General features: G+C 45.6%; 1 protein-coding gene and 1 pseudogene across 2 annotated transcripts; one reads left to right on the forward strand and one right to left on the reverse strand.

Moving 5' to 3' along the window:
* Nucleotides 1-14,190: 14,190 nt before the first annotated feature.
* On the reverse strand, nucleotides 14,191-19,550 carry LOC146773001 (homeobox protein Hox-B5a pseudogene; annotated as a pseudogene).
* Nucleotides 19,551-26,312: 6,762 nt separating this feature from the next.
* LOC146773002 (nuclear receptor subfamily 2 group F member 5-like) lies at nucleotides 26,313-107,956 on the forward strand. 2 transcript variants are annotated; one of them, XM_085637412.1, is made up of 4 exons: nucleotides 26,313-26,594; nucleotides 29,526-30,651; nucleotides 83,004-83,528; nucleotides 106,768-107,956. In XM_085637412.1, exons 2-4 carry the CDS (start codon nucleotides 30,288-30,290, stop codon nucleotides 107,040-107,042), a joined length of 1,164 nt encoding a protein of 387 aa, XP_085493538.1. In that variant the 5' UTR covers nucleotides 26,313-26,594; nucleotides 29,526-30,287; the 3' UTR covers nucleotides 107,043-107,956. The 2 variants fall into 2 exon arrangements, with proteins under 2 accessions (XP_085493538.1, XP_085493537.1); XM_085637411.1 differs by having other exon boundaries at nucleotides 26,319-26,594; nucleotides 83,001-83,528.
* The last annotated feature ends 36,223 nt before the right edge of the window (nucleotides 107,957-144,179 follow it).

Here is a 144,179-nt window from a genome sequence, read left to right on the forward strand (position 1 = left end):
TTTATTTGAAAAACATATCTCTGTGGCTCATTCATTATATTATTCTAAGAAAATGTGGCACTGACCTTTACAATATGTGTAAATCACATTTGAAATTGATTCAGCGCAGATGATCACCTCACTTATACCATTGGTTTATCAATCAATAATACTTTATTCGGTTAAAAATATATAACCATAAAAGCACATAAGAAAAAACTTGTTAAAATATATAAAAACAAATATTTGTATATACATTAATGGACATGGCAGCACGTACATAGACATAATTTCATTTAACTTATTATCACATCATGATCATTTTCCCAGTATTTAAAAAACTATTTTTAAAACGCAGTAACAGAGGCTACGACAAATTCTGTTTCTAATTGTAGAGAGCCACAAGTGCTGGGAGACAGGACCTCCTACCCAATGTTTTTAAAACAGGAATAATCCATAATTTCCTCTGTACAGAATAAAATTTGCAGAAAAATATCACGTGTATAGTAGACTGGTCAGAGATGTCATCACACGGACATTTGCATAAATGTTTTGACCAATCATTTACAGCTGGAAAACTTAATGATCTATACAAAGTACCATTGGTTTAAATATTGTCGTACCTAGATTTCACCTGTCAATTCGACTCCGCGTTGTCATGGCTGCTGTAAGCATGTCACGACCACCTGTATTTCTCTCTCTCTGAAAACAATGATCCCGTATTGCCTTGTGGCCAATAGAAAAAAATATTTGACTTATTTCTCATTGTTTTAGGAGTTGAAAGGTTTTCTCTATTTTGGAAAGAAACTGTACTTCGCCACAATTTAGGGGTGGAAGGAAGAAACATTTACGATAGTCTTGACGAGTTTTCCCTGGGGAATTCTGAAGAAGAACCAAGTGATGTCTTTTTAATGACAGTTATAATTATAGAAAAACGTTTTGGGCATGTATGAATGTAGTGCTTGAACAACACAAAAACTTTGCAAGGGTTCAAGGAAGAAGAGGAAGGTGGGAACCTGTGAGGCATCTCTTTAGACACAAGTTTGCACAAGTGAGTTTCATACTGTGGATGATTCCCTTATAAGACACCTATCAAAGAGGTGTATCAGTAGACAGAAAAAAAAAAAAAAACAGGTACATGTTACAAATCCAGACTTAAAAAACGCAATCATGATCATGGCGGAAATGGAAAAGGCTTGTTTCCTTAATCCAGTGCTAAGAGCATTCTGTACAGCCCTTGTTTTACAATCTTGTTTCAAATTTCCACAGTCCGGTCCTGATCTCCAGGATTTATCTGCTTCCCAAACTAGGAAAATAGGGATGTTGGTGGTAGATGAGTTTGTGGAGATTATTAGGTGATATTGCAATTCATCTAGCTGCGTTTGAGATCCCGCCATGCTTCTGGTTTCATGGGATTCTGGTTTTGAATCTCTGGTTCATCTTGCAAAGTGATCCCATGTGGAAATGCTTTCTTGTCCCATCCTGCTTTGTACTCATACGGTGGTGGGCCCATTTATAGTGTCCATTTTACGGCTTGTTAACTCTTCATTTGCTGTAGCACAATCAAAGAAGAGGTTCCAATTTTAACGTCCTCCCCAGTCGAATGATCTATTATAACGGGAGACATCCTTTACTAGGCAACCTTTACAACGCAATACTTGTACATAGCGGTTTTCACAACGCATGTAACGACTTGTGCTGGATGGCGCTGTACGCTAAGGAATAGTATGATATACTATTCCAACACCTTCCCTACTGTCTGCACAGACTGGAGTTGGAATAGTAAATCATACTATTCCAAAGTCCAGCGCCCCCAGCGCAAGTCGTTGTAGCGACTTGCGAAGTACAAACCACGATGTAATATACAGCATTGTAATGGAATGCATTGTATTGTCATATATTCATTATAACATGTGGTGGACTGCCTTCCTCCGTCTGTATATTATCACAAGACTCTATCAATTGACCGATTGTCTGCTCTACATCCCCTTCAAACTGGGTCTCGGTTAGGTAAATTCAATCCCATCTATTAAAATGTCCCTCTTGAGTTTTTTCCACCGTAACATCATAGTTTGTCCCCTTCTTTATCAGTAGTGGTTTAAGCTTCAGGTGTGCTGTTGTGAGTTCCCCCCACACGGTCAGCGGACCCCAATGCCCACTCTTCAGCAGGCCTCACATGTGGTGAAGCATTGCAGTGTTGACTCTTGACCTGATTCCATCTCTCCATCTCTCCCCCTTGTGCCCTCTGTCCCTGGGGAGAATGGGTGCCTTCAGACTCTGGTTTTCTATCTCCACAACCCTGTGAGAAATGTGAATAATGCTTGATGTGTCTCTTTGGAGCCCACATTTCTTTTCTATTCCACAAGTAATACCTGCATTGCTCTTGATCTTTACGATAGTATTGAGATTTATTTACATGGATACCCCTCAGGACTGCTGTGTTTCTTGCTTCTTTTTCTTTATGACTCATTTCATTCGCATTCTTTGCTTTGCTTAATGTTTTTTGCGGTTTTATACCCAGGGTGTATCTTCAAAAGGAATCATAACATTGTTTATAAGATGTTTTATGACTCACAGTTTGTGACTCACAAAGTGGAATATACAACAGTATCTCAGACACTGTTTGTGAATTCTAATTGGGTTGCTAAAGATATACCTCATTAATATTAATGAGGTAGGTCGCAATTTGCGGCCCTTATGAATCTCACATATCACAGGGATAGTGACCTGCTGGGGACAGCCAACCTCCATGTCTGTGTTTGCTTTTTAAATAAAGCACATTTGTTTTTATTCAAATGCAGCCCGTTTTCCTTAAAGGAAAACGGGATGCTTTTAAAAAAAAAAAATCAAGCGTTTTCTTTTTATTTTTTTAAGAGCAGGCAGTGGTCGCATACATTTACAAAGGGCAAGGAGTCCCCTGGGGACCCCTTCCAGTTTGCGACAGGCTTAACACCTACTTGAAGTAGGTGGTAACTGTGATTATTTTGCAACCACATTTGCCGTTGCAAAACAATTGTACATACCAGTGTGACTTGCTATTAGGAAGAGACGGACTTGGCACACCCCTTCCTAATAGCGGCTCGTAAACCCTATTTTACGAGTCGGCAATAGGTTACCAACTCGCAAAATGGGGTTTGTACCTACCAAAAACCTTTTTAGTGATCACAAGTGGGACGATTTCCCATTTGTGACTGCTAAAAAGGGTCGTACATCTGGCCCACAGTCTGCTCCAACTACTAATGTGAATTCTCCCTCGCTAATGGGAAGTCTCTTTGCAAAGAAGAGCATTCTGTGCCCAATCTCACCAGATAAGGAGGATGGAAGGGGCTATGGATAAGAGCCTGCTGCTGTTGCAGTCAAAGCCTAAAGCAATTTCACTGGCCATTTTTTCCAGCCTGTAAAAATAGGTCTGGTGCGAAAACACCAGTACATTTCTGATGGATGTAGCAGATATGCAAACAGGAACTCTACGCTCACAGCTCAGCAGTATTTCTGGAAGTTTGGGCAATGGTCAAATCTGACCCAAACATATGTCACCTCACATTCGTGTCCTACTGCCTTTGTCCATTTTGGTTGTAACCTAGTCATCTAACTGCATGTTTGGGTACGTCTTAGTAATGCATGTTTATGCTATGTCACATATTGCCTTCCTGCTTAGCTTGTGGTACCTTCAGGTTCGAAATTGGTACTCCAAACATAGTTCAGCACTTTTTCTCGAGCAACCTGTCTTCTAAGGCCACCCAGTATAGTGGCACTTGTCATTGGCATGTGTCTCAGTGGAGAGAGGAGGGGTCCGCTCATGCTTCACTCCTGTATCCTTGTACAGGATATGCAAACAACGCGTCTTGTTCGAAAAGTGTACCTGGACACGTACTGCTACTTTCCTTCCTTCTTCCAACTGAACAAAACATAAAAGGTCATAGCAGGTCATCTTAGCTATCTCTCAGCTGCTGGCTATCTAAGCACACATGCAAAACCAAAACGACAAGTTAGCCTGCTTTTTAGGTCTGGCACTTGCCCCATGCTTGCACTGAAAAGAACACATAGGAGCCTCGCCGCACACGTCATCAGACACAGAAGTTTCTTCCCTAGTCAGACTTAGAAGTCTTCAAGGAAAAACTGAACATATTCCCAATGCACAGTTCACTAGGAATAAGTGATGAATTGTGTGGGGCGGAAGCGGTCAAAATGGAAACAAAGCTGTTGAAACTTGCGTGTGAACTTGACCACTCAAATTCCCCATTCCTGAGTACAAACCTCTGAATAGTGGAGTGAGTCCAGTAGAGTGGTGTGGAGTGAGGTGTACCCCTGAGGTTCTGTACCTCACAGTATTGGTAATTCTGGGTGCAGAATTACCCATGATTGTTTACCACGCCAATTATATTCAAGGCCATCGGTCCACATTAAAGGCTTCATTACAATCCTGGTGCGGGCGGAAGCAGTTGTGTTTGCAGGTAAAACTAATTTTGTCAGTCAAATATTCTTTAATAGGTTAATAAAAAACATACAAGATACAAACGTACAATAAAAACATTTCGTGTCACACATTTACATACAATGTAGCAGCCAGAAGTAAACAACCTTAGAGACAGATTTAATCTTGGCATGATAAAAAGAAGAAAATGGTTAAAATTACAGTATTTAAAATAAAACCAATATAATTTGTGAGAAGATAAAGGAGGAAAATACTGGTGACACAAACACCTAAAAAACATCATCAAAATAACCGTACATGTATTCAATATACTCCGAGTGCCAATCACCCCCTTCTTTTTCTGAGCCTTACAGCAGACATAAAAAATCTGGCAACATTAAAACAAGCAAATTCATTCGATAACATTTGTAAAACGATAAAAGCGGGCCTGGCCTGAATGAACTGCTTTCCTTTCAGTAGAGGAAACATACATTTGCACAACAAATATTGCAAAACAAGACAAACCGAAAGGTATTCTAATCAGAGAATTTATCACGGATACATGAGCCTAGATTATCGACTTTATTCCAATAGATAAGGTCCGCTAAGAACCAATGCAATTGGTTCAACCTAAAGCGGGCCAACGTAAAGCAGTGCTGAGGGTTAATGACAGAGGTGAGGTATGGTTCAGCACCCCAAAGGTGGACATTTTAACATGGGTACGAACAGAAGGTTTTGCTAATTTTGTTCACTCCCTAGTAGCCTGAGCTCTGTATCAATTTTTTTTCCACCCACGATAAACCCCTCTACTGATGCCTAGGGCGACCCAACTCCTGGCAAATACAGGTAACATAATTCAGCCGTGGAATGGGTTTGGCCTTATTCAGTAGCATACAATCCCTCAAAATAATCCTGTTAAGCTTCAAATCAGGATTAGACCACATTGAAATCTATTTTAACAGAGGTGTTGCCAGTAATTCCGAGATGTAACCCACTCCTAGTTCTTCATGTATCACAAAAGAAGCTGTGGATTTGGGCACTGCCAGGAGATGTCTCAAGAATTTATTCTCAATGATTTACAGGTCATGGTTTTTTTTATGGCCCCAAATATCGATATCATATGAGGCCAAATCGATGCATTTAGATTAATTTATGAGAGCCTTAATTGATTTTGGCCCTAAACGACTTGCAAAATAAAACGCAGAGGCCACTGACTTGACAAAAACATTTCTTTTTGTTTTTAAAAGTGGTGCCCATGAACCCTTCTCATTTAAAAGAACCCCAAAATAAGGGAAAGCGCTAACTGTGATGATTTTAGCTCCTGTCAGGTTATAAGCTCTCCATCCCCTGGCTCCCCTCCGCACCACCAATATATATGACTTTTTAAAATTAGTACATAAATCAAGCCCATGCATAAAAGTAACAAAGGCATTTAGTATCCTTTGAAGGCTGACCGTGGTCCTAGAAAGTAGGACTGCGTCATCGGTGAACAAAAGAGCCGGAATATTGCAAACAACTGCACAAGGGATATCTGAGCTGGCTGTGCGAAGAGTTACCCCAGCTGGCGGGACACATTGCTTTTCCAAAAAGTCAACAAAAAACAAATTAAGTGCCCTCAAAATGTTTATTTGGGGAATTATAAAAGTTTATAACTAGGAACTTTAAGGTAGGTGTAAAACTGTAGGTGACTGCGAGGAGAACCGAGATCCAGTGGATACCTGGGCCATATTGCATGGGATGTCCAAGAAGATCTGTGTAATAAGACCACCCCTGGCTCTACCTTTGGAGAAGGGTATAGCCAGTAAAAACAAAGCAGCAATACCCGTCTAAGTTAAAGGTCTTGTTAATGTCCCAAGTCTCTTGCAGCCCTAGGATATGAAAATCCTTCTCAAAACTCAACCGTTTTGCATCAAATTGCTTGTTAGCTAGACATGCCACATTCCAACGGACAATGTTAAAATGAGATCCCTTAAAGGGGATGCCGATGGAGAGTAACCCAGATGCAACACTCTCACCTAGATCCTGCAAAGGGGCAACAAAAGCAGAAGTTCGTACTTTCAACGGTACTTACTGTGCTAAGTCTGTTCAGCAGCAGAACAGGTTCACCCCCCACTTTACCGGCCTCTTGGCGGATCAAGGGTTTCCCAGAGGCCCTCTCTAATGTCCCACGAAGATAGAAAAAGCCCAGTGGAACACCTCGGATGCCAGACATTGTATACCTGTACTGAACAGTTAAATTGAGGAACTGCTTAGCCCAACAGGGTTGGTCAAAGTTGATAATAGCACAGTCACCCTGCCAGATAGTTTTCCTTGGGTCCACCTAGTCACATCTTCTAACCATGATAATGTGCCTAGCAAAGTGTTGTCCGAGTCTTCATTGAGCATTACACCAATGGATGACTTTGTTATACAAATCCGGCACAGATTCCCTTGTGTCCTCTTTTAAAGGAGGCACCCTAGTCATGATTGCAACTAGCAGAGTTGATTCCGATGTCAGATGTGGCCTAGAGCTATGGATCGATGACCTATCAGGGAGCTCTTGGAACTTGACGTCTCGGAGAGAGTGACACTGCCATTAGCACTGTTATTACTAATTCTGGAGCTAGCTAGGGATGAAAATCCTTGAGTAGTGTGGTTGGGCTGCCATAATGGCATGATTGAACTCTCCATGCAAGGAAACGTGGGCGCTATGACATCAAGAGGGGATGGGTGTGGCTGACTACCTGCCTCTCTGACCCCCCTGGGGCCTGCATTATGGCAGGGGCTGATATGACTCTCAGAAGAAATCTTTCCTAGTTTCGACACAGAGATATTTTATTGGATCAAGAGATTACAGTATCTTTCATAAGGTAGTCTACTTTTGGACAACAAAAACTCCATATTAGATGATATTCCCATTAACGGGTTAAAAAAATGTTCCATACTGGTCTGAGACCAACTATCTATATACAGCGTAGCTTTGACCATCAAATTCCTCTTTACCCCGCCACGGTCTTTGTTCGATCCCATGTCCCTTTTTTAGGTCTCGTGTGCGTTGCAGCGCAAAGCACTGCTCCGCCTCCGCGAGAGATTTTGTAAGAGAGGACTTTGAGAAGATGGCTTTAAGCCCCGCCCCTCATTTCCATTGGCCGGTGTCACCGTTTATGCTAAACAGTGGCCTGCCATTGGAAATGAGGGTTTTCTGTTCACACCCTTTGTCTCCGAGCCGGACTGGCTCGCCTGCTTATGCTGTCGCAAAGCAGTTTCTTATCTTTATGGGGCCAAACACATGGCCCCATAAGATAAGACATCCCCATGTTCCGGCTACAGCGCGGTCCTCTTTCACTTTTGGGACTGCGCTTGTTATTCCTCTTCCCTCAAATCCAAGACTGTAAAATATCGGCCTCTCTGTGTAGGTTTACTCGGTGTTAATAGATAGGCGGCTTCTGGTGTGTTCAAGGTTTGAATGGGTCACTGCTGCCTAATCTGTGCAGATGTAGACGGGTGCAAAGACCGACAGCTAGAATGCCTATTTCTCCTTAGAAATGAAAACGCTTGTCAGAGAAAGTGCGAGTCTATTTCTTACGCTGAAGGCACAGGGTAGATGATTAAATGAATAGCTGGGTGTTTACTTCAACCAATGCGTTGGTACAAAAAGGCCGCACTGCGATGCATGAGATGAAAGGGAGTTCGGTCCAGAAATGATGGTCGACTACCCGTGAAGATGGAATTGTGGCAGGACAGGACGGTGCACTGGAGCAGTTTCACGTGTATTAATATTTTATGTAGCACTAACATGCCGTCTTTCAGGCGCTTCCTGCGATATACAGACAAAAAAGGACAAGTTTGTGGATTATATTTGCTTGATGAATTGACCTTACTATAATGTGAATGAGCTGGATAGTTTGCGACCACTGGTGGCTTGCGGTTCAGTGAAGAGTGAGCACGGGTGTTTGTGGGGGTGGAGGGGGCGGCGGTATGGGTTCCCTACTAAAGGGCACGCAGGAGTGGAGCAGAGGAGGGCCAGAGGGGGACTAAAGAAATAGCGTGTTTTCAGCAAACATGAACGAGGCCGCCCTCAGAGCAGCTCTCCTCACAGCCTCTGCCTTGCCACGTTTGAATGCGGCCGTAGAATCCTCGTAACTGAGGCGCTTTGGATAAGACAAAGGTCACTTCCACATCACCTTTGTTGACTAGACTTGTCTATCCTGATATCAACTGGTCGCTTTGCCTGTTTTCTTCCTTCCTTATTGGGTGCTGGGCGATGATTGTTACTCACGGTTTACTTCTTGCTCACTTCTGAAATACTCTAATGCCATTGGGCCAAGTGCCTGCTATGTAAAACTGCATACAAACAAGTAGATAAACCAACCAACCTGCAGACACGAAGGAATAAAAAACACAAGGGTAGCAACACAGCTCCTTTTTGTGTGCCTGCATAGAGCGTTTTCCCGCTGTCAGAACCAGGGAGTGTTGTGTTGTAGTGTTCAAATATTGTGCCACACATACACCTTGTGGGGCGCTGAGCCGCTGATGGCTACATAATACCACGGGGGAATGAATGCCACACACACCTATTGGCAGGACAAACCGGGAATACCCCCAGTTTGAGGCAATAACGTTTTGCACAAATGCAGTGCCGACATTGCATGTCCCACTTCACGTCCATCTCGTGAGCGATGTCATTTCCGATTGTGATCAGGGTGGGGCAAGGTCATAGCTTCCATCAGGACCGACTGGGAACCCAATGCAGCCCTTGCAATGTTACCTGACCAGCCCCTGGGAAAGCACCGCCTGGTCCTGGAGGATGGAAACGCCTGCTTGCTGCTTTTGTTACTAGGGGTAATATTGCAGCACCGCTGCTAAACCGGCCCCACCCCTCCAGCCTCTCGGGAAATGCCTGATGCCCGCTACAGCCAGTCCGCCCTGGTTTTCATCGGTGCAGCAGGTACAGGGCCCCAGGGCCCAGGGGCCTTAAGGCCACACTGATTACTGTATTTTACAGTTCATACAACGGCCGGGTGGGCCATTTCCTTCCTTGCACTAGGGCCTAAGGCGTCACTGGTCCCGGGCACGCCCCCTGCTGGAGGTGGAATGTAGAAGTGAATGTACAGCACTAAAGGCGCTGCACTGTCATGTGATGGTGAGCTGTGGGCGCTAGTGGGTGCGCGTCTTTACTCTTTATTTGAGCAGCGACGAATTCAGACAAACGCCTCTTAAGAGAGATGCTCTGTGAGAGCCACTAAATGCTGTGCTTGAGGCGTAGTCAGGGGCGAGGGTTTGTGGACCAGATTTTGACAAAGATAGAACGGAGGCAATAGGAAAGAAACTTAGCACCAGGGCAAAAATAAAGCAAACAACATTGCACTATTTAGCGCCTTAAATTTGCTCTGCTCCCTACTGCAAAAAGCGTTTGCGCCACGGTAAAAATGAGAACATGGATTATGGAAGCTTTTCTTAACATATAAAATGCACTTTTTTATGTAAGTCGTCTTTAGCAAAGTAAGCTTACGAAAAAACACAGCGCCCACTAGTAATGCGCGTTTTTGTTTTACCTCTAAGATAATAAAGCCTTTCACATTTGAAAAGCCTGAAACACCTGATTTTCTATACATCATCATTTGGAAACACAACATATGTGACTATCGTTTGTGACACACTCCAATATGTGCAAATATCGTTCCCTTTACCCCATTGCCCAGGTGTCACATAAACTGTGCACTGGCGTTGCACTTAAAGATACCTCAAAGATAATAAAGGCTTTCACGTTTGAAAAGTCTGAAACACCTGATTTTCTATACATCGTCATTTGGAAACAAACACAACATATGTGATTATTGGGAGAGGTGTGGATGTGGGACCTGTAATTTTCCTATGCCCTCAACGATTTTGTGATTCGAGTCGGGTTGTTTATGTATTTTCTGCTCGTGGAATAACATCGGTATTGTCACAAAGCATGTATTGAATAGCAGTTTCTTTGTCAATTTGTTTGGCGATTTTGGATATTGTCGGATACTATGTCATGTTTGAGGCTCCCTGTTTTCCGTTTTTACTGATGTTTACAGATAAATACAGATGGAAAACCATTTATTTTCTTGTCTGTATTTATTTTTAAATGTGGATAAAAACGGATATTGGCTGCTTTTTGAGCTATTCTAAAAACACTTTGCCATGACTGCCAGGCCAATAGCTGTGTGGATTGATAAGTAAGGGGATTTAAAAAAAAAGAGATTTTAGTAAAGGGCCTTGAACAGCAGTAGATATGCACAAGGCTGATACTGAAATATGCATATTTCCAAATAAGTGCATTGATTTATCTTCTGTGTGTGTTCATATCACTGAAACCTGCCGGGCATTCAAGCGTGACTGCATATTAATTGGTTAAAGAAGTGTGGAAATATACCAGTTTCAGCTTTATTTTTTTCACAAAACCCATAATAAATATGAACAAATACAGATAAAGTTGACAAAAAATAAATATGGATAAATACAGACAGAAATGTAAAAAAATAAATACCATAAAACCGGGAGCCCTAGTCATGTTCCATATTGGGAGCTGATCTTGAGTAAACTTGGCCAATATTTTGTGTGTTTGAACAAACGGATTTCAAGTGTGAGGTTTACATTACTCGCTTGGTATATGGCTCTCTTTTTTTGCCAGCTGGTCTCAGAATGTTGCTGCTTTAAATCAGCAGTCAGGCCGCCCAAGGATTCGAGCACCACTGTGATATGGTCTAACTTTTAAGTGATAGTGATTGAATTAGTGCTTAATTTAGCACATCTTTCAGTGCATGTGAGCTGGCGTTTAAAAGGCACATGGTCGAGGCTTTTCTCCAACCGATTCTTGATATAATCAGCAATTGTATTAATGTAAACAAATTTTGCTCTGCTAACAGTCATTTGATGTTTTGAATTGTATTTATTTTCCTTGGTGTGTTGCAACAAGCTAGTTTAAAAAAAAAAATCTTGAGTGGTTTTGCTGCCAACTCCTTTCTTGTTCCTTGATTGTCTGTTTTTTAGGTCTTGTCTGAGACAGTCCATTATATTTATGATGTCTATTTTGTAAGTCTTGTCTGAGACAGCGCATGAGCTGTCAGTTGTAAGATCATTTGTTACATTACAAAAAAACAAGAAAGGTATTAGAGCCTGACCATTACTTACAATTGGTTGGCTTCATCGTCACTCACATGCCTTTGCTTCTAATTGGTCAGCACATGCTGCTCTCACCTTTTTCTCTTTGTCTATTCGATGGAGTGTGGATCGAGTACTGATTAATGTCTTAGAGTCCTTCCACTGCTTGTGCCCCGCTTCAGGTCAATTTTATTTGTTGTTGCTTCTTCTATCATTGCCTGTCTTATTCATTCATTTCTTAAGGTTTTCAAAAATTTTAGTGGGGAAGAATCAGAACCCTTTGGACATGCAAGTCATCTATTTTGGGGAGGGGGTAAATTTGTTATTTTAGGTATGTCCGATGTGTTGATCTAGATCAGTGATACTCAACGTGTGGCCTGGGGGCCGCATGCAGCCCTCCTGACCTTTACATGCAGCCCCCCTGAGCAGCAGCAGCACCAGACTGCTGTTTACTCGACTCAGCACTAAAATGGAAAAACAAGCATTTGCAATGCAATAGGTCTCACATTTACGCGAGTTTGAGCTATTGACATTGCAAATAGCAATGCCTTTTATTTTTGTTTTCGTTTTTAAAACATAAATAAAAGGCATTGTCATTTACAATGCCAATAGCTTAAACTCACGAAAATGCGAGACCTATTGCATTGCAAATGCTTGTTTCTTTTTCTTTGCTAGCTAAATGTAGTCGGATGGAGAGATTTTGTTTTTCCCATGGCTTATTAAGCAAACCCAGGGGCATACGGACACTGCCCCTATGACAACCCCCCACAACAGATTGAGATACAGTACATAAGATCTCCAATCAAAAGGGTAAACAATGTTACCTCAAACAACAGAAACAGCTCCGTGCAAGTCACTTGAAGTTGTGGGCACTCACCAGAAAAACCAAGGGAGGTGGCCCTGCCCTGGCTCTAACGGGCTTGGGATGGGCCAGCCCTTGGCCTGGGCTTTAGCCGGGCACAACCCGCGCACAACTCGCACTGCAGTAGACCAAGAGGCGCTTTATAGCGCATTAACGGGTGTGCGGCAGCTGAGTCCTGGCCCCTTCTTGCTGGACCAGTGGGAAATTGATGTTGAAGTCCCAGATGCAAAACAGAAAGCCCTCAGTAACACATCTTGGTGGGGGATTATGGCGTCCCCTTGAACAGGGAAGCAGGAAGGGCTTTTCAGCATGTAGCTGGCCCCGCCCCCTTTGTGCAGGACTCTGCAGGCTTGCCTTAGGACACTGTGGTGGGGGAGCATGGCGACCCCTTGAACAGGTGAGGGCTCTGGAGCACTAATCACCCCTCAGGACTGCTTGGAAGGGAAAAAATTGTCAAATGCTATAACTGTTGTGATGTATAGCATGGCTTATGTATGCATTTTTAGTGGTACATACAATACGAGCCTTGTAGTGTGTAACATAATCAGGGCCTGGGTCGGACCGGTCAATTGGGCAATCAGCAGTGCTCGATGCGCTGGTCTGATAGGTCAGTGTGTGGGCCAGTTTTTTTATAGTTGGTGAGCCAATTTTATAGTATTGTGGCGATTTTAATGTACCCTTCCCTGATATCGAAACAAACATTGCCTGCGTGCAAGCTCAAATCAATGCAGTCTTCCATACCTTGCAAAACACTAATACAGTGTGTCTTTACAGGTTTTAACTGCCCAAATTTGCGAGCACTTTTTAGGTCTCGCCTAGCGATGCAGCGCATGCGCTGCACGCCTTGGCGAGATCTATTGTCGTCGGTTTCTGTTCGGAAGGGAGACAGGAGATGTGCACATGCCTGGAGGACAGGCGATGTGAATGCCAACGGCTCGCTTCGTTAGCACAACTTCTGCTCGCTCGCTCCCTCCCTCCCTGTCTCTATGAGGCCCCTTCTGCTTTTATTACACGCCGCTTTTCGTCATGGCACTTAGGCAGAGCTCTGGGCAGGGGCAGAAAGTGTGCAGACGAAGCCTCTGGACAGGGCAGAAAGCGTGCAGCACCTGCAGGGCACTCGGCAGGGCTCTGGGCAGAGATCTCGCTGCACCTCTGGGCACTTAGACAGGGTTCTGTGAGACGGGCAGAGGGGTGCAGCACCTGGGGGCACTTAGGCAGAGCTCTAGGCATGGGCAGAGAGCTCGCTGCACCTCTGGGCAATAAGACAGGGCTCTGGGAGAGGGGCAGAAAGGGTGCAGCACCTGCAGGGCACCCAGACAGGGCTCTGGGTAGATGCAGAGAGCTCGCTGCACCTCGGGGCACTTCGATAGGGCTCTGGAAGAGGGACAGACAGCGTGCAGCACCTGCGGGGCACCCAGACAGGGTTCTGGGCAGGGGCAGAGAGCTCACAGCGCCTTCAGGGAACTCAAACGGGGCTCACAGCATGTGCGGGGCACTCATCGCTGCCTTCACAGTTTAAATGATTTCCAGAGCAGCAGATTTAATTCTTACACCTAGCAAGAAATGACAAACCACCCCTTACAATGGATTTTGTTTAGCTGGCCCATTTATATTGCGCATATCAGTGTCCCCTACTTTAAATAAAGATTTATGCGCAATAAAGAAAGTGTAACGCTGCACCTTTACTGTAGTTAGACTGCATAAAAATAAAAATATGAACAAACACTGTCGTGAAAAATAATACATTCCAGCATCCTTTGAATTAGCCATGGCTGGCCGTCGTTTCAACATAGCAACTACAAACATTTATAGCATCTTCCAGTGCTCACCCGGGGGATACATGCAGGGTTGGTCCACAACTGGGCGTATTCAGCGGGGCGCAGGGAGGAAAACAGGACATTTTCTTCACAGTTACAAGAAATGAAAGAGCAGTACTGTGGCTGATGTGAAGTTTCCGCATCCAGGGGAAGATCTGCGGTGCTTGTCCGTCCCAGGAGGCGGCCGAGGGGTTGCTAGGGGGCTCTAACAGTGCCCTGCTGCTCCGGGGGGTGCCCTCCTTCGCCTCCAAGGAGGCGCTCGTCTCCTCGAGTTCCATGAAGTGGCTGGAGCCGCCGGGGGTCGCCTGCTCGGACGGGGGGGACGCAGAGGAGGAGGGCGGCTGCTTGATGTTGGAGCAGGGCAAGGGCTCTGGTGAGGACAGGGAGCAGCTGGGCGCCTGCCTGAACCTACCCTCCTGGGCGGCCGGGGGGTTGAGGAGAAGCCACAGGAGTTGTCTCCCACCGCCCCGAAGTGGCCAGAAGAGGCTTTTGGGTTGACTGTGAGGTCCATGCCATTGTAGTTATAGTCATACAAGCTGGAGTGCATGCTGCCAGAGTCCCTGCAAGAGCCATTCATGGCGCTGCCAGTCCCATAATTTATCAACTGATGGTCGGGCCATTCGCATATCGCCCCGAGGGCGAGTTCACAAAATAAGATCTCGTTTGGGTTATTTTGGAGGCCTTGATTTGTGGATCGTGGTCATTATTACCTTTCTGCTTCGGGATTTATGACGAATTCATGAATTATAGCCCAAGCACTGTACTTCGTTTTGCTATGTATGCGGCCAGATATGGGGGGGTGGGGGTGTGCGCCGCAGAGTCACGTGCCTTTGTTGACCAGTCGTAAATTCTCACTGATCACACTTCAAATATGATTGCCTAATATTGCCTATTGACCTCAAACACTTCATTTGCATGTGTGACTGGCCGCCTTGTCGCCACCAGAGCCAAACAAGCATTTGCAATGCAATAGGTCTCGCATTTATGCGAGTTAGAGCTATTGCCTTTGCAAATAAAAATGCCTTTTATTTCTGTTTTCGTTTTAAAAACATAAATAAAAGGCATTGTCATTTACAATGCCATTAGCTTAAACTCAGGTAACTGCGAGACCTATTGCATTGCAAATGCTTGTTTAGCTTCTAATTGATTTATATAAGGTTCACAATTTTTTGGTGCCAGGTCCAGTTTTCTGTCCAAGTCTGATCCTGCCAATGTGTGTTTTAAAATGCTGGCGTGTGAGCTGCAAGAACAGGGCATAGCAAACAGGATACTACCATGCAGCCAAATAACGTGTTCTTTATTGCAAAGTTTTTTTCCTAAACTCATGCTAGCAAAGGAGAGATGGAAAATATCCATCCTCTGATGTGTGGACTGTTCAAGAATGCATCAACTGTAATACAGTCACTAGGAGAGATGACGTTGTGCGCTTTGTCTTACAGGAAGAAAGAAGAAAGGTAACATTCAACTTCTGCGTAGGACTATATCTTGACCAAGAAGTGTAGTTCAATATCCTTTGCAGTGATACAGAAGTCGAGCATGAGCTAACCCCTCACATTCCATGGAACAGCATGCCTGAGATACCAGCGTGTAGGCGGGGTTAGACACATGGACTGGTTGCTGGTGGGGATGCTGAAATATGAAGTTCAGCTGAGAGCACCATAATGTATGCGGGGAGGCTTTACAGGACTTGGTATATCATGGAAAATTAATACAACCATGCTGATAGAAAGTTGGTTGTAATTTAGATGGTGGGAACGGGCGATTACATGTAGTATGTGTGGTGTCATGTGTTTCAAAAGCAAAACCGGGAGAGAAAGTTACAAAATAAATGTTGTTTATTCCTATAAATGAGTCACTAGATCTTCTCCAGCTATTCAGAAGCTTGCTCCTGATATCATTGTTAAGCCTGGGCAAAGCACTACGCAACGCTCACGTAGTTTGCGAAGTTTGTGCTACTTCGCACTACGCGAATTGCACGTAGCACAGTGGAAACACGCGTAGCGTTGCGTAGTGCAGCGGTCATTTTTTGCTTGCTCGCGGTCCTCAACGTCAAGTTGGCGACCGCGAGCAAGCAAAATGACATCCCGGCGAGACTTTTTCCTCGTTCGCGATCAGCAACATCAAGTTGCCGATCACGAGCGTGGAAAATACACCTCCCGGCGAGATTCTCAATGCGGGGAGGTCAGGTTTCTCATTGCGAGTGGTCGCGTATGCTCGCGACCGCTTGCGATGAGAAACTACCAGTCCGCGTTGAGAAAGCTGTCGCTCGAGTAAAAATCTACTTGAGCGGCAGAAAACTACAGCTCGCACTGTGCAAGATGCTGTTTTCAATGATTGCACAGTACCGGATGCTTGTCCGCACTGTGCAATCATTGAAAACGGCATCTTGCACAGTGCGAACAGGGTACTACGCAGTTCGCGAAGTGCTACGCGTTGCTTGCGTAGTGCACTTTACGTAGCTGGGCGTAGCGCTATTTCGCAAACTACGCCCAGGGCAAATCATTGTGTTTACTTGAAACTCTTCCTACAATTTTATATTTATAGTGGCTTATTCACCAGACATGTGTCCCTACCTGTGGCTTGTCTATGCACATTGTTCAGGAAACATTATTTATAATGTAAGATATTTCCTCTATCCTCTGATTCTTCTGCAGCAGTAGGAAGCCACCACGACCAGCAAGCCTGCCTATCTGGCTGACAAGGTCACCACATCCGAAGGCTCTCTGCATGCCCTGAGACAGGATACCATCAAATTTGAGTTGAAGAAGTGCGAAAAAGAAAAAAAACAAAGCAATAGTCTTTCTACATGTATGTATCCAACCCCTACAATGACATGAATCACGACTACTCCAGCCCTGCTCCAATTTAACGAAGGGCTGAAGACCCCCCTCTTTAAAAGCTATGACATTATATTGAATTAATACTCGACTTCCACTCAGAGAACCCAGCTTCCTCTCCAATCATTCATTGACTGCATCTTTGCCTTGGACCCTGTAGAGCTCTTTGGTGTCATTCGGCTACCATTCCGTAGGCACCCATACATGGATTAAAGCCAGAACACTGTAACCGCAACTTCTCTCTCTATAAAAACAATTATAATTGTTCTTTCTTAAATATATAACGTTGCTGCTTTGTAAATGCCCATCTGAGGCATGAGCACCTTAAAACATATTTGAAATGGAATCCTGCACCATCTCCCATTTTGTCATTGTGACCAGCATCACTGTACCCATCCTTCTACCCTTAGCTGACCACAGTGCTAAGTCTACCATTTTTAGTGAGTATACTTCTCGCCACTGTCATACAGCCCTTCCCTTCCACTGATCGCTTCCTAGAAATTCAATCACTCTCTCCTCCTACACACCCAGTCACACCCTCTACTCTCTGCCTTCCCTTTTGAATCCCAACACACCCTCTCCCAGCTCCTCATGCCTATTCCCTTTGTCCCTTACATCCACAGTTCTAGTTCTGATCCCAGACATACTTCCCCCAGTCAACCTCCCTTACGCGTCCACCTGCTCTCCCCTACATTCCAACAGTGCTTCCAAGAAATCTTCTGCCTCCTTCCGGCATGTGAAATGGTTGACCTGGCCACTGCCACTCGCAGATCGAAGACCTGAGTAGGAAGGCTGAATAATTATTTTAGGTCCACCCAGGAGATGGGTGGAATCGTCAAGAGGTCATGGCAACTCTACATCGCAAGGGAAGCGATCAATGATCTATTCGGATTCCCAAGGAACAGGTGCTAACAACAACTATAATGGGGCCATCAGAGCACTGAACGTGCATTTTGGCCCCTACTTAAATAAGGACTTTAAACGTATCAAACTCAGGCAGGCCGACAGCAGGAGGGGGAATCAATCGACACCTTCTATGCAATCTTACATGACCTAGCGAGCTTGTGCACCTACAATGACCAGGCAAAAGAGGTCCAAGCTCAAATCATGCAATGCTGAGAGTCAGTGGTGTTGAGTGGTCTAAACCTGCACCAGCCTTGCTTCAGATTAGAGGACTTCCTGATCCTAGCAGGCTCGCACAACCTATGGGTGTCCCTTGGCGCAGAAACGGAGAGACACTGATGAAACCATTGGCCACACTCCAACCGAGTCAGTCGACACCCTGTGTAGCTGACTCGCACCGAAGCAGCCAAACGCAATGCCAGCACCCGGTGTAGGCATTATGACATGGAAGTACACCCACCAGAGAAGTGCCCCACACAATGAAAGAGCTGCTCCAGTTGCGGGAAGAGGAATCACTTTGCCTGGGTTTCCTGCAATAGATACAGTGGGCTAACAGTGATTGAGGGAACCCCAACCTCAACAGCAATCCGCAAGCTTACACACAAAGGCAAAGACATAGACAGCTCATGGAGTTGCGCCGCATGGACACATAATGACCTGGAGGGTGAGGCCTCCAACAAAGAGCACATATTACTCAAATCCTATATCACCCTGGTGAATGGTAGGCGGCCTCTGTCAGTGTGTGCAGTGGAGGTAACAGGTACGACTGTCAGAGCGCAGCTTGAAATAGGGGCCTCAGTAAACGTCTAAAGCATGAAGCAGTGCAACTGCCTGAAGCCTGAAGGCTCAACTAGTACTATCCCCAACCAAAATGGTAACCACTCACACTGGCAAGGGATACTGATGTAATGGTGCAGCAAATTCCATGTCACCAAGGAGGAGGTGGAGACATTGCTAGGATGTCAAACGACCCAGGATCTCGAGCTAGTCTTCTTTTCATAGACAACCCATGCCCTGCAAGTGGATCGCATCCTTGAACACTTCCTCAGTTGTTTCATGGGCTGGAATGCCAGAAAGAAGCCCTCAACAAGCTGCACATGGACAGATCCGTCAAAGCAATGGCACTCCGGCACAGAAGGACACCTTTCCATATCCGCTTGCTGGTGGAGAAAGATCTCAAAAAACTTGAATGCCTCGATGTCATGAAAAAGGTGTCCAGCCCGACAGTGTGGGTCTCCTCAATTGTCATTCTGAGAAACCAAAACAGCCAGAGGCGTGTTAGATTTGAAATGTTATTTCCGTAATGCGCAGAGTCGAAATGCTCCCCTTCCCATGCTCAAACCCTATCCTGTGTTAAGTTGGCATTCATGGCACCATCTTTATTGACGCCATCTTGTTCTGTAACTAAGATCGAGCTTCTGTCTCATAATGCTCACCTCAGCAGAAAGGCTGTCCCTGCGCCTCCAGCTTGTACTTCCCAAGGTTGAAGCTTTGCTGCACTAACGAATGTATCATCTATTGTTGCATACCTTTGCTGTTAGATAAGACTCGTTCCCACATCTTAGAATGGTAGACACCGGCTGAATGGCCTTGGGATTGAGATAGCATGTATTCAGCCCTTCTGCCATGGCCTGAGCTGGAAAATTCCAGTTTGGGCAGAACTTTGGCGGTGTTAGAAATGTATATTTTGTGTTACCATGTAGACGGGGTCGGTCCCTATGCAGTTATCCTATGCGTCTGGTCATACCGGACTCCCCTGAAGCACACTTCTAATAAATCTGTTTGGTTTGTGTTCTCTACTGTCTTCTCAACTCTTCATTTATTGGAAAGGCAGAGAGGTGGTTGCGAGTGACCCGGGTGACCCTAATCGGGTCACTTCCTTCAGGCGATCAGATTATGCATTGCCATCCCCCTATGAAACTATGTCATGAAGAGGAAAAGGCATATCACCCCCAACATGGATGACATAATTGGGGATCTTATTGATGCCCATTGGTTCTTTAAGTTGGACCTCAATGATAGTTACCACCAGCTGCTACTAGATCCAGAGAGCCACTACATTATGACCGTTTTGACACACCTAGGGTTACAGCGATATAAATGGTTAAACTTAAGGATCGTTTCAGCAGCCAAAGTCTTTCAAAATTCCATCCAAGAGACCTTTTCTGGTCTGCAAGGCGTAATGAATATGAGTGATGACATCCTCATGTACTAGCCACTCCCTAGGAGTACCACCATCATGTGTGGATCACCTTGCAGTGTCTTAGTGACCACGGCCTCACCCTGCACATCAAACAAGCATTGGCATAGCCAATAGGTCTCGCCTTTGGGACCTTATAAGATAAATTAAAGGCATTGTTATTTAAATAAATAAAATGAATAAACCTCGATTATCTATTAATCTGAAAAAATGCCCTGCATACTAAGCTGTATTACTTTGCAGTGTGGTAAAAAAAAACGCACAACATGATGTTAAATATTTGTTTTCAAGAATGCATGTGCGGGTGTCCAACCTCAAACTTCTCAGCATCCTCCTGATGCAACAACTTAAGGACCAAAGTATTTTTCAACAAGATTCATGGTCGTATTTGCACCACCATATTAAAAGCGAAACTTCGAGTTCCAGAACGCTACCCGCTGTAGGGCAGAAAGTGTAACACGTGGCCTATGGGCACTTAGTAGTTGTGATTTGCAAAGTTAAAACTCTGCATAGAGCTGCCAGTCCATTAGTGCCGCTCATGGGCGAATGGTGGCAAAATGCTACTTAACAAATTCTTCTTCTGCCACTAAAAACAATTTAAAACAATGTTGGTTGGTTTACCCCTGAGTTCTCTCACCGCACCATATGTAAGTAGCATTATAGTGCAAGAAATATCTTTGGAAATAGTCGCTCCCTTTAGTCTAAGCATTAAAAAAAGCACTTGACATTTTCTCTATTCTTCGGACTTCTGAGGTGCGATCAGTAAATATTGGCACCCACGGAACAACATGTTACTAATATTATGAATACTGCAAAAGGATGAGCGATAATAGTAAGCACAGCTAATCTAAGATGCCGACTTGTGTGCTATTGTAGTTTTAGTCATAACTATGGATTAAACAAGCATCGCAACAATTTTAGGCTGTTCCTTTTCTCTCTTCGTGTTAACTGTAGTTTCGTTTACAAGAGGAGGCGACATCCCAGATGCCAGATGGTGCGAAGTTAGAAAAACAAACAGGAAGTGGGATAAGGGAGGGGGTAGGGCACGTCGCGCGCACTAAGGGGAGAGAGGCATGCAGGCTGGCAAATGGTGTGCACTTTCGCGGCCGCTTTGATGTTGTCAGTGGCCGTGCGGCTCACTGAGAACATCAAAGCGGCCATGAAAGTGATCACGCAGGCTGAAAAACGGTGCGTGCGCCCGGCGCACATGCACTGTAGCTGGAGGCCTGAAAAGCCACTAGTTTGCACTTCCAAATCCCGCTTACTAAAACTCTCGCCAGAGCAGCGCTAAAGCGCTGGCTCAGGCGAGACCTAAAAATGACTGTTCTTTGAGTTACAGATTACATTTTTGGGCTATGTCTTTACAAAGATGGGCTGATGGTTGACCCAAGGAAGTCAGATGCCATCCAGCAGGCCCCTGCTCCTCGCAATGTGATGGAAGTACACAGTTTGTTAGGTAAGGCACATAATGTGGACATTTCTTACTTAATCATGCAAAGCCTTCAAACCCTCTCTGAGCCTTTACAAAAAAGCCATCAAAGTGGGTCTGGGGACCCATGTAAAGATGCTGCATTCGAGCGCATCAAACAGGCCCTGCTGATTAATACCAAGATGGCCTACTTTGACCCTGAGAAGTCAACAAAGTTGATTGTTGATGCAAAGCATGTTGGCCTCGAACCTGGGCTGACTCAGGAAAGAGAGCCAGGGTCATGGCCCCTGCAATTTTGCAAGCAGAGACAGAGATTCATTATGCTCAAAGTGAAAGCCACACCCTGGTCATAAAGGGGGGGTTTAAATATCTTCTGTGGCACAGAGTTCAATGTGATCACAGATCACAAACCGTTAGTCACTCTATTTGGTGGTACTACACCACACCCACTCCCTTGCATTGAAAGGTGGGTGCGTACTTACAGCAGTGCTGGTTCACCGATGCCTATCGCCCTAGGGCGTAAAATCCAGCCAATTTTCTATCACAACACCATACTGGCTTGGGTTTGGGTCAGTCTACAACGGATCTGGAAATGAAGGACCATGCACGGTTAGTGAGCCTGAATGCATGTCTAAAAGCACTGACCTTGAAAGAGATTAGTCAAGCCATGCCGGACACAAATGGTCTAGAAAAAACTATCCCCACCTTCCAGGGAGGGAGGTGGAAAACATTTCTATGTGATGCCAACCAGTGGGTCCCTGCAGACAAAGAACGATTGTTCTAGCTGTGGAGGTTAAGGAATGATTTGAACATGACTCGGGACGGGTTACTACTGCGTGGACCACCGCATTGTTGTTCCGGTGACTTTATGCCGCAGGGTAGTTGACTTAGCTCATAAAGGACATCAAGGGGCTGCAAAACCTAATGTGCACCTGCGAAAAAAAGTGAGGTTCCCGGGACTTGATGTTGTCATTTATGACCTGCACAAAACACTGCATGCCATGTCAACTGACTAGCAGAGCTGGTGTACCTGCTCCGGTAGCAAAGGAAAGTGCTGCGAAAGACCTTGGACCAAAGTTAGCCTAGACTTTGGCAGCTTCCCGGATGGGCATTTAACCATGGCACTGGTCAATAGGTACTCTAAATACCTAGAACTGGAGCTGACAGAATCGACCTCGTTTTGCAGGGTTGGCCCACTCCTGGAGAACGTTTTAGTGATGTTCGGTCTCTTAGAGGAGATGCGCCCTGAAAGTGGGCCACCCTTCCATGGAACTGAGTTCAGGGAGTACCTTGAGCACCTGGGAAACCATCACCGGAAGATCACACCGCAATGGCCACAAGGTTACAAGGATGTTGAACGCTTTATGTGCACCCTAAATAACGCTATGCGCCTTGCCATTGAAAAATGTTCAAACCCAGAAGTAAGCCTACACCTGTTCCAGCAAGCTTATGGGGGCACCACTGCACTACACAGTGTTCACCTGGTGCTTTGATGCTGAGGGGGCCTGGTTAAGACAGAAACCCCACAACCCTGGTGTGGCAGGTGCCGGTTCTTGACCCCGACAACACCAAAGGGAGGCAAAGGAGGACCAATGGCAAAAGTGAGCCGTCACTAGCGGGCCAAAATTCCTGATCTAATGCCTGGAGACCTGGTTTTAATTCATAGCAAACACAAGGAGATGATGGACGGGGCACTGAAACTTTTCAGACACTCACCCTAGTCACATATCTGGGTTGAATCCATCATCGTTCTTTAGCTCACTTCGCCACCACAGTTCAGACCCAGCTATATGCAAATCAGTCTTGACCCTGTGCCTCATGGGAACAGTCCAGCCCGAACTGACAAGCCAGGTCTTCACTGAACCAGAAACAAGCATCTTGAGACCGGTTTTGGGGTAACACCCCTCATCAGCCAGGCTAGCTTGAATCCAGTGGCAAAGTGAGCAAGGGGCCCATGTCTGGGTCTAAACTGGGGTGACATGGTGAGCAAAAGAACGATGGATTTAACCCAGATCTCTTGACTGGGGATGAATGTATGATTAATTCAGCATTCCGTCCATCATTTGTTTGCGTAGCACTGTGTTTAAATTTGTTCACCTATTGTTATCTATAAAGCGTTCTAATACCCCCAGCAGCTATGCACAAAAGTAAGCTAACAGATAAATGTACCAAACTACATAAAAAATAATGTATATCCTGAGCATATTCCTGCCTGAACCTGCCTGGTTATTTAAGCTGTCAAACTGGAAGTACAAATGTACATAACATTCAAAACACATGTCGGAGGTACATGCGGGTAGACTGTATCCCCCCACTATTTTCATAGGGTATATACGCCGTCCATTAACACATTGGTTCAGCACCCAACATTATATCATTCAAATAGTTTTCTATCAAACAGAGATCAGCAAAAACACTTTGGCAAGTGTGATACAAATTACAAGTTTTCTTTATACAAAACATCAATTGGATATGTTTAGTTTATAATTCTTTATTCTTATATCTTCTTCTTCATAGTAGGTTAAAAACCGTAGCCAACGTGTTTCGTCCTCTCTGACTTCTTCAGGGCTACAACAACATACATACATAATTATTATATTTACAATATTTATAAACCAATAAAACAACCATATAACATGTTCAATTCAGACATCACATGATCCCTATACAACATTTATTACTGTGATTAATAAATCCTCATAGTACCCACATATAAAAAAAGGATAATCAAGAAAATAAAAAAAAGCATCTTTTATTGAACTGGCTGAACTTACTCCACAGTAACATTATAACCAACGTCTTACAAATTCAATGTATTTGTTTCTCCTTTGGTGTCTTGATTTCTTTACCCTCACTTCGCACTTCAACCAATTTATTTTATATGTATAGTTTAATGTTACTAACTTGTGGGGGGATGGAGCTGGATGTACCCAGTGTCATATATGCAAGGCCCTTACCTTTCAATAAGATTTTCTCAATTTGACTACACAATATGTGTGTGGATTCTTCTTTTTATGGTCATATTGTTTTAACCTACAACAATTTTTTTATATATATATAAAAAGAAATGTAAATAATGAAACTGGGAGGGGTTCTAATAAATAAATAAATTACAGTATATCCTTTCTACCTTGAGACCTTCCGAATACATAATTACTCATAGTTCATACCTCTCAGAATCCTTTTTTCATATGTGGGTACTATTAGGATTTATTAATCACAGGAATAAATGTTGTATAGGGATCATGTTATGTCTGACCACATGTTATAAGGTTGTTTTTTGTATTTGTAAATATAATAATTATGTATGTATGTTGTTGTAGCCCTAAAGGAGTCCGAGAGGACGAAACGCGTTGGCTACGGGTTTTAACTGGCTATGAAGAAGATATAAGGATGAAGGATCATAAACCAAATATATCTGATTGGTGTTTTGTATAAAGAAATGTTTTAATTTCTGTCACACTATCCAAAGTGTTTTTTTCTGAATTCTATTTGATAGAAAACTATTTGAATGCTATAATGTTGGGTGTTGAAACAATATGTGTTGTTTGATGGGTCAAGGGTTGTTTAACCTTAGGAAGTTTAGGGCATTTAAACTTCTGGTTCTGTGCACCAAAACTAGTTTTTGATAATCGCCACAGTTGGATAAGTGCGGTCCTTGTTGCCTTAATCCCAGTGGAGTTTAATTTTTTATGTACACCGGCCACCCTCCTAAAAATGTGGGTCCCACTGAAATATGCTGAGCTTGTCCTAGTGTCATTTTCTGACCCTGGGACACGTTCAGCAGAGCCAGCACATTGTCTGCTTTGCATTCCCAGCAACAAGATGCAGGCAGGGAAGACTTTTTTTTTATTGTCACCTCCAGCAAACATAAATGCCAAAGTTAAGGGGCTATCAAGCCTCCTTTTGATCCAATACGATCCTGGTTGGGCGTGGTCTGGAGTCTCACACGTCGATGTAAATGCAACAGAGGGACAACAAAGGCACACAGTTTATCACATCACAGGTACTTAAGAGAGGCAGCTTTTGACTTTGTTCAGTCCCTGTGTATGAGAGATATGCATGCACTGTAAGAATGTCAGATGTGTTGGTCTATCCCAGCATTTACACAAATAATTTAAATCCCACTATTTTGTTAGGATGAGTAGCGCTATAAAAGAAACCAAGTTAGGAAGTATGCAAGTGACATCATGGCACCTAACATCAGAGGGCAGACATCATGTTGCGTGTCATCGCAGTTGGTATTACATGATGTAATTGCACCGGAAGTGACATCACAAGAAGTGACACCAGATACATATGATTCCTATACCTTGTAACCCTCACTGTCTTCTGCAACACTTCCTGTACATTGATTTACACACATGATTTATTGTCAATGTATAATGTGTATGTTATTGAAAGCGGTATGATGTCTGCCCTCTGATGTTAGGTGCCATGATGTCACTTGCATACTTCCTAACTTGGTTAGTCACCCCACTCCTTTTTTCAGGCTTGTGCACTGATAACGTTTTATATTAGTTATTTAACTTGTGATGTTGCTTTAAATTTTCACAGCCTTAGACTGTCCCCGTCGTTCACTGGATCTGACTTCTTTCAGCCTTTTTTCCACATTCGAATGGGCGTCTTTTTCCAATCAAAGACCTTCAGTGAGCGCGAGCAGGACATCCATGCCTCGCTCACAAAGCGAGTTCCAGTCGCTTGCCCCTGCCTGCGCGCTAATGGATTCGCCTGCGCCCCGCCTCCCATTGAAGCAGGCACGCATCGTAGCAGCAGCGGCGGCGTGTCGGAGCACGTGACTCGAGAGAGCTGGGCGTGGCCTCGACCCCACGGGGTGAATCTGACATGCAGGGGGCCAGGCTTGTGCAGCCCAAAGTTTCCTTTTAGGAAATGTTTGCGAACTGTCACAATCCAGGGAAGCTCGCGGGAGGACAGGAGCTGCGCTGCCGGGCTCACTGCAATCCTCGCCCCACTTCCAGAGCCTGGGGGCCTTTATTATCTGCATCGTGATTAGCAGCCCCGGGCAGCGGAACACCGCGAAAGGTACGCGAACCCTATTTATTGCAATTGTATGGTGGGCTTGCCCAGTCTGGACGTGTTTTTTAAAATTATTATTATATGTCAATGCGAGACGGTATCTCGAGTTTCAGCGAGCTCGGTTCTATGAAGAGACTGGGCATTCAGTAACTGAAATATTATGTGAAATGTATTCTGCTTAATAATGCGTCTTTGTGCGCTTCTAACGGAGAGTGGAAGCAAGGGGCTGGACCCTGCCTTTCTGCCTCGCAATTATTTATTATTTATTATTAGTTTATGCGTTTATTTTTATAGCGCGACCTTTACCCGAAGGTGTCAGAGCGCTTACAATAGAACCAGTTACATTACATAGGGACTTCAGAGTACCACTCTTTTGAACTTTTAATGTTGGCATGGGTGGCGTCTACGTTCCTCCTCGAGTGTATGTGGAAATCCCTTTCATACGATCATGGTTTCCAAGTCTTAAAATGTCAGCAGATTACTGCCAATGAGTATCTATCTAGCCCTGGGTTTCAGTGTATGTGTATATATATATATATATATATATATATATATATATATATATATATATATATATATATATATATATATATATATATTTTTTAAATTTATTTCAGAACAAGTCAAACTAATTTTAATTTTGGACGCGGAGGACTGCAAGAGATGTCCCAGCTACTCGTAATTGTTGGCGTTGCTAATATAAATGTTATTAATACCGATGTCTGCCATTGCTTCTAATTATGAGATTAATATTGAGCATAGCTAATATAGGAATAAACCTGTTGATAAATGACCCTTGTATACATAACACACCACAAGTAACTTGGCTCTTGCTGCCTAACAAAGTGCTCCTATTGCACAACACGGCACCACGGATTGTTATTTTCATTCTAATACGCCGTCGAAGCGCTTTGAAGCAGTCTCCGACAACAGCAGCGCTTTGTAAGGCAGACAGAACACAAGAAATACATTAAATTACAAAAGAGAGCAAATTAATTAAGTGGCGCACTTTATTGGCAATGGGCTCTCTTCACACTATCTTTTGGATGAAGGGGGGGGGGGGGGGTTATTGTTGGGACCAAAAGTTGTCCGAGAACTGAATTTTTAAGGAGCTCTTGTTATTTAAGGTCCTTTTACGGTTTTCTTCTGTGCATGTTGCCGAGGACGCCAGGGTTTGGTCACTGTTTCTCAATGTTCTCAAAGTTTTAAAAAATACTTGAATTTAAGCGAGGCAACTGTCTGTCGGGTGTTGTTCATTTTGGGGAGAAAGCACTTCATTTCGGATTTTTCGTGCGATTTGCTAAACCTCATGCTGAGGTAAGTGCTGTGAAGCACCCGTATGAACCGCTATGCAGGGTGATGAACTCGCGGTGTACGGGGAACTCTCTTGAATAATGTGTCACAAGTCTCCAACGAGGTGCAAACGTGTGTCCGCTCACAGCAGTGAGACCAATAACACGATCTCAGCGTGAGATGGGCTGATAGCTGAGCAGTGACACTAGGGACAAGGATATCTGAGGTCGATCTCAGCTTCCCAGCTTTATTCGTGTGTGATCCTCGGTCAGTTACTTTAGATCTAATAATTCTCTACCGCTGGACCCAGGTTAGCAGAATTGTGTACGTCCTCGATAGGTGGAAGACTGGCGTTCAGCTATTTAAAATCCTTGTATTTACATTTATGAACATTGTAAGCAGATTTGCGCCTTTGTAAAACGCTATAGTGTATACCCGGAGAAAAAATCCAAATTGGGAAATTGATTAAGGACCAGTTTTATCGGCTTGGCCATTCCCCCAAAAATAGAAAGTGTTTAGAAATCTGTATTCGAAAGAGAATGATGTCACGCCTGTGCACTAATCCACGGGTGGGAGATTTTATCGAACTGCAGCTTTTTTTTTATTAACCAAGTGGGATTTTACTTTTTACCATGTAGTGGAAGTTTCATTATACTTGTAGCTACCCGGCGAGTGTTCGAAACCTTTACAAAGGGTTTGTTCTTCAGCTGTTCTGCATTTTTATATTTCGCAAAGCTTTGAAAGGATTCGCTAAATCGAATCAACCCAATCTGCTCAGAACTTTAAAAATGCACCAATTTCTTGGAAAATGATGTCGCCAGAACCACTTGCCGGAGTCAGCACAGAGAGCTGTAGTGCTATCTGTCTGTCTGTCTGTCTATCTACGTTTCACACGGCGGCACCTGTGTAGATAATCTTTTAAAATATTGAAAAGTGGTTCCTTAGGAAAGGTTCTCTATCTATCTATCTATCTATCTATCTATCTATCTATCTATCTATCTATCTATCTATCTATCTATCTATCTATCATCCATCATATGTGGCATCTCTGTAGAAATCTGTTAAAATATTGAAAAGTGGTTCCTTGGGAAGGGTCACATTATCTGTCTGTCTGTCTGTCTGTCTCTGTCTGTCTGTCTGTCCATCCATCCAACATGGCATCTCTGTAGAAATCTGTTAAAATATTGAAAAGTGGTTCCTTAGGAAAGGTCATCTATCTATCTATCTATCTATCTATCTATCTATCTATCTATCTATCTATCTATCTATCTATCTATCTATCTATCTATCTATCTACACACAGTGTTGATGAAGCTTTTCAAAGCACCCCAGCACTTAATTTGATAGATACAACTAACTAAATAAACCCCATTATTTTCCAAAATGCAGCGCAGGCTAGAAAGGAAAGTGGGCAGTCATACAGCACTTTCAGAGGGTACAAGACATTGGCTTTTAGTGTCAAATGCCGCGGAAGGTTCGGCCGAGGGCGTGTGGCGCTCGCCGCTGCGTCCCTGGAAGCCCTCCAGCTGGGAGATGCTCAGGGGTGCGCAGGAATTCTCCATGGAGAGGTGGCGCATTGTGGCCGCGCAGCCATTCATGGGAAGATGTTAATTGTCCCCTTTTTCTTGTCTTTCTTTCCCACAGACTCAAAAATACAGTATCCCCCCTCACCCTGTTTCTGGGAAGAGATGGATGGAAGGACGGAAATGAACTCGTATCGTGGATTTGTTAAGGTGTCAGATAACTACAGATAAAAAAAAGAAAAATACTTTACATTTGATTTGGTCATAAAACATTTGAAATCCGGCTTGTTTTTCATCTCTTTCAAGAAAGTCTGTAAAGCGCGCTATTGATGCAGAATGACAAAGGCATCTTGCAGAGGACACACGGAAAGGTATGTACCCATCCAGGAGATGATGTCACTGGTACAGTCTGTGCTCCAAAAGTCACTTCACTGAAATAAGACGTCAGTTGCCCAGATTGTGGAGGTCAGATATCGGACCTGGCTGCATGATCCCTTTGGAAAGACAAACACCTCACACGCAAGAAAACAGTGAGTTTGGGAAGTGCAGATATTGCACACTACAGAACAAAGTCCATCTGTCCACCCCAACATGCAGCTTCTGGACTGATCTTCCCCCATTTATATTGCTCTAGTCTCATCCGTGGCCCCATAACTTGTTCTCAGACAGAGATGGACTATAAAACTGAACACTGTAGCTCCACAAGGCCTTAATAACGAGCCTGATCTCCAGTTTCATCCTCGACGCAGGGACACTTTTACCATTTTGGGGTTTCCCATCTTTCGGATGTTCTGGTAGATTTGGAATTCTGTCACGGCATCTGTCCTTTTTCTGTAGCAGTGGATTGCTTTGGACACGTCTGTAACTTTTTTCCCGTCTTACAATGGCCATGGTGGTGAGCCCCTGGCAGGAGGATCTCGGTCAAGCTGTTGGACCAGTCGCTCTGTGCTCCCAAGATCCTGGCGGGACCCCCCACACCTCCTCAGGGCCTCCAAAAAGCCAGGACCCCGGGGACAAAGGACTTCCCCCCTGCGTGGACTGCATGGTATGCGGGGACAAATCTAGCGGGAAGCATTACGGCCAGTTCACCTGCGAGGGATGCAAGAGCTTCTTCAAGAGGTCGGTGCGACGGAACCTGAGCTACACCTGTCGAGGCAACCGGGACTGCCCCATCGACCAACACCACCGCAACCAGTGCCAGTTCTGCCGGCTCAAGAAGTGCCTGAAGGTGGGCATGAGAAGGGAAGGTGAGTCCGGGGCAGACGGGATGGCGGAGGAGTGGGGCCATGTACATTCCCCTGTTTTCCCACCCTTTTGTGTCTAGCGCACTTTTTTTATAAATTTAGAATTTTATTAGGGAGTTTCAGGTAGGATGTGTACACACAAGGTAAATATGGGATCATTTCAAGAGAATAAAATCATCGTCAAGAAAGAGTGATATGTCGACATATTGGCTTGCGTAAGAAGGAACAAGGGGCCCCATTCTATGGTTCTAAAGATCGGGCAGGTTGGTGGGTGGTACCTGGGAAGGTGGAGGATTAGGGTGGAGGACATTTCACTGGACATCGACCTCAGAAGCCACTGCAGTCCAGAGATAGTTTCCAAAGGGGTTTGATTAGTTTGTGACAATAAAACCTTCGTCTCTCACAAATTGTTAGTAGATTGTAGATCACGCATCTTCAGAGTGGCCTACTCGATCTGGCAACCAAGAAGGTGACGTCTGACGTGGCCGTACGTCTGACTAGAGAACCAGGAAGCCAGGTTCGAATCCCAGCGTTCTCTCAAAACCCTGTGATTCCTGGTAAATTATTTAGTCTTCATGTTCCTAAAAACATTTAAAATATTCTGGTTCTGTTGGAAGGTGCTGTAATGCTATTGTGACGGTTTGTGCTTGTACTTTTACAAAATAAAACTACAGAAACAAAACAACAGTTTGAGTCAGTTCCCTTCGTGCAGTCCAGCTGGTCAAGTGACCACATTCAAGTAGTTTAGTGGTGCCTGCTGCGGGGGGTCAGATGTTGACTCTGGATTGGTGCAAGAAAGCTTTTTATTCCCCTTGTTAAGAGGCACTTTGGGTTTTGAGTGGAGTCTATATTTGGTGAATAACACTGTTTACTGTATTTGATATTGTTGCATGAAGACCATTGCTTGTGTGCGGTGTTCCATGTCCTGCAGTTTCAACACACCCTGTGAGATGCGGCTTCCAGACAGTGTCTTGAGTATTCTTTGGAAATCACTCTATGGAATATAAATATATTATGAGGCTGGTTGGCACCGAGGGCAGCTTCAGGGGTCGCCTTCACCATCACACATAGGATTTTATATTTTCACGTTAAGGCATGGGAACATACCTGTCTCAGCACATGCCCTGATTGCTGAAAATACACAGAAGGCTTCCCCCACTTGGTCTACTCCGCAGGCTTTTAGGATCACACCCCAGGGGCGTCCGGTGCAGTGGCACCGGAGCCCTCCGAAACCAAATTGTGACTGTATCTTACTACCTAAGTGGAACTGCGGGGCCGATTTTCCGTGCGTGCACCAGCGCCTATGGCAACCTTACTACACCACAAACCCTCCCTACCTTTCGCACCTTTTGCCTTCCATTGCCTACCCGGGGTGTCTCAGCCCCTATATTGTACTCATTTTACCCTCCAGTGCATACCTGGGGTGTCTCAGCCCCTACCTTTCACACCTTTTACCTTCCAGTGACTACCCCGGGTGTCACAGCCCCCTACCGTTCACACCTTTTATCTTTCAGTGCCTACACGGGGTGTCTCATCCCTACCTTTCACGCCTTAGCCTCCCACTGCCTACCGGGGGTGTCTTAGCCCCTACCTTTTCCTTACGGGGTCTGCCCGGGGTGTCTCTGTCCTTTCCGTTCACACCTGTGCCTACCCTATGTGTCTCAGCCGCTATCCTTCGCGCCTTTGCCTTCCAGTGCCTACCCGGGCTGTCTCGGTCCCTACTTTTCACGCCTTTACCTTCCAGTGCCTACCCTGTGTGTCTCAGCCGCTATTCTTCACGCCTTTGCCTTCCAGTGCCTACCCGGGCTGTCTCGGTCCCTACTTTTTTGACGCCTTTACCTTCCAGTGCCTACCCGGGCTTTCTCGGTCCGTACTTTTCACGCCTTTACCTTCCAGTGCCTACCAGGGGTGTCTCAGCTTCTGTCAGTCACACCTCTGCCTTCCAGTGCCTACCCGGGCTGTCTCGGTCCCTACTTTTCACGCCTTTACCTTCCAGTGCCTACCCTGTGTGTCTCAGCCGCTATTCTTCACGCCTTTGCCTTCCAGTGCCTACCCGGGCTTTCTCGGTCCGTACTTTTCACGCCTTTACCTTCCAGTGCCTACCAGGGGTGTCTCAGCTTCTGTCAGTCACACCTCTGCCTTCCAGTGCCTACCCGGGCTGTCTCGGTCCCTACTTTTCACGCCTTTACCTTCCAGTGCCTACCCTGTGTGTCTCAGCCGCTATTCTTCACGCCTTTGCCTTCCAGTGCCTACCCGGGCTGTCTCGGTCCCTACTTTTTTGACGCCTTTACCTTCCAGTGCCTACCCGGGCTTTCTCGGTCCGTACTTTTCACGCCTTTACCTTCCAGTGCCTACCAGGGGTGTCTCAGCTTCTGTCAGTCACACCTCTGCCTTCCAGTGCCTACCCGGGCTTTCTCGGACCCTACTTTTCACACCTCTGCCTTCCAGTGCCTTCTCGGTCCCTACTTTTCACGCCTTTACCTTCCAGTGCCTACTCTGCGTGTCTCAGCCCCTATCTTTCACACCTTTGCGTTCCAGTGCCTACCGGGGTGTCTCAGCCCCTATCTTTCACTCCTCTGACCTTGCAGTCCCTACCCCAGGTGTGTCGGCATCTCCCTCTCATCAGGACAGCCGTGATTCCCTACACTGCTGCCTGACTCTGAAGCGCATCTCTCCCGGTTCTTTATCTGTCTAGCCCCTGCCCCCGTTCTCTTTCAGCTCTCCATGCAATGCATGTCCCCCCCCCCCCCCCTCCCCAGCCTCTCCTGTGCAGATCTCCCTCTCTCGGGCCTGTCACCGCGGCGACCAGACATCTTCCTGTCAGCTTCTTGTTTGAGCATCTCCCCCTCTCTCGGCCTCTCATCGCTGCATACACCTCCCTGTGCGCAAACCTGTTCCCTTGCATTTCTCGCCTAACGCGGTCTATCGTCCCCTACTGGACGTCCCCCGCCTCTGCACGTCTTCGCGCTCCCTCGGCCTGACATAGCTCGCAGGCCTCTGACTCGTGAGGCAGACATGCATAGAAGATATCTCGTCTCCGGCCTTTTTCTTTGCACCCGTTATTCCCAGAGCCTGTCAATTCCTTTACATATCTCCTTCCGAAGAAGCCCCTCCCAGACTCTCTCCCACTTCTTTTTTTGCTCCCAGGGCCCCTCTCAGATTCCCTCCCCGTTTGTCTGCTACCAGGGACCATCTCAGTCCCCCTCCCCCCGGTTTGTCTGCTTCCAGAGACCCTGTCGTACCTCACCGAGGCTTGTGTTTTCTCGCACCCTCTTTACTAGTTGGTAAAGCCATCGGACACCTGCATTGATATCTTGATGGCATGCCACAGCCTGTTGTGTAGTGCCTACAACACCCAGGGGCTCGTGCGCTGGGGCAATCTAGGTAATTACATCTGATATCTTGGCGCTACTCAGCGTGGGTCACTCCATCGGCGTGAAAGGCGTGAACCGCCGAGATTGGAATCTGCGCCTTGCCGGGCACACTCCGATCTCTGCCGCGGGGCTCAGCCCACCGAGCTGTCTTAAGCCGCTACTTCTCCGCGCTGCATGTTTTCGGGGGGCGTCTGCACCCCACAGATGAGATCCCTGCCGGTTTCATCCATTCACCATTATTAACACCCCCTTGGCAGTTTACTGTACTGAGGCCCACGCAGGCGCATGCCCAGGTCTCATCGGCTCGAGGGGGGCAAATCCCGCAGTCTGAACGCTCTAATACGGGCCTCCTGCTGCGCGTGTCGGTGTTGCTCTTTCTTTAAGGGACCCCCCCCCCTCTTTTATCATTCGCTTTCCCCTTCTCTCACCTCCTGTTGCTTCATTATCCCTACAGATTGACTTATCACTATATAACAATATTTAGGTACCCCGTGCCCGACATGGCAGGGGCGTCTTCGGCCGTGCCCCCAAAATGTGTTGCATTGTTTTGTTTGCGACTCCCCGGAGCTCTAATCTCGTCTTCCCCATGTAACCAAATTGTGTGACCCTGGACACCTCCGTTTGTTGTCTGTTGCTCGGGACGCTTTCCCTATCAACAATGGAAAGAAAACAAGAAATGGGCTAACCTTCTGCACTGTGTCTATAAACAGGCATTTAACTATTGAGTCATGTATCAGTTCCACGCACAAAATAACAGAGAATCTGCAAAAAGTGTAGCTGAGAATGGATTGTGAAAAGCCATGTCTGATTCAGACACCTGACTCCTGCCGGAGCTCATCCTTTTATCCCCTGACTCCTGCCGGAGCTCATCCTTTCATCCCCTGCCTTCTGCCGTATCTCATCCTTTAACCTCCTGCCTTATTTTTCTGAATCAAACACCCGGATGCACATATACATACCCATTTCGGGTCATAAACTGCCTTGGTTCAACCTGAACTTTCACACGCAGCGGGTCTAAGAGAGAAAACGGAACCCCCGCGGCGTTATCAAAGAAATAGGTACAGTGACATCTACAGAAGTGCGAATATCCTTAAACCCACCTTTCTCCCTTATACGCACGAGCGATGGTAACTAACCCAGTCAGAGTCAAACTCATATTTTTTTGTATAGTGCCCAGTATGATGCAGTTGGTCTATGTAGGCGCTTTTCGCATAAATACCCAAAGCACGAAAGAGACTCTCCCCTTCTCAGAATAACATTAATTCTAACAAACACAAACCGCATCCGAGACGCAGGCTCAAATCCCACAAGAAAGTGCGGGTAATGTTAGCATCTTATCCTGAAACTGATTTGAATAATTATAGAATCGATTTCCCAGGATGTGTAATGCAGCTCCTTAAACTAAATAGAAAGGGTGCTCAATCCATAATTTGCAGTTTGAAATGCAGCATTCACTTCACAGCTGCAGGTGCGCGGGAAAATTAGACGCTTTCGGATGCCCACAGCGAAATAACCGACCCCTTGGTACGTATAAACTTGTATTTCCCAGTTGTGACTTAACATCTTTCGGGCACCGGGCTCCGTTCCGACGTCGTTCATATTTCAAAATCCTGGAAGGAGATGGTGTGCTTTATGCTGAATTAGTCTGTACCGCCCATTGCGGTCTCGTGGCACTGAGCAGATGAGCGCTTTCGGTACGCACATATATATATAGTTTGGGCGCAGTATGGCGGCTGCTCGCTGTAAACGGGCGCGTGTGTGTTAGTGGGATATCCTTGAGGTCACGGCAAGTTGGGGTCCTCAGGTTGGTACAAAGTGACAGAGTTTGGGGCCCAGGCGGGGATGGGAGCGATGCAGTGCTTGGAATGGAAAGTACCTGCTTGTTTCTGAGAAGTGCCGGTACTCTCTAATAAAAGTATAGCATTTCTCTTAAGTGCCGGTACTCTCCCTCTCAAAATAAAAAAGTGCCGGTACTCCGTACCGGACAGTACCGGCCCAAGTAAGGTAAGGAAGATCCCAGCACCTCAAGTGAGAAGTACTCCGTCCCCGCCACTGGTGGCACACCGACTCCCTTTGCTGCGCCCCGCGCCCTTGCCCCGGAAGTAAAAGCCCTCACGGTTCACCATGGTACGTGACCTCCAGCAGTGGGAAAAAGCACATTGGGGCACAGGAGAATCTTACACCGGACTCGTCGGTGGCTTCGAATTTATTTTAACTCGGTCACTGCCCGTTCCGTTTAAAAGAACAAGAGCTGTTTTAAATGTCGCCAGGATCACACTGTTCAGTGAAGTGTGAAGCAGGAACGAGTATGGCTTTTTATTGTATTGCAGTGATGACTGACAAAGCGAGGCCACACCTTCTTCAGGGGTGTGATGCAATAAAATAATACACTCCGCCAACACCAAGTAGTAAAACAGTAGTACATTCTGGTTGGGAGACAGTTTGTCTGAAGCTTCACAGAAGGGCGCGTGTTGGTGCGTCAAGTTGTGAAACGATATTTGCTTAAAAAACAGCGGAAGTGAAATAGTTGAACGTGTATCGGTGTATTGTTTCTTTCAGAGCACACGCGGTTTTGTGTCGTGAACCTGTGCAATGTGCAAATCTTGGACGGGGTTTTGAATGTTGTAATAAGAGGTGCGGCCGCGAACGGTAGAATGCCTTTCTCGATGAGAAATCGAACAGGACGTGTACATTTAACACTACGACCACACTTTAAAACATGACACTTAACAGGCTTATCGTTTGTAACTGCGGTCACTTTCAGAGTGTCATGTTTTTCAACTGATTGCACCTCCCGAGGGATAATGATGAAAGGAGTCACTCTGCATAGGCTGCTGGTTACCCGCAGATCTCTGCTACATGCACTGAGCTCGCTGAGCTACCTTCCAGGACTTGTGAGCTCACCTGTCAGAACCCTGACTATCTCACAGCGATGATGCCATGGGCACTGGTGCGAGCAAGGGAAATGCCCCTTTGACTGCTGTTGGGGCAGTGAAACACAGTATTGTCAGGGTTTAATCGGCCGCTCAGAGCACTGGGCCCCGGTGCAACTGCACCCGCTGCACCTGTTGTAGCTACACCCCATGACCAGCCTAGATTGTGGGCGCAGCCGAGGCATCGGGTTCGCGTGTATGCCTCCGTATTTATTAGGCGCTTTGACTCGGGACTCACGCCATCGCTGCGGGTGTGAGTATATGTCAGATACCTCCTTGACTCGGGACTCACGCCATCACTGCCGGTGTGAGTATATGTCCGATACCTCCTTGACTCGGGACTCACGCCATCACCGCGGGTGTGAGTATATGTCAGATACCTCCTTGACTCGGGGCTCACGCCATCACCGTGCTCCTGGCCTTGGTGAACCAGAGGGCATTTCCGGGGCATTAACCAGCTCTTTACACCTCGGAGCCCTCCGGTGAGAGTCAGCAGCAGGGGCGCCTCGTGCAGGAGGCTTCGCACCGCTTTTAAGGCGGCGTTGATTGGTGTCGGAGGAGAGTGACCCGCACATACAGGTAGAGACAGCCCTTGGTGCATGTGGAACGTATCTCCTCCTTCTCGGTTCCTCCAGCGCCCCGTTTTCTGTCACCTCGCCTCAGACGTCGCCTCCCGTTGCCTACTCTCTCTTGAGCACCCCCTCTTCTGTCGATGGCTCATTCTTATCCGTATGATTCACCTCATCGCGGTCCCACAGTCATCTGGCGAGCCACCCACTCACCGACGCATCCGTCCACCTACCACCCCCTTCCAATCCATGAATCCGCCCGTCCACTCAGTCTCTCCATCCGCCCACTAACACTCCCTCTCTCTCGACTCTCCTGTGCACTCTGTCTCTCGAGCGCTCACTTTCTTTCTCATTGTCTCGCTGAGGCTGGAGCGACTGCCTCTCTCTTGCACAAACGGAGTAAGATTCAGAAACCCCCATTAATACAACATGCAAAACGACTCTGTCCAGTTAGGAGGGTATCTCCGGGCCTCGTTCTCGGGCCTCGTTCTCGGGCCTCTGGCTGCCCGCACTCTCGGCCTAGCCGATCAGGGTAGACAGCCGCTTGCAGGCGGGGAAGCTGCCCCGAAAACAAAAGGCGAGGTGACGGGCCTAAGGCGTGGAAGAAGGGGCCCCGGCAACGGGAGCCGAGGTGACAGCCCTATGCAGGCAGGGTACCCCCCCACCCCCCCTGTTTAGCAGGACAGGCCAGGGCTACATGTAGTGCAGGGGATTCCGCTCACTCCCGTCCCCTGCACCGGCTGCACGCTTGGCACCTGCAGTTTGGGGCGATTAATCCTGTCATAGGTGGGTGGAGGGGAGCGCATCTCTTACCCCTCTCCAGCAGCTACCCCCCTCCAACCCCATGAGAAGGGCCCAGCAGCTACTGCACTTGTTATCTTAATGCCCCGCGACCACTGAGGGGTGGAAATTCGGCAGACCTCTGCGAAGCGTCCCGCACGTGGAGAGCCACTAAAGAGGAAACACCCCTGCACCCCTGGATCACGGGCCAGATGTGAGGGTTTAAGGCAGGGTCCAGCCCAAGCCACGAAGGAAGCTTTCGTTAATCCGCCGTCGCTCAGAGTCCACCCCCGCCCCCAAAGTTGAGACCTTTCACACCCATCCACCATGGGCCTGATGTGCGCAAATGCATGTGTCCCAGCCTGGAACTCGAAGTCCACGCTGTCACTCTCTAAATTATGTTACCTGAAATGTTCACCCCGGGAGGATGAAAGGCTGAGCCCACGAAGGCTGCGGCCATTCGAACTTGTGACCTGCGCGGGCGAGTACTCAGGCCGTGGCACCGCGTGCTCAACCCACTGAGCTCATTCCAACCTCAAGATGACGCAATCCTTTTCACTACCGCTCGAGTTAGGATTTACATTGTATGCGTAGGTTACATGTAATGCCCCTGTCAGCAGTGAAACGCGTGGTCACTACCGCTCGAGCTAGGATATACATTGTATGCGTAAGTTACATGTAATGCCTCTGTCAGCAGTGAAACGCGTGGTCACTACCGCTCGAGCTAGGATATACATTGTATGCGTAAATTACATGTAATAATGCCCCTGTCAGCAGTGAAACGCGTGGTCACTACCGCTCGAGCTAGGATATACATTGTATGCGTAAATTACATGTAATAATGCCCCTGTCAGCAGTGAAACGCGTGGTCACTACCGCTCGAGCTAGGATATACATTGTATGCGTAAGTTACATGTAATGCCCCCGTCAGCAGTGAAACACGTGGTCACTACCGCTGGAGCTAGGATATACATTGTATGCGTAGGTTACATGCAATGATGCCCCTGTCAGCAGTGAAACGCGTGGGCGCGATTTTCGCGCCTCTTTCTGTACGTTACACTTCGGTAAATGGTTATTCGGCTGTTCTTCCGCTTCACACCGACCAGTCCGAAATAATGACATCACACCGACCACCCGCAGGCTGCGCGATGCACGATGTCCCTGAACATCTCTGAGAGATGTCAGTCTTAGGAAAGGCCAGGCAATCATCGGTTTCAGATGGAAATATTACACCGAGCCCACGCGCAGTCCGTGCCGTGCAGCTGGTATTGAGAACTTCTCGATTTAATAAGAAAACACCGTTTACGCTTGCGCGCCTTTTCTGATGTATGGGGCAGAACACATTATTTTACACGCGTCGCGGTGATCGGCGGCATCCCATCGTCTGCACACTTAGCACGGATCCTTTGGAATCGAGAGTTGAATATGTGTGTGTGTCAATTATTTGTCTCCTGAGACCCCACTGAACCCCCACAGTGCGAATGTAAAGTGTCATTAAAGGACCGGTTATTGTGTTTTAGCCCACAATAGATGCCTTTTACCGCCACCTCATTTCGTCCTCATAGGATAGGAGACCTGAGGTGTTGAGAGACTGAAAACTCCATGTTAAAAACATGGACTGAAAACATAGTTTACAAGAACGTGGGCCATGTTTATAGCTGAGCAGAGGAAAGCCATCCGCTAAAAGGGCCGCGTATCCCGTCCAACTTTTCACCAGAGCACTCGTGTCAGTGGGTCCCTAAACACTGCGGATGAGACGTCCCGTCCGCCACTTTATGGCGGATTCTCCGCAGTCCTCACCCTAAATAAGACCAAATCATACACTCCACAGATCTCGGTTTATAGAGTAAGTTTCTGCCCAAATCTCGACACAACCCTACACACGTAATTGGTTCCTAATTACAACCACATTCCAATAAACATGTATTAGGAGCGAGTACATTTGACACTATTAACTGGAGGCCCTATATTTTTTCTTTTTTTTGTGTTGAGGGGCGAGGTGAGGTTGGTAAGTGCGTGTGATACAATTTGTCTGAGACCATCGTTTTCATTTTTTATTTTACAGACCTTATATTTGTGGTCCGGATTCTGTCAGTCCATGTTTGGGGTTTCAGGTGGGTCGGTACTAGGGTTTTTCGTGGGCATTGTTCTAATTGGAAGCGACAGTGCAACTCTGAATCAATTTAGGCCCGAATGTCTGTAAAAAACTTTGTATTTGAGTGTATGTTTAATGCTGTCTATAGAAGCGGCCCCTTTTGCAAAAAGCAGCCACCGCGGGAAAGCGGGATTGTAGTGATGTTCACAGCAGGTTGGGAACAAAACTTCACGTGAACGCAGCAAAGTCGGGTCTGGGTTTGTGTGAACCATGTAAAAAGAACTAGGTGTCCCCCGTCGTAATGGAATATTTTCCAAGTCACATTTGTCCACCAGTGCATGGTGGCAATGTTGAGCCTTTAATAACATAACATAAGGGGCGGCTCGCATAGGACGTGCTGCAGGACGGTGGGGCGGCGGAGGGGCAGCGTGGGAGGTAGTAAACTCGGACATACGACGGAACGGAGGAACGTAATAATTACTTCAGCATAACATAACATAAGATACCATAACATAACATACAACAAACAGCCCACAGGCTCGAATCCATTGGGCCGGCGCTGCCTTTCACCCTGTCGAGGTAGATCAGCTGTGGTGGGTAATACAGTGCCCCTGTTTAAAACATCGAATGTGCAAAAAGTGTAGTAACAAATAATAAATACATGCACAAAATGTTATTGTTTTCGCTTCTTACATGGCATTGTTACTCATTTTATCAACCGACGCAGCCTTTTATCCTCTCGGAAGTGATCAGTTGAGTTTGGTATTACTGTGACTGCTGTTACGGACAGCGAAAAGAGAAAATGTGCTGCTACAATACACCAGACAAAAGCACACAATGATATTGTGTTATCTTTTGACATAGGTGTGGACTTATTTTATGAACCGCTTAGGGCGAAAGGCAAAGTGAACTTTGCTATAGGACCCGGAGCCCCCAGGTTGTTCCCTGCCCCACCCTCCTCAATCCCACAAATACACTAACTCCAGCAGTTTGTAAGATGGGTCCTAATTCAAGGACTTGGGAACAGAAAGGCAGCCTTGCGGCCCACTGGCCATGGCTTGCGATGGTCCCACTCTGACCCAGTGCTGGGGTTTGGTGGTGGAGTGAGCGGGTGTGGTGTAGAGGCTGAGATGCCGATCAGAGCACTGGCTTTATCAAAACCCTGAGAGGATGCTCCCGGCAGACACAAGCCTGACTTATCCAACGCTGCACCCCTTGGACCCCCTTCAGGTGGGCTTTGGGGTGAACAGGTTTGTTTTTACAAATTGTGTTGACCATTCATTTTACACAACAATTGTCACAGTGCATTGACGAAAACCCATAGGTTTTTCAGTCGCTCTCAACGATTTTAATAGTTGTCTGCAGCAGATACCCGTGTCTGTGACCTTCAGATCACAGCCTGTCCCCCTCAGGGCTCCAGCCAGGACCGAGGAGCTCGGCCTAGCCAGTAGTGAGGCCTCCTCGTGCCCTCCATCACAGGAGCAGCTTCCAGCCCCAGCCCATCCACTCTTGAGAGCAGCATCTAACTAACTGACTAACCTGCCCTGTAAGCATCCTCCTGCCCTCGTCTCCGTCCAGCTGTGAGAGCAGCATCCTACCCCCTCGGCCAGGGCGCAAGCTCCTGCCCTCCACCCCACCCAGCCGAGAGCAGCATTCTGCATCTGATCGACCTGCCCTGAAAGCGCCCTCCTGCCCTCCCGTCCGTCCAGGACAGAGGGTAGCTCTTGTTCCCCACTCAGTCTGGCCTTGAGAAAAACCCCAGGCAATACTGCCCTGAAGTCCATGAGAGCTGCCTACCTCCCCAGGCCACCGGTCCTGCAATCAGCATCTTGCTTAACCCATCCAATCCTAAAACCAGCCGCCAGCCTCCATCTACCCAGACTTAAGAGCTGCAGCATCCTTCCACGCAGTCCGCCCCTCCAGCGGCGTAGCCAGCATGTCACGGGCCCTAGTGCTAGATGAGAAATGGGCCCCTCTAGCCGCTGTGAACCATGAAAAAGAGAAACAGTTAGGGCTCAGTGGGCCCTCGTACACTGCACCTGCTGCTCCTGTGAAATCTACGCCCTACGCCCTACACCATGTCCTGACTTGAGCCTTAGCCAAACCAGCTATGAAGGCAGCCTCCTGGTATCCAGCTCTTCCTGCCCTAAGAGCAGCCAGCCTCCTCCTGCCACAGACCCTCTCCCGATCTAAGAGCACCCCGCCCCCCCCCAGTCCAAGAGAAGCCTCATGCCACAGACCCTCTCCCGATCTAAGAGCACCCCCACCTAGGCCCAAGAGAAGCCTCCTGCCACAGACCCTCTCCCGATCTAAGAGCACCCCCCCGGTCCAAGAGAAGCCTCCTGCCACAGACCCTCTCCCGATCTAAGAGCACCCCCACCCAGGCCCAAGAGAAGCCTCCTGCCACAGACCCTCTCCCGATCTAAGAGCACCCCCACCCAGGCCCAAGAGAAGCCTCCTGCCACAGACCCTCTCCTGATCTGAGAGCACCCCCACCCAGGCCAGAGAGAAGCCTCCAGCTCTCCAGGCTGCCGGGGGCTCAAAGGGTGGCCCGCACTGAGATCTATAGAAAAATGGGGGGGCGAACAGGGCTTTGTAAAGGAGGTCCAGCTAAGTGAGCCCTAAAGTATACAACCAAAGAAGTATTGAAGCTGTTCCTTAAGTGAATGAGACGGACCATGTGGTGTGCATAAAGTTCATATAGAAGCCACAAGGTTGGATATGGAAGCCCTCACACAGCCATCGGGATGTCATGCCACACGCACCCATCAGGATGTAATGCCTCATCATCTGGCTGCTCCACGTAGAGTCGGCTGGTGCAATACCCGACGGGCTCCTGATTATGGAGCGCTCTTATGGAGATCTTTTATCCAAACGGCCGTTAGGTGAGGTGGGAGTGAGGGCCTCTACTCTGATGTAGATGAAGGGAAGGTGGTGGGAGATAAAATAGGGAAGGGAGTACTTTCTCAATTAATTTATTATGAAGCCTCCTTACCTAGTTAAAAAATATATATGAGGTAAAGTGTTAGTGCCGTAGATCAATGTGCTAGGTTATAGACACTGCCTCATCTCGGGTCAACATGTTTCTCGCTCTAACTGAGGATTACTCTAGCGATTCGTCAGGACCTAGTATATTCTATCTACATTCAAACTGTATATCCAAATTACAGTAAGCATTCGTTTTGGTAGCTGGTATTTTACCTGCAACTCGGTCTACCCTATCAATTCCATAGGATAGCACACTGCAGTTCCTGGTAGGTTACGCAAGGAGTTCCTTGCGTTAGACATGCCGAGTCCGTGTCTCCGGTCGACCTACCAGGACTGGGAGATCTCCCAGCATCCGCTTATCCGACGGTTTTTACCCTTATGAAATCACACCTCAGAACTTTTTTTCTCCAAGGCAGGCATTCCTTGTTTGCTTTTGTGAGTTCGGAAGAGCACTGTTCAACACCACCTTGCGATCTCCAGTCCTTCCTACAGTGCAAACTGCAAGGACCCCACTTTTCTAAAGAAGCCACCCCTTGCCACGTCTCCTATACATGTCTATATATCTGTATCTATACATCTTTATCTATCTAGCTAATATATATTACCCACTGGTGGTCTCCAGTAGGTAGTTATAGTTAGGACCATGTTTCAACAGGAAAAGCGTTTTTGACTTGCCTATATCTTTGGTGTCGTTTGATGAATCGTCACAAAATTTTGACAAAGAAGTGTGCCGGTGATTCTAGTTTCAATAACAACAATTGACGGACAGAATGTTGAACAATGTCAAACATTCACCCCAGTACAGTGATCTGGGCCAAAATCTATTGTTTTTTTGCTCCTCATGCCATTCCTGTTTGAACCCAACCATATGCAAATCAGTCTTGACCCTGTTCCCCATGGGAACAGTCCAGCCCAAACTGTCAAGCCAGGTCCTCCCTGTACTGGAAACAAGCATCCTGTGACTGGTTTCAGGGTTGCACCCCTCATCAGCCAGGCTAGCATGACTCCAGTGGCATGGAGAGCACAGGGCCCACGTCTGGGCATAGCCATCCCACTCGGGGTAACAAATGCAAAAGGAACAATTGATGGACAGAATGTTGAACAATCCTTCATTTGTTGCTGCATCACTTTTTGCCCTAAGTGGGATGGGTATGACCTGATGTGGGTCCCTTGCACACTGCAATGCACTCACTCACAGACCCAGTCAGACACCTATTCACAGACCCACTCAGAGACTCATGCTCTCACTCACAGACCCACTCAGAGACTCACCCATCCACTCACTCACACACTCATTCACAGACCCATTCAGGCTCATTGCACTCCCAGACCCATTCAGAGACTCAAGCACTCACTTACAGACAGTGGCGGCTCCACTGCCGAGCGGAGTAATGCAAAGAAATAAATAAAACGAATTACATTGCGCGCGCTGCAACGCTAAATGGCGATGCAGCGAGAGCAAGGTAATTCGTTTTATTTATTCATTTCTTTACATTACTCCGTTTGGCCGTGAGCCAGAGTTTACTACCCCACACCGTGCCCCTCCACCGCCCGCAGCACTCCCTCGAGGAGCCGCCGCTGCTTACAGACTGATTCCCACACTTATGGAGACACTTGCAAACCCACTCAAACACTCATGACACCCATTGACAGACCTACTCAGACACTTGCGCACCCACTCAGGCACTCATGCTAATCACAGACCCACTCATTCACTCACACACCTACTCACACACCAAGTAAATCACTTATGCAGCCACTCCCAGACATACACACACCCACTGAAAGACCCACTCAGACACTCTCACACCTACTCACAGACTTACTGAGCCACTCATGCACACACTCACTCACTGTCATAGGTTACTGGTTACAGTTAGGATATCAAATACAAAAAACAAAACCTTAGAAATCCACTTAAAAAAACAGGGGTTACAGTGACGTTACAGTTAGGAAAAAGAATGGAAAAAACATAGAAATTCACTGGAAAAAAACAAAGGTTACGAACGTTCTATTTTTGGCTCAGATTTCACTTGTACAAAACCATTGAAATTCAGCAGTTATAGTTCCCTGAGTTAACTATAACTTATGCCCCTGCAATGCACTGCTTATGACCTCACATATTACGTCACTCATGACATGGTCAGTGACATCACTGATAACATCCAAAATTATTTCACATAGAATCATCTTTCATCAAGTGTTAATACTGCGGTTTATTATATATCATGCTGCACAGCGTGCGTCACTGCAGTTGTAATGGTCTGTGCAATTTGTCGCCTTGAAATAAAGTGACCAGGTGCAAGTCATCTAAAATAGCAGCAATGTTATGGTATGCCTGGATTTCAAAATTGTCCGAAAAAGGTGAATACCTTTCGCTTCTCCTTTTCTCTCCTCTGCTCCTGGAATGCCAGGAAAATCCATTGGTCTGGTCCGAGGCAAGCGGTTCATGCCCCCAAATATATATATTCATATATCAATTCTTCACCGTATATTGCTTGAATCTCTCAAAACAACGGATCCGGACCACGGTATAGTGCAATTATAATCCTTTATTTAGTGCAAGATGGCATAACGCGTTTCAGCTCTCACGGGAGCCTTGATCACATGACAGAGTTCAGCGTTATCACTGGTATATTTAAAGTGGCTAGGGCAAGCGTGACTACATTCACCTGTGCAAATTACGCTATAGACATAGACAAGTTACTACTCAAATTCACTGATACACTGATATCGGCATATGTACAAAAGGGTAAAAAAATGATAAACGCATGGCAGTAACAATTCATAATCATACAATTTCATAAATATAATTTGATCTTGGTTAAAACCATTAGCTTTGCTTTAAATATAATCAAATAGTCTTTATATTCATATTGTACCCCCTGGGGTATGTCTTTTCCTGTCCTTGCGTATATCTGCACACGTGTTCAAAAAAGTGCTATATGTGTTTAAAGTGCTTTGTGCTAAATCACCCAATTCCCTGAGTGGGAATTTAATACATTAGTTGACACTGTTTTTCTTAATTTCATAATTTTATCATTTTACTGCAGGCGAGCAACCATGGCTCTGTTTCTATGTCCATACTGGAGCCCCAGTATGTAACATCGAGGTGTATCAACCCCTATATAGTTGTACTTCTTATTTATATTGAAAGTAATTGAGATGGAAATTGTTCACATTGATTTTTGTAAATTCCTGACACTGATGGTACATTTTTATTCAGCCCGATTACATAGGTCAAACATCTTTATATCGGTAAAAATACCAAATGACCCTTTCAATTGTCTATGTGTATGCGGGTCAATTCACTGTTCTTGCTATCACTATCATATATGTTGGTTAGGTTTAGTGCAATTTATGCAACAGACAAAGTGCATGTGCTACTTTTCTACGTATGTCTCATACGTAGCTTGTGCAAATTGGCATCGATGTTTACCATGTATTATTACTAAAGTCATCTTGACAGTAATCAATGTATATAGATAGAATTATTATCAAATATCATCATGATAATATTATATATATATATATTTCCAAAGATCACAGAAAAGTATTTTATTTGTGCCTACTTTTTGGCTGATTCTGGATATATAGGCCATTATGGATATATATATATATATATATATATATATATATATATACACGCACACATATATATCAATCCCATAGGTTCATAGGGAGGGCGTTTTAAAGGATGGAAGGTCCTTCTCGGGTAAAAAAACCGCAATTTTCAATCCAATCTATCCTTATTTTCTTTCAAGGTAGAGTCAGAAATAACACAGGTGTGCATCAAACAGGTACATATTTCAAAGTGAAGGTGACAACCTTCTGTGGGAGAATTTACCAGGGGGGGAGGGCGGCAGGCCAGAGCGGTTTGTCATGACTTGACAGTTACTGATAACTTTTTAAGAGACACCTGGATTTACCTCTTACCCTGAAATGTGACCCTTGTCCTGTGGCCGGTGCCGGTTTAGTGCTCGGGGCAAAGCTTTGAGTAACCCTGTCATTATAAAGTGCTTTCTGCGACTGTCCCCTGAAGCACACCAATGCGCTTTGCTATCAGCCACTTAAGAGCTCGCAAAAGGATAAATGTTTTTTTTTATCTGGTTTGAGAAGATGAAAGGCGGAGTCACAATTCACAGACTTCGTCAGAGAGGCCCTCGCGAGGCTTTGAAAGCTGACATACCTGCCAAGTGCCAGCCCTCACCACCATGCCTGGATATTAATCCAGCAGTACACTGTTAACTGCGATTTTTGAGAATTTACAGTGTTAAAATAGAAACTACAATCCCCAGAATGCAGAGTGCTGTTGTCTGAAAAGACCAACACTCGGTGAATGTGTTACACGTAGCACTGGACCGAATGTCGGCTGAAAATCATCGAGTGACTTATATTTTCCGCTGAAAACTATTACAAAAGAAAAGCCGTTTCCTTCCAGCCGAAAAACAACCAAATTCATGAAGTGCCCTGAAGTCCCTGATAAGTACTACTTGGAGCTAAACATGAACAGTGATCGCGGGTGTAGTAGCCTAGGAAGGATGCCGTGGGACTTGGTGCAACCTGGGGAATCGGCCCCTTTGACTGCTGTTCGGCTTTTAAAATACAGAGTGGTCAGAATTCAATGGGCTCCATAGGGCTCTGAGCCCGGTGTCGCTGCACCTGCTGCACCTATGTTAGCTTCGTCCCCGTGCAGTTGGCAAATGGTGCCAGGGCGTGATTTGCTCAGAGAATGGAGTATGGCACTTTTTAATCCCACAAATTGTAAACTGATCACTGGCATAGAAAGGGTGCCCTGGTACTTAATGGACGCAAATAGAACCACCCACCCAACACATTTGGTAGAAAAAACAGTATAACTAACATAATTAAGGTGCAGTAGGTCCCTTAGACGCACCGGTCATAGTGCCTCCCCCTGAAATAGATCAGTTTTCACAGTTTGACAAACATAACTCTCAGATATGTATTTTGCTGTGGAGAGGGTGTACAGCAGCTAACACCACCACCGTGACGTCAGAGGCATGCTGGAGGTCAGGGGGCGGCATGCTTCCGGTCCCAAGCACCTGCTTGATAAGCCCGACTCAGCTGTTGGGTTTAAAGGGCCTCAGTGACGCAACCGGACCCTAACTACACTTCATCGAAGCGCCCCAAGAGCTGGCGGGTAAACTGGGGCAGGGGAGACCAGAGGCGGACTGGCTTCAAGAGGACTGTGTAAGTCTCAGGACAGGTCGGTGCCACCGGAAGTCTAGTAGGGCTGGGCTGAGTCCCTCACATACCAGGTAAACAGCTTGTAACAGAGTCACAATTTTGGACATGCCGAGAAAAGAATCAAGTTGACCACCTGAGAAAGAGCCTCTGAAAGAGTAAATTATTTGGCTGGGTTGATTAAATTATGTGGCAAGAAAAGGGGAAGTGGTACAGCATAATGTCACAAACTCTGAGATAGAATTATTTTACGACAATGTCAGGGTACACATTACACCTCGTTAGTGCCAGTTTAATCGCCGAATCCAGAAATTAGCTATGGACAGGCGACGAGTTAACCTTTTCCAAGGGCCTGCCACTGTGCAGCATCACAGGTGACACTGTTAAAGTAACTTTTGATCCAATTCAAACTAAAAACATTTTTTGTTGTTGTGTAAAACTTACCCAACAATTGGTGGATTATGTGAAGATGCTGTAAATCCTTAATTATGTGTAAAATGTGGCAGCTGCAGAACCACTTAATTTCGATGTCCCTGGTTAGACTAACTGCTCCAGACACAGCATCAGCACAAGGACTCTCCTCTAAAGAGTTACCAGAACGTGGAGTTTATTAAATTTGGCAGCAAGTAAGCAAGTACTGTGATATTTGTGAGCAAGTACTCTAAATTCTTTACTCCTACTTCACCCTGATCTTGAATTGACAACCCTCTTGCACACACCCCTGCAAACCAATCCCCATTAAGATGGTCAAATATGAGAAAGATTTTTGGGTGTCAAGGGTCAGAAAGTTTGCCTTCACCCCATCTCCGAAAATAAGTGTTTTGGAGTTTAGGAAGCTCCTGTAAACAAGCCTTTTAAACGAAACCTGATGATCACATTAGAGTGACGAAGAACGCTTCTAGACCCTAACGCCCATGGAGTTAGAACATCTCACGGTCATGGAGTTAGAACATCTCACGGTCATGGAGTTAGAACATCTCACGGTCATGGAGTTAGAACATCTCACGGTTATGGAGTTAGAACATCTCACGGTCATGGAGTTAGAACATCTCGCGGTCATGGAGTTAGAACATCTCGCGGTCATGGAGTTAGAACATCTCACGGTTATGGAGTTAGAACATCTCCCGGTTATGGAGTTAGAACATCTCCCGGTTATGGAGTTAGAACATCTCCCGGTCATGGAGTTAGAACATCTCCCGGTCATGGAGTTAGAACATCTCCCGGTTATGGAGTTAGAACATCTCACGGTTATGGAGTTAGAACATCTCACGGTTATGGAGTTAGAACATCTCACGGTTATGGAGTGAGTACATCTCACGGTTATGGAGTTAGAACATCTCATCTCACGGTTATGGAGTGAGTACAGCTCACGGTTATGGAGTTAGAACATCTCACGGTTATGGAGTTAGAACATCTCACGGTTATGGAGTTAGAACATCTCACGGTTATGGAGCTAGAACATCTCACGGTTATGGAGTTAGAACATCTCACGGTTATGGAGTTAGAACATCTCACGGTCATGGAGTTAGAACATCTCCCGGTCATGGACTTAGAACATCTCCCGGTCATGGACTTAGAACATCTCGCGGTCATGGACTCAGAACATCTCACGGTTATGGACTTAGAACATCTCACGGTTATGGAGTTAGAACATCTCACGGTTATGGAGTTAGAACATCTCACGGTTATGGAGTTAGAACATCTCACGGTTATGGAGTTAGAACATCTCACGGTTATGGAGTTAGAACATCTCACGGTTATGGAGTTAGAACATCTCACGGTTATGGAGTAAGAACATCTCACGGTTATGGAGTTAGAACATCTCACGGTTATGGAGTTAGAACATCCCACGGTTATGGAGTTAGAACATCTCACGGTTATGGAGTTAGAACATCTCACGGTTATGGAGTTAGAACATCTCACGGTTATGGAGTTAGAACATCTCACGGTCATGGAGTTAGAACATCTCACGGTTATGGAGTTAGAACATCTCACGGTTATGGAGTTAGAACATCTCACGGTTATGGAGTGAGTACATCTCACGGTCATGGAGTTAGAACATCTCACGGTTATGGAGTTAGAACATCTCACGGTTATGGAGTTAGAACATCTCACGGTTATGGAGTTAGAACATCTCACGGTTATGGAGTTAGAACATCTCACGGTTATGGAGTTAGAACATCTCACGGTTATGGAGTTAGAACATCTCACGGTCATGGAGTTAGAACATCTCACGGTTATGGAGTTAGAACATCTCACGGTTATGGAGTTAGAACATCTCACGGTTATGGAGTTAGAACATCTCACGGTTATGGAGTTAGAACATCTCACGGTTATGGAGTTAGAACATCTCACGGTTATGGAGTAAGAACATCTCACGGTTATGGAGTTAGAACATCTCACGGTTATGGAGTTAGAACATCCCACGGTTATGGAGTTAGAACATCCCACGGTTATGGAGTTAGAACATCTCACGGTTATGGAGTTAGAACATCTCACGGTCATGGAGTTAGAACATCCCACGGTCATGGAGTTAGAACATCCCACGGTTATGGAGTTAGAACATCTCACGGTTATGGAGTTAGAACATCTCACGGTCATGGAGTTAGAACATCTCACGGTCATGGAGTTAGAACATCTCACGGTTATGGAGTTAGAACATCTCACGGTTATGGAGTTAGAACATCTCACGGTTATGGAGTTAGAACATCTCACGGTTATGGAGTGAGTACATCTCACGGTCATGGAGTGAGTACATCTCACGGTCATGGAGTTAGAACATCTCACGGTTATGGAGTAAGAACATCTCACGGTTATGGAGTTAGAACATCTCACGGTTATGGAGTTAGAACATCTCACGGTCATGGAGTTAGAACATCTCACGGTTATGGAGTTAGAACATCTCACGGTTATGGAGTTAGAACATCTCACGGTTGTGTTTTACTTTGTTCCAGCGCCCTGAAGCTGTAAAGGAAGAGAGTTAGCCATCAGGTCACATAGCCTCACTAATGAAGTAACAATAACAAACCAGAACCAAAGTTAATTCACCACATTTCTTCCTGGCAATAGGGTAATTTGACCAAGAATACGGTGAGAACGTAAGCAGGCCGAACATTTTGGTCCAGGGGTGAGAGGTGGTAAGCTGGCTATGAGCTGCTTGAGACGCGATAGAGCAAGTTATAAAGATCCCGTTGCAGCCAAGAAAAACACCCAAACAGAAGAGGCCAGGCAGACATGCTGTTCTCTTATCCCCAGATTGCCAGGACTCCAACATTGGTGTTCCCATGTTCCTTCAATCCTTGCTAATTCTTATCAGCATCACTTGAGCAAATAAAGCATTTTTAGACTGGAAATAACGAATCTGCAAGAATCGGCGTAATTTCAGTTAGTAAAAATTCTAATGTCCGACTAGTCTGTTTTTTTAGTTTTAATCAGCATTTGACAAACAGCAGCTGAAACGGTTTGGGAACTAGTAGGAAAAATAAGGTGAAATACAAAAAATTTGTCAGTCAAAAATAACATTTATTTAGACCACAGGTCTTTAAACAACATAAAAACATAACAATTTCTATAAATATTCTAAAATCATCACAAATTCATCAACAATTGCCATTGTAATAGGCTGATTTCCATACACTACATTACAGAATTGCTCAATACTCAATATATAGATCGTAGGCACGCCTGTGTATAAACATAGATACTTTAAAAGTATAAAAAAAATCCTATTATAAATTATCTTTCCAAAAATGTATGTCAGATAAAACTATCTAAAACCCACTTCCATCATATCTTTCAACCTTGCGTTTTATTTTCCATAAAAAACCTTTTTACGGCCTTCATAAATCTCCCAATAACTTGCAATTTCAAGGTTTGGCTAAAATTGGAAGGCAACTGCATCTCTGTGCTGCAGGAATCACAAGCCAGGTCATCGTCTACCATAGGTCCATAACAATCCCTGCATATTTATACCAGGCCTGCCCCACTCATCCACCTCCCATGGGCACAAATTCTCAAGTTATGCTGGTGGGCAGTCGAGCCCATGCACATTGACACAACTGGTTCCCGGCAGCATATTTTTCACAGTGCCAAAGCTCCCATGGGCGCATATTGTATGGCTCCTCGTGGTGCGCTCCCAGAAATGTTTAGAGAGCCAGATATAGTGGGGATATCAGCATGTAGCCAGTGGAGTTATATGTTTCTATAGCTGTCGCATTTTCCACATAATTAAGTGCTTACCACTCTTGCCACACAATCCACCATCCACTGTATAATTTGCAGATCTCAACAACAAAAAAGTTGTTTCTAACTCAAACTGATCTAAACTTACTAAAGAAGCCCACACGTAGTGCCGAGCAGTCACATTTGGGAAGGATAACTGGTTATCTCATAGTCTCTGTCTGCTTTCTTCAGCTAATAAACTAGTAATACATTAAAGTTTTTGCTTAAATATAAAAATGATGTGGTAAAATGCAACTGGAGCAAAATAATACAACCGCAGGGTGTGGTGCTGTTATGCAAAAAATTGCCTTTTCTTACTGGATTTAGTCAGACATGCTACATAATTTGGCCTGCCATTGTCGGGGCCGTACTGGCCATAGCGGACATTGGGCGTTTCCCCGGGAGGCTGGAAGGGTGGTGGCCGGTTTTGCAGCCGTGGGGGCCGGTTTTGTTACTGGGGGGGGCTTGTTTTGCATCTGTGCTGCAATATCAGCCAGCAGTAACAAAAGCAGCAGTGCTTCACAGCTGTCCCCCGCACTCCTCCTGGGGGCTGGTCTGACAAAGTTGCCAGGGCTGCTTTGGGCCATTGCCTCATAATTCTAGTAGTCAAGGACGTGTGTGGGTGACCAGAGCCGTGCCCTTGCTTTGGTTATATCTAATTCTGTCCAGAATAAAAAGGTTACATTTAACGTGTACCTGTCTGGATCTTCCTACCCTATGGATAGCCCGACTAGTGCAAAATCCTCCAAAACCGGTGCATTGACCGTATCCTTGGTACAGATTGCACAGTGTCTGGGAACCAGTGACGTAAGTAGGGGGATGCGGTGGGTGCGGCCCACCCCGGGTGTCATCACTGAGGGGGGTGACAAAATGCCAAAAATGTTTTTTAAACACATACTTTTGCCATTTTGTCAAGCCAGGGGTGACAAGAAATTTTCCGCACCGGGTACCACCCGACCTTTCTCCGCCCCTGCTGGGAACCCCACTCTTAACATGTCAATCAGAAATGGCAAGAGTGTGATTCGTGAAAGGAATTAGTTGCAGTACCCTACGTTCAATCAAATCTGCGGTAGGGTAACAGGATACAATTTAAAAAATACCCCCCAGACAAACAAATTGTTTCCTGAATATAGGTTATAATAATATAATTACATTGAAGTTAATAATAGAAATGGTGCACAAAATGGAATGATATTTTTGTGACCAATATTCCAATACAAGATTTTTGTCAATTTTTTTGATTCTCTTGTTCTAACATCCTGCTAGCTCTGATTATTGGTAATTCTCTACAGATCAAAAAGAGGAAATCAATGTATATCTTTATGGATCTCAGTACAGCCTTTGTGGGCAGCCGTGAGTTGTTGTTCATATGCAATAAATGGCCCCATCTAAGGGCTAATTCTGAACGTGCAGCGTGTTTCCTCCCAGCAAAGGAGGCGCATGTGTCAGGGTTTGTGTGCTCTTTTTTTATTTTTTATCTGCATGCTTTCAAGGGCATGAAACAGGAAGGAAGTGGTTAGGACAATACTTCAAAGGGATTATGAAAACATGGGGAAACCATAACCACAAAAGCGATGATGATGTAAATATGTTAAAGTGATATTGAAACCTGTTTTATTCAACTCCATTCAATTTTGACAGCCTGTATTTTTATTAATGGCCGCAGCTTTTAGGGATAGGGTTCTGGATTAAAGCTAGGATAGGGTTAGCGTTGTTTGCAGTGTTATGATTGGGATTGACTTTGATTGATATAAAAGGGACAGTGTAAGCAAATCGATAAGGGTCAGGATTAGCCTTACATTTAGGGTTTGAGCAATCATTTACAGCCAGAGTTTAAAAAAAAAAAAAAAAAAATGAGTTTTATACAGCGCGAACTTGACCCGGTTTCGGGTTCCAGAGCACTTTACATAGCACCAGTTGCATTACACGAGGACACATTCATTTTTGTTAGGCACGGGGAGATTAAGTGATTTGTCCAGAATCACAGGATGTTCAGCGTCATTGCCGAGACTCGAACCCGGTTCCCCAGATTTGAGGTTGACCGCCCTAGCCGTTAGGACAACTCCTCTCCCCAGTCTCTTCTCATTAGAGGGCCACTTGAGGCTGCATTTAGAGGTGGATTTCGGAGCGGGCTAGCGTAAGTGGTGGATTCAGGGTTGTAGTGAATAATATTAAAGGTTGAAGATTGTGTTTTCAGATGGTGCGAGCGGAAGGGATAAGTTAAGAATACAGCTATGGGTAACAAGTCATCTTAGTTGTAGTGTTAAGGTAAAGTCTTCAGCTTAGATGAGGGGGTAAGGCTTTGTTTAAGGTTAGGTTTTAGGATAGGGTACTGTAGGGATTAGAGTATGGGTGGCTAAGGATGTTCTTAATTCTGTTACTTGTTACAATAGGTTGAAGAATTAAGTTGTGTTTGAGTTGTGTTGTTGAGTGAATATGGAGGTTTGGAATATGAACAATATCAGGGTTGGATTAAGATGGTGGTTCAGGGTGAGGATTACTTTAGTCTTAAAATGTATTCTTTTGGGTAGTGAGGGGGTTTGGGGTGTGTTAAGGATTAGGGTTGGGTTAGTGTAAGGGTTTGAGTAAGGATGGGTACTGTTTTTCTTAAATATGATATTGTTAGAAATAGTTTCAAAAGTTAGGGTTAGGGATGCCTTGAGTTATCTTTACTGATGAATATTGAGGTTTGTGATAGGAATAATACTCGGGATAGTTAACACTTTAGTTAAGTGTTAAAATTAATCTTAAATCTAGAGATAGGGTAAGGTTTTAGCATTAGTGTTCTTCTTACATGTGCGTTAGGAGTGTGTTTGGGGTTAGGGTTAGCTTAAGTGCTAGAGTAAGGGTTGTTAAGGATTTGTTTTTAATTCTGATATTCATTAAAATAGTTTCCACCTAATTGTTAAATCTATGTGAAATGCATTTCTCCTAATAAAAGGTTATTCACAATCTCTTCCTAATAAATGCATTTGTGCATTCTTCACTAGACATAGACCCTTCTAAGACTCCCATTTAAATCCTATTTTTGCTGATCTGCACTTATAAGAAAAGGAACAAACTCAAGTAAAGTAGTTCGACTGTTCCTCCTAAAGGATCAGTCTTTCCCCAATCTGTGAGGCCACGATTCCTCTACAGATATTAATAAGCAACCCTATATACTTGTTGGGCTCATTTGGAGGTTACAGTTGATTGTCTACCAAAGGGAGTAAGTTAATTGTGAAACAGTGTGGCCTATCGGCAAATTCACCATGTTCGTATTGGCTGGTATGTACTGTAATTTCATTGGCACTGGCTTGCGGGGATACTGGGTGAGTTGTTGCACCTTGGTATATGCTCTGGACTCGAGAGACCAAAAGTCTAGCAGAAACACTTGACAGTTCTGCTGTTTATGACTGTACCTGTTCCCCAGGTCTGTTATTACTCTGTGTGTTTTCTGGAATAATCTTGCGAAGTTTATCCCATTTTTAGCTGTCCAAACCTGGGTAATCTAAAGGTATTGTTCAAAGTCCGAAACGTTCTAATATGTGTTGCACTCTCTAGTTCTGGTTTCTTCTTCGGACCACCTGATCTGACCACTCCGGTTGGGATGCGTGGGACAATCTGGAGGAAAGAGGGAGGGGCCAACAATTTTGACCTTGCCGTAGGCCCAAAGGAATACGCAGAAATGTGACCAGCAATATGTTTAGACTAGGATAGGAACATTATGTATTAGTTTTGTTAAAACTAGAAATGAACACAAATGTACCGAATCCTGTCTTGGCATTTCTGCGTAAATTGTATATATGAATATATATCTTTGTGTGTTTGTAAATAAAATACGATCAGGGGGTCCACGACCCCCTATTTCCAAACAAAACGTTGTTTGGGTGTTTTGTCACAGTCAAGGGAGGAGGGGGACGATAGGCCGTACCAGACCATAGAGGAAGGCGGGGCCGGCATCGGCCCCGCCACCATTATGGCGGTCGGCCGTGCCCCCCCGCAGCATCCTCGCGCATTGGCCTCGCCATGGGCGAGGGGCCGCGACCCGGAGGTGGTTGATTCACTTCCGGGTCGTGGGAGGCTCCCCCGCGCCCCGGAAGTGATCGGATCACTTCCGGGGCGTGGGCGACTCGCAGGGCACCTTAAAGCCGGGGGGAGCGCGGACAGCAGTCTCTTGCTTTCCGCTCCCCTCGGCAGCACACCCTGCACGTGTGCCCCCTCCGCTCGGAGGGCATTTAACCTTTTTTCCCCACCCACCATCCCTGAACTAGACGTTTGTCAAACTGTTTTTTCCACAGGGTGTCAATTAATGAAGAAAGTTGTATTTAACTGCCTTTTTTGTCGTGTTTAAGGCGTTATTTCAGGTCAGGCGGTAAGGTCATCGGTTGGACAGACTAAATTGACTAATCTTTTGGGGCGCCTTATTAAGTGAGGCGCCCAGAGGGGAGGGACATGTGGCTCTCACCAGACTCCAGGGGCAGTTACAACCGGTTGGTTGTAACGGTGCGGGGACAAATGGGGGTTACGCTTTCCATTGGCTGGTTGGCCACCCCGCACGCGGGCGTAAGTAAGCTGCGCTGTCTGCATGGCCCCTTTATGGAGTAAGTCTTGAACGTATGGGGGTTGCCTGGAAGGAACTACTTCCGGGTCAGCTGGGCCCCCTGCGCATGCGCACCCTGGTTGGGGGGCGCGGGACAAATATGGAGTAAGTCTTCAACGTATGGGGGTTGCCTGGAAGCAAGTGCTTCCGGGTCAGCTGGGCCCCCTGCGCATGCGCATTCCGGTTGGGGTGCGCGGGACAATCTGGAGGAAAGAGGGAGGGGCCAACAATTTTGACCTTGCCGTAGGCCCAAAGGAATACGCAGAAATGTGACCAGCAATATGTTTAGACTAGGATAGGAACATTATGTATTAGTTTTGTTAAAACTAGAAATGAACACAAATGTACCGAATCCTGTCTTGGCATTTCTGCGTAAATTGTATATATGAATATATATCTTTGTGTGTTTGTAAATAAAATACGATCAGGGGGTCCACGACCCCCTATTTCCAAACAAAACGTTGTTTGGGTTTTTTGTCACAGTCAAGGGAGGAGGGGGGCGATAGGCCGTACCAGACCATATAAGATACTTGAATATAGACCGCAGTCCGCCAGGTTGAAAGATTTGCAAAATGATGAGCATTCTCCATGAACAAGACATACAATTTCATTAAAAAGTGGAAGAGTGTTCTAAGCAGGGATTCTTTTTGGACGGTGGAGTTCTACGTCCAGATTGTTTATGTGGAATGTTCTTTAAAGGTGCTGCAGAAGAGTGGCATTAAAAGTTATATATGCATAATGTAAGCCTCGGTGTCTTGAATGAAATCTTGATTCTCTTTTCATTTCATTTGGAGAATCGCAATTCTTGCAGAAAAGATGAGTATCAAGGTGAATAAAAAATTAGCTAGCATTCGCGCCAAGAATTTTCAATTCTATTAAGGACACGGAGGCGAGGATTATGCTTCTCTTTCTATTTATTGCTACTCACAGCAGCCAATGAAAACTTTTGTTATGTAAAAAACAACAACATTTCCCATGATGCATATACCACATCACTTCCTGCAGGGCCCCATAAGAGCCAGTAACACCGGAACCAGTCCTCTTTCTTTGCTCCGAACAACAAGTCCAATAAGTATTAAAGTTCAACAACAGCTTCCAACGGGGAAGAAAACCAGACCAGCTGGGAACGTCAATCTGCACACTGGATTAATCCATTTTCTTGTCAGATCCTGAAAAGAATAGAGGTAAAACAACCCGTAACTTCTGTATAATCAGAGTACATACACAACGGGTGGGCAAAAATTACATTACAGTAATTTAACCGGGTGAGATAATCCTCGCCTCCGTGTCCTTAATAGAATTGAAAATTCTTGGCGCGAATGCTAGCTAATTTTTTATTCTATTACAGGACCGGAGGCTTCGTATTATGCTAGTTTAACGCTGATTAAAAACAATAGAGGATATATCACCCACTGGTTTATAATAAAACTGTTTAAACGTTGATTCAGACGACCAGTCTGCAGAATGCATAATATCTTGCACAGTAGAACCCAACATAAAAGTCTTGGAGGCCATAGCGCCTCGGACAGAATGTGCACCAAAGACCTGAGTATCTACACCTGCTTCTTGCATGACATTTTTGAGCCATCTGGCTATGGTAGCCGCTGTCACAGGTTTGTACGGTTTCTGCAGAGCAATCAACAATTGTGCCACCCCATCAGGCCTGGTAGACCTAGTACATTATTCATAAGCCTTGAGGCATTGAACCACACAAAGTTTAGCATTATCTGGAAAAGCATGATAATCCACACTAAGTGACATTGTCTTAGTTCTAGAAGTAATAGAAAACGAAACTCCCTCAGGAGTAAATACTCTACTTGTAATATCGAGAGCTTTAACATCCGAAGAACGCCTACAAGCTGCCAGGCAAAGCAACATGGCCAGCTTGGCCGACAATTGTTTCCTGGACAACCTATTGTTGTCTGGCCAGCTATTAAAGAGAGACAGAACCAGTGAGACATCCCACAAAGAGGAATACCTTGGTTTGGGCGGATTGGCTACTCTGATGCCCTTTAGGAGTTTACATATTAAAGGATGCATTCCGACAGGCTTGCCCTCGATCTGAGAGTGACCTGCCGAGATGGCGGAATGGAAGTTATTAACAGAACGGTACGCTAAACCTTCCGACACCTTCTCCGAAAGAAAATTTACAATATAGGGTAATCCTGCCCCCACGGGATCCACATGTTGTCCCATGCACCAACGAACCCAGCATCCCCAGGCTGAAGAATATCGCTTCCTGGTAGAGGGGGCCCACGCCTGATTGATAAAGCTTGAAGCCTGGTCCGAAAGTCCTGGCATTTGCCAACGCTGCCTGAAAGTCTCCAGGCCATCAGGGACAGGTGCCCCGATAAAACCATCGGGTGTGTCTCCCCCTGAGGGCCCTGGAGCATGGTCGAGGACCAAGGAATCCTCCTGGGGAAGTCGCAACTCGCCTCCAGCAGCAACGGGAACCAAGGCTGCGACTTCCACAAGGGAGTCACTAATATCACTTCTGCTCTCTGGCGCATCACCTGAGTAAACACTCGGGGAATGAGGATGAATGGTGGAAACGCGTAATTCAAGTTCTGAGTCCACTCCTGCGCAAAGGCATCCGTCGCCAGCGCCAAATGACGAAGTTTTTCAGCTGTAGGCCGGACCGGCCTACAGCTGAAAAACTTCGTCATTTGACGGTTCAGCCGGGAGGCAAACAGGTCGATCTCGCAAAGTCCCCAAACGCCTTGTAGCCACTGAACCACGCGTGGGCGAAGTTGCCAGTCGCTGTAGTCCCTGAGGTGTCGAGAGTTCCAATCCGCCACCACATTGGACTGACCCGGAATGTACTCCACTATCACAGATATCTGGTTGTTCAGGCAATAGTGCCAAAAGGCCTTCGCTATCTCCACCAACATTGAGGACCTCGTGCCCCCCAATTTGTTGATGTACCGGACTGCCGATATGTTGTCCATTCGAAGTAGGATGCAACATGAGATCTGCCTGGGAGCCAATGTCCGGATCGCAAAGGATCCTGCGAGGAGCTCTAGACAATTTATGTGAAGATCTAACTCCTCTAGGGACCATCGTCCCCCTGTGGAAATACTTCCGCAGCGCGCTCCCCAACCCCAACGGCTGGCGTCGGATTCTATGACCACCTCTGGTAAGGAGCCAAAGATTGCTCTGCCGTTCCATGCCTCGACGTGGGCCAACCACCATTGCATTTCCTCCTTCACCTCCTGGGATAGAGGGACCACATCCGTGTAAGAAAGGCCCTTCTGTAAATGCTGGATCTTTAGTCGTTGAAGGGCCCTGTAGTGTAGGGGCCCCGGAAATATCGCCTGAATGGACGACGCGAGGAGGCCCACTATCCGGGCAATCCCTCTGAGTGAGACCATCTGTTTGGACAGGAACGCGCGTAGTTCCTTCTTGATATCCAGAAGTTTGGAATTTGGAAGGCTGAGTTGGGCCGCCTGAGAGTTTATGACGAACCCCAGAAAATCTATCGACTGCGTGGGAGATGGGACCGATTTCGGTTCGTTGATCACGAACCCCAGATTCTGCAAAATATGAATGGTCATGCGCAAGTGTTGAGCAACTAACTCCGCGATTGCGCCATAATGAGCATGTCGTCCAAGTAGACAATCATGCGAACCCCTTGCTCTCTGAGGTAGGCAACGACCGGTTTCAGTACCTTGGTGAAGCACCACGGTGCTGAGGAAAGTCCAAAAGGAAGGACCAAATACTCGTACCACCGGTTCCGCCATTGAAATTGAAGGAATCTGCGATGGGGACGATATATGGGAACGGACAGATAAGCGTCCTTCAGGTCCAGACGGACCAACCAGTCCCCTTGCTGCAGTAAATCTGCCAACAGATGGATGCCCTCCATCTTGAAATGCTTGTAAGTCAGAAAGTGATTGAAATCCTTCAAATTGAGTACCAACCTGTAACCGCCTCCTTTCTTCTGCACCAGAAAAATATTGCTGCAGAAACCGTGAGGGCCCTCTTTGCAAGGAGCTATCGCGTGTTTCTGCAGCAATCCTTCTATTTCTGAATCCATAAAATCGCACTCGATTTGGGAAAAAGAAAGCTGCCTGGGGCGCTGTACCTGACGGGGAGTCTGAAAAAACTCTAGATGGAACCCCTGAACTGTCTGTAGCACCCATGCGTCTTGTGAGATCTGAGCCCAATTGTGATAGAAATATCGAATACGCCCCCCCAAGGGAAGAGGAAGTAGATCTGGAGCGCTCACCTGAGGACTCTGCGGCCTGGAATCCTCCACGATAGGATCCTTTGTTAAAGCGCCGCTTGTTGAAGCGCTGCCTGGTGGGGTAGAAGGTGCCACCATGGGTGGAGTCCCAATCACCTCTGCCACGACCGAATTCTCCTCGCTGGGGACCTTGGGAATGCTGGCGGCCAAACGAGCGTCCCCGCCCTCGTCCGGCCCTATTGAAAACACCGGCGTGGAAAATGTGCTTGATCCCAGCCTGAGCCTTGTCCAGGGTCGTGAACGTGCCCACGTACTTTGCAACGTCCTTGACGAACCGGTCACCAAAGAGGTTGCCGTCCGCCAACGGCCCAGGTTCCGCCGCAGCCAACTCTGTCAGATTAGAGTCCATGCGCATCAATATTGACTTCCTGCGCTCAGTTGAGATCGCGCAGTTGGCATTCCCGAGCAGGCAGATAGCCCGTTGGGCCCAGCCTGCCAGCACATGGGAATCAATCGTGCTCCCCGATTCCTGTGCCTCCAGAGCCATCTCCAAAATTTTTGCTAGGGGCCCGACCACATCCAGGAGTTTATCTTGGCAACCACGCCAAGCGCGATCTATTCCCTTCTTGGGGTCTATGGCAAATTTTTTCAAAAAAGTAAGCATGCTAGGGTCAATGTCCGGCGTCTCCGCAACCTTGTCCGAGAGGTCCGGTCTTGGACATTCGGACCGCAGCCTATTGCGCACCTCCTTATCAAACCCCTTGCGCAAGTTCTCGTGCAAGTACGCAGCCACCTCGGGGGCAGGTAACCAGTCCGAGGATCTGGGGTGGACAATATCCGAGGGGTTGAACGTAAAGGGCGTGGGAGCCGGCGGGGAAGGCTCTACATGCTTAGTCTTCCTGGACTTCTTTTTAGGAGGGGAGTCATCCGAGATGTCCGAAGAGGTGGAAGAAGACTCAGTGTCAGTGTCCTGAACCATCTCACGTTCTCTAGCTGGGCGCGGAAGTGCCTCATAAGAATCTGAGTGCGGCCAAGACTTAGCCCGGGAGTCTTCTGACGTCCCTTCAGTCTGCTTAGGAAAGCCATGCTTCTTCGCAAATTTCTCCAGCTGTTTAGTTATAGGCTTTAAAGCCGTCGCCAAAGCTTGCTGCACAGTTCCGGGAACTGCCTTTTCTAGGGCCTTGCTGACCGACTCCTGAACAGAAGCGTCCAGGGCCTCAACAATGTTATCCTCGATGGCAGGTCCTCCTACCTCCTCTTCATACAAGGTATCATCCTCCTCATAATGCACCCACGTATCGTATCCATAGTGGAACCACACTTGTAACGATATTTGCTCATAAGGCAATAGCAAGGAGGGATAATCCAAAGGGGGGAGCTAACCCACCGCACAACAGCACCAGTACCTAGCTCCTCAGCAACAGCTGTAGATTAATTATTACAGCCCTCAGGGCGTAGTGGAGCCAAAGAGCAAAATCAGATCCAAGGAGGTGTTCTCCCTCCAGGCCCAGGTCGTTTTTGCCGCCAGCCAGGCGGCAGCAGTGCTCTCCGAAGGAAAAACAGCCTAAAATGCCTAAAAGTGAAACTAACCGGGTTGTTTCGACGTGTGTAGCCCAAATCCTACCAAAAACAACCAAATTGGGCTACGCACGTGGGAACGTGATCGAAAGCAAAACTAGCAGGCTCCCGGCGTCATCGGCATATCAGCGGAGCCTCAGCGTCACATAAATCATAAGTTTAGACCCACCGAAGGCAGGGCGGTACCGTGTGCTCGAAGTAGACAAAGGAAGCGCATATGCGCTGAGCGGAGCAACGAAGCGGCCGAACGCCGCGTTGAAGGTGCCAAATTTTAAATATGCGCATTCGCGCCACCAACCACAATTGTCCGCAATGCCCCCAAGCACTCCGCACACAGCGGGAATCATCCAGCGCACCACGCGCTCATCGACTAAGTAACCTGAGGGTTAGAAAAGCCCAGGGCGCACTCGCCAAGCTATCGCTGCACCACAACACTAATATCACAATGATAATACAAGCAATTATCGCAAAAATCAAAGCACAATCAATATATATAATCGGAGCTTTCAACTTAACTGTCTGCGTGAGCAGCAAAGAAAGAGGACTGGTTCCGGTGTTACTGGCTCTTATGGGGCCCTGCAGGAAGTGATGTGGTATATGCATCATGGGAAATGTTGTTGTTTTTTACATAACAAAAGTTTTCATTGGCTGCTGTGAGTAGCAATAAATAGAAAGAGAAGCATAATATGAAGCCTCCGGTCCTGTAATAGAATTTCACGTGCTCAGTTGGGTGCATGAAAATTGTACGTCAAGTATGCCTTCTCGTATTGAAGGAATGTGAGATTTCAACTTGATGTAATGTGTGTCCACTCTCTGAGATGGTGAACACTGCGATGGCAGTGCATGTGAGTGCGGCGCTCTTTCAGTGTCGCCGATCCCGCAAGAACATTTCTTCTGAAATCACGTCTGTCATGAGTCAAAATTGTGATTGTACTATTGACTATCGACCCCACACAAAAAATATCGTCATATAACAATATCAAGGACAGAATATCGAGGGACAAAACATCAAAAGGTATGTGCAAATAGGGAAGCACAGATTTACTTTTCCTAACTCCAGATCTACGTACCTTGTAGACAATTGTACAGCGTGGGTCAGTGGTCTTCAAACTCTTTAATGCTTCGCCCCCCTCAGTGAGAAAAAAAAATAATCATCGGACCCCCTCAGAATTTCCCACAATTATTCTATTCAATTGGCAATGTTGCAATAGGTTTAGAGTAGACCTTTACATTAGGGTTAAGTTCTGTTACTGTTTTAAAAATGCAATCAAATGCATGCTTGCCAAACACGCTATTCCGGTCAGGCTGGCCTTACTAACGCGTACAAGTTTCAACGGTGTGATTATTGGGAGTGGGGGTGGGGCTTCTGAAGCATGTTGGGAGTGCCTGCCCTTTTGACACATACTCCCACCACTTAGGATATATATTGACAAAACATGTACATGTATGTGATGGCCCATCACAGAGCGGCAGTAAGCCGCTCATTTTTGTCAATTTGAAACAAAGCACTGTTATCGGCATAATGCTTCTTCTGACCATAGCCTGGTGCACCCCCACGCACCCCCCTGGAATCACTTGAGGCCCTCCGGGTTGAAGACCCCTGGCATAGGTGCATATACATAGGGTTAGGTATAGAAAGTCTAGACTTACTGACCTGTCAATATTTTTTTCGATATTTAGGGGTCGATATTCATGGTGCACACCGAAAATTATACAAACATAGAAGCGTCTCAAAAACAGATTACGTGAAACATGCAAAACCCCCAAATCACAAGATTATTTTGATGTATTTTTCAACAGTGCTAGTTAAAATTTGAAGCTGGTATTTTCACAAATAGCCACTTGATAGTGACTGTTGCCCTTCAAACACAGACATTTAGAGTCCCATTAGCAGTAACACCTGGATCAAAATTAGACTGCTTTAAGAAAATATGTTCCATGAATGTTCTTGAAATGTCTGGCAGGATGCATGGTATGCCAAGAAACTGGCCCTTTGGAAGCCTGCTCTATAGAATAAACCAGATTATATGACCCCTTGATCATGTAAATATACACCTTCATTTATAGATATTTATAACATTCCACCCAAGCTTGAGAGATTTTCGAGGATGAAACATTTATTGGGGGCTCACTGGAAACCTCAAATCTCTCGGATTTGTAGAAGGAAATGTTGGACCAGCATGCGCTGTAGGTGTTGGACACCGAGACTCAACGTTGGGGGACCGGCTTTTTTTCCATCATCAGATGTCGACACAAGGCAAGGGAGAGGAAGATCACAAAGGGAGCTGGGATGAGGCAAAGAAAGAGAGCAGAACAGAGAGAAATGGAGAAAGCAGGGATGAAGTCATCTGCAAGAGTGAGAAAAGGAGGGAGTAATTGTACGGTGGTGGAAGAAAGAGGCATGAGGTGGAATCCAGACTTGGTAGTTTGGTAAACACAGAATTCACTTTGGGCTCCTGCACTTACTTAGTTCTGTATGTATTTATTAATTTATTTAGCATCATCAAAATCATAATTATTTTTTACAACTTTGGCGGTGCCTGTGACATAGAGCCCCCCTGGTGACGTGAGGGTGGACAGACAATCCCAGTCCCCATGTGGTAATAGTTGCACTGTACAGGCTGGACATATAGCGCCACTACCCGAAGGATAAACGATGCCCCCCCCCCACCACTCTGCTGGCTGCCCTCTTACAGATGTTCAGGAGTGTGACCCCACACTGTGTTTCTGACTGGGAATTATATCGGTCTTTTAAAACTCTTGGAAAGGGAGTTTTTTTGTGTGTGTTTTTTTAATCGGGCTCTGCTCACTCAATTAAAACTATCGACCACTAGCGTCACGTGGCCCTGTAGCTCATCCCAATAGATTCATGTATTTCTTACAAGTGCCATTAGAATTATTGTGATCAATGTTGTATTTCAAGGGCGAGCTCTACACTGGCTCCCAGGATTGTCTGGTTTCACCAAGTGAAAAATGTTGATGAGGCATTAAGTGCTTTAGATTACACAAGGGGTACTGAAAGCGCTATATAAATACCAACTAATTAGGGTTCAATAAAAGAAATGGAATGCCAGCTGCTGAAAACTATACAAAACCTTTTTAACTGCTCCCTTAAAAGGACCAAAGCATTTTCACACCGAGGTTAAAAGGTGAGTCCCCACTATATGACATGTCACATTAACTAAGTCAGTAAAAACACTGGGTTGCAAGTTAAGTGAATAATTACTGTTGCTAACTCCATCTATACTTACTTCCAAAAGTAGCTGTAGGGGAAATCAAGAGTAGTGTTCACATACTTGCGTTGTAAGTTGGTTGGTTGACACAGCAGTTTAATAGTATCCGAGTGGAACAAAATACAGGAAAGGAAAGTATTAAAAGAAGGCTATATGGCGTCACTACAGGTACTTAAAAAGAAAAATAGAATTCATTGAGTGATTGAAAAAGGTACTAATGGCAACGTTAGATGTAATGCCATAATGCAGGGTATTGACTGTACAGTGTCCGCTACAGTCTGTATGATAGTCATGTTCGCTGTTTTTGGATGGGTGTACATTTGAATGCTTGTCCTACGAGTCACAACACAGATCTCACCTGCATTCAAGGGTCGCTGTCACTTTTTGTTTATATATATATATATATATATATATATATATATATATATATATTTATTTTTTTATTGGGCCACTTAAAATGAGTGACATGGCACCGCCCCCCCCCCGCACAAAGAGGCTTTTCTCTTTCACTAGTAATCAATTTTTCCTCAATCATAGACCATTCTGAAATTTTTTTTTCTAAAATAAAATTAATTTGCCTCATCGATGAAATATTTGAACATTATCTGGACGTCACGCCTTGCTGTGATTTGTTGGACAGAGTATCATTGGCGAAATAAATAAATGCTTATGCTCAATTTTTTTCTTTTTAGCTGGCCGCCCAGCGCTGCCAAAGAGAGGACTGGTTAATACCAAGGCTTCCAAGACTTTATTCAACCTCATGCCGCTTTCTTTTCCCAACCTAGAGTTCCCGACTCCTTCCCCAACTCTCGCAGATGCTTTTCAATCCCCGCTGCCGCTCACTCTCGCTGTTTTCCTATAATTGCATCGCTCCTTCATCCTCTGTTTTCAACGTTTCTATCCCTGAGTCAAAGTCTGGTGATGGAAAAATAAGTCTGGTCCCCAAAAAGGAGTGCATGTGACCCCCCACCTGCACAATTTAAGCATGCTTTCCTTACTCATCAATGACCCACCTTTTAAGGTGATCTGATCGCAGATTTCAACTCTGAAACCCTTCTTATCCAGAACATAGCATGTTGACATGGACGCTTGAAGCTCACTTGATTCCAGCCCTTAGTGTTCTTTGGGACAGGGCTTAGCTATGTATGTTTGCATGTATGTATGTATGCATATATTTATGTATGTTTGTGGCATTTGCATATCAGTAACAAAGCGCCTTACCGTGTCCAAGGCAAAGACATAGAAACCAGGTCTCCTCCATTGACAGGTTGTCTAAGCACGCAAGGGGATTGTTACCGCATCATGATACTCTTCCCAAAAGTGGAGCAGGTTTTGGGATTTCTAACAATAGCACTGTCACTTACCAAAACCAGTCGCGGTGAAACCATCAATTGCACCAGGAATTCAAGGCACATCTGCAGCATGGAACGTAGCCGGTGAGGTTCCCAGGTCAAGAGTCAGCACCAGTGCCAGCCAGTGGCGGCTTGCATTGGGCGTGCTGCAAGGCGGGGTGGGGCAGGGTGGGGTGTAGTAAACTCAGACATACGACGGAAGTGAGGAACTTAATTACTTTCCTCCGTTCCGTCGTATGTCTGAGTTTACTACCCCCCACCCTGCCCCTCCCCACCGCCCCGCAGCACGCCCTATGCGTGCTGCCATTGGTGCCAGCCCCAAAAGGATTCCCTCCTGCCGAATGAAGCTTTTGAATTTACACTCACTTAACCCCTGTGGGTCTCTGTGAATGATGAGGATGAGAGCTGATGACTCAAATATTAGTCTGTTAGAGTTTCTACCACTCCTCGCTATGTTTCAAATGTTGTTGTACCTGCATGGCTACTATTGTTCTACCTGCGCGGGCCGCTTTTGTTCCACCTGCGCGGGCTGCTTTTGTTCCACCTACGCGGGCTGCTTTTGTTCCACCTGCGCGGGCTGCTTTTGTTCCACCTGCGCGGGCTGGTATTGTTCCACCTGCGCGGGCTGGTATTGTTCCACCTGCGCGGGCTGGTATTGTTCCACCTGCGCGGGCTGGTATTGTTCCACCTGCGCGGGCTGGTATTGTTCCACCTGCGCGGGCTGGTATTGTTCCACCTGCGCGGGCTGGTATTGTTCCACCTGCACGGTTGCTTTGGTCCCCGTGCTTGTGAGCTGTCGGAGTGGTCGTACCCCTGCATGCTGGGTTATGGCACATATCTGGGGTACCTGGGTGGTTACATCACCGCACAGCCCTGAGCGGCTCTAGAAGCGAACTCATCATCGTTCTGTCCCTCTGTTGACCCGAGGATTCATACCTTCTTCTTCACGTCTTGACCTGTCCTGTTTATCACAGACTGTCCTTCTATCCTCACCCTGTCCCACTTCACACCGCAGGACCTTTGTCTTCTCGCTATGTCCTACTGTTCATTCTCCGTGTCCCACCGTTCATCATAGGCTTCCCTTCACTTCCGGCCATGGCCTCATTCCTCACAGACTCTCTCTTTCACTCCTGGCCTTGTTTCATCCTTCATCGAGGAATCTGCCTTTTATTTCACGCCCGGTGCCACTCTCCATCACAGACTCTTGTTCTCTCCTCACCGTGCCCCACTATTCATCACACACTCTCTTGTCTTTCTCTCACCATGTCCCACTCCCCATCACAGGCTCCCTTCTCTTTCTCTCCTCATCCTTCCCCCCTGTTCATCACACTCCCTTCTCTTTTTGTCTTCATCAGACTCTCTCACCATGTCCCACTGCCAATCAGAGACTCCCTTCTCTTTCTCTCCACATCAGACTCTCTTGTCTTTCTCTCACCATGTCCCACTCCCCATCACAGGCTCCCTTCTCTTTCTCTCCTCATCAGACTCTCTTGTCTTTCTCTCACCATGTCCCACTCCCCATCACAGGCTCCCTTCTCTTTCTGTCTTTCTTAGACTCTCTTGTCTTTCTCTCACCATGTCCCACTCCCCATCACAGGCTCCCTTCTCTTTCTGTCTTCATCAGACTCTCTTGTCTTTCTCTCACCATGTCCCACTCCCCTTCACAGGCTCCCTTCTCTTTCTCTCCTCAACCTTCCCCCCTGTTCATCACACTCCCTTCTCTTTCTGTCTTCATCAGACTCTCTTGTCTTTCTGTCTTCACCCGGTCCATCTCTTCATCCCAGACTCTTATCTCTCCCTCCTCACCCTGTCGAACACTTTCATCAATCACCACTGACACTTTCTGTCCTCTTCCTGTTCTAACCCTCCGTCACAAGCTCTGTTCTGCTCTTCAGCACTTGTCCCGCCATTCATCGCAGCCTGGGACTTTCACTTCTCCTCTTGGCCCAGCTCTCCGCACAAGCGCTCGCGCCTGTCCCCCTTTCATCAGAGCCTCTCTCTTGCTGCCCTGGGCTCCCTTCGGAGTCTATGCTTTTCCACCTCTCTTCCACTATTCTTTGCAGACTCTGTACTACCGTCGGTGAACCAGGTTCATACAACTTGTCTCTAGAAGTAATTCTCTCTTACTCTGGCAAACTCAGGGTTAAATACTACCCAAGCCGGGAGGAAGATACAAGTGTAGGGACGTCTTTGTGAGCAGCATCACTATTCCTGCCTCTCCTTTCAAGACAAGCTCACTGACCCTACTCTTTCACAAATGGCCTTTAAACTTCCCGATGTGTACAGGATATAGGTGTTTACGGCATACAATAATGCACACTTCAAGTACTTGTAGGGTGCCAAATCCCCATAGAACCCAGGTGCTCCAAACACACTTTCCCTTCGACTCAGAATCTGGTGAACAAATGGGGTTTTGTAGTTTGTCTTGAACATTTAATATCTTGTGCGCCTTTAAGCTGTACAGGAAGTTGAGTACTTACGATGGCCCCCACCACTCGCCACGCTTTCCCTTCCCCGGAGTATAGGTGTAGCCAGCAGCTATGGATTATTTGAGCTAAATTACGAAGGAGAGGAATCGCGCTGGAAATTACACGTTCAGTATTCCTGTCAATCTAGCTTCAAGGCGCTATAGACCATTGATAGTGCTCGGAATCTGCTGAGGAATAAGTTGCCAACGCAGTCTTCGGAGAATTGAGGTGGGTCGTGCATAGCAAGAGGCTCCACCCATTTCTCCTGCCTCATGGTTTGGGATTTTCCACAAACTATAAATAATCTACTTAGGTATCCATAGAAAGCGGGAGTTGCGGTACCCCGAATGGGAGCCCATAATGGCCTTCGCAGTTACAGCTCTATATGCCTCTGCGAATAAATATCGTAATTTGGACAGACTACGCAAACACGCGTCTTTATAAGGACAGTGGAAGTCGGTCCAGATTTGTTTCTCTAACTGTTGATGGGGACATTGGCCACGGAAAGGGGACCGCTTATCCCATAAGATTGACGTGTCGTTGGAAACACGTGAGCGGAAGACAATAGCAAACAATCGAAGTATGCCAGGCCTGAAGGGTTTCAAAACTGCTGCTGGAACATGTAGCTATTCCCAAGAGCCCAAACTACTTGTTTCTGTCCGCCCAATGGCCCAGTGTATTGGTGTGCCTGTGCTGGTGTGCCTGCTGCAGTGATCTGGAGTCAAAGGGTGAACCCCAGCAGGCAAGATACAACCTTATATCCTTCCCTGGTCCGTAAAGTAACTGCTGTATCCAGCTTACATGCTTCTTGGTCCCAGTATGTCTTTGTTGTACTACATAACTCTTGTATATCTGAACAGCAACACTCTGAGACTACCTAGTGATGACTGGAGGCGCTTTACAGGAACTCCAGAATACATAAATCATATTAGACATTAAGTGCCAAGAGCTACTTCAGTTTGTAGACTATGCTTTGTATTTATTTACATGTATTATATCACTCCGGCATGCCATGTGTCGGCCATTTTGGATTTCCTCACGATGTAAACAAATACTATTTGTGAATAAAGGTACGCTGCTTTAGACAGCTGGTGGCGTCCAGGAAAGTACTTGACTAGGCACAGGGTTGACCCTACTGCTACTCAATATTTTTTTTATAATTCTTTTGCCCCCAAAATCTGCTGGTTTGTGAAAGCTCCCTCTGTGGCAGGTAGCAGAGCCCTGTAAAGCACAACTCTGGAATTTGAGGGGGCTGTGAGAGAACTTAAAGAGGGTTTGAAAGGAGGGGGCACTTAAGGGTCACTGACTATACAAAGTATTCTTTTGTTTAGGGTCAGAACTGAGCTTTTAGCTGATCTCACACTTGCCTGTAACTCTTTTAAGAATGCCTCCCTCCTTGGCCCCCTCTCTGTGAATTCCGCCACAGCCACCTCACTGGTACATTTCTGCAACAAGCTGGGGGTCTGTTCTCCTAAAAAGGGAAGGCTAAGTGATCTATTGATCCAAATGATTAAAAGGTTTTTTTTTTTAATGCATTTTTTTGATTCCCTGCGGAAAAGAGCCAGTAGCCACATATAACATAGCTGACTGCGACTTTTTAAAGAAAGTTGTGGTTCGCAACAGACATCCCATTCATGGCGCCCTCAGGAGGGTGGTGTGTCACATTCACTGGGATGCATCGGAGCAGGCTTTGTTTTCCGAAACTGGGTTTAATGAAAAGCTTTTGTTTTGTTTCTGGACGGATAAACCTTTTGTTCAAGAACCTTTTCAGGGCCTCACAAAGGCACTGGTGCGTTGTAGGCTATCTCTAAAACATTTAAAGTGATTCTCCCTTGGGGAAAAAGGGAAGCACATACTATTATTTGTAAGTAATAGTTGGAGTTTGCAACCACAATGTTAGCACGCTTTTATTTTGGGAGATTGGGCATGCAACTGCACAAGCGTTAGATAAAGTCACTTCTGGGTGCTGTTGGGTGGGATGTAGGAGTCAGCACTCAGTTTCTTTTTCACTTTTATTCTTGCTTTCTTTTAAAGCAAGGGTGTCCAACAGGAGCCTAGGAGGGACAGATGCACTTCAGATGTTCTGCAATATTGCTAGTATAGAAATGAGTTCAATTTAGATTCATTGTGCATGTAAATGTATTTGAAGTGGATAAACTGGCATGGATCCAGCCCTCCTGCACCTTCCTGGATACTCTTGCCGCCAAGGTGTTAATACAAGCAAAACAATATAAAATGTTTAAAAAAAACTTAGAATCAGATGTGGGCTTGTTAACTACTTAACTCATGCACTTGTGAATAAAAAAATACTTATCCCAATTTCCAGGATCAGATTATTGTTATTATAGCAAGATAAATCAAGACATCTACTGAAAATGCACCTTAAAACATCTTTCAATCCAATAAAATGCTGTTGCTTAAAAAAAAGGCTAAAGCCAACAAAAAGTGTGTGTTTTTTTTTTTGTATACCTGGGTGTCACTGTGGGGTTGCACCATACAGATCCCCCAATAATCCATGTTTTCAGTGACCAGATAAACCCTTTGTGTGCAAGCTTTCAGTGCAGAACAGAGGCTTTGAGAAGGCGCCCTTAAAAGCCCTCTCTACAAATGCCAGTGTTTTGAAAAGGAGACCCGCTGAAAGCCTGATGTGCGGCTGAAACACAGGCCTGTCAGAGCCCCACGGGGAGGAAGCGGGGCACTTCCAAACACGTGCTGATCCCCTCAAAATTAGGCCTAAATGGAGTGCTTGTAAGGCGAGATGGGGAACCAGAACAGCCCCTTGGCAAAAATATTCAAACCAACACCAGTGAGCGAAAGAGCCTGGTAGTTTCCATATTTGGGGAAAAATGGTCCAAACGGTGCAAATTACAGCACGATTTCTTACTATAATGGCTATTTCAAAATGGTAGCTGCCAAAATTAAGGGGAAACAGCCTTTACAACGAGGCTTTTACCTCGTTAAGCCTTTACAACGCATTTTTGGACGCGGATATTTTTACAGAGAATATGCATTTAAAACGCATACCAATAAAACGCATTTAAGGTAAGTTGGGGGTCTCCCCCCACAAATATTGTTTTTATAAAAACAATGCGTGGTATTGGCATACGTTTTAAATGCATTTTTGCTGTAAAAACATGCGTGCTAAAATGTGCGTGTAAAAGGCATGCAAAGTAATTGCATGCGATGTACCGTTTTACAACCAAAATTTAGAGCTAAATCCCTTAGGTGGCTGCAGAAAAAATATGTAGCGAGCTGTCCCATAGCTGTTGTTTCTCCCTCTGACTTTTTTTTACACACATTTGCATTATGTCTTGTGAGGAAGGCTGTTTTGTTTTTTATGTCGAATGCACCTTTAGTAAATTTCACATTTCCACAAGAGAGAAGGTGCATGAAAGGCAACTCAAAATGTGCCTGCTCCAGTCCGGAGAACTGGTTTCTTCTTTTGGTTCTGGTTGTCTCCAGTTCTGACTAGCTAACATGGTTTCATACCCTTCTGCAGGTTCTGGGCTATTTCTTTTGATTTTAAATTGTAGTTTGTTTCTACTTTTTTGTTCACATTAAATTGCAGGGTCTGATTTTACTTTTTGTTTTACGCGCCTTAAAGATGGGAACATGGCATTGTGGGCTTTATGAATAATACACTGACTTTGAAAAAAAACTAACAACATTGCCCAGAAGCAAATATTTCTGCAAAGTAACCATTATACTCCTGTGCATAAAGACAGTTTTGTGCCATTTACACACAATAAAGCAAGTACTTGCAAAGGCCAAAAGCATTTTTTCGTGAAACATATTGCATTTGCCAATGCTTATTTGTTTTCCCACGAGGCAGCATGCAGGTTTACAACAGCCATCATTGAATGGATTTTTTGAGCATAAGAAAATTAACTACATATATAAGCACCGTGCATTTGTGCATATGCAGACACGCGGACGGCCATCTTATAATAAGGAGCCCTGTAAAGAAGAATGTGATAGGAAATTCACATAGTGCACCACAGAAACTGGAATGGTTGTTGTTTAAGGAAAATATATTATTTCTATTTTAGTGGTTATTGTGTTCAAACTGAGAAGAATGAAGGGCTAAGTCTAAACCTTGGCCTGTTGCTTCCAAACAAAGCTCTGCAGTGGACGCGGGAACCTAGTCTGATATTTTATGGTACATGAGCGCGAATCTATCTGGAGACTTAAAGGCCACGGGGTGGTCAGAATGGGCAATTGTCAGTATGGGAAAGGTGGGTTATAATTTTGAACATTTTCTTACCTTGTGTACCTTTCTCCTACTTTTCCTGTTTTGTAGGTCTGGCGATGGCCAATACATTTTGATTTCCTTGTGTACAATATACAAACTATTTGGGTCTTTGAGCCAGCCCTCTTCATCCATTGGTCTGGAGGGCACTGGGCCAGCCTACTTTAGCCATTGGCTAACTTTACTGTGAGTGACACGATTCTTCCCTTTCACAAGGACCACATCCGCATACAAAGTAGTTCCCTTCAATGTCAGGGACTACTATGCCAATGTGTGCTTTTGGAGGCCACAAAATAGATTTGCTTTTAGTCTGGTTTTTATTCAGATTGATGCGGTCCTGGCGGCTTCCCCAACAATAACGTTTTGCTAAAAAATGTCTAAAAAAAAACAGCATTGACATCAAAAGGAAGACCCACTGGGTTGCAAATGCTTGTAACTTTCCAGACTCGTTCTCTTTCTTTTTAAGGTGTGTTCTGGACTCCTTCTCCTGTCTGTTTTGCCATGCGCCGTTTCGTCGGCATTCACTGTTTTAACGACCGCCTGTTTTGCAGCCTGAACCTTTCTGCCCTCTGTCACGTTTTACTGCAGACGTGTTCCCCTCTCCCTGGCGCAGGTGTGCGCGTCTCCCACACGCCACAGTGAGTGAAAGGTGAGGCGGCCCCGGGGGCTGGGGGCCCTGGCGGTCACTCGCCTGTCCTTCACAGGGTTTGTTTGTCAAGCCTCATCTTGCTCACAGGACAGGAATTTCACCCAAACGCATTCAGCAGCTGAGACGCTGCCCTGGAATGGAGAAAAGGCGAGACTGGGAGCCAGAATGCTCGTGTCTTGGGGAGGGCTCATTTCAGAGATCACCTGGACATGTGTAGTTTTTATTTTACTGTTTAGGTGAACATTACGATTTTTGTGTAAATCCATAAATGTTAGTGTCGAAGTAGGGTTACTAGTTTAGTGAAACATATCTCTGGGTTTTATTCAGCACACATCTGTGTGTGTGTATATGTGTGTGTAAATATATATATACATCTGAACATATACATTCCTCAAAGTACTGGTATTAATGGATTTAAAAAAAAAAATAGTGCACAAACTGCGATTTCTGCACCTATTCCTCATTCTGCACGGTTATAAACGTGTGTCAATGTGACACCTAATAATGATCGTACCCTATGGTATTAGTGATTGCATGCGCTTCCCCTCACTATACTTTGCTGGTGAGTATTTCCACTTTTAGTCACATGTTCAAGACTGGGGACGAGGATCTACGGCCTCGAGCTTCAGAACTGGTAGTTGGTTCCCTCTTGAATGTCATTTTGACGCCGCTCTCCATACTTTGCATATTAACCGGGGCCGCCGTCGACTGAAAAGGGGCAGGACCTGCCTTGAGTCTTCTTTGAGCAGATGATGTAGTCCCAACCCTGCCCGACCCCTATCACCTAATAAATGGCAGTGCTCAGGAAGAACTACTCCGCAGCCTTTTGCAAGGAATGTTCTCACTGGATTTCCTCACTTCTGTGTCTGGGTCTCCACCTTCCATCCACAGGAATGCGGGCGATACACTTCCACTGTAGCGGGAAGCTCGCTCACCCACCATCTTGTGCGATGCTAAACCAGGGCATCCAAAATGGATCCCACGGCCCCTGGTACTCAGACTCACGCCTAACACAGTCTGACTACCATACATGTACTAAACATACACACACTTCTCATAACGCAGAATACCAGAGAGAGGGCCTGGGTATTACATAAGAGCAGAACGTTAACCCCTTCCCTGCTCATGACGGAACCACTCCGTCATGAGCCACGGGTGCCGTGTGCTCATGACGGAGTGGTGCCGTCATGCCGCGGCCGTTGGCGGCCGCTCCTCCCACGCGGCGCTAATTCCCCGCCTGTGCGGGCGATTAGCGCAGTGGGCGGAGTCGTGACGGAACCACTCCGTCATGAGCACAGCTCAACCGTGACTCATGACGGAGTGGCTCCGTCATGAGCACAGCGCCACCGCGCTGCCCCCAAACCCCCCCCAGCGCTGCGGCGGAATTCCTGCCGCAGCCAAGGGGTTAAATGAGAGAGGCCAGTGGACCACAACCTCAGAGACCCAGAGTCATATCATAAGTTCACGAAACAACATACACTGCCACCTCCACTTTACATGAAGACCACGGAAAGCACAGCAGTCCATTGACTCATATAAAGGCGCGTTCTTGCCCCTGTAAGTCACACAACAGCTCCTGGAACTTGCATGGTGAGGGACAAGACATCGCCCTGCACCCATGTTTGGTTAGCCAGATGCCAGCACCAATCTAAAAACCAGAATCGCAGTTTCACATGGAGTCAGGCATTCAGGGAAAAAGTAAACACCTGTTAACCATGCAGGGAATATTCCTGTCCCAATAGAGGCCTTCCTCTGTCTTTGGTTCAGAGGACATTATGTGCTTACTTAGCGGCAGATTTACAAGCCCTTTGCGCCCCCGTGCTCTGCCTTTGCGTCACTTTTTTTGTCGCTACAGTGGCACAAACAATGCGGCCACTTTACAACGTGACTCATCTAGGGAGATGCGTCATGTTGTAAAGTCCTGCATCACATTATACCTGCGCCAGGTATAATGTATGCAGGGTGGGCGTTCACTCGCAAAAAAACATGTAGAACTGACGCAGTGACATTTACAACATTTCACTGAGTCACTCTATGCCTTCACTGCGTCAAAATTCCTACGCCTGCTCAGACCAGGTGTAAGGAATGACGCAGGGTTTTTTGTATGAGACTCAGAGGTGAAACTAGTGCAAAATTTCAGGGGGGCTAGGAAAAAAATTCGGGGGGGCTAATAGGCAGAGTGGAGATGCAGGGGCTTTAAGAAGGGGTGAAAAAACAGCAAGGCCTCGTTAACAAGCAATTGGTCTTTTAAAGACCTGTGAAGTGCTCGGGTACGGCTGTGTGTGCGCAGGGAAGCTGTCTCAGCCCGGGCTGCCACACATGATGGGGGGGGCTGAAGCACTTTGAGCCCAATGTGCGTTGCGTGCCTGATGGGACTCACCTATCAGTTGTGGCACATTGCTGGAGTTGCGTCACTTTCCTGAGCAATTCCAGCAATGCGTCACTTTTGTGCCAACAGATACGTCAGTATTTATGACGCATCTTTTAATCCTTGCGTCATGGAGCACTGTATTGTAAATACAGCGCATCCATGGTGGCGTAAGGACATTTGGCACTGGCGCAAGGAAACTGACGCATCCATGCAGATGCGTCAGTTCCGTGTAAATCTGCCCCTTAGAGCATTCATCACTCCTTTCGGTGCATAGTACGTGATGTTCCTAGTTAGAGCGGCTTATGGCTCACATTGGTGCTGAGTCCATGAACTGAAACCCAGATGATCGGGGCTGGAGGGGGTGGCTGCTGATAGCAGCTTACTGACCTCTGTCTCTCCACCCCACTTAGTGTAAGAATCCCAAATAACTGTCCCCAGCCTTATGATTACGGATCACGTGCCACACTTTCCACCACTTATTGTCCACTTTCAAAGCAAGTAGGAGTGGCTTATCTTCCTTATAAACTGCTAATAAGACTACAAAGCAGGTGTGATGGGAGTTGTGAAAATTAAATGAACAGTCTAGGCGGGAAGCTTGAACCAAAAAGACTTTTAAACTTGGACGAGGCCAGCAACATTTCTGTTTGTGCTTAAACTGGAGGCCCAGCCACTGGAAAAATACAATTTGCCTTTTCTGTGTAAATCTGGATTTTCGGTCCTTGCCACATAAAGCATCGTCTGCGGAATAATTTGCTGAATTTAAACAATTTCTTGCTCTGACGGACCACACATTGTTGTGCTGCAGCGCCATCCTAGAAACGTCAAAATAAGTGTACTGGTCACCTTCAACTGTAGGTTTCTTTAGATATCAATTTAAAGAAAAATTGCCCAGCTAGTGTAAACGTCCCTATTTTGAGGACAGACGATTGGTTTTTGGCTACAGCAAAAAGCAAGAACCATGAATATACATTTAGTCAAATCCCACTTCTTTTCCAATATTGAGGGTGTAGAGAGAAGATTTAATTTTTACAGCTGTACTTCGAACCTTGTGCATGGAGACAAAGATTGGGGCTTCAATGCAACCAAATTCTTAGATTAAAAGATTTGCCTATTTAATTGAATCATTTTTTTTTTTTTGCATAGTTTTATATAGCGCAAACTTGACCCGAATTGGGTATCAGAGCGCTTTACATAGCAGCAGTTACGTTACACGAGGACACATTCATTTTTGTTAGGCACAGGGAGATGAAGTGATTTGCCCAGAATCACAGGATGCTCAGCGTCATTGCCGAGACTCAAACCCAGTTCCGAGGTCGGCCGCCCTAGCCCTTAGGCCAACTCCTCTCCCCTAAACTCCTCTCCAGATCCCAAAATTACTCAACTTGGAGAACTAAGCCTGTGATTTTTTTTTTTTTTTTTAAAGTTCACATAGATTAAATAACAACTTAGTTGTTGGGGACGCTCTTAATGTCCATTATTATTATAGCTGCAGGGACAAAAGAATGAATCTATTGATCACATTTTGGTGTTTGATTAAGGAACCTGCGACCACCTGACACCAGCTCCGATGCTTGTTACTTGTTGCGATGGCTTTGTTAGGCTGGGACACCCTACACAGCGACACGTGACAGGATAGGGGGTCCCTGCGCGCCAGAAGCTATTCTTAGACATGTTAATGGTTGAAGAAAATTCCAGGGCAGGTGACACACCCAGAATAGTTTGACCTTTCTCCTTCTACAAGCTGCACCTGTCACCCTCTCCTGTTTTACAATGAGACATCCCACATCAGCAGATTCCGGACCTATGTTCACAGTGGGAGAGGTCCCACCACATGACCGAGAGAACCCTTGGCCCTAGAGGGGTCATCTGGGCGCGGAAAAGTCAAAGTTTGCAACATGACTAGGATTAGTTCCGATGCTGTGCGTTATTCTGCCACCTAGCGGTAGGGCTCGGAATTGCATTCCTTTATTTTGTAAAGTTTGTATTGTGGACACTTCCATAAGCGTTCCTTCAAGGGTGTGCTTGATTATCCAAGCATTGCAAGCTCGTGGCAGTAAAAACAGTGTCCGCAGTTAAATACCGTGGGAAAGAAACATTCGAGTGCTCTGTTGCATTTGGTGTGTTTTAGGTAGGACCAGTGACTGGAAGTACATTGTGCACAGACTGAAGGCAGGGCCCCTGGATTTATGCGGTTCTGCGGCCACGGCATGATCAAATAATTTTGGTTTTCGTCGCATTCACCACATAATCCATCATCTGCTGCTTAATCTGTAGATTTTAACAGAAAAAATATAGCTAAAACGGATACAAAATTACTAAAAATGTGGCAACATGTGTTTGCGCAGTGTTGAACGGCCTTCGCAAAGGTTAACTCGTCATCTTTCAGTTCATATTTCTATTTTTTTGTTTGGTTGTTAGACTGGTACTAATGTGGTGAAATCTTTGCTCAGACAGTATTACCATTTGTAAAAATGTAAACATAATGAAGTAATATTGTCAAAAAAGGTGCCATATTATGCTGCATAATTTGCAATTTTCTTGCTGCAGAATTTAGTCAACCCTGCCACATAATTTGGAGCTCCTCTGCCGCATAATTCCAGCGGCCCTGATTATAAGCCGTATTGATAAACGTAAAAATAGCAAACAGTGCACGCAGGTAGTATCTGCGAGGGTAAAGCTGAGGGATTAGATTTAGGACCTTATTTAGAGGATATGCAGTCTACTGTATTATATGTGTATTATATCCAGGGCCACTTTAATTATGCAGCAGGAAAGGACCAAATTATGCGGCAGGGTTGACTAAGTTATGTGATAAGAATACGTAAATTATACGGCATAATGTTGCACATTTTGTGAAAGTGTTGCTTCATTAGTCTGTCATTTATACACATGGTAACACTGTCTGGGTAAAGATTTCTCTTTGTTAGTGCCATTTTAACTCCCAAACACAACAAAAAGCAATTGAAATGCAACGCTCTAGGGGTGAACTTGAAAGAGTTTAAAACAGGTCAGGGTCTTTGAAGGCCTAGGAGAGAAGGGTGAGGAATCGATCAAATGAGAAGTTGAGCCTGACATTTGACTAGACTCTTCCCCAGCCCTGCTGGCCTTACAGAGATACCAACCGGTTGGCTTAATTCCCCTGTAGGCCTGTTTGTCTACCGCATAAAAGGGCACAGGGCCTTCATCTTGCATGTAAATGGTAATATATTGGTATTTCTATGGTGTTTTCCTACCGCATTGAGTAGCTCAAACCGATTAGTGCCTACAGTGCCAAGACCACTGCAGATGTGTTGTAATGGCTTGAGAATTGTGGTGTTTTTTGTTGATTGATCAGTTCCTTACCCAGCCCTTAACGTTGAATTACTTTTTTTTATTTTTTATAACAAAAGCATTCTGCCCCAAAAGGCTGAAGGACCAGGCAGGGGGTTTTGGATTTGACCATGTACAGCACTCCGCTGCCTTTTGACTAGGTTCGTACTATATTATTGGCATGTACATACAAACCATACACTTGAAATGCCATCCCCATGGCCAAGCAGTACAGAGCTTGGAGTGCACTTTTTGCCTGACTCCTTTTAGAAATGATTGGGTGCACGGACAGTTTGCCATATAACAATCAAATTGTCCTTACACCCAGTGATATACATTTTTAGGAAACAATGTGTTATTTTAAAGGGTTGTGAGACATTGAATTTTTTTATTTAAAAATACAACTTTTCCCCAAGCTTCCAAATAACTTCTATTTCGTATGGTTTATGAAAAGTGCCTATAACAATCCTGTGCAATTGACAGCTGTTTGCTAAACCTTACTTTTGTTGGGAGAGTTAAGGTTTGCAGTAAAAATATAGCTAGCTCCAATTTTTGTTAGATCTTGCCACATATTTATTTTCAGTTAGAAAAAAATGCCAGTAAGCTGGGGAAAAAGAACTTTGACATTGTTGCGACGATTTAAACAAGGGTGTTGAATTATGCAAATAAAAAAAAAACTAAACAAAGCAGGACGCATGCATGGACAAATGACTAAAATACCAGGGGATGTAGGACTTTGACCTCGATAATGTCCCGGAGTGATCCAGGCTGTAGTTGATTTGCAGATCTGGGAGTAGAAGGGAAGGGGCGGGTTCTACCGGATGTAAACAGGAACGCTGTGTACGTTCTAGAACGCTCTGGCAGTACCTTGCTCCTCTGATGACCCCGAGCACGAGGGGCGGCACGTGACGAGTGCCAGGAGTGCAAAGGGCAAGCCAGGGGTAGCAACTGCTCGACCAGACTAATTTTAATTGACGTCAGTGCGCACATTTCGACTGCAGAGGAACATCTTCTCTCGTGACACTTGTACGTTTAAAAATAACTTATTTCAAAATCCATCTATTGGCACATAAGGGACTTCTATTGACCGAAGTCTCAGCCAAAATGCATGTGCTTCAAACCCTGGAGCAAACGGATTAAAATAGTTAATGTAGTAACTGAGGTCCAATTCAAAAAGGCTTTTGTGTGTAACTGAGGTATGCAAAAAAGGATCTTTCAATTTTAAAGTCAAATTTAGATTGACAGCATCAGCGGTAGTTCATTTTTACAGTGCCCTAGGGGAGGTCGGGAGTCTACCAGTATGGTGCATTTCCTAATATCTCAATTTTAGATAAGGGGAAGAAAGTGGCGTTATTAAGTGGTTGCCAAGATAATCCCAAGACAGGTATGTTTCCTTGGGTTCCACTGTGTTCCAAAGTTGACACTGTGGTGCAAGCCTTATTTAAAACACATGCATGAGGCGCGTGCTTTGTAGAAGCTCCTGCCAGGCAGTGTCCTGCTCCACATACAGGGCCTCATTTATTAGAAGTGACGCATCGCTGCGTAAAAAGCAGCGATGCATCACTTCTCAGTGCGCCCTCCTTGCGACATAATGGATGTGTCAAATTTACTGGATGATGCATCATGTCGCAAGGAGTTACAGATACGTCATATCTGTAAACGCAAAAGTGACGCATTGCTGGAGTGTGTCACAAAAGTGACGCAACTCCAGCAATATGTCCTTTCACATTGGGCAATGCCCATGTGAAAGGGCCTGCGTCAGTCTTACGCCTGCTGTGAGGCAGGCGTATGATATTGACGCATTTTCATCCTATAAGTGGCGCAGTGAAATGTCATAGATTTCACTGTGACACTTCTACGAGGCTTACTTACGTGGGAACGCCCACCCTGCATACATTATACCTGACGCAGGTATAATGTAGCGCATGGGTTTACAAAGTGATGCATCTGCTTAGATGCGTCACTTTGTAAATAGGCCGAAACTGGGGGCATGTTTTACGCCACGATGTGTCACAAAAAGTGATGCACCGGAAGCACATAACTGTTGCAAAGCCTCATAAATAAGGCCCACAGAGCGTGCAACTTGCAAACATATAACACCGTAAGCTGCAAAGCCGGCTGTTGCAGATAAGTAACTTTTTCCATGAAAGATATTTGGTTTCTGCTTTCTGAGGTTGAATAGTGATCCATATTTCTCCTTTCCTTCACAGCAGTCCAGCGTGGACGAATGGCACATCCACAGACCAGCCCTGGCCAGTACGCACTCAGCAACGGAGACCCCTACAACGGCCACTCATACCTCACGGGGTTCATCTCCCTACTCCTCCGGGCAGAGCCCTACCCTACTTCCCGCTATGGCGCCCAGTGCCTGCAGCCCAACAACATCATGGGCATCGAGAACATCTGTGAGCTGGCAGCCCGCTTGCTCTTCAGCGCCATCGAGTGGGCCAAAAATATCCCCTTCTTCCCCGACTTCCAGCTCACGGACCAGGTGTCCCTGCTGCGCATGACGTGGAGCGAGCTCTTTGTCCTCAATGCGGCCCAGTGCTCCATGCCGCTGCACGTAGCACCTCTGTTGGCCGCTGCTGGCTTACACGCCTCACCCATGTCTGCCGATAGGGTGGTCGCGTTCATGGACCACATACGCATCTTTCAGGAGCAAGTGGAGAAACTGAAAGTCCTGCACGTGGATTCGGCGGAGTACTCCTGCCTAAAAGCCATTGCTCTGTTTTCACCAGGTGAGTGGAGGCCAGTCATGGTAAAGTGCACATCAGAAGCAAGTGTGAGCCTGTTTAAAGGGTTTGCCAGGTCTTATAGAAAGCAAGGATCATGGTCTTGCATTCAAAGTCCAAGGCCAAGCCAATCGCATGCTTTTTACTCTAGATAATGGCATCGGGAAATCGGGTCATGTGAATCGCCAGAATGGGCACCTTTTCCTACAAAGTGGGCGATCACCAGGTCTGATCTTTCAAAATGTCTTTTCTCCACAGTTGGTTTGTTTTCAACAACATCCTCTCCCACGGAAATTGATTTTGTCAGAATATTGCATCAAAAATGCGTTTTCAGAGAATAGGAGGAGTTTTCAGAAAAATCGAAACTTCAAAAAATGAATAACCGTTTTAAGGAATTTTCAATCAAACACCTTTCTACGTTTCTAAAAATGATTTAGGAATCAAAAATGTAGACTTCCTAAACAGCAAGGTTTAAAAGTTGTTTGAATAGATGGCATTGTTGACCAAACTTTATAAATGGTATTTTCGGTTCAGTGCCGCTTTATGGAACAATACAAGGCTTTGTTTCAACAAACATGTAAATACGTAGCTGAAAAATACAGTGAACCTGCATTTAAATGTGCAGCTTTGCCATACTTACAAATGTTTCCACGCAGATTTTGTAATTGAAGGAAGTAAAGTTTGATCATTTTCTAACGAGCGTTTGAAATATGGCTTACAGCAAGTTTAAAAGGACCTCACATATTTGTAGACTTTCACCATAAAATGTGTCCTTTGATGCTGTTGACAGAAAATGGACCCATATCGTTACCAAACTCAGTGGTACTCATTTGTTGCCCTCAGAAACGCAGAGTGGACAAGCTAAACTCTGAACCTGTCGCCAAGGGTCAAACACAGATCCCCTGAGTGGAGCATTCGTCCTTAGCCACCACACCAATTAGTTTCTTCCCTAAACAACCAACTCCTTCTCTGCTCTGCTTTTAACACTTTTTAGGTTTTACCTACATGGCGCATGCGCTGTTCTTACAAAATCTCTTGTAACGGAAAAAATATTTAAGCAGGGCTTAAAGCCCGCCCATTACTTACCTGTATTTACCATTGGTTGGCTCCCACGTGACTTTAATTCCCTTTCTTCCTGTTGGTCAGCGCCTCCACCTGACTTCAGCTTCCTGCTCAGCTTCACATCTTGCTGTGGAGCTTGGACCAAGTAGTTCTTCCGGCAGCCAGTGTCCTTCCACTGACCCCGCACTTGTTACATACTTTATTCTTCTTTTATTTTTATTTTTTTTACATTTCCAGCATCTGCATTCTGTTTGTTGCCTGCCATCCCTACCACCACCTCACTTCTGTCGCTGCATGCCCCTTCCACGCATGGCCCTTCCCCATTCGTTGCTGGCCTGTTTTTCCCCCTCCTTGCTTCCACCACTGCATGCCCCATCCCCACTCCATCGCTAGTTGTCTCCTTCCTACCTCCATCTTAGCTTGTTTTATATAGGGCAACGTCCACTGGAAGGACTTGGAGTGCTTTGCATGAGTGCCAGTTACATTACACAAGTACACATTCATTTTTACTGGCAGGGGGAGATTAAGTGATTTGCCCAGAATTACAGGATGTTGAGCTGGCGCAGAGACTCCAAGCTGGTTCCCCAGCTCGACAGTCTGCTGCTCTGACCGTAACACCACAGCCTCTCCATGCTCAGTATTCCAGCTAGCTACACTTTGACAGGCTGGTAACTGCAATGTGCATTTGATCAATAATATAAACTGCATATTAAATATAGGGAATATAGCAATTTTTACTTGTTTGTACGTGCATAACTTCAAGTTTAAAAAAAAGGTGATATGGCGTGGTCTGGCCAGGTCATATTGCTTTTTTTTTTTTTACTTTAAGCTATGTATCACAGCAGCTCGCACCGCTGTGCAACATTTTAAAAACAAGCATTGGCATAGCCAATAGGTCTCGCCTTTGGGACCTTATAAGTGTTTAGCCATGCAACAGTTGCATAACTAAATACTTATAAGGTCCCAAAAGCGAGACCTATTGGCTATGCCAAGCGTCCGTGAAAGTGAAAGTGATCGTGATCACGATCAAACATCAAAGCGGCCGTGCGGCCGTGAATGGAATCGCGGTAAAGCGCGGCGTGCGCGCCCGCACACATGCACTGTAACTCTAGGCTGGCCTGGTAGCACTTTTTGGAGCCCTCTCAATAAGTTTCGCCAGACCAGCGCATGCGCTGGGTCAGGCGAGACCTAAACATTCACATAACCAATGACTTTGCCAATGCTTGTTTATTGGGGCTTTTGAAATGTTTAAAGCACTTTTGGAATCAAAACTTTAAGGAACTAAGGCGCTGATGTACAAAGACATCTGGCTCTCATAAAGACTGCAATGATCCAAATCAAAGGGTTTGCAACCTCACCGTGGCTATTAAGTTTTATATAAATTTTGCTATTTAGTAATAGGTTACCAAATCACAAAATGGGTTTAGACACCTATAATAAATTGCTGTTTGGAAGGGGCGTGTTTCAGGTGTCCCTTCCTAATAGGAGTTCCTTAAGGGATGTATCAATATTATGAAATCGTACTGCGGTTGCTGAATCGTGAAAAGTTACTGACTTCTGAGTTGGGGTGTTAACACATTTTCAAAGGTCTAAGGGTCACTTTGTGAATGTAAAAAAAAAGCTTGCTTCTGAGTAGCCAGTGGACCACTTTCTACTCTTAAACTTAAAAAATGTGGCTTTTTAAAAGAAGTCCCGTTTCCTTTAAGGGAAACAGGGTGTCATTAAAAAACAAATAACGTTTTCTTTATTAAAATATGGTCTGGTGGTCTACTGACCCAGGAGGCCACCCATCCATGTGAAGACAGTGTGGTGAGTCACAATTCGCAACCTTCCTTATGAATATTGATGAGGTAGTTCGGATTGTGAAACACTACAATTCGCAATTTTGAGAGCTGACCTATGAGCACAAAGTTGTATTCACAAAAGAGTTTTCCATTTACTAAATATCAGAGCTGAATTTGCAACCACTTTTTGGGAATGCAAATTTCGTACTTCAGGCAGTAAATCTCCCGGGCCATCAAAAATCCAGAATATTTATCAACTTGCAAATCAGGGAGGACTTGGAACAATATATGAAATATCTACTCGGAACATCTGAAAATATTTTGGAAATCAGATTCATCTTAAATGGACTACATCCAACCAATCTCTTTGTCGCATTAAAGAATCCAAATCATAGCTCCTCGCCCTAAACACAGACTGGTAACATAGCTCTGTAGGTTGAGTGCCTGCTGCAGAGATATATTTACAGCTCTTATGTCACAGGCTTTTAATATCTGAAGCTGACAACTCGGCATGGCATCTTTTGAAGGTTTTTAAAATAGGCCAGCAAATTAGCTAACATCAATACCAGCTGGAATTCACAGTCCAATAAAGACTGCATTGGCCCCCATCAACAAATTAGTGTAGCTGCCAGAAAATAGTTACATACAAAGTTCATCAAAATGTCAACATTAAATTACTTTAAAATGTAATATCCACAATCACAAACAGCATTTCACTACCAATACATTTACTATAGACTATGGCCCAGAGATGGTTTTTGACTTCACCTATTACCTTCGACAAACTCAGGTCTCCAGATACATTTTACTGCAGTATATTGATTTAGGTAAGCCTCAGAGGAAGGCAACACCTCTGACATCACCGTATGCCACATATTTTCCAAACAGGCGTAAGCCACTTGAATGTCTGGACTTAAAAATGATACTGTGCTTCAGGCAGTGCTTAATGGTGTAGCTATACCTATTTTTTCCTTTTTAAAAAGAATATTAAATGGCAAATCTTTCAAATGTATTGTTTTTGGAGTAAATCCCACATCTCCACAGCAACAATGTTTCACTGAGTTGGCTGGTTAAAAAGGTAGCTGTAGCAATGCCTCAGGGTTGCATTTCTTTTTAACAAATTGTGTCTGTGTATCCAGGAGTGTAACACAGGCCCCCGCATCCCCCGCAGTGCGGGTGGGGGGGCCTGAGCTGCAGGGGGCCCTCTCAGCACAGTACTTAGGCCTGAGCACCCTGTATTGAATCCGGAGAGGGGGCCCCTCCATGTACATTGCAGGGGGGGCCTTAAACGTTCATTACACCACTGTGTTTATCACATAGAGAACCATGTCAATCCAAAGTAGAAATGGACTTGTTTGCTGTACTATCTCTTGCTTAAGCGTACAACTCAGGATGGCCACAATAGTCAGAATCGTGACCCTCCCCACAATTCTAAGGCCTTAAGTTGATCTCTGCAAGGCTCCCCAGCAACTTGGTTTTTTAGAAATCCTCCATCTTGCAGAGATCACTTCAGAGGCCGTTATGCACTCGATCAACAAAGAGCGATTCCGGGGGGAGGAGCCTAGCGCGCAACCAAGATGGCCGCGTAGGTGCGAAGCTCCCGAGGACCTCCGCGACCTCCTGAATTAATCCTGATTATATCCTGTCCTTGATGAGGGGACTGTGTCTGTGAACCCGAGCTGAGGCGGCACCCGTTTTCCGTTTTCGAATCGGACCCCGGACACCAGCGGGAGTACCGAGTGAAGGATTGCGGCCTTCTCCGCGCCGGCCCCCCGGATTGGAGTTGTGAGGCGACCCGGGGACAAAGTGAACAACAGCGGCGGGCAGGGCTGGGCGACTCGCGTCCCCCGCGCTTTCACTTTCGCTTTTGCGCCCTCCTTGCCCTCAGCGAGGCGGGATTGCGGAGCGGGGTGCGGTGGTGTGGACTTGTCCGAGTGCCCGGCCGACCCGCCGGCTGTGTGTCGTCCTGCGGTCCAGTGGTCACCCCCCCCCGGAACCTGTGAACCGGTTTGTTGGCCCTTTCAAGGAGATTGGCACGACTTTGGGAGTGCGGACATGTCCACCAAGCAAGATGGCGACCGGGCGAAGGTGAAAACGACCCGCCGTGGCCCGGCACATCAGTCCAACAGCATGGACCGCTACACCCTCCAGAAGGGCTCTCCAGAGGCATCGCGTACGTCCCCGGCGGGCCCGACTGAGGCATCTGCTCAGCCCGCGGATCTGACCCTCCGGGACGTCATGGGCGCCATCGCCGAGATGAAGGCCTCGGTGGACCAGCGCTTTGATACTCTGGCGCAGAAGATAGACTCGGTCCTTGTGGATGTGGGCCTGGTGAGGGCCGACTTGTCCAAAACAAATGACCGGGTCGATTCCCTGGCCCACACCACCACGAGCCTCACAACAGATGTGGTGGCCCTCCAAAAGGAGGTGCACCGGCTTGGCCAGGCGAGCGCCCTGATGGACCGTCGATTGGAGGATTCCGAGGGTCGGGCCCGGAGGAACAACGTTCGTATTGTGGGGGTGCCGGAGGGACGAGAGGAGGAGGCGGCAGACCTGTTTGTGGAAGAACTGATCCTCACCCGTCTCCAGCCCCGGGGGCTGAGTAAGCTCTTTGCGGTGGAACGCGCCCACAGGGTCCCCGGAGGAAGACCTAAGGCCGGTGCCCCGCCGCGGCCTCTCATCGCCCGGATTTTTAACTTTCGGGACAGAGACGCTATCCTGCAGACTTCCAGGCTACAGGGACCGGTCAAGCTTGATAATATGGACGTGAATTTCTACCCTGACTTTACTCCGGCGGTCCAAAAGCAGAGACAGAGTTTTCTCGGAGTTAAACGTCGCCTACGGGACCTGAACCTTAAGTACTCAATGCTTTTTCCAGCCAAGCTGAGGGTGGAGGTGGATGGTCGCACGCATTTTTTTGACCGACCAGAGGCGGCTGGGGACTGGTTGGACACTCTGCCTGGGGATCGGGGCCGGGGGGGTGGGGGGGGTGCGGTTGGCGGGGAGGGCCCGCCGGATCAGAACTGAGGGGTGAATAATAGGCCTTGCTCTGGACCACATTCCTGTTACCATTTACTGATCGTGTATGTTCCCCTCCTATGGAGGTCGTACGGGGTCTATTGGGGGCTTTCCCTCCTCCTCTGGGGGACTAGTTAGTTTTTCATCTATGGGGCGACAGGCACACTGCACTTTGGGGGGGCTGTCTGGGCTCATGCAGGGGTGCAGGGAGGGGGGAGTTCTGTTGGGATGGGGGGGTGGGGGGGGAGTGTTGTTTGTTTGCACCGCAAGGCAAACCCTTTACTGTATTGTTGCTTTCGAGATGCTCTTTGGGGGACGACTGATGGCTTCTACATATGATGGGGGGTAGGGATTTGACTGTGCTGTCATGGAATGTTAACGGACTGGGGGACAGGATTAAGCGTGGTGTGGTCCTGCAGTATCTGAAACGCATTTCACCAGATGTGGTCTTCCTGCAGGAGACACACCTTATAGGTAACTCCTTTCACGCCATGAATCGGCGAGGCTATCGCTTGGTGGCCCACTCGGGCTTCACCTCGGGCTCGCGGGGGGTGGGTATCATGATCAAGAACTCGCTCCCGTTGGAGATTGATGAGGTGCGCCATGATGAGAGGGGACGCTACACTGTCTTGGTGGGTAGAATGGAGGGCAGAGTGGTTGTTTTCGTATCAGTGTATGTTCCGCCGGGGTTACAATCTACTACGTTTGCGGACCTGGGGCGCCTCCTCCTTGACCTCCCGGGTGGGCTTCTGGTAGTTGGGGGGGACTTCAATGCAGTGGCTTCTGGGTCTATGGATCGTCATCCCCCTAGGGACCTCCCCCGGGCACAGGCGTGGCTGTCCGGCCTTTTAGATACACTAGGATTGGTGGATTGCTGGCGACTAAAACATCCCGCGCAGCTGCAGTACACCTTCCACTCGGGTGCCCATAGTAGCCTCTCGCGGCTTGATTATGTCCTTGTCCCTGCGGCCTATGCTGGGAGAGTGGGAGAGGTGCGCCATCTGGCGCGGGGTATTTCAGATCACTCCCCACTACTGTTGCACTTTGATGTCTTCCCGAGGGGGGAGGGCAGGGTAGCCTCAATCAATGCTTGGTACCTGCGCGACCCCGCTATTCGTGCCGACCTGATCAAATCCCTGCAGCGGTACTTTGAGGAAAATGTGGGGTCTGTCCCTTCGGCCATCTCCCTGTGGGAGGCCTTTAAGGTAGTTCTCAGAGGGGAGGCCCTCTCCTGTATCTCCCATGCCCGGAGGCGCGAGCGGGAGGAGGTAACCCGGGTGGAGGCCGAAATTACAGAATTAGAGGGTGACCTAGGGAGCGGGGTGACGGATGCCACATTGCATGTTCTACACCTCAAGCAGGCGGCCTATAGGGCCCTCGTCACGGAGGCGGCCAGGGGCCTCAGCAGAGAGCAACAGGGGCGACTGTATGATGTGGGTGACAAGGCTGGTAAATTGATTGCGTGGCTGGACAAGAAGGAGAGAGCGAGTCGTGTGGTTCCTTTGATCGAGGGGATGGATGGTGTGCGTGTCACCGAGCCGGAAGCCATTGTCTCCTGCTTCGCGGATTATTTCCGCGAGGTGTACTCCCCGGTTTCTCCCTGCTCGGAGGAAGATTCCCATGCCCTGCTTCGGGACATCGCGTTGCCCTCCCTTTCAGTGGAGGACAGGGATTCGCTGGACGCTCCTCCCACCTCGGACGAAATTGCCCTCGCTATCCGCTCGGTCGCATCTGGCAAGGCCATGGGCCCCAATGGTATCCCTATCGAGCTGTACAAGCTGCGACCGGATGTACTGGCTCCCCACCTGCGCGCGATGTTCCTGGCGGCCCGCTCGCGGGGTTCCCTTCCGCCGGACCAGCGTCTGGCCACAATCGTGGTGATCCACAAAGAGGGGAGACCCCGTGAGCGGGTCACATCCTATAGGCCTATCTCGCTCTTGAACGCGGAGCCCAAAATCCTCGCCAAGGTGCTAGCCAACCGGCTGGTCGGCGTGGTGGGCGATTTGGTCCACCAAGACCAATCCGGCTTTATACCCCACCGCAACACGGCCCTTAATCTGCGACGCTTGCACGGGGTGCTCGCGCGTGTCCCGTTTGTGCGGGAACCGGCCATCTTGGCGTCCTTGGACGCCACCATGGCGTTTGATACGCTCGAGTGGCCATACATTTGGGCGATGCTGGCGAAGTTTGGCTTCGGACCGGGATTCATCAGCTGGGTCAAGTTGTTGTACTCGGGCCCATTGGCGCAGGTGGTGGTGAATGGACGAGTCTCGGCCCCATTCGCACTGGGGAGGGGCACGCGACAGGGGTGCCCCCTGTCGCCTCTCCTGTTTGCACTGGCCCTGGAACCCCTGGCGGAGTGGCTGCGGTGGCACCCTTCCATCCGTGGTCTCCGCTGGACCCCCGAGCATGAGGACCGCGTGTCCCTCTACGCAGACGATATCCTTCTGTATCTCGCCTCCCCGCGTAAATCACTGATCGTCCTGGTTGACGTTTTGCGCTCCTTCGGTCGCAACTCAGGCCTTGTTATTAACTGGGCGAAATCCTGTGTATATGTGCTTTCCGGGGAGGCTCCGGTCCTACCACGGGACTGCCCGATCCAGATTGCCTCCCAGGGGTTTCGGTACTTGGGTATATATATTACTCTGGACCCAGAGGCCCGCTACGAGCGGAATTTGCTACCCCCCCTCCAGCGCTTGAAGGAGGACGTTGTGCGTTGGCGGCGTCTGCCGCTTTCGCCGCTTGGCCGAGCGGCCTTGTTTAAGATGATGTCGTTGCCGTGCTTCCTGTACGCTCTCCAGAACACTATGGACTTGGTCCCGGCGCGCTATTTCCGTGAGGTGGAGAGCCTGCAGCGGCGCCTGTTCTGGGACGGGAGGCCGCGTATTGCTTTGGCTAAATTGACGCTCCCGTGGTACGATGGGGGGGTTGCCCTCCCGGATATTAAACGGTATTACTGGGCCTCCCAGCTAGCTGCAATTAATCATGGCCTTTACGGGCCCGCCTTGAACCCGGCATTTGAAATGGACAAGATGCTCCTGCCCGGTGGCGACTACAATCGAGCGCTCTACTCTGGCGCGCCCGACTCCCGCCTGACGGGACCGACGCGTGTCATGGTACGTGTATGGCACGCGGCTAACGCAGCTATGGGGTGGAAGGACCGTTTGACCCGGGCGTCACCGCTATATGCGTCTCAGAGGCTGGGCTCCCTGTGGACCTCGAAGGGCTTCGAGAAGTGGGACACGATCGGCATCAGCACAGTGGGAGATCTCTGGACACGGGGGGGATTCAAAACTTTCGAGACGCTGCAGACGGAGTTTCAGTTGCAGGGCAGCGAGTACTTTCGGTACTTGCAAGTCCGCCATGCGCTGGGCTCCGTCTTTCCGGATGTCGCATCCATACCGGAGTCTTCCCCCCTGGAGGACAGAGTGCTGGATGGCCATGTCCCAGACAGCACGATCTCCCTTATATATAAAAAACTGATTAACGACCGATCTGGCCTGCTGACTGGCCTCCGCGAGGCCTGGGTTGCTGATGGGCTGGAATTGGACGACGAGGACTGGATTTCCGCGGTGGCCTCTCCGAAGGAGGTGGCCATCCCGGCTCGCCTTCGCTTCGTCCAGCTTAAGATCCTCCACCGGGTTTACGTGACGGGGCCACGGCTTCTACGTATGGGCTTTGCTGAGGATGGATTGTGTAAGCGTGGCTGTGGCGCCTTGGCAACTTTCTTGCATATTCTGTGGGAATGCCCAAAGGTGGAGCGATTCTGGCGTGGTGTGCATGAGGTCCTGCGAGTGGTCACGCGTGTCGCGCTGTTGCCTGAAGCGAGGAGATGCTTGCTGAATGTGTGGGAACCAACTGACTACTCGGTTCCGCAGACGCGGTGGGTGACTCTGGGATGTATGATAGCCAAGCGTGATATTGCCTAATTGTGGGGATCCCAGAGGCCCCCGACGGTGTCGGCCTGGAAAGAACACATGGATTGGTGTATGTTTCGTGAAAAGGTGGTGTATGTGGCGAGGGGTAAGCCTGGGGCGTGGGTGAAAATCTGGGGCCCCTGGAACGCCTATCGCGGGGGTATTTGCGAGCCGCCACTGCTACCGGCTGCCTCACCAGCTCCGTCCCCCTAGCCGACCCCCTCCCCCAGCCGTGGGCAGGTGGTTCCCCAGTCCCTGATCGGTTCCCATTCCCCTCTTCAGAGTTTGGCGGTTGGTTGGGATCCCCCACTTAAGGAGCGCGTGTCGTCACTTTGGATTGCGGGTTGCCTTGCGGGTGTGGTTTTTTTGTGTTGTTATGTTTTGACAAAAGGAAACCGTATTGTGGGCTTGGAGTTATGTGGCCCGCGCTATTGATATCTCCTGATTTACCACTTTGCACCGCTACGAAATTTTTCTGTATGTATGTCATATGCTTCTGCCACTCTAGCGGCCGGCCGGACGGTTGTAGGCCCATACTTGTAACCATTTGAGATTGCAATAAACGGTTTAAAAAAAAAACAAAAAAAAAACAAAGAGCGATTCCTTCGTTATCCAACATAAGAATATCTGTCCTATCAGATGCATTGACCGGAACAGCGTGAGAATTATTGGACCTCTGGAAAACAATTCGTCCTCTCCCAGCAGAAGGGCCGTATTTGCAGATCTCATCTGCAAGACACATTTGCAGCCCTAGTTGCTGATGCACCCACGGCAGTTGTACTACCCCAACTTATGGAGCCCTGACCAAGAGCAAAGGAACCCACTAAACACAACACATTTTGGTGCATTTGAGTTAAGGCAACAAAATGGCCAAGAGATTTGCAAACCATTGATGGCAATACATCGATCTGTCAAGGGGAGGAATGTTCTAATAGGCTTAGAGTTGTCCGTAGCGGACTCTACCGGCCATTAAAAGCCCACTCCCTTGTGAAAGGAGCAGGCCTTTAATGGCCGGTAGAGCCCGCTATGGAGGGCTCTAAGGCTATATTAGAACATTAGCATGTTGGACGTGCCATTGAAGACAATGAAGTGGCTCTGGGCTAATAATGGTGGTATGAGACTTCTGCCCCAACATAACAATGTTTTTCTTCCTGTTTTTCTCTTTTTAATTTAGAACATTCTACCCCCTGTGGATGGAATATTCTAGTATTCCTCTTTATCAGTAGAACATTCCACTACTTTCACACATCTGGTTAAAACAATTCAAGTGATTTGTGATGGAACACTTTCAGCAGAGCCGCAAATCAGTCAAATATTGAAAAGCTGCCACATTACATCAGGATACTAAAAACCGCAGCCGGCTGTGTAAGGGGATAAAAGATGATTGTATGTGCAGTCATTGAGCTATTGTAATATCCTGTGCATCGGGTCGCTGAAAAACTGCGAGCTCAGCTTCAGAAAATCCACGACTCAGCAGCAAGAGCCACGACTGAGGTGGTCCAAATGTTCTCACTAGGCTTCTATGATCAAGCACAGTGTGGATGGGGATGGACTCCTAGTGACTGTATGGATCATGTTCAAACAGTGCTTTGTGTCAAACTCAACTGCCTTCATTAGGGAACACTATGTTCTAAACTAAGGGTGTGCAAACTTCCTGTAATTTGCTTTCGTGTAGTTACGTGAAATTTTGGTAAAATTAAGCAAAATTGTAATCACGCAAAATGAACATCTGCTCTTTTCGTGCAAAATATTTTAGTGTGAAATGAGTCCTCGATTCAATATTTGGACCGATGACACATTTAAACAAAGCACCATGAACATCTGCCATTTGAGTTCTGCTATTCTCTTGCATTTGCGCTAAATCTTTTCTGCAATAGGGTCATTTGTAGTAAATTTTTACAGAGAAAGATGGGCACTTAAACAAAGTGTTGTAATTTTGGGAAATATTAGTAATCGGAGTAAAGCAAAATTCCCGAAACTACGCGAATTACACGCCCATAGTTTAGATTTCACCTAGGCCTATTAAATATCCAATTCTACCAGGTGATCTACCTGTAACTTATAAGAAGCTCCTTCGTCTACTTTAAAATAATAGAATACATCACATCTTTGCTCTTGTTTTAATTGGCTGAAAGCTCTTCACCTTGCCCCTTACCTCAAGAGATACCTACTGCAAAATATTTTCAAAATAGCTTCCTGAAATCTTGTTACATTACCTTGAAATGAAAGATTAGCAGCATTCAGATTTTCTAGTAGGTCAACAGAAGTTTGTCTCTGCTTCTACTGTTACAAGTGTTATGAACCTGGTTGTTTAGGTGGCTTCCAGTATGCACCGAGCTCTGGTTGAGTTCAGTTTTCTAGTGTGCTTGCTGGAGGTTGAGATTTTTGCTTGGCTTGTTTTTGTTGGGTACAGGTGCATCAGAGGGGAAAATTATATGTATTTCGGTTTTCGCTTGAAGCAGGTGCGTGGCGTCTGTTACCTATTTTTGGCTAGTTTGTTACTGTTTCAATTTTGGTTGGGGACAGGTAGGTAATTAGGTTAGCATAGGGTATACTTAGTTAGAGAAGAGGTTACAGGGTTTAAGGGATAAAAGTTATTGATCGAGTAGGTAGATCTTTAGATAGGTTGAGAAGCAAGTTTTTAAAGGGGCGAAAGTTATTGATTAAGTTGGGGTATGTTAAATAAATTGCAGTTGTGTTTGGGAAAACATTAGGGGTGGGGGGAGGTGGATACGTAGATTGTTTTTGTATAGTTAGCTATAGTTTTGTAAGGCAAAGGCCAAGCTTATGTTGTGTAAGGTGCACCTGTCTTCAATAATAGCGGCCTTTTTCACACTTATGGTGAGTCAAATTGTGGTTCGTTCCATGCATTTTGGCCCAGCACAGTTTCTGTCCTTCAGGGCTCTCCGTCCATGAAGTAAAAAATTACCGTCAATGAGGGGTCTACACGAATGTGCTCAGAAATGACTTAAAAAAGGACATTATTTGTTCCTCTGCGATTTATGTTGCATTCTTGAAATAATTGTGTTTATTTTCAGAAGTTGCAACTCTTGTGCAACTGCACATTGATAAAGAACAGCACCAGAAACCCTAATTTTCTTTTCAAGGACAGCGCACAAAACAAAGTGCATTTCGTTGTACTGGGGATCAGTGAATTCATTTGGGAAATGTAGTTACATTTTCACACTTAGTAATATGTAGCTTTTCAAACAGAATTTACACCCTAACAAGCTTCTCCAATTAAGGGTGAAACCATACTCTGAAGGATATCGTTATTTGTTCCTTTTGATCAATTTGTACCACAGTGTGGGAAACTGCCATTAGAATGTATCTTTCCAACACGCCAGCCTTTTGCAGACTGGTCAAATATTTTATTGTAGGTCCCAAACCCAGTGACTTCCTACACAAAATGGCCTTTGGCCATCAATGGTAAAATATTGCTCAACAAATCACACTTCATATAAATGTTTATTTTTTTCTATTTTCAAAATTAATGTCCATTTCAATGCCTCAAAACATGAAATCATGCCCCAGTCGTCCCATAGTCTGAATTGAACACCCTCTAATATTTTCCCAAATATTACACTTTGGAAATCTCCAGCTAATGCTCAGTAAACTCCAAAGTTCTAGTAATGTAGAAAGTGTGTTTCCGGTCAGAAAGGTGATGTTACCCCAACTGTGGACTGGTATTCCACCGTAATATCTACTGCAAAAATATCGTAGTACTAGACTATTGGGTCAAAAATATGAACGACTAAAAATATCGAGAAGGTGAATTTCTATATGTAAGTATAGATTTACTTAACTTAACTCCATGTGTATGTACCTTGGAGATACATCAAGGTAAGAGGAGTTAAGAACAGTAATGCTAAACTTACCTATATGTACTTACATTCTTGATATTTTTGCCCTTGATATTGTAGTCTGCTACCATGATATGTCTGTTGTTGCTATTTCGATATTTAACCCTCTGAACCAGCGAGAAAGCGGGTTTATGATAGTCAATATAATCGTATATGCATACTAGTGAGTGGTAGGACATCCTACCTATATAATGCAGTTTCTGGTTTTCAAAGATATGGTAATTTCTTTGAAGTATGAATTTCCAGCCAATCACGCGTCTGAAAAATAAAAACACAACTGTGTCTGCAGTTCACTCGCGTACCAAATGAGATATAAACTAGCTTCTAAATTCGACAGTGTGGGAAAACGTGCCACTCCCACTTGATGACAATCAACCACCTCTCCAAAGAGCTACAGGGAATTTTTTGCCAACCCATTGAGAAAAAAATGTTTGTTTACTTACATTTTTTTGAGGCTGCATATAGTTAGCCTGATTTCCAAGACCATTTCATATATAAAAAGCTTGCTAAATTCTCTGTTGAGACTAGCTTTAATGATGAAATGAAGGAAGCAACTCCGTGGTTCACAAATCCTTCCTCTCACACATGCCAACATCCACCTACATGTTGAGCGGCTGACCCAAGACTGAAAAAACATTGAGTTTTGTCCCCATGCTCTAGCCTTCACTGTGTGTTTTATTGTAGGGGATATAGTCCACCTCCAGATGCTATGCCTCATCATTCAAAGCCGTACATGCCAAATCCCTTCATAGATTTACCATGTCCCAAAGATGACCTCCCCACTCGGTCAGACACTAACACCTAATCACGTCAGACACCAAACATGTTATATGGACTTCTCAGTGCAAAGCTGGAAACTTTGGAAGAGCCTGGCCTTACACATCTAGAAGGCCAACATCCTCATATGAGGTAGAGGAAAGCATTCAAATTCATACACCTGTCTAAAAACGTATTCACACCTTCACCTCCTGTCCCCACAACCACTTTGAATAGGCCATCTGGAAGACCTGTTACCTCTGGGTGCTACGACATGCTCGTTACACCTGCATAGGAACACTGCTCAGTTCCCTGTGTATCATATAGCTGATCAAGGTTCTGCATCTTTGCCATCAGACACGTCATGTCATGATATGTGTCTATTACAAGATATATATTTTAAAAAAGCCATTCAATAATCAATTTTCCCAGCTTATTTGCTGTCAATGTGACTTAGAAAGCCAAGTGCTGTCCCTGTTGGAAATCCAAATTGATGGGTACAAAATGTTCTAATACACTACGTTGCAGCACAAAGGGTTTTTGACACTGATTACACATTCCTCCTATGGAAAAACAAAGAGAATCCTGCCGGCTCAAGTGAAACCAATGGAAGCCAGCAACTCCGGTGGACTCCATGGTGCATACTGAGGGGCACGTTTACTATTATTTTACGAAACGCGGTGCTGCAATGGAATTTAATGTGCTCCATTGCGTGAGAGGGAGAGAGCAGAAATGCTCCATTCGTTTGTAAATGTGGAGCTGTGATGCCTAGTGCCAATGCAGACATCCTTGTGCCATGGTGCAAGGGTGACCGCTTTGCAGGCAGGATTGTTTCTGTGCAGAAAGGAACACTTTCCTGCTCAAAAACAATCCTTAGAAGCATATTCCTCTTTCCATGTGTGCTGCAGAAGGCCCATTGTGGAAACGTATAGCCGACTTCTACAGGTGTTTGGTCAGCAGTATACGACAGTGTGTCTGCCATTGTTATGCCATCATAGATTTAGTCCTTTCAGGAACATCAGAGAAAGCATGTACTGCACGAACAGTAAACCAACAAAATTACCCCACCATGCTGGGAGTAAACTCTGTGTGTCAGGGACATTTTTTTTTTTCACAGTCAACAAACTCCAACTTTGGGAGTTTGTTTTTGGAAAACAAAAATCTTTGATGACAACGCTCATTAAACATGGCGACGTGTCAGTGTCTTATGTCGAGCTCCAGTGGCAGAGGTGCTGATGATGGCCAATGGATCCCCACCACACAGCAGACATCTCTCAGTGTGGCGGGTAGACTTCTGCCATGTAAGAGGCGGGCATCTCTGCACTGACCTGGCAGATTGGTTGCCGTTCTCTAATTGAAGCTCTTTTTTTCCCCACTAAAAGCATAGCAAAATATGGAGCTTTTGCCGGACCCCAATAACCTTTAAACTTGTAAATCAATGCTAACTCACCCACAGATATTAGTCATAGAAACATTTTAAAACACCCAGCAAACTCTATAAAGTAAGAGATTTGATTTAGTAGAGATTCAATCGTTAGAGCTGAAATTGCGGCAATGCCATTTTTTCAGGTCTAGTTCTTCCTATTGCTAATATCACGTCAAAGGAGTATTTCTCTCTCGCCTCATGTCATTGGCTGTATGGGATGTCATTCTGCCTCTTATGGTAGGCTTGCTATGGGGACTATTCATCTCGAAGTACGCTGAATCGTTACAAAATCAATTCTCAAAAATCAAAGTTGCAGGAAATATTGGCTTAACTAATGTTTATTTTTGGTTCAATCTGTGCACGTAGGATTCCGTTCTGGCTTTACTTGTATAATATTGCTAAGCTACTGGATTCATGCAATGCTGCCGCAGCGTTTTCTGCATTATTATGGGTTTACCCCACTTGCCACATAATCATCTGCTGCATATTTTACATACAAATCATAAAGAAAACTTTCCTTCTACCTCAAACGGATGAAAGTTACTAAAAGCTCTGCCACACGTTTTATCACCCAGTCCTCATCCCTTTCCTAGAGTTAACAAGTCACCTTCCAGTTGCTGATTGCTGTATTTAGGAGTTAAACTGATGCTAATGAGTGAATGTTGGAATGCATACGTCAGACAAATATTGAAGCAACTACCGCAAAATGTGTTGCAAACTCCCACATACTTTGCAGTTTCTTGAAGCATAATTTAGTTAAAACCTGCCGCAACTTTTGGTCTTCCCCTGCTCCATATTTTCAGTGGCCACGAGTATTGCCCAGGTAGGTGAATTATTGCCTGACATACGTTACTTCACATCATAAATATATTTAAAGAGTCTTTAAAAAACAAAGGCAAATTAAAACGGTGGTGGTGTTAGTGAAACATTCCTAGCAGAGGTCAAACACTTAGGGTGATTGCTTGTGTGGCTTATGGTAGTAGGCTGACTGAAAACCTGTTTCCAAAGCCGAGGGCGAACCCTAAAGCTGCATCGCCTTTCTGGTTTAGCTATCAGGGTCCAGATTTACAGTTTACTCAACTCAGTGCAGCAAGGCAAGCTGCTGCACAGGGTTGTGTGAAAATGAGAGTGCGAACTGTGCCATATTTATGAAGATATGATGGTGTTCAGCTCTCTCTCTGCCCTGACACACTTATAGCTGCCTAGTGCTAATGCAGGCACCCTGCCCCATGGTGAAAGGCTGCCTGCTTTGTGAACAGGAATGGATACGTTACTGCACAAATACAAGGTTTATTCCTCTTTATCTGTTTCAGAATGCAGCACACACGCAAACAGGAAGTAACGAGGAGAAATAGAAATATTTCTAATGGTTACAACTAGGCACACCATTTTGACGCAAACCCAGGTTTACTGACTTTAGCAAATCGGGATTTGTGTCAAAATTCATAGGTGGGTGCCATAGAACGCCCATGTTCCACCCATGTAAAGTCTCCATGACTCAGGGTAATGTAAGGCATTGCAATACGCTGCATTGCATTACTTTTCAGATATCATTATCATCGGGCGTTTGCTTCTCGTGGGGGTGGCGCTGCTGTCCCCCACAGGTACCGCGAGAGACTTGATTTCACATCTCACTCACATGCACGGATAAGAGAGCAGCAGGATAATACTCATCCCTCTACTACATTTGTTTGAAAGAGGTTCTCCTTATCCTTTGTCTTTTAATCTTACCTTATGGACTCCCGATTAAAACATGTTTTCTGGGTACCAGGGATGTTATGTTATGTTAGCCTCATTTTATATCGCGCACATATACTAAAAAAAAGTGTCCCGGCGCGAATGCCTACTTAGCAAAAGAGGAGAGAATGCTTGTGAGCCTCTAAAAGATCTTAATTTTAACTTTAACTATAATTTTAACTCACTCACACACTTGTAAGGCCCACATGCACAGCTGCGGCGTCTCTCCTAAAAGATCTCCGATAAAGAGCCCTCTCGCGGGGACCGTGGGGGGCAGCAGCGCCACCCCCACAAGGAGCAAATGCCCGATGATGAAGCACGACACTTGCAAGGGTGTGTGAGGGCACAATTTCCAAAAGGAGAAATTCCCCCACCTTCATCTAGATCCATTCGCGTTTGCAAAAACGAGACCACACTCTAGTATCCTTAACTACGCAACCAGAATAGGTTGTCCTCTGTTTCATAGGAACAGTTACCCTTTAGTGATTTCTACGTGATTCCTTGGGAGCACGGGTACTGGACCTCTCATTTCCAATTTGCTCCCTGTCCCGCCCTCTCTACATTGTGTTGGGAGTTATTAATAATTACCTTGTAGATATTGCTTTTTAAAATGTTATTGTATGCAAACATCCAAAAGTTACAGAAGCTATTTTAAATGTGTTTAAAGGGAAAAACAGTGCTCTCCCTCCCACATATGTTTATAACAGAACTAGAAACAATGAACACCTGCAGTCTGCTATGGGGTTGCCATGACATCATTGATTATCTGAGTGATAAACCCTTAAATTTAAATTCAGGTGTTTTATGTATGGCAGCTGAACATGTGTGTGCAGTAGCTTTTTTTTTAACTGAAGACTTGAATCTGTTCTCCCAAAAGCCAGATCCTTTATGATGTCTCGAGGCTCTCTTATTCCACACAACCTGCTTTGATATTAACATAGATCCAAATGTACGTGGGAAGCAATGCAAAAGCTAGAGACCATGTATGCATTGAAGCTGGTGAAATAGGCACCATAAACAAATGTCCATCATCTGCTGTTATAAAATGTAATGACTAAAGATAAAAGGGATCCACCATGGATCACACATTTTATTTGTGCAAAATCAGATTTAAAAGGTCGGTCCTATGTGACAGTTCGGCCTGAATAACGCACCTTGTGATATACATTTTGAGATTTCGTTAGCTGGTGAGGTGTTTTGCAAGATATGACTTTGAATCTGGTTAAGGGCTGTGCACTGTAAGGGTGTTCAGAAATGTCTGGGTTGCTGAACACCAACGCAACCTAGTTTTGATTCCACCTCATGCCGCTTTCCTCCACCACCCTACCCTTGCTTACTTTTTCTCTCCATCTTGCTGGTTCTTTGTCCTCCCAGCAGTCCCATTTTTCCTTGTTTTCCTATTTTTCTCTTCCTCTTTCCTTCTCCTTTCAAGCTTTTCTTGCAATGAGTCAGTGTCTAATGGCGCGGAGCAGAGGAGTGAGCCCTGGTAGGTATTTTATATGGTATGTGGAGGAGTTTAAACTCACTTCAGTTCTGACGCAAGCTGCTGAAAGTCCGACTCTTCTTCTGTTGTTGTTTTCATTGGCTGCAGCATAGGTGCAGCATAAACACAATAAACCCTTCCCAAGCTGAAGTAGAGGAAAGACAGCACTTAGACCACAACCCCACTCACTCACACTCACTCACTCACTCACTCACTCACTCACTCACTCACTCACTCACTCACTCACTCACTCTCTCACTCTATCCCTCATTTTATAGGTCTTGGGGTTGACAGTAAAACCATCAGAGTGACCTACTGCTAACAATATTCATAGGCACTGATTACACGTTTGTCATACTTGATCAACCCCTGCTTAAACCCATGTTTGTGCATGGATCGGAGTGCATTGTTCCTACATCAAGTATTTACTGGGTGCATTAAATATCTCACCCTCACCTAAATCCAGCAGGCCAAACCTTCTTGGATTTAACAGTGGAAAAGTGTACAGTATTTACTATACAATTTAGCATACTTCTTATCATACCTGCTAAATGACATTAAACATGGTATAATTATTTAATAGGTGTGCACCTTCAGTCCAACAAACTCTGAATCGAGGCTACAAAGTGGGTTTTGGATGTGTCTCCTTAAACCATTGGCTTTATTGCACCAACCTCTTCACACCATTGCTTGAGACTTTGTCATTCACATCTTGACTCAGCCCAGTGAAGGAGTAACTTCTCATCTAATGTTACTGGCTGTCTGTATATAATAGCTTCTCTTCTTTACTCGAGTGCGTGGAAAGAACTGCATGAGGGTACTGCTTTTCAGCTATAGCCCTCTCTGTCTGCTTCTGCTGGCCACTGCGTGTTTCACTCTGCATGTTAAGACCAGACCCATTGGCTTTGCCACTGCTTGTTTAAACAGTGGGTTTAAACCTTAGAGACCACATTGATGGATGGTCCATCAGAAGTACAATAGTTCAAAAAAGCACAAAGATGCATGGGAACTGCTCCCATATGCACTAATGGAAGACAGAAAATAAAGCTATGGTATATGTGTTCGGTAAACGCTGTGAAAAAGCATAAAAAACACAAATATCGTCTTCAGCCATAATTGTAAAAGTAAGCATCTTTGGCAGTGCAGATTTACGATTTTTGTTTGTTACCAGGAATTGTATATTATTAATAACGCAAATAAATGCATATTTTATGTGAAATCAGTATTTCATTAAACCCAACAAAGGAAGCACCTTCTTAACAAGTGTGTTATAGTGTTACTTCTGTATTACCTATGGGTTTAAAATAATATAATACATTTATGTAGCGAACACAGCAAGTCGATTTATTTATCGTTCCCTCAATAATAGCTGCGATATCTCATCATTGAGAGTCCACTCCAAAATACAAAACCAAGACCATCAGTTACAGGCACACCTGTGCAGCTTTCATTCAATGTATTGAGAGTAACCCTGGGCGACAAATTCCGTTCCGCTCACGGAACGTGCGAAATTTCGGCATTTTCGCGTTCCGCGCGGAACGCGAAAATTTCGACACGTCCGCGGTGGAACGGAAATATGGAGGGCAGGATTCATTCTGGCACGATGCTCCTGTCACAAAAATTAAACCTCAACAGGAAGCACTTACAGATATAAATAAAGGAGGTGCCCGCGTTGAAGCTCAAATTCAGTAACGCATCAATCAGCACAAAACATTTGTGAGCACGGTCGAGGCTAGGCAGGTGTGCTTTTCTCCCCATGTCTACCGTCAACAATTTGCTGTAATCCTTGATGGAGCTCTGTGCATCCATGAGTTTCTCGAGCTCAATCCCCGTGTAGTTCCTGACACCAGGAGGGTCTGTCTCCTGATCTGTTGCTCTGATCCGTCTCTGGCCCTTTATAAACAAGAGGCATGTGAACTGCATGGACGCCACGCCCGTTTGGCCCCGGCCCACACACCAGCGGTGTGCAATGTCTTCCCGCCCTTTCCCCATTATGATGGACAGCTCACTCGAGGGACCCCGTCGCCCGTCGGCGTGGCGGCAACGTTATAGACACACATGGTCGCTGTAGACAACTCTTCTGGCCCTTTACGCAGCTGTTGTGTAGGAAAAGCAATTACATTTACCCAACAAGGTAGCACTTACTGATTAGCCAGTAGAAAGTACTCCAGTTGAGTAGAGGTATTGCACAAAACGGTGGCATCTTCTTGGGTAAATATGCAGGGCAGGATTCATTCTGGCACGATGCTCCTGTCACAAAAATTAAACCTCAACAGGAAGCACTTACAGATATAAATAAAGCAGGTGCCCGAGTTAAAGCTCAAATTCAGTAACGCATTAAAATCAGCCCAAAATCTCCCGAGCACGCGAAATTTCGCGTGTTCGTGGCGATGTTTTGCCGTTTCGCGATATTTTGCGAAAGGCAAATTTGCAAATTCCGCCCACCCTTAATTGAGAGGCCAGCTCTCATCACAGGTCTGTTCAAGTGTCAGTCACAATTTTCTTCTGGCCACAGCGTAAAGCATGGACCGGTGTTTCAACCTACTTCAGCCATTAGCTGTCTTCACTGAGAGGCAGAGCAATTTACTTGTGCACCTGTACATAATTGCTTAAAAAGTAGTCCACAACAGTGATGGTTTAATTTCTGCTTTCATTTCACGTTTAAAAAAAAATTATTTATGTGTTTGGTTGTAGTTTACATTTTTTGTTAAAGTAAACACTCCGAATTTAATGGCTGCATGTTTACCTTCCAGCGTTTAATACCTGTTTTATTATCAGCTGAATAGGTTTGCAAAAAATATTTCAGGCTGGCCAAGCCAGATGAACTATTGTTGCAAATGCTGGTTTACCTCTTGGCCTCCTCTTTCGAGTCCTGCTCCGCTTTTATTTTGATATGCATGTGTGAGGCATAATTCAACTCATGCACTCCATTGTTGGTGTAAGGATACTTTCGAACAGCAAATCACGTAAATGAGAGAGAAACACTCCTCAAAGCTGAGCCAAGATGTGATTGACAAAGTCTCAAGCCAGTGGCTGTGGGAGGCGGTTAAATCAGTGTTTGAACTGGGTGGACGCCCACAACAGGGCTGTTTAGACAGCTGCGTTGTCAAGCCGAGACCTAAAAAATGCTACTCCATGATAGAAAGGATCTCAATGTATAAAAGCTCAAACACTGTGATACAAGATAGAGCGCAAGAATAAATTTACATTTTATTAAGTGTTTTGCAATGTGGAATTAGGGAGAATATTCTCCCCAGAAATGTAGACAAAAATATCAGTACTGTTTTTATAGCTTTATGAGTATGTGTAAGAAATGTAAACAAGCATTGGCATAGCCAATAGGTCTCGCCTTTGGGACCTTATACGTGTTTAGCCTTGCAACAGTTGCATAAATAAATACTTATAAGGTCCCAAAAGCGAGACCTATTGGCTATGCCAAGCGGCCGTGCGGCCCTGTAAGTGAAAGTGATCGCGATCACGATCAAACATCAAAGCGGCCGTGAAAGTAATTGTGGTAAAGCGCAGCGCGCGCGCCCGCGTACATGCGCTGTAGCTCTAGACTGGCCTGGTAGCACTTTTTGGAGCCCTCTCAATAAGTCTCGCCAGACCAGTGCATGCGCTGGGTCAGGCGAGACCTAAAAAATGCGACCCAGCAAGCTACCAAATTTAAGGACATCTTGAAGGATATCCCTCTAATTTACTATTTTCTGGGGTATTTTTAATATCTGAACAACAGTAAGTGAAATCCAACATATTGAGAGGTAAACATTCTAAGAGCGGTTGGGAGTATGCCCTTGCAATGCCTTTGCTTGTTACATTCAGTTTTCCCACTGTGATATATTTGACATTTCAGACAGTGTGACAGTCATCAGTCTTGACTGACAAGCCCACTTTGAGAGGAACATTGTTTTTAGAGTCATAGAGAATTTTGAAGTGACTGAGTCAGCCTTAGGCATCATTCATGTAAGAGCCTTGTGTGCTTCTGATTAACCTTTTGCGCTTTCCCAGCAGGTTACCCCTCTCTCTAAAGATGCCCTCGTCTTTTCGAAGTGGGGTACTTCCATAGCGCAGCATTTCATTATTATGTAATAATTTAAATAAATAACAAGTTTAGGAAATAATGTATTTTTTCACTCTAATGTGAGCAGTTTGTTTCAGCACCATTCCCATTTTAATTTTCCCGTCTTGATGCCTTGTAGATGCTGTTGGGTTGTCAGACTTGGGCCACATCGAGAGCGTTCAAGAGAAATCCCAGTGTGCCTTGGAAGAGTATGTGCGAAACCAGTACCCCAACCAGCCTAGTAGGTTTGGAAGACTCCTCCTCCGTTTGCCTTCTCTACGCATTGTCTCCGCTCCGGTCATCGAGCAACTCTTCTTTGTGCGTCTAGTGGGGAAAACGCCAATCGAGACCTTAATCAGGGACATGCTTCTCTCTGGATCCAGCTTCAACTGGCCGTACATGCCCATCCAATGAGCAGACTCCTTAGTTCTCTTTCCTTATGGTTCCGCCCAGCTGAACACGCCACCATGTACCCGTGAACGTTCTGTGCATTATTCTTTGATGATTTGGCTGGACATCTTATGACCCCCCTGAAGTTTCTGTTCAACAGGACATGTTGGAAAATGTGTCATCCATGTCTTGCCACCACCAGGAGTGTCTTTCCTGAAGTGGGCCTCCATCTCCAGACCAGTTGGTTTATATTTCCCTCATCCTGCATTTGTTCACGCAGACAATCAAGGACACTTATGTACCATGAGTCAAATGCAACATAACTTGGGTTCAAGCAGAACGTTATACGTATACTAGAAGTCAGGGTGAATCTTCTGACTTAAGCGACAGAAACGGGGGTCAAATGTAGGCTTTTGCTTGCCACACAGGATTTGGGTTTTAAATATTCCAGCATCCAAGAAGGTTAATAACTGTACTAGCTGACGCATGCTGGTGTACTGGCTACTTGCGATCCAAAAACTGACATTTGAAAGGTAGCACTGAAAACTACAAGCACTAACCACAGCAAATTAACCGTCTGCATCCACCAGAAATAGATTTGGGACCACTCAGCCATAGGCAAATTCTGAGCCTTAAAACCACCATTTTCAAGAGACATATGTTTGTTTTTCTATTCATGAAAAGTATAAATGGCAAAAAAATCTACCTGAAAAAGATTCTGGGCAAAGAACTATTTATATAAAAGACCCATCAAAAACAGAAGAAACTTCTTTTTTTGCTCAGATGATCAATGTACTTTTTTTCCTCTCATTCAGTTTTTTATGTTTGTAAGATATGTTTTGATGTGAATTGTGAACTTTTGGAGAAAAAAAACAAAAAAAACATTTCTTTTTTTTCGGGTGGATTTGCATTATTATTAAATGACAGTTAAAATACTGTAGGCTTGTGTTTTCCTTGGTGGTGGCCAGATCTGCATCTGGGGAGAGCTTTGACCAGGCTAAGGACCTGGACTCCATTGTAACATACCATACATGTGTTTGTTGATGCCTTTTACAATGTAACATTATTCTAGGTTGAGAACCAACTGATTCATAAGCTTTGCAATATCTATTGCATGTAGTTGGAAGAAGCAAATGCTTATTCTTTTCGTTCTGGTCTTTTCTTTCAATTGTGTGTTTGACCCCTGTGACCATGTGACGTCCCTGATGTGCTCCTACAGTTACTTAACTATCTCCTTCAGAATGGTAAATGTTGGTTTGGTGGTTCAGAAGGTAAAGGTACCTGCTTCCAAGGTCTGCATGAGATGGAACGCTCAGATCTGAATATCGCTATGGCTGCCAGAGTATTTAATCCAGTATTTACTTTATTAAAAAGAAATTGCCAGGGCCCACAGATTTTCTTTCAGAAGTAGGGGCATAGAGAAGGCGCGGTCTACTGTAGCCGCAGGGGTGCCCTCTTGTAGATTGTCCCTTTGTATGACATACTTCCTGTCAGTCCTGTCTCTGTCTAGTGCCACATCCACCCCCTCCTAGATCTGAGCAGTACAGCAGAAAATACATTAGGTTTAGTGTGAGGCCTACTCTACGTTTCTGCAGAGATGGGTAGAGGAGTTGGCCTAATGGCTAGGGCGGTCGACCTTGGATCTGGGGAACTGGGTTCGAGTCTCGGCAATGACGCTAAACATCCTGTGATTCCGGGCAAATCACTTAATCTCCCCGTGCCTAACAAAAATGAATGTGTCCTCGTGTAATGCAACTGGTGCTCATGTAAAGCGCTCTGAAACCCGATTCGGGCTAAGTTCGCGCTATATAAAACTGCGGAAAAAACAAAAAACAAAAAAACGTTCTTGAAATAAAATGTGTAAATGTCTCTCATAATTTGAAATGCTGCTGGAGTAGGATTAGTTCTTTCATGATAAATATACTGATGTTTGGGTACTATGCATTCTGTAAAGTCATGAATACAATAATCTTAGTAATACAATAATCTCAGTTAAGTAATAGGGATTTGAAGTGAGTTCCGGTGCTGAGACCTGGCAAACACCAGTTCAAAGTAAGCACTTCTTTCTTCTGAAGTTGATAAAATAAGTACAGGCACCGTGTTACATCTGTTGAAAGCAATTAAACAGTTAGCAATGTGTACAATTTACAGGTCCCTCTAAGAATACTCAATAGCTCCTCGTGACCCTGTTACACTGAATGCATTTTTGGCCAATTAAGACGGGGAAAGCTACATAAATATTCAATCGTCTCGTGTCTGTCACTAGCATTTATGAGGTAAGGAAGCATCATGAGGATGGGACATAAAAACAGTGGAACTGAGCAACTACAGTCTGTAATGGGAAAATAAGGCACTGCTCTCCTGAGAGATTCACACGTAAAGCTTTTAGTTCTGTTGTGTGGATTCGCTGATCCCTATTAGAAAAAAACAATGCTGTCTGATAAAAAAAATACAAGTCACTGTTACCAGGGTGTGAGTCATTCCTTGCGCTTATTCTTAGAATGAAGTTAAAGAAAGGCACTCTAACTCCAGATTCCTGTGCTGATCTAGACCTGGAATTTACTTGAGATATTATTGTCATAACACTGAAAATGTCAACTTGAGAGATTCCTATCAGTCTCACTGGTACAGGAACACCCTTTGTCTACGGACACACAAATGAGGATCAACACTGGAGTGGAAACAAAATACAAGTTTATTTCACTCATGAGAGGAGCCCCGTCATTCAGACACTGCAAGTGCCAGTGGGAGGGAACTGATAAGCACAAGTTCAAGCACAGCATTTATACAGTTTGGTGCCTCATGAAACACTTTGGAAACCACTTCATCATGATGAAATGCAGACTGCTAACTCCTGATAAAACCCTACCCAAGTCATCTTTGTAGATAGGAAAGAGAGGTTACAGGCGTTGGTGGGCTTATAGATTAAACCTCTGTGTGCACGGGCCTTCCGGCAGGGCAGGGCCTCTACTCTGGTACGCAAGTATTATCAGCACAACCAGCTTTTCAGTGAACACGTAACTCCTGACTTTGCAAAAGTCCACACAGAAACACAAAATGGGGGCTTGTCGACAAAATGGCAGAAAGCAGAGGCTAATTTAAGAGAATACATTTTTTACCGTTTAACAGTCCCTCCTTTTAGCCTCTGCTAAACACATTTTGTCTAATTAAATAGCAAAAGATACATTTTGAATACATAAGACAAAGGAAGCAAAAAAGATAATAAGCTAACTCAGTGGATTATACTGTAACAACTTAAAGTACTCCATCGTCGTTCAAACTTCTCATATCCATGCTCATGAGATCATCTATTTGTTGCTGGAGCATAAGCTTCTCATTAACATCATGAGTGGTATGAGAGGCGTTCTCTCACACCCTGCTGTACAGGTAACAATCCACAAACCCAACAATTGGAAGTATTAGTAATGCTGTGGGTATAATGCAACATTTGAATAAATGAATTGTTCTTGTAAGAGAGCCTATGTTTCTCATCTAACGGTGAAAGAGTAAAAGAATAATGTTTACGCAGTGTAGGTGTTTGGCGTAAAAGCATATGCATAGGAAATTTCACATGTAAAAACCAAGCTATTACACAAATACTTATGACACTAAGTAGACTCGCTATCAAACAAATAAATGTCCATTTAGGTTTGATCTTTTCCTTTGTAGCGTGTTGAACGTCCAGACGATCTTCCTCCATGATAGGCATACACAATATCGAAGTCAACAATGTCTCTCTCTGTATGGTCTCTTATGATTTTTACCAACTCGGTTCATAAATGTTCTTTCTCAAATGTTACTCTAAATTTGATACATAGCCAATAAAGGAAAAAACAATCATTTGGGCAAACAAACACAATTTCACTTCAACAGGCTCCACGCCAGGAGTTGAACAAGATCGTTGAAACTTTGCAGTTCAGCATGACTGTAGCAATGAAAGGTCAGCACAACAAGTACTTCAGGAAAGGTCATCCACAAGTTTATCTGCAACAGCCTGAAGAATCATTGAATAGATTGCTTTTTTCAAGGGATACAACTGGTCCTTTTTATTTCAAAAACAGTTGTCCCTCGGCACTCCAACAGTTAGTGTATTATAGTTTTATAAAGGAGGTGACTAAGTATAACAAAATGGCCTGTTCAGATGATTCTACGTTAGGGATTTCCTTATTTTGTCTCATAGGCAAAAACACATGAAAGAAATACACTTCATTTTTTAAGGAAGAGAACATCAATTGAAAGTACTTTTATATGGGATTTAATATTATTTCACCCAAATTTCTTTTTCATTCTTGAAAACACTATGTGCGATTCACAATGCAATGCTGATATATTTCATCACAACAAAATGTATTATATATGACTTCTGCAAAACACAACAAGACACAATATATGTGATATCAAATGTGATTCAAAATTTCAATGTTACATTAGCAAATTTTTCACTGAGAACATTACAAAAAAAGTGTATAGTCCAGGAAGGCGATCCTAACCCTAGAGCCTTCCAGATGTTGGCGGTTGAAAACAGTCAAAGGCAATCCAGTATGGAAGTAGCCAAAAACAGCCGACACATGTTTCGTTACTTTACGTAACTTTATCAAGGCTTTTAATAGGTATTGTTGATCTGTCACAATGAAAAAGAGGGGGGATTTTGAGTTCAAATTTCACACACGTTTTGTGACAGTATTAAAATAGTCCTTGATCCGTTTCAAATATAAAGTATCTCATCTATCTCGAAAAAGTAATTTTCAAAGTTTGAACTGGTGTCACGTATTCCAAGTAGTATGGACTTTGCCCCTTCATAAAATTTTAAATCGTATCGTATGATAACTTTATTTCGGTCAGAAGACCATAAAAGTGCAAATAGAATACATACATACATAGCACATCAAATAAAATAATAAATATAGGTATTTCACTTATTAAAAAAAAAGAATTAAACAGTAAGTTATCAGACATATTTCAGTAGTTTAGATTGGTTTAAAACGTATCCTACGGCACCACATACCATAAAGGAAACGAGAGACAGCAAATACAATGGGCGGCGAGGTATCATATTTAAGAACTCTACATGCCTGCACACAATGTCTAAAACCCAAGTTTCTGCATATTGGGATAAGCCAAGTTTTGCGTATATTGCTATATGCTGGACAGAAAAATAAAACATGAATTACATCTTCTCTAAAGTAATTACATGCCGGGCAAGTTTCATTTTCAGTTTTTGCCCATTTCGAAGTAAATGGCCTAATAGGTAGGGAGCCATACCTTAATTGAGCATATAGTTTCCTCGCAAGAGGGGGTTGGACTACATCAAGAATTTCTCCCACCCCATTTCAGATTTGACTGAGAGGAACTCAATAGAGAGCCTACCATAGGATGTTGACCGTTGTAGTGCACTTAGATTTTTCTGCCTCACCAGATTTAACAACTGGGCCCTTGATATTCTCGGGCAACTCAACTCAGGGGTCCCCCATAACTGAGGCAAACCTATTTTGAAAGAAAGAGCCTTAATATGGGAAAGCCATGGAATATTTTTGTTTTTAATCTGTTCCCAGACCTCCCGAAATTCAGCTCTAAAGGATACCAGCTCTGGTACTGACCAGAGCCTCCTCCAATAGAGCAAGGGTCGCACAGCTGCCAATTTCTCAATAGACTCCAGACCGAAGTCCATTCGCAAGGGGATGAGGGGTGTACTTTTCGGTAGGCCCACCAAATTCCTCATAAAGGCCTGTTCCACCCTCAAAAGGCTAAATACGTTCTTATGGCCCCAAAGTTCGGCGCCATAAATGGATGCGGTCCGAGCTTGGAGGCCATAGATCTCAAGGGCGGGCGCAACCGGTTTGGAGATCGATACTCTCTGTAGCTTGCCAATACCCCCTGCTATTTGTGAAAGTCTAAGGGCGGATCTGGTAATCTGATGGCCCCAGCCAAAATCCTCCGTCAAAGTGATCCCAAGATAGACAAAGGTTTTGACTCGTTCCAACGGAACACCATTCAGAAGAGGGTTCGGGCGCGTACGCCTCGGGGGATTAAAGATCATAAACTTGGTTTTATCCAAATTGATCTCCAATCCCCTCGAGGCACAAAAGCACACGAAACCGTCCAGGACGCGCTGGATGCCCGAAGATGTTCGGGATAGCAACAGGGTGTCATCCGCGAACATTAATGCGGGCACCCGACCGGTCGTCAACCAGGGAGCATCATTATCCTTTACATCATTTAAGGTGTCGACAAGGCCATTAATAAATAAGCTAAAAAGGGTAGGGGCTAAAACGCACCCCTGCCGGAAACCCCTGGAAACAGGGAAGCGTTCCTAGAGATCCCCGTGTCTCCCACACCTGACCTGTGCATAATTTCCAACATGCAAACGGGTCAGGATATTAAGCAGGTAGGGCGGAAGGCCCAGGTCAGCCAATTCCTCCCACAATTTTTCCCTAGGGACTAGGTCAAAAGCAGCCCGCAGGTCCACAAAGACAAGGTAGAGGCTGCCACCCTCAACCCTTGTGGTTTTCCAGAAAAGGACCTGAAGCCGGAAGATTTGGTCCAAGGTTGAGATACCGGATCTAAATCCAGCCTGGAGGGTAGACAGTATTTCCCAATCCTCCATCCAAGCTTGTATCCTGTCCAATATGATTCTACCCATTAGTTTTTGTGTTGTGTCTAACAGGCTAATGGGCCTGTAATTTGAGGAGGTAAGTGGGCATCCCTTCTTGTAAATGGGGACAATCTCAGCCCCCAGCCAGGTGTCCGGTGGATCAGACCCCATAAGAATCGCGTTGAACAAGATAACAAGGTATGGCGCCCATATTTTTGGCTGGGATCAGAACAGGTCCCCCGGCAATTTGTCGAGGCCGGGAGCCTTGTTTGGGAGTAACCTAGCTATGGCAGATTCTACCTCCTTCAAGGTGATGCTCTCTGGGGAGTCAGAAGGGTACAAGCTTGGTCCTGACCCTCCATCCGAGGCCCCCGCCAGTCGATACTCATGACGGGGGTCTGGGGCAGGGGGCCGGGCAAGTGTCGCGACTCCCTCCTGTTGGAGCCCTGGGGCAAGCTTAGGGCCTAGACGAAGTGTGTCATCATACTTCAAACATACGTATAGTGCCCTGAAATGTGCTTCCCACACTGAGGGTGCAATGTTTGGGCAGATAGCTTGCCCAGCTCCCTTGGAGCCTGTACTAACAATGGCCCAAAATGTCTTTGCGTCCTTAGTCAGGAGCGCACTTCTCAGCTCTTCCCACCTTGTTTCCTCCCAGTCCCTCATGGTTCCCTCGATTGCCTTTTTATAGAAAAAACGGGATGACCTAGTTTCTAAACTGTCCTTAAGTTTGATTGCAGTAAGGAGGTCCTTCTTGGTGTTCCTACAGGTAGCATTATACCATGGGTGTATCTTAGCCCCACCTAGTCTAGGCCTACTAAGTGGGCAAAGAACATCCCCCAACGCACTGGCCAACTGCCTATGAATTTTTACAGCATGTCCGTTTGAGGACAAGTCGGCCATCTCAGCTATCCATGGTATAGCAAGCTGGTATAATTCACCCAGCCTAGACGGGGAATCCTGAAAATAAGGCCATTTGACCCTACGTCGATTGTTCGAAACCATAAGGGGCGTGATCATGCTGGTAAGACCAGCTTCAGGGTTAGTCAGCCCAAAGCTCCCCGGCTTCAATGTTAGGACAAGGGCGTTGTGGTCACTATCATATCTCAGTTGCACTCTGAATTCCAACAACCTATCCCAGTGTCTTACTTCCATCATGATGTAATCAATGGTGGAAGTTTGTTCTACACTGTTAAATGTAGGAAATCCCGGACGGTCAGGGTCCAGTCTCCCATTACATGCCCGCAAAGACGTTGCAAGTAAGAGTGATTTTATTTGAAGGACCAACCGGGTCCATGCCTTGACAGGAGGGATCTTTGGTTCCGGGATACACCAGAGCAGGTCTTCATCATCCTGCTCATCCAAATCAGGGTTAACCAAGGGCTCAAATTGGCAATTAAAGCCCCCACCAACAATTATTGTGACTGAGGGGTCAAGTGTCTGAATAAAGAGGTCTAGTGCTTTGATCGTGTCTGGCTCCTGCCCGCTCCTAACTGGCCTAGAGTAAATATTTATTATGGCTATTTTTGGTGAGTTCAGGGGTGTCAATAACACACATTGAACATCAGGGGAGTCAGTTGGTATTTGGGTAGCTTGAACGCTCAAGTGGGTGCCTATCCAAATTGATAGGCCACCAGATGGGCGACCTCTGCCACTAGTTACTGCCAAGATGTGAAAAGTTGCGTAACCTGGGCTAGCGCACTCCTCTAAAGCCCATGTTTCCTGAATCAGGCAGATATCGTGTGCTGCCATGAAGGTGCCCCAGTCAGGAATAAGTAGTTTGTTTTTTAACCCCGCTACATTCCACAAAATAATTTTTATAGTTCCATCATCTACCTTACCAGTGTCTTTTGGAATCCCTGTTGCCATAGTGGGAGAACCGTCGCAGGTAAGAGTCTCGACTGAACTTTCCTTTCCGTTTTGTCTATACTAGGAACTTCCCCCCCCTACAATAGAAACTCCCCGCAGGTGCTTTGCATCCCCCAATTCGCTCCTTCCCACCCAGTTCAAGGAATTGAGTAGTGTACCTTCTGCTGAGGTAAGGGTTTTAATATTTCCCTCCAATACAATTAAAGGGGTGGATGTTTCACTAGTGTTGTTGAGGACTAATTCCTTGTCGAGTGAGCGTCAATCTACCTGATTCAGTACACTAAACCTATTTCTATGCGCAAAGGATGACAAAGGGGGAGTATAAACAAAAAAGTCCTCCCAGCTTGTTTGCCCCTGTTGCACTCTAAATGGACGACCATTTTGGCCCTCGTCATATTTAGCACTTTCACAGTGAGCTGGTCTCAGATGGGGCATAGGATAAAAATAGGACAGGTGGAGGGGGAGGATTTGGGTATTTAATCTAGAGGGAGACATACCACAGATGTAATCAACGGCAGCGATATCCCTAAAATGTATTACTACACAATTCCCTGTAATAGTTTTGGGTCCCTTCCCAATCCAGTCTTACAAAGAGTATTTCCCCAGAAATATGAGAGGGGAGAGGTCTGTTTACATTAAGCCACTGGATGCACTTATTTTTTAAGTCAGTATGACCTTCATTTTTTTCCCTGGCTTAGAAGTGGTACCCCCGTTAAGACTACAACATACGGTAAAGATTCTGGGGGAAGATTAATGGTTTGCAACTCCTATTCTATTCGTCCGTATGCGAATGGGTCGTGAATAAACATGTAAAAGGAATCATGGGAGTCAGTAAACTATGCTGCTAAGGGCTTTGATATGTCCTTCTAACGAGGTGGCGTGGTCAGGAGATTCAGTGTTGTCTGGTCAAGTACGTGAAAAAAACTCGGGTCCTTTATTATACCCTGACGGGGACTAGTCAGGGAACTGGAGTGATGGTCCTAGGTGTAGGAAGGTGGAATCTGACTGCTTGGTTACCCCCACTTTGTTCCTGGTGTTTTGCTGGTTTACGACTTAGTTTGACTGGGATCCTGCTAATCAGGACCCCGGTCTATCTGCTTTCTCCCTAAATTGATTGCATGTACTTTAGGTACACCCCAGATTGGATACTGGGGTACCTTTATCAGTCCCTAGTATAAGGTATACTATGTACCAAGGGCATAGTTACCCCAGAGGCCTCTCAGGGGCTGCAGCATGTATTATGCCACCCCTGGGAGACCATTCAAAATGACACCACAGGTCTGCTACAGCAGCCTGTGTAAGGTGGTGCGTGCACCCCTTACTTAGATATAGGTTCACTATATCTACTCCATATCACTGCACATATAAACCTATCAGTCACCCCTATGGCAGGCCTTATCAATCCTGAAGGCAGGGTGCTGGGTCTTATGTGAGAGGCTGCTCCTGCATGAGCAGAGCCCCTCTGCAGCCTTCGGAACCTATATTCTGGGGTTGTTTGTGATGCAGCCAATCATATATACTGAAGTGCATTATAACCTCGTGGTAAATGCTAACTTAAAAACGGCTGCATGGAAACATGTTGTGTATGGTGTCAAACACCTTGGAATCATACCTCCACACCAGTAACTGGTGTGGGAGGTATGATTCCACCCTCCTAGAGGGAGAAATATGACAACACCTTTACACCCGGTTCCAGCTTAACAGAACCTGGCATCACAAAATGGATGCTGCCAGTGATAGAGACGAGTCTGCCCTCCTGCTGCTGGACGAAACTTCGGCAGGGGAAGGCTGGACACTAGGTTTCCTGTCACAGGGAGGTGTGACCACCTCCCATACAGGCTTTAGTGTATTGGGGCTGGGTGGGTGCACTCTGAGAGTGCTTTGATGTCTGCAATGGGAACACATTTTGTGTCCCTGTGCATAGTCCAGCTCAAACCGGTTGCAGGAGCCATTTGCTCCTGCTCTGGCGCAAAACTGGACATAGGACATGGGTGTAGCCACCCCTCTGTCCTGACCCTCCCATAGGTGGGTCCCTAGAGTTTGTCCCACCCCTTCCTTCGGTATATAATAGGAACCCCTGACTACAGGACTTTAGATTTACCTGGACGAAACTCTGCTACAGAAACCAAGTACTTCGACTATCTACACTATGCTGGATGACTGAAGAATCTCCCTTGGAGTAAAAGGGTTACTCCCCTGCAAGGCAGGCACCTTAAACGCATCTGAGCGGTTTGCATCTCCCAAGCTCCTGAGGACTCCGAATATTTCTGCAACACAGGAGGTGGCTTCCCAAGTGTCCCCGAAGTCGACTAGTGCCCTCAGCAATCCTGAGACCCGCAGCCCTCGTGGGGACCGTGCAACTCGTACCTCTGTGCACCGTGTCCATTTGCAGCAGCATATGCTTTTTGGCGATCCCTGAGGCTGTGCTTTGGGCTACTTATAGTCCTGACCCCAGCAGTGTTTCCACCAAAGATTTCAGGCCTACATTCCACGAGTGTTCCGTGGGCTGGTATTTTGTAATTCAGCTCGAGGTCCCTTCGCGATCCCTGGTCCGTCGACCTATGGGTCCCTGTGAAGGCAACTTTAACTTTCAGTGGCCTTCTCTGGTTGCTCCAGACGTGCCCTGACTCTCCATTGCTTGGAGAGTCCCAAGGACCTTGCTGGTCCTCACCGAAGCATCTTTCCTCTGACGGCGTGGGTTGCAGTTGCCAAGGCTTGTTGGTGTTCAATCCTGACATTGACCCCCCAGCACTCGACATCCTTCGTGGGACAGCTCACCTCCAGACTTTGGTCATCATCGACATCTCGTGGTCCCCGTGGCTGCAGAGTCAAGCTTCACCTCTTCTCACCTGAAATACCTGACATCGGTGGGCATTCGTCTATGGTGCCCCTGGTCACTGTGAAGTGACCTAGACTCTGTCCCCTCTGCTTTCAGGTTCTTCTCAGCTCTGATCCAGGCATGGATCATACCGGACACTTATCATCTTCCCGGCAGCAGCACTTCTTCACATCACGTCATATCAACAAGCGTTTCCGACACCACTTGACCCCTACGCACCCGGCTCTCCTGAAATTTGTAACACGGGTACCTCAGTACTGTCAAGGGTGCTGGCCTTTGAACCTACTATGTTCCAAAGAGTTTGCTTGAAGTCCTCTCCTTAGTGTCCTTAATCTTTAAAATTCCAACCGCGACTTTCCCATAGAGTTGTACGGAGCTCGCGTCTGTGTTCTCACACTGCACCCGTCCTCCGTGGGGCCCCTGTGTCACTACCTTGGGTGGTTCCTTGGGGTCCCAGTGATTCTACGTGCTCTAGGCACTGTGTCTAGTCAAGTCGGGGTTGTTATACCACTTTCTTAGTATATGGTTCGCTCTCCCCTGGAGCCTGCTGTGTATTGTGCTATTTACTGTCGGTCTAGTGCTTTATTATTGTGTGCCTTGTTCTCTAATCTCATCAAGAGGTTAGTAGAGAGTGTTTACTAATAAATACATATATTTTATATATTCCTTGTGTGGTTCTCCTTTCATTTGGTCATTTTAGGAGGTTACAATCTGGTAAACCAAGCTGCTTTACATTCCTTCGAGACTTAGCCTGAAGGCTGCTCTCCATTGATACCACCGGGATAGCTTTCATTAAAGGTTGTATTTAACCTAATCATCAATAAGGGTCGTTTGGACTGGTGCAAGGTGCCCACTTTAACTAGAGGACAGCATATACCAGGCCAACTTCTCACACTAGGCAAACAAAAGCTATTTTACTTTTCACTGGATTTCTGGGCCAACTAGTGGAAAGTTCAGATTCTCTTTCCATTCCAGGACAGAGCAAAGTAATGTACACACGGATAGTATCAGCAGTTTTCTGCACTACGAATCCTCTTATTCTCTCCATTCAAACACTGCAGGATGGATGTGCCACAAAGTCTGATGATCAGCAGAGAGTCAGGGTTTTTCACAGATTCAGGATGCTCAGGGCACAAACCGCACCAAAACCTAGTTCGGCCGCTTCTGTAACACAAAGCCTCCTGTCAAGTAGACCCTCTAACCGGACCAGACTCGCCAGACCCCCTTCTTCTAAAAGTCGTACTTCAGTTGGTAGCACGGGGTCTCAGATTGTACCACTCTCTCCCAGCTACTGTTGGATCCACCAAAAGAAGTTCCTCAGGTGTGGCGAAGTAATGATCCATCTTCTCCTCGTTACAGAGAATGTTGTGTGCAATTCCTGCGTTCTCAGTTTCCTTTATCTGCATCAGCTCTGCTGGCACTTTTTTTGCAATGGGTGTCATGCACCCAATTCTTTCTGTTAGTGACTCAAACTGCTGTCCGTGTGGCCAATAGGACTTGCTCAGGCCCCTTCCAGCGCGGCTCCAGATTCTTTGAGCGCTGAAAGGTTTTTATTAGCACCCATTCACCAGGTTGTAACAAATGCCCAGGACCTTCAGAATTGTCAGGTAGTGAGTCGTGTACCTGTTGGTGAATCAAAGAAAGATTGTCAGTTCCTTCATATAATCTAGCAAAATAGGGTACTCAAGTTCTCTCATTTTCTTGGGACGTGGGGGACCCCATACATTCATTGGTCTCCCAAAAACAACCTCATAGGGAGTAAGGCCTGTTCTACTGTGTGCCACTGCACGAGTCGACATGAGTGCTAATGACAAAGCATCAGGCCATTTAAGTCCCGTAGAAGCTTGCACCTTGGCCAACTTAAGTTTCAGGGTTGCATTGAATCTCTCCACCAAACCAGCTGACTTGTGGATGATTGGCAGCATGGAACTTCTGGCGTATACCTTGACTCTCAGTGATCAGCTTAATAACCTGTCCAATAAAGTGAGGTCCATTATAACTCCACAAAATTTTACAAATTCCGAATCTGGGAAAATGTTCTTTTAGTAATAGCTTAGCTGTAGTGAGTGCAGTATTAACTTTTGTAGGATAGGCCTCCACCCTCTTATAAAAGCAGATACTATTACTAAAACATATTTGAGGTTGTTGCATCTTTCAAACTCTACAAAATCCATCTGCAAAACTTCAAATGGCGCACTGGGTGGGGAAAATCCACCTTTTGGGGTAGCTACTCCTTTCCCTGGATTATGTTGCAAACAGATCTTACAATGTTTAACATAATGCTCAGCTGTCTTTTTTATGTCTGGATGTTCCCATACCTGCTCTAATTGTGTAGCTATACTCTTAGTGCTGATATGTGCTGGACCATGTGCCATAGTGACAAACGGTAAAACATTGGAACTTGGCAATTTCCACCTGTCACCATCTGGCCCTTTCCTCCAACAGTTTTCACTGTCCAATATTCCTGTCTTTTCCCATTGTTCCATCTCCTCTTTTGTTGCCATCTGTTGGATATCTCTAACCTCTTCATTTACATTATAAATTTTCTCTGCAGAGGAATACATTACATATATTTATCCTTGTTGGCTACATGCTGTTTCTTTTGCTGTGCTGTCTGCAAAAGCATTTCCTTTTCCTACATCATTTACTACTTCCGGTGTGCGCTACACTTAACAATAGCCACTCGCTTTGGTAATGTTTATGCAGTCAGCGAGTTTTGAACGAACTCTCCATTCTGTATTCTTGAACCATGTGATGTTAAGAACTCCCTTTCCTGCCACAAATGCCCGAAGTTATGTGCGACTCCAAAGGCATATTGGCTATCTGGGTAGATATTCACAGACAGTCCTGGACTAGCTCGCAAGCTCTCAGGAGCGCAATAAATTCAGCTGCTTGTGCGGACTTATAGGAGATTTGAGCTGTCTCCACAATTGTGTGTAATGTAGCGATAGCATAAGCTGCAGTCGTGGTGCCATCGGGTAGCTTAAAACAAGATCCATCTACATATAATTCACCCTGAGAATCAGGCAGGGGCATATCAGTAAGGTCCACTCGACCCATCGTTTGTTCTTCAGTGGTAAAAATACAGTCATGTATATCACTAGGCTGCTCAGAAGGCAATGGCAACAAGGTAGCTGGATTAAAGGTCAGACAGATTCAATAATACATCAACTGAATGGGGGACAAACACCGTCAGTTTGTGGTCCAGTACAAGTCCTGCTGATTGTCTGTTTGAAATGGCAGTTCCTGCCACAGCCTTCAGGCAACCAGGGAGTGCCCTGGCCACGGGGTCCAGAACTGCAGAAAAGTATAAGGAGGTGGGGCTGATCGACAAAGCAATTCTTCTAATTCTGAATCCATATCATCTAAACCCTTATTAGCCATGTCTCCCCTAGCCACATATGCTTTTTGTAATTGAAGTTTAAATCTTCTCTCATCACTTTCTATACCCTCTTCTTGTTCTTTTAATTGCAACTTTTTAATTTTCTGCACAACAGTCTGTCCTTCGGATTTCTTCCTATCCTTTTCTTCTTTAATCTGTTTTTGTTTAATGTGTTTTCTCCATAATCCTACAGCATCAAACATACTCTGCCTACTTTTCTTTTTAAAGAGCTGCTCTTCTACATATTGCAATTTATTTGAATCAAAGGTACCATTAAGTGGCCACTGTAAACTGGCATCTGCCTTCGTATATTTGTTCCACAATGTGCTAAACAGTATGGAAGAAATACCATATTTAATGTACATTTCATAATTCGGAGTGCCTTCTATAGGCCCTGGCTGTCTTTCTTCCAAAATTCTATTTGTGTTGCAACAACACAAAATGGGGGCACGTCGACAAAATGGCAGAAAGCAGAGGCTAATTTAACAGAATACATTTTTTACCGTTTAACAAAAACCTGAATGATTTGATTTGGCAATGCTTTTTAAAGACAGCTCTTGCATCCTGTCACGCAGAAGTATGTGAACCTACTATATAGACCAATTGACAGCAAGCGTATAGAACTGCAAAGAGTGTGAACCTGTATCACATACAGCTCTTGTATCATTATACTCTGTATTGATATAATCTGTGCATAGTATACATAAAAGTATGCTGGCAAAACCCACAAAAGGGAATTCGTGATGAGTAGATTGCAGAGTGAACTTTTTTGATTCACAATTGGGACCTATGTATTTGGAAAGGTCTAGTGGGGCAGCAAAGGTGCTCTGTAACTCTTGGGTGTGTATGCAGAACTGAGCCATGTAAGGAGGGGAGATATGTTAATACATAAGTGGGCAGGTTTATGCAGTACTGAGCCATGTAGGGAGGGCAGATGGGTTCCTGCATAAGTGAGCAGGTTTCCAGACTATCACCTGTATATAGTGGACTGCCATGGATGCTTAAAGAGAGAAATAAAACCGTGACACCAACTCCATCGCTGTGCATGACTATAGATGTATGGTGATGCAGAAGGCACACAGGCCACCCTTTTGTCCATTCCCTTCAGGAGTTTAGAATCATACCCTAACTTGAGCAGGAGCAAGGGAGGCCTGTGAATCCCTTTATCGACTTGCCAACCTTCTAATAATGTACATTATGTGATGCTACAAGGAAAAGCTCTTCAAGGGGCAGGGCCCTGAAAAGTCGGGTGGACTTAAAGCAGCAACAAATACTCTCCTCAATAGGAAATTCTGCTTTAGAACAAGAGCGAAAGGTTACAACGAATAAAACTATGTTCATAGACCCAGCAGACTTGCTTAGTAACCAGCACGCTTGATCTAGATGGCATTATGTGGGCGGATAGGAAATTAGGCACACCTGACTCCAAATTAACAAACAAGGCACACACAATAGTTTGAAGAACATAAGGAGAAGCAGCTCCTGGATCCTTTCCCTCTTCCCCTTGTGCCACACGTCGTTTGGTAGAAAATGAGTTTATTTAGACAATTGTCCATAAAACATTCTAAAACACAGTTAACAATTAAAATCAATAAAAAGTCTCATCTTACTCCCCTACAACCCCCTCACATTATAATTCATCACAAAATTCTATTTACCCGACCATAAAACCGAGCAATTCCAATTGCCACATCTAAATAGCGCATTTCTGATAACAACTCCACAGCTTTCCCCCTATGGAGAGTACAATACTTAAAAAACAAAGTACTTAAAAACGCGTTGTTTGGGATTCTGCGATCCTGTGAAGATACAGAGCATCCTACTCGAGCAGCAGAGAAAGTTCACTGCGAAGGAGACAAACATAGGGCCTTACTTCAAGATTGTCGGAGTAGGTTTCCGTATTTACCACACAAGATAAATACCACTAGCCCCAGGTGTAGTCTTTACCTCGTACGGAAAATACCTCACTTTCCACGTTTTGAGCAGGAAAGCGAGGCATAGCATGCAGAAGCGTATTCAACACACCGAATTCCATATATTTCTCACTTTTCAAGCCTTTTCCCTGATAAATTTTGCCAGGTTCGATCTTGGGAAACCAACGGTGGTATGATGGTAATTATCACACAACTCGTAATATAAGGGATCGGAATTTAACCCTGAAATCGTAATGAGGGCTATAGTGGTCAACTTTAGTGGGCACTACTATGAAGAGCGCCATGTTCAGCCTTCACGCTCCTCAGTGGAGCATAGAAGCTGGGCATGTGGCAGGAAGTCACTAGTATAGTGAGTGCTATAGGGGTGCAGATACATTTTGTGGGGCAAACCACAAATAAGTGCAGGTTGAGAGTACACATTCCAAGTTGAACTTGACCCGCAGAGATCTATTGAATCCATCAAACCATGTGCAACCTCACTTAATTGGAATGGCAGACCAGAGGCATATGATTGTTCTGTGTGGCTGATTTAACATACTTGCCCAAGGAGATTGGAAAAACCTGTTGGATCTTCGAAGGAGCACCCTTGTGAACAACCAATTTTTGGAAATTGGTAAATATTTCTCTGTCCTCTTCTTATGTAAAAGGTACTACCACTTGAGGAAAAAGGGGCATGCTAAAGACCCAAAAGGATAAAGGCCTTTGAAATTACAAAGAAATGATGGGTGTTTCCTCTCTGCAGTGTGGTAGGTAAGTAAGCCAGCCGCGGCCCTCCACGGGCCGCGGCTGGCTTGGACAATCGGGTGTGTACTGTACATTAAACCCTAACCTGAATGTGTTCTCTTTTGCGGAGCCAATGAAGCAGTCCGAGTATTAGGTGTACACATGAAAAGGACCAATCGTGCCGCTACATTCTGAATCACCTCAAATCTCTAAAGACGGTAGGTTGTAAAGCTTATATATGACCATCTGTGATGGATGACATAGGAGTACATTAAGCAGGCACCCTGATCCCTGATCCGTCACTGATAACTTGAAATCAATATTAACACTCAAAACTTTGACAGACTTAGTTTGGAAGGGAAGAGCACCCACCTTAGGGGACTAAAATGTTTCAGTCTGAAGATAGTGCTTCCGATAGACTATCAAGACCCCTGCTTTTTATGTTAAGCCTTAACCTGCAGCTACCCAAACAAGTCCATATGTAGATTGTGGAGAGCCCAGCATCCAGGCGGACTCATGGTTGACTATCGCCTCCATACGTATACATGTTTAACCCAATGCTGCCTTGGAGTAGGTTGGCAAATAGGGAGAGGAGTTGGCCTAACGGCTAGGACGCTCGACCTCGGACCTGGGGAACTGGGTTCGAGTCTCGGTAATGACGCTGAGCATCCTGTGATTCTGGGCAAATCACTTACTCTCCCCATGCTTAACAAAAAATGAATGTGCGTTCTCATGTAACGTAACTGGTGCTATGTAAAGCGCTCTGACACCCGATTGGATTCGGGTCAAGTTCGTGCTAAATAAAACTCTGCAAAAAAAAATAGAGCTAATATAGATGATAAAAAATTGAGCACTGGAAGACTGCGTATTTCATAGGTAGTGACTAGGCATGGCACTGCAACCAAGCTACACTGACTGACAAGCACCAATCAGTGCAAAACCGTCTTGAGTTGCTTGTGTTCTGGTTCAACGAGGACCTGGCCTGTCAGTTCAGGCTGGACTGTTCCTATTGGAGCAGGGTCAAGATTGATTTGCATATGGATGGGTCCAAACTAAGGTGGCTTGGTGTATAAAATAGTCATAGACTGGGCCCTAACTAATTACCAGTGGCTGAGCGTACATCATGCATTCGATCCATCACTTTTTGCATGGTATGAAGGCACAGTGACTACTTGAGTGCAGACGTAACATTTACATTTTCATACCGTCCATCACACGTTATCTGTGTTGATTCTAATGGCATGCACTTTTTTAAGTTGCTGTGTTATTACACTTATTTATGAAGTGACATTTTTTTAATTTGCATAGTAGCCGTTCTGGTATCTGTTGGTAGTGCGGTGACGATGTCTGTGGGCTCACTATTATTAGACTAACTTTTATTTAATTGATGTTTCTTAACTTTGTTATAGTAGTGTTATTTTCTGCATTCACTGATTTTTTTGTGTTAGTCCATATCCATTCCAGTGGTTGGTTTGGGTGTGATGTGACATACTACAAGGTTGGGTTGATGTTACTTTAGGCCTGCTTGCACTGGAGTAGTAGTGGGTGTTTTTTTTGTGAATTTTGTTTCCTGCTGCCAGATTTACGATTATGTAGGTGTCTCAGTATAAAGGCATTTCCCTACTATTGCCGCTCATTATTTTTTTTAGATACCAAACCATTTTGAGGCGATTTCAAATTTTTGGGACCAATCCCTTGTACATACTCAGATACACACTTGGTAGTACGTTTTGTACAGCTTAATATTCTGCATGGTAAACATCCTTTACACCGACTGCGTTACAACGCATGTCATTACAATGCCCCGGTGGAGTTAGAATAGAAAATTGCATTGTAATTGACAATGCGTTGTAATGACTTGCGGTGTAAAGCCCTGCATTGTAAAAGTTGCTGCCGAGTAAAAAATGCGGGGTAATGGCACGCGTTGTAAACGCGTGCGGAGTAAATGGTCATATTCGTGGTCCATACGTGGCAGAGAATTTCACTGACAGACGTCAGATTACCACTGCACTTATGTTGCCGATTGAGTTTTGAGAGTAGCAAAAAATTCTGATTGACGTATGCTGTCGATGTGTGGATAGTGTATTATGACGCACTGCATCAAAAGTCCTACAAAACTAAATAAAAAATATATTTCTGCAAATCAGTTTGTGAATTGAGTCACGTCTCGATTACAGTGTGCACATGTGTGTGATTCCGAAAGCTTACTTTCACCAATCTGCACTTGGGTAGAACTGGAAAAAAATATTTTGTGTAAATTCATAAGATAAAGTTGTGCATAAGCAAATACTGAGTCCACAAACTGATATGCACAGATGCATCTTGAAAAGCCACAAAATGATCAAATTTATATGGATCCAGGTACATGGCCGTTACAGATCTGACTGCCTCCCTCATTCGAGCATTGACCTACCACGTGGAAGTACACAAGGAGTAAAACATGTCTTATGCATGCATTACAGCTGATATACACCAAATGGCATGGAAACTGAAGTACACGATTATATTACCCATACAGTTGCAGTACAAATGTCGTTCTCTCTCAGAAGGCTGTTTTGTGGCCCACACGGGGTGGGAAAAGGAAGCCAGCTGATATCTACGGGCATGGCCCCTTCACCAGCATAGGCCAATGGGAACCAAAAAATGGTAAAACAGCGGGGCCTTACCCACTAATTTCATTTTCATGAAGGACCAGCCCTAAAAGAGGCATGCGGTTCTTGCTGTGCTGGCCTGGCCTGGCCCTTCCCATTCAAAGCCAGGCTCATTCTGAATCATGCCCAGCTTGCAAGGAAATACATGAATGCATTTGCAATAGGCAAAGTGCGCCTCCTGAAGTGTAACTTATATTTACGTATCTGTGAAAATGACGTGCTTGCCTTAGGAAAACTTCTGGTGCATGGAGTAAAGCTCATCGCCGGCTGATCGGAAACCCACGGCACGAACACATGACCCAACAACTACGAGACCTCCACTGGCTCCCCGTTGAGAAGAGAGTGACCTTCAAACTTCTCACCCGCGCCTACAAGTCCCTTCACAACATCGGACCCAAGTACCTCAACGAGAGAGTCTCCTTCCACATACCCAAGAGGAACCTCCGCTCCGCCGACCTCACCCTCGCAAAGACCCCCTGCATCCGCAGAACCCGAGCAGGAGGAAGAGCTTTCTCCTACGTCGCAGCCAAAGCCTGGAACGAGCTACCGGTCAACATCAGACACTCACCCTCCCTGCACACCTTCAGACAGAACCTCAAGACCTGGCTCTTCGCCTGAGCCGGAGCTGCACTAACCCCCCCCCCGCGCGCCTTGAGACCCTCACGGGTGAGTAGCGTGCTTTATAAACCCTTGATTGATTGATTGATGAATTGATCTTAATAGTTGGTAAACTTTTGAAGATATCTCTAGGGAGCAGGGTAGTAACTACATGTTTTAAAAGAAATGTCTCAGTGCTGATTTGTATTAGATATTCTGATTAAATTTGCATTTTTATATTTCATTGTCACCTATTACTTTTGATGCATTGCTCATGTCTCGCGATCTTGTATTTATGTAGTATCATATATTGCCAAGAATAAAAAAGAAGCAAATAGATCTTAAGGCAAAGAAGCAACCAGGTCTATGAATGACTCTAAGTCAGACGCGTTAAGTGCATTGTTTTCTATACCCCGGATGAGGCCCCAAAACAATTTCTGAGTGAAGGGGTAGGTGGTGGCTACTCAGTTTGCGTGTCGGTGTGAAGATCGGCACACAAACAATGTAAGTTGGTTGTTTGCTGAATGGGGGGGGGGTGATGATTCGGTGTGTGCCCTACCTGATATTCCTTCTTTGGAAGTAGATCCTGAGTGTGCATTGTAAGAAGATCTGTCCTGTCCCTTTACTTGGTCAGTGAGTGATCATAGATCTCTTGGAAGAGAATGGTCTTGCAACTGGTATATAGGGAAGGGCCTGGACGGCGGGCACAGTGTGGTTGTGTCTGTGTAAGTGAAGAACTTGTCTGGCTGCAAATTTCTTGATACTTTATCTTCAAACGGAGCATTGAAGGGTTTCATTGCTGAGGCTGATCAAAAAGTCAAGAAGTGACATTACAAGTGAAACTGTCTTCTGAACCATGTGCGGGAATACCAAGTGAGGGAAGATGCGGTGGACTGTTCTCAAAGAGGCAAAGCGGCTTTGCTGTTGTGGTTACTTTGTGGTTAGAGGGAGAGGTTTGAATCCATGACCACATCCAGGTTTCGTCACTTCATTCAGCATGGTGTTGGGGCCCTCTGATGCCGTGCGGAGGTTGACATTTTTCTACAGGTGAGAATCTACCTTTTAGAGGAGTTACGTGTCAGATGCTTGAGTGGGATTCAGGGGTCTAATGCTAGCAGTCACTACCCTAGGGATAAGGTGAGAAAGTCTGAGTTGCTTTATGAGGTTGCACATGTTGTCAGGGCAGTTGGACATAGTAAATCTGAAAAAGTTGATGGGCCCCTGGAGGAGGCCTCCAGGAGTGGAGGGTCAATGGTCTTGATCACCCTTGAAGGGCACATATCTGAGTGGTCAGCTGTACAGAAAGGAGCAAAAGTGACTGTGCGGTCTCAATTTGAAAGAGGAAGATTGCGTCCGTTCAGGAGTATGCCTATTTCCGGTGTTGTTGGCCTTTGGTGAGTAGTTTGTGTTCAGAAGTGCCAAAGGCTGGTGATGGGTTGAGTAAGGACTACTCGTTAGAATCAATGCTGCTCTTGATGTCTGCAGAAGCAATCAATGCTGCTTCAGCGCCAGTACCTGCTTGCCGAATACATCGCAAGGAGACGTCATGGCAGAACAGACCCCTTCAGTGTTTACATTGATGACGTCAAGCTCCCACCTACGTTCCAAGAGAGAGAAAAAGGAGAGTGAAGAAGAGAAAAACGGAATTTGATTTACATGCCATAAAGGAATGGTCTGCAGGTGTATTTTCTCAATACAAGAGTTTACAAGCAAAGGGCGTAGCTGCTGAGGTTGAACGCCCACAGCAAAGCTCCATGCGTAGGACTCATTTTTAGGTCTCGCCTGACCCAGCGCATGTTCTGGTCTGGCGAGACTTATTGACAGGGCTCCAAAAAGTGCTACCAAGCCAGCCTAGAGCTACAGTGCATGTGCGCGGGCGCGCGCGCCGCACTTTACCGCGATTGCTTTCACTTTCGCTTTGATGTGTGATCGCGTTCGCGATCACTTTCACTTTCGCCGCTTTGCATAGCCAATAGGTCTCGCTTTTGGGACCTTATAAGTATTTAGTTATGTAACTGTTGCATAGCTAAACACTTATTAGGTCCCAAAGGCGAGACCTATTGGCTATGCCAATGCTTGTTCATTTTCTTCACGGAGTGATCTGCTCTTCTGTTCCCCAATGAAAGGTCGCAAAATGAGAACCATTGATTTGAGTCAGTATGACGTCAGGCACAGAAGCGCCAAGAGGCACCCCAGTCTTTTCCTGCACAAATATGATTTTACAAGACTGACCATGTCCCGGCCACCCATCTGGTGGCGGCGTTGACGGGCCGCACAGACGGCGGATTCCTTTCAGGGGATCGCTTGGCAGCGACGTGTGGAATTTCAAGTCACACAGAGGGCCACAGTTCAACTTATAAAAGCTCAAAAGCACAGGTCAGGGGTCAAACATCTTGTCGCAGAAGGAATGCTCCCCGGCCGGGTGTTGGCTCAGCATTGACGTCATTCTCCTCTATTTGAGTTTGCCGTTAGAGACACACATTTGTTTATTAGAATTCTCCGGTCAGTTGCTTGGTTGACTTATATAATACAAAACAGTACCAAACTGCTGAAAATATGAAAATAATAATTTTCAATCATCTAAAGAAGTTCAGGTTAAAAATGCAAGAAAGTCTATACGAACCAAATATATTTTACATATAACAGCTGAGCATGAGATCCATCTTGACTAGCAGCCCGACTTTGTCCTAAAGAGGTGAAGATAAAACAAGCACTGCCAGTATGACAAGCTAGTTCAATGGTTACATTTGCTTAAATCACAGAAGACTTAGTAAAGAAATAATTTTTAATTTTAAGGCTCATCACATTAAAATAATATTTTTATTGGTGCAAAGAAAACCTACCATTGACTTCGAATTAGTATAACCCAAGCTCGCAGTTTGAACAAACATGATTGAAAAATAAAAAAGTGTAAAAGGTGGAAAGAAAAAAAGCATTGGCAAAGTAAAATAATGGCCCATAAGCACTGGAGCCCTTGTTTTGAAATAATAATAATCCACATTTGTAAAGCGAGAACAATCACCCGTAAGGGTCTCTAGGCGCTGGGGGCCGTCGGGAAGATTAAGCAAGCTATTGCCCAGAGTCACATGGTGCTGGGCTAATCTACCGCCGGCGCCGGGGATCGAACCGTGATCCACAGATTCCGGAGTCAGTCACCCTGGCCGCGGTGCCACACCTCTACCCTTGAAGCTGATGTGCACAAATGATTGGGCAAAATGCAGTCACTCACAGTACAAGGGAGCCACAATCTGAAGTGGGCTGACCCATTGCCATATTCTGCATTGACTTGGGGACAGAAACAAAATGTGAATGACAGCTAAGCAGACCGTTGGATGAACAGAGCTGCCCAAAAAGCCCCACTATGTATATATGCATAGATTATTATGGATTTATTTGATTACATTGTAAAAACTCCAGTTCTGACAATTTTCACCTCCATTGCAGTGACACAGATAAAAGGTCCGGTCACACCTGCGGCTTCATAAAACACTGTACGGCGCCACCTCCGCTGTATGTCCTAACCACATTAAAGGGATTGTAGCCCACTGTTGGTTAAATGAGGGCGTGCTTGGTACACCCTCTCTGTCACAGGATGGGTGCAGTACCTCACTCATGTCAAGGGTCAGGCCTAGGCCTCTGCACACACTAGACTAGACTAGTATGAAGATAGGATCAAAATGAGAACATAGGATTTCAAGTACACGCAGTTAGACACTCAGGGCAGGGGAGCATGACTGTACACCATAAAGCGCACAAATTTAAATTCTACTGTTTATTTTTCTCTAAATTTCCCTCTTAGGTGTTTCCAAAGACTGACACACACGTCAATTGCATCTCAATTAAAAGCTCATTTGACAAGCACATTAATGCCTAGTTGTCCGTTTGTGACCAGGACACAGATGTCAGGTGACATGAAGATCTGCTGTGAACTGATGGGACATGTGCCAGCATCCTTTAAGTGTGAACTGATGGGCCAGTGCCTACCTTACCGAATGGGTACTTGCTGCATTGAGTAATTCAAAGTTATGAATAACGTTTACTCCATTTATACTCAGCCTTGTTGCTCAGTCTGGTTGGAAAATATGGCATCGCACTAAAGGTCCCCGAGGAACGCTTTGCAAGGAAATGTTGTGGAGGATGACATCCCAAATCCGACATGTAACTAGTTTGAATTTTGTTATTTTTACTGTACACGTTTTGATATAGCATGGATTAATTAAAGAAGAGAGCATATTAAAAAAGAGGTAACATCATCAGTGGAATGTAATGGTTCACTGGGTCCAGTTGAGAGGAGAGCACTCAGTCTTGGGTTGACCAGAAGTACTTTATACCTGGGGTCCCCAACCTTTTCTGTAACAAGAACTACTAATGTTTAATGAAAACTATGCTGTACTACTAATATTAATGTTATCACAGAAACCCTAAAAGACAAGATTACATTAGTGGCCATCCTATGCACAATTATCTGCAGGAGAAACGACCTTTACATCGGGGTCATTACACCGCGATGCCATTACAACGCGGTCATTACAACGACCGCGTTGTTACCATGCAATGCCATTACTATGCAAGTCATTACATCGACTTGCAGTAGATGGTGCGCTAACATAAGGAATAGTATAGTTTACTATTCCAACACCTTCCCTACTGTTGCGTAGGCTGGAATTGGAATAGTAAATGATACATTTCCAATGTTAGCACGCAAGTCGATGTATAGTAATGGCATTGCGTGGTAACAACGCAGTCTTTGTAACAACTGCGTTGTAATGCCACGCGATGTAATGACTTGCGTAGTAACAAGTCATATTCATCTGCAGTGATCACCTAGGTGCATCAGGCAGGGTTGCCAGGAGTAATGTAAAAAAGTCACGAGAGCCACAGGTGCAATGCCTGTGGCACTAAGGTTATGATATTAGTAGTAAGTCTGCCCCACACTGCATGCTTTATCACTCAAATATCAACTTTAACTATATTTTTTAAATTGAGAAATTTTTCTCCAAACAATAGCTTATGAGTTTTGAAAATATTTAAATTTTCATCTTAAATATGGAATCTCAATGTTGGTATTCATATATCGATTCAACCAAGCAATAGCTTCTCTTTTACTGCGCTGGACTGCACACAGGAGAGCTACCAGTAGCTCACGAGCTACTCGTTGGAAAAGCCTGGTTAACACCAATTGTTTTTTTTTATAACAAATTGTATATTACAACATTTTTATTTGCATGGATATGTAGGGATTGTCCCATAATCACACTGGTTTTTGATCACGTTTCGTAAATGAGCCTAAAGCTGGTTTCGAAGCTCCATGGTTCAGAAATTTGCTCTAGACCACACTTCCCGTATGCATTGCTTCTTCTTCTGTACATTAATATTCTTGGTTCTCTTCATCTGTACACCGATGTGGGTCCACCATGATTCGGATCACCCCATGCAGACAATGGTGGCAAGAGTGGGTGGTGGTGTCCAGTCCAGGAGATGGTGGTCACCAGTCATCAGACCGTCCAACCCTCACCGTTCCCCTTGTACCACATCATATTGACTCCCTTCACAAGGTCACCCAATGAAGAGCCACTATCACATGGTGGAAGTAAGGCGAGCTGGAAACCCCTCAACGGATTTACTTTCCTTCTGGTCTTTGGAGGCTCTAAGCAGCCAATGTCAATTATGGGTTTTAAAAAACTCAGGATATCGGTGGTAGCCTCAGCAAGCTTATGATTTTTTGGACTGGTGGGGAAGATATTGGTTGGGATGGAGGGCCCGAAGGTCTCAGGTAGTTCTGGGCATTAAGCCTTCCCCTCCTCATTAGGTGAATTTTTCAAAGTTTGTAGATCTTTTGTGATCGTGAGTGGATAAAAGGGGATTTTAAGGAGAGTTGAGGACAAGCAGGTAGGAGCCCGGTACATGTGGAGGAAGGGTAAATGTGCACGAGGTAATCAGGAGCTTGCTGTGTGCTGCGATGAGGTGAACATGATAGGAATGGGAGACCATTTTTGGGATGCCCTCTAGGCTTGGGTGATGGTGAAAACCGTGGCTGCCCTGGGAATTAGACGACTCATCAAGCTAGAAGTTATGAGTCTCCACGCCAAAAGCCATAAAGCAAGGCATGACTTAGCAGCAGGCCGCAGCTGGGAGAGACCAACACCAAGGGTGAACTGGTCTGGCCACCACTGGCGGGACTTGGGGGACAGCCTAAGGAAACCACCGGTGAACACCGCACCTCTAAATATTAGGGAGTCAGAACAGATCCAGGTGCCGCGGAATGGAGATGGCTGCTGACTGACCCCATGCTACAATACCAAAAGCTGCCCTTGCAATGGCTCCCCGTGCTTCTCTGTCTTCTGACACCCCCGCCCCCACTTCCTACCCCGTACTCTGCTATAGTGCTTGCTAAGTGGTGCTGCTACTGGTCCTTATCGGATTCCCCTTCCCCTGCTCGTCCCCGCCCAAGTTGTTCTACGTCCCACAGTACCTTTCTTGTCTTTTGTTATCAATGTGCTCCTGCCGCCACCCTCCATGCGCGACCTCAGGGATATTAAAGCCCTTAAATAGTTCCATTGGCCTGTTATTAATTCTTCCCAAGACTCGACAGTCGGATTTATTGAGGTGGTTAACTAATGCTCTTCCTCTTGTTTTGCATAATCTGCGCGGCTATGCGCAGACCCAACTGTTGATCTTTCTTACTCTTATGGCACTTTTGAAGAATAATAAATAATAGATAAATGTTGCAAGAAAGGCTGCCATGCCACCACTGATGATTTCTTTCATCTGCCACTCAAGAGTCCAAAGTACCAGCTGCCTTAACTCCACTTTCCATCCATCCGATGTCAGTACATTGAGTACCAGTAATTCGGGTAATAGTTACTCCTGTAATTTATCATGCAGTCCAACTGCAAAAGTGAGGACAAAGCTGATTATAAACAACCACTGGCAAAGCCAATACATCTTGCCTTCAATGGCGTTATCTGAATTTTTGGCTTTGCTGATGCTTTTTGCCAGTGCTCTTTCACACTGGTGAAAAAGCAATGCTTGTTTGCTGATGCAGACCAGCATGTGCAAAAACAAGCAACTGCAGCGTGAAGACATAAATGTGTGAATGCGTCACCTGGCTTACGCACGCAAGCATGAGGCAGCCTTGCTGTTCTTTTTTAACTTTTGATATACTGTCCTAGGTGGCATATACCAATCTAGGAGCAGTAAGTTAAAAAATATGCACAAAAGTGCATTGAAGAAAAAAATAGAGCAGTACAGAAGCAGATAAGCACTCCAAAGAAGAATGCACATTTGAGAGGTAGCGTAGCAAAGGAGCAGTGGGTGAGGAGAAAGGCAACTCTGGGCTTGAAGGGCGTGGAGACAGACAGGCGCTGGGTAGGGGAACAATGCAGAAGCGCAGGTTGGGACTGGGAATTACAAAAATACAATAAAAAAAGCCATTTGTGGAGAGGTGGGGAAAGCAGTGGATGGGATTCGTGCGGGTGGAAGGGACAACATTGAAAACGCAGTGGGCAACAATATGAGGGATGAAGCCGCATAGGAAGGTGACAGCAAAAACTTGCACTCTCATGGAGTGCTGTATTAACCCCTTCGCCACGGGGGTAATTCCCCCACGGCGCAGGGGGGTGGGGGGTGCGCGGCGCCGCAGTGCTCGTGACGAGCCCAGCTCGTCATGAGGCACAGTGGAGCTGTGCTCATGACGAGCTGGGTTCGTCATGACGCCGCCCACTGATTGATTCTCCCGCACAGGTGGGGAATCAATCGCGTATGGGCGGAACGCAGTCGTTATGACGAGCCCAGCTCGTCATGAGCACAGCTCCACTGTGCCTCATGACGAGCTGGGCTCGTCATAAGCATGCAAGGGGTTAATTGTTAAAACAAAAAGTTTCTTGAATGCAAGCAGTGGAAGGATGAGTCATCAAATCAAATGGATGTTAAAGAAGCTATGCTCCAGAGGAGGCATAAATACAAGAAGAGATGGAAAGCCATTGAGCACGAAGCAAGCAGATAAGATTGACAAGAAAGCACCGATGGTGAGCAGTGGGCTGACACAAAGCCCACAGTACCTATTGGTATCATCCACATTAGGTCTTCAACGACATACAGCTAAAATCTGTCTGCAGGCAAGATATTTTCCACAATAAGTCCTTGACAACATGAAGCTAAACATTTTCTGTAGGCGTGACCTACAAACACAGCAGACAAGCTGTCTGTACGCAAAACATAAAAATAAGTTATAAATGGTATTCATTCCCTGCTCTAAAAGGTAGCTCACAGAAGCCCATCAACCAGGATTTTGTTTGAAAATATGGCAACATATAACTGTCTCAATAGGGCTTGGCATGTGGTTTGATAAGTCCTGAGATCCGCACGGTCAACTTATGTAATAATAAGAGGGGCCGCATTTATTTTTTACAAGAAATTGTGCTAAATTCTGGTGAAAAGCGGGGGCAGTGTGGATGCGCCAGCTATGCTGAAAAATAAGGCACCAGAACCAACTGTTAAGCCCGCCCTGTCTTTGATGCTTGGCAGAAAAACAAGCTGGCACCTGGGAACAGAAAATGCAGACATAGATTGAGTGATTCCTGTCTACCCCTACAAATGAATACAAATTGGAACACTTTGCCAGTGTCAAAGCTTTAATGAATTCATAATCTAATGTTAATACCTTATACAAAGCAACTTTAAAGACTTACACATCTTTGGTGATATTTTAAGTTGTCATAGCAACTAGAATGTAATCCGATGTGAACCCACTCCATTGTTATTCTCAACACGTTGCTCAGTGTATATTCTGCAAAATACTGTGGAATAAAATCAATTTTCTTTGATTTCCTCTCTTGGCCCATTATGGTGGTTCAGTTGACTAATGGTAGGATGTGTGTTGACCTCAGGGTCACAGGGTTGAATTCTGGCAAGTCTACTTTCATCCAGTGCTTAATTTTCAAAAAAATAAGTGCCAGGGCCCTTGTCAGGAGGCCACTGCAGCTTGCACCATCCATTGCCCCCCATTAGCTGCCAATGTCAGTAACAATCACAAATAACCAGCAACTGTGACAATGTATATTTTAAATATACATTAAAAATGACTCATACATGCCACTCAAGCTAGTCTTATAGCTTTCGGTGGCAGGTATTAGTCACTTGAATGAATATTTAAGTTTAAAATAACTGTTCTGCTCCTCAACAAATTAGACAAACAGCGCCTCCATGTGGCAGACTGTCATAGCCCCCTGTGTTGACAATAAAGTGCCGGTGCCTAGCACCGGAAATCACGGCTCAAATTAAGCACTGATTTTGTCCTTTCGAGTTAAATAAATAAAGTACCACTGATGTTGTTAACATGAAACATCTCTTATTCAACAGCAAGATAATAGAAGGTGTGAACATATGTAGAGCTAGGGGCGGGCTGTGCTGTCATGTAGGCGGGTCTCATCCCCGAAAGGAAACCATGTTTGGCTTCATGATGCTGCCCTTTACCTTTTTCATGCCTGTTTTTTAAATATATGCACCCCTTTGCATGTTTTTGCACCTGGAGCCCTATTTCCGCTTTTGACCACCTTTACCTGCAATATAGATTTACGAGGTGAGGTGTAGTGGTAAAGACTTTGTGGGGAAAATGTAGCATTGGAAAATAGATTCTTCTGTTCTTCCTCAGCTTCCTTGTGTGCTTGGGTTTTCTCCTCTTTGGTGCATCCCATGATGTAAAGATTGGGTCAAGGTAGACATGTGATGAGTAAATAGACCAGTTATTTAACAGTAATCAATATTGTAGGTTGTCCTAGTTTTCGTCGCCACTGATAGCCATCATCCCTACCTGGATCAATGACGCTCAATGGACCTTTTGGACTTTGTCCCCCTAGGCGGAAACTATAACCTTTCTGTATGTACTGCGGTGCCCGAGCAACCTTTGGCCGATGACCGGTGGAGCTGTCCTATGCAGCTATGGAGGAGTTTGGCTCTGGTTCACCCCTCGGCCGTCACCTACCCAGCCGGACGTCGGACACTGTTTTTCCTTCTCTCCCCGTTGTGCCTCCTACACCCTCTCCCTCCTTCCCTCCATTATTCTCCATCTACTTCCCTCTGTCCCCTAATCTTCTCTCCCTTTGCCTATTTTTTACCTCATGTTTATGCTATGCTTTTGTACTCCTGTAATTCCTGTAATTACGCTCCAGTAACTGATGTAACTTTGTAACCATGTTCTGAAACAATGTTTCTTCCTCTTATAACGCGCTCTGATACCTCCGGGTCTAGCCAGTGCTATATAAAACTCAATAAATAAATAAATAAATAAATAAATAACAGAGACCATAGGGGTGTTTAGTATTTCAGGGTGTGCTTTGAGGGTGGTCACTTTCTATGACTCCTAACGGGGCAGAGGGTTGGAGCCTAGGATAAAGACAGCTCATCCTGGTTATATACCTTGTAAAGAAACTCTGGTCCTTTTTGATGCGGTAAATACATGGAAATGCTTCATTCCATTTTAGTTTCAGGATTGGGTGGAAGAGATCATATCATGTGGAATAGAAGTTCTCTTCACTAGTTCCCTGTCAGAGATATAATTATTTTTAAAACAGTGTTCCTTCATTGGCATAATGAAACTTGAGGGCCCCCCTGCAAAGTACATGGAGGGGGCCCCCACCGCCCCCGGACCCAGTCAGGAGCTCTCAGGCCAGGGACCCGCCACCCATGCACAGTGCCAGAGTGGGCCGCCTGGAGCTCGGGTGCGGGGGCTAATGTTACGCCACTGGGTTCCTTTTGCTCAAATGCACTAACAATTTACCCCGTACTTAGTCGGTGGATAGAATTTGCTTGCATTGCCCACCTTGGACATCAAAAGCCTACACAAGAAACTTGACTGTATCCTCGCTTTAAATTTAATTCCAAAGGTTGACGCACTCTCTCTGTTTTGAGTCCATCTTTCTGTAATTCTTTACTAAATCACTAAAGGTGCTCGTCCTCTTTGACTCTTTTCCAAAACGTTCACAAAACTGCATCGTAGTCTGCGTGAAATAATTGTATACAATTATTAAATGTATCATTTAATCAATCAATCAGCACCTATGAAGGATTATTAGAACCTCCAGGGGAAAAAAAGTGGTTTTGCTGATTGTGCATTCCTTTTAGCAGGGCCGGCGCTAGGCATGAGCAGTATGGGCAGCTGCCCAGGGCCTCGGACTCAGCCCACCAGCATGAGACCCCACACGGTGGTGTGTCCTCTTGTCTCCCTGCTTATCTAACTGTAAGGAAGGTGTCTCCTTGCAATTAGGGTCCATGGTTGTGGCCACCTCCCGGGGCCTCTCAAGGATGATGTCGGGAGGCCTTGGGGAGGGAGACACTTCCTCTTGTCCCAATTGCAAGGATACCATTCAGAGACACTGCAGGATGCCCATTGTTCAGCATTTTTGAGCCCCACAGTTCTAACTTTCAGCCCACAAGCAGTTCTTACACCAAGTCATCAATTAACAATATTTCTCCAATTAACTTAGAATATAATGAGAGAAACGACATACTGTTCTCGGTTTGTATTTTCAAAACTTCTGATTACCTAAAAAGCAAGTTAATCAAATGTTTAATATTTCAGACTCCTCGTTCTATCTCACCACGGCTACGTCCTTTTACCAGCCCCAGCTCCATGGTCATCATGATGGCTTGATATCTGTTCTCACACGCATGTTTCATTGGCCTATTGAAGGCTCATTTATCAAGACTTTCGACTAGAACCGGAGCACGCAGAACCACATTAGTGCTGCCACCAAAGGAACTAACCTCCAAATGAACATCTTAAGAAAACTAAACCCCATCCTACCCCTCAAAGACTTCAACTCTGCCATCCAAACCCTAGTGATTCCCAAGCTGGTCTACGGAAACGCTACCCTAGGCGTCTTGCCTAAATCCACAACTGCTCTCTTAAGAGCCTCCCCCAACTCTGTCTGTGGCAAGGCTCATCACTGGCTCGAAATTAAACAACTATATCACCCCTGATTTGAAATCCCTCAACTGGCTCCCCTACGAAGCAAGAATTCAGCTGAAAATTGCATGCATGACCCAGTAAGCCCTACACTTTAACACCCCAAGTTACCTGGCTCAGAAGCTTGCACTCTCTGGGGTCTCCAGATCCTCTAACAGATTCTGCACTTTACTGCTGAAACCTCAGTGAATTTCAAAAAAGAAAACTTGAAATAGAGCCTTCTCTGGCACCGCCACGAGAATTTGGACCCCCCCCCCCCCAAAAAAAAACTGACTGAATCCCTCAACGGCATCCTTGAAGAAGAAAGATAAATTACTACTTAGGCTCACATTTCTGCCCTAGTTCCTTGTAACTCTTCTCGCTGAGCCTACCCCGACCCTCGTCTTCTCTCTTGATACGGCTCGCTGGTTATTTTACGGTTATTTTTTTCTGTCCTATCATGAAGACGATCCCACCCTCTCTGAGATTCCGTCATATAATGTTGCGTTCCCGACTATATTTATATTGATTGTACATGTCTCTGGTCTTTAACAAGTGTAAAGCGATCTGATACTTGCGAGGGTCTTGTTTGCGCTGTATAAATCCTTCAAATAAATAAATAAATGTGTGGAAAATGCGCAGGATATTCACCAAATTCTTAAACTGTGTGGGAAAAAGATATTTGTGGTAGACTGACCTAATGTTACTGAAGGGTTTGACATTCCATGCGTAGATTGTGCGTGGGATTGATGGTCCTCACATTGTGAACTAGTGTCCATTACCAATTAGGATAACTTAGATGGCCGTAGGTCTGAATGGCCTCTCCTAGGTAGTGTACTGGGATCATTATTGTGAGAAGTTGGCCTGGCATATGCTGGTCACTAGTTATAGTGGCCACCTTGCACCAGTCCAATTCGACTCTTATTGATGATAGGTAAAGACAACCTTTTAAGAAAGCTATCCTAGTAGTAGCTGTGGAGAGCAGCCTTCAGGCTAAGTCTTGAAGGAGTGTTAAGCTTATTGTTTTACCATAATAACCTCTTGAATAACCAAATGAAAGAGTAGCCCACACAGGTATATATATAAAATATATGTATTTATTCTAGACAGAATCCCACAGTCGCTTTATGTGACTAGTGGCAAAGTTACACTTCAAACAAGCATTTATAAACACAATAAATAGCACAGAAATCAATGGGCCCCAGGGGGGGACAAAACCATATACTAAAATAGTGGTATAAGAACCACGACAGTTCTACAGGCAATGCCTAGGGCATTCAGGATCGCTTGCCCCTTCAGAATCCACCCACAGTTATGATGAAGGGGACCCACGGGAGACGCGTGCAGTGGAAAGAGCTGCTATCGGGATCTCAATGTTAGCCTATGGAAAATGTTGCGGTTTGAAATAAACAGATTAAAAATACTTCTAGCAGTAGTACAAAGTTAAAACTTTGGAGTTAAGCTTTTGAAGAGCCCACCACCTCGAGAGTACCGTAGTACCACTGTTACCTGCCCCAGGGAAGCCGGGTGCATAGGTCGATTCTGGTGTCGGATCGCGGGTTGATTTTCTATAGGAAAATAGTCAAAAGTTCTGCTAGCCAATAGCGTCGATGATGTCGTGAAGATCAAAGATGTGAAGAATGTAGAGAAGAACCTGAAAGCAGAGGGGGCAGAGTCTGGGTCATGGCACAGTGACCAGGAGGCTTAAAGCCAAGAGCCCTTCGATGTCGGGTGCTTCAGGTGAGAGGTGCTGTTGCTTGGATCTGCAGCCACGGGCTCCGGGAGGCTTCAAGGAAGGCCAGCTTCCGGAGGGCAACTGTCCCACGTTGGATGAGGGTTGCTGCGGTGTTAGTGTCCGGATTGGATCCACTAAGCCTTGGCAACCGCAACCCACGAATAATAAACAAATCAGCTACAGTGCAGACCCACGAGGTTTGGGAGAGGTCTCCTTTGGAGAGACTGTAGAGCAGGCCTGGAGCAACCAGAGAAACTCTTGTTTGTTGAGATAGACCTCCGCTAGGGCCCACAAGTTGAGAGACAAGGGACCGCAGGAGGCAGCAATTTGGCGTGCGTAAAAGGGCACCCACGGCCCACCGGAGGGGGCTAGGGCGCTGGTCTTTGGCACAATTGCTGTAGAGTGGTTGGCTCATAAACGTGCCAAAGCACAACTTCCCCACTGGTCAGGGTCGTGTGCTATGCAAGAGGTGGCCGGTGTCCTGGGGTATTGGGGATCTCGGCACCCACGCGGTCCACGGTGCCCAAACTCATTGAGCACACTCACTGGCCTCTGGGATGCGCTGGAAACCCACCTCAAGGGTGCTGGAAGTCATTGAAGTCCGTCGGAGCAGCGAAGTTCCAACCGGGTCACTTGCAGTGTTTCAGGTGCCTGCCAAGCAGGGGGTTAACTCCTTTATCCCAAGGGAGATTTCTTCAGTCAGCTGGGCAGCAGCTCGTCGAAGGTCAGTTCTGTGAAGTCCTGGATTAATCTGAGGCTCTGGGGCCACGTTATTCACCTTTATCCCCAAGATTAGGGGAGTGTCCAGAGTAGTGTCCACCAATGAGTGGTGAGGCGGGAAAGGGTGGCTACACCCTCTCCCCTTTGTGTGTTTCCCGCCTGGGCGAAGGGCAGGATGCCCCTGAACCGGTTCCAAGCGGTGTATGCAGAATTAGGTCTCTGCAGCTGCCTAAGTGCAACTCTGAAAGGACATTTGGAGCACCCACCCTGTTCCAATCCACATTATCCTGTCTGGGGAGATGCTAACATCTCCCTGCCACAGGAGCCCTATTGTCCAGCTGGCGAGGCTGGTGTTTTCCCCAGCAACAGCCAGCCAGGGTCGTGTAGGTGGCGGGCAGTAGCCATTTTGTGAAACTTGTGCACTTTTAAATTGGTGTCTAAATTCTACCGCTTTTCCCATATCGCCCTTCTAGCAAGGGGGAATCGTACCCTCATGCCCATGGCTGGACTGGGGGTATGATTCCTACATGTTTGACACCAAACACGATATGGTTCTGTGTAGCCATTCTCATGTTATCGCGGTATCGCGATTTACTTATAATGCGGTTAAGAGTATATGGTATGGCTATACTACAAACAACCCAGTAACGATTTTACGAAGGTTGCAGAGAGGCCCTACTCATGTAGGGGTCCCCCCTCACACATACCTCAGCACCCTGCAGGATTAGCAAGGCCTGCTATAGGGGTGACCTATGAGAGTACATGTGTTGTAATGGGGTGGGATATAGGGTACCTATATCCCTGTAAGGGGTGCTAGCACCACCTTACTCAGACTACAGTAGTGGTCTGGTGGTGTCAGTTTGTATGGCTGTCCCAGGGTGGCACAATAAGTGCTGCAGCCCTGGTAGGCCTACTGAGGGACCCATGCCCTGGGTACCTAGGGTACCATCTACAAGGGACTGGTAGGGCATGCCCAGCATCCAATTAGGTTTGTACCTAGAGTACTCACATCAGTTTTAGGGAGAAAGCAGATAGGCTGGGGTCCTGGATAGCAGGATCCCAGCCAGACTAGTCAAAAACCACTCAAATACCAGGCAAAAAGTTGGGGGCAACCATTAGTCAGATTCCACCCTCCTACAATTATTTATTTGACACATTTTTAAATGTATTTATTTATTTATTTGAAGGTTTTATATAGCGCAAACAAGACCCTCGCGGGTATCAGAGTGCTTAACACTCGTTAAAGACCAGAGACAAACACAATCAATATAAATATAGTCGAGAAATATTCCTTTCTCTGCTAAAGTGCTACATGTAACGCTTCAGTTACTGTAGTATGCATTAGGGGGTAGAATACTGTACAATCTGAAGTACATCGATATGGAGAAGGAACAAACAAAGGGACATCCATCACGGCAGGTTCTGGTGCATATGTGTTGGCCCCACAGGGATGTGGGTGGGATGCAGCTGCTGTTGGCATCTTCAAAAATGTTGTCAAGAGCCAGAGACATGGTTAGGGAAGCCTTTACAATGCACCATTTTCTGCAGTTTGAAAGTAAGACCATGCGCAAGGCCGAGGGGTGGCAAAGATGGTCGGTTAACCATCTGGGTCTGTGTTGTAGTAGACTCATGGTTAGCCATAATGCAGGTAGACACATTGCACCCGATATTAAAAAATCAAGCAAATTCTGGATCGACGTAAATTTCACTCCAAGCAAGGGCAATGATATGTCAGTGATTGTTGGGTGGTCAGTTGGAGGCGTGTGCTACAGTGACTGCCCCTATTCCCTCATGGGTGCTCCATAGCACAGCCCTGAGGAAGTGAGGGGGGTGCTTTTTCCAGGAGACCCAACTATGACTGGGTTGCTGAGACACCTCTCCCAAATGGTGCCAGAGGAATGCTCTTTATGGCCTGGCAAGGATTTATTAGGAGTTCAGCTTAAAAGTTGGCCCAGGCTTCCTTGGCACTGGGGGGAGGGGGGTGAGTTTGTCCAGTGAGAAAATCCAACAGTGTTCCCTGTAAATAATGGTAGGGGCTCTAAGTCAATTAGCTGATTCTGGCCCAGCCAGCTAGGTGGCCAGCCATGACCCTAGTGAATCTGCTGGTTCACTTATCAAGTGTCTAGTTTTCTCTATTAATTGCTGTGTACAGTATTTGGAGTCATGTGACTGCAA

This window comes from Triturus cristatus, chromosome 12 (assembly GCF_964204655.1).
Source record: "Triturus cristatus chromosome 12, aTriCri1.1, whole genome shotgun sequence".
Lineage (NCBI taxonomy): Eukaryota > Metazoa > Chordata > Amphibia > Caudata > Salamandridae > Triturus > Triturus cristatus.

Coding starts and splice junctions, on each gene's coding strand:
- LOC146773002 (XM_085637411.1), top strand. CDS start 30,288: ATGGCCATGGTGGTGAGCCCCTGGCAGGAGGATCTCGGTCAAGCTGTT. Junction 30,652..83,000: donor GGTGGGCATGAGAAGGGAAG/GTGAGTCCGGGG, acceptor TTTCCTTCACAG/CAGTCCAGCGTGGACGAATG. Junction 83,529..106,767: donor CATTGCTCTGTTTTCACCAG/GTGAGTGGAGGC, acceptor GATGCCTTGTAG/ATGCTGTTGGGTTGTCAGAC.